Below are 118,769 nucleotides of genomic sequence, written 5' to 3' on the forward strand. Positions count from 1 at the left end.
GACTTATTTTTTCCCCCAAACTTTATTTATTGTTCTAATATTGTGTTTTGAGCCTGTAATGTCACTTAGACTGTCAAATTAATATATTGCCACTGGCAGAACTTTACACTGTTCTAATGTGTATGGCAGCTTATTAATACCAGTAGCTTTATGTTGTGAAAAAATTTGACTTGAAAACATGTGTGCATTGTTTTTCTGGATTTGTTATTTTTCATTCATTCATTCATTCATTCATTCATTCATTCATTCATTCATTCATTCATTCATTCATTCAATTTTCTATTTTTATTCTTTGAAATACCAGAATTTTCTAGAAGCTGTATATATATTGTTTGTTGACCTGCAAACAATGCTTATGTCGAAGAATAAACAGAAAATTACATATATTATATATGTAATCAGAAAGACTCTCTCTCTCTCTCTCTATATATATATATATATATATATATAGTTGTTGTTTTTTTTACTTTTTACTTCTACTTGAGATAAAATACATTTTGATGCAAAGTGCTTTCTGTTGACCTTGTGTCTAAAAGATGCTCTGTTACTAATTACCAATTGTTGATTGACTGATACTTATAGCAATGATTTTAGTTTACAAATGAGAGGTATTATAATCCACACAGTGCATCTGCTTATCCTTATGGGGTACAGTCACCAATTAGTCACAGAGCAACACAGAGACACAACCACACACATGCAATTTAGAAAGAACATTTAACCTAAAGGCATGTTTATGGACTGTGGGAAGAAGCCAGACAAACCGGAGAGGACCCATACATGCACAGGGAGAACATGCAAACTCAATGCAGAAAGAACTCAGGCCAGGATTGGAACCAAGGATTATATCGCTTCAAGACAACCATGCTACCAACTGCGCCACTATGCAGTCCACAATAAATAGCTAATAAAAACAAATCATAGATTCTTAGCAGCTCTGACCAGTTTCATGATACCTCCTTTCATCAGTGTGCATATTATTTATTAATCAAATAGGAATGCTCATGCATGCATTAGCTAATTGAATCTCATTGTTTGTTTGCGATTTTATACAGTGTTTGATATGTTGACCTGCAAACAATGCTTAAAAGACATAGTATGTCAACTAAGCAAAACTATGTAAAATAACTAATAACTTTGTATTGGATATAAGCAATTTGAAAAAAAAAACAACTAATCTGGAATTTGTAAATTAATTACTATAGTCCCATAAACAGTAATACCTTAACTATTAAATACATATTACGGTTATACTGGGTGTAACTGTTAAATCTGTGTCATATGCAAGCAGCTAGAAACAAAAATCCATATTTTTCCTGGAATTATAAATTAATCACCTCCAACATTAACTTATTAACAGTCAGTGAATCAATACCTTTTAGTTCCACAAAACTAAAAGGTATTGATTTTTCAGTTTCTTCTTATTTTATACGTTTTATGTTTGATTTTGTTGTTGATTGTGTCTAGGGATTTCTTTTCAGAAAACCCATTGCTGCCCCCTCTTCCACTAAATATATTTAATTTGAAGAAGTAGCAGAAGTCAACGGTCTTCATAGGGTGCTTAGTTCCTTCCTAGAAATCAGGTGAGAAGATATGTAAGGTCAAATTTGAGATTCTGTTCCACTGCATCAAAAGAGTTTGCTGAGGTGGTTTAAGACATCTGCCTACTTTGTGGATTTTTCCTCTCGGTTCTACATAGGCACTTGCCACTGACATGTTATTGAAATACCTGTTGTGGAGCTGGATAGTGTCAAAAGGTTTTCTAATCAGAGGAGAAAATTGGATAGATGGAAAAACAAATATATTCTTGTTTCTAGTCCTTCTTTAAATTAAATCAGACTCAGACCCGGAACTTTAAAAGAAAAAAGAAAAAGAAAACTGCTGACAGTATTAGAGTTTGTTCAATGCAGATATTAATGATCAATTCTTAGTTTCAATAAGCATATATGATATTTTTCTATTATTTAACACGCAAAAAGTCTAATGATTGTTCATCAAAGGTGTCCAGTTTTTTACTTTTCAAAACAATCACCCTGGCACATGTTGAGAAAATGTGAGATTTCATTTGATCTAGAAAGAGCAATGGAACCTAAATTGAGAAAACAACAACTTAGAATACAATTGTCTCACTGGCTATTATTGCTTCATTACAGCTTTTGTTGTTTAGTATTTTATATGACTGTGAGTCTTTTCTGCGAACAGATGGCAAAATCCCTTTTCAGTATTTAAACCAAAATTTGCTGAACATGATGCATTACGTCTTACATATTAAGACTTGATGGAAGACCTACCTAGTTATATAATAGATTGACAATACATCCTTGCACAGAAAATAATCTGCATGTTCAGGTTTAAGCCTGTAGATGGGGCCACTGCAGTTCAAAAAACATTCTGTACTTGTTTTTGTCGAAAATGTCTGGGCTCACAAAGAATGAACTTAGAATGTGAGGATGTAGTCAGTGATTAAATAATACGTAGATTAAAAAAAGAAAATACACAGGATAAATATACTCATCTAAGAAGATAAAACAAAGAAAGTATTAAACTTTTTTTTAAACCCATCTTAAAAAAAAAGTAATATATTAACTTCTTTAAGTTGAAGCCATGCAAAAAAGTTGAAAGTGATGAGGAATTTAGATTGTAAAAGGCTCAATGCTTAATGTTTGTTACACAACAAGACATTACTTGACTGTCTGCAAACCGAAGAGAAAGTTTTAAACTTTATTCAACTGATTTTTGTGTTGAAAAATATGCTCTGATGACACCAAGTTTCTTTAACGTAAGTAGGTTAACAAAAATAATGCTGCTATTTGTGTTGTAGGTAGAAAAAAGAAATTTGCTCAGAATGACAATTCAGATCAGTTTAAGACCATTGGTGACCATGGAAAAATCTGTAAATCAGATTTTTAATTATAAATTATAGCTTATTTGCATATAATTTATAATGTTATGATGTCTTTGCTATCTTATATATATACATGAGCTATTGTTAGCTCATTGTTGGCATTTATATTTGCATACATCAAACTGCACCATGAGTGAGTTGAATGTTCTTATTCACAGTAGTTTCTTGTTAAAAAATAAAGCTTTGGGAATTAAGTATTTACAACATACTCTGATTTATTAAGTTAAGTTTAGATTTTGTTTCATCACTACAGAGAATAGTTTCTCAAAAGTAAAATAGTAAAAAGATTTTTTGGAAGTGTAAGATGACACTTTTCGGTCTGCAGTGGTTTTTACTTTTGAACTCCCCTGTGGATGTGATTTTGCCCCAGTCTCTTTCTAAATGTTGATTCTTGAACACTGACTGAGGTAGCTGTCTTACTACAGATGTTGCTCTGGGTTTGTTTGTGACCTTAGAGGAAGTGTTGATGTGTTCTTGGAGTCATTTTGCAAGGCTCGCCTATTCCTGGAAGGTTCCCGACAGGTTCATGTTTCCGCCATCTGTGGAAAAAGGCTTTCCCCGAATCCAAAATCCTTACAAATGGCTTTGTAGGCTACAATTCACTTTACTGTGGAGAGTGACACTGACGTCCCATAAGCACCCAGGTTAAGACTAGCTTCTGCCTTGAAGGTGTCTTGATCTGACTATATGACAATTTGTGTCACAAGAACAGACATACATATTCTGGTATGAGTGTCCCTCATTATTTCAAGCTTTGTCCATAAGTAGCTTCAAGGTTCATGTTGTTATGATGTCACAGACAACTTTTCTTTAAATTCTCAAAATTACATTTTGATACTTATTTTTCTTTAACTCAATCTAAATTCTTGTTTATATATTTATATATATATAAACCTTGAAACTTAAATGGGCTCTCTCCTGGTTAATAAATCTAAGTAAACTCAGTTCTAAGTAACATAAGACTGACGACATCTTGTTTTATGGCTGTTATCTTTTTTTTCTTTTTTTTTATTTTAATTTAGACTGCATCTTTGACACAGTTGATTGCATAAGGTGCAATTATCAAACCGGATCCTGGAACACACATATTTATTCACCTTCGCACAGTACCTTTACCTGATACCTTTGCATAGTATCAGTTTAAAATAAGTTGTCTGACTGGTCTGTACTATCACGCATGGATTTCCAAGCTACTAGTTGTGACTCCATCCCTTCAAACTAAATAAAGATGCAGAAATCGCTCTGTTTACTGTAATTGACATGGACGCATTAAGAGAAAACCTGCCAACATCTCCATTTTGAATTTCAACAACAAACATTGTTTCTGCTTAGAAGGGCTTCAAGCTTAATACATGAGTGAATAAATCATCTGGTGGTGGGGATTACTATATATCTGAACCTCCATCTGCATTACGGTGATTAACCTTTGCCAAAAATAAAATACTGTGGATTAGATGATTTGTGCACAATCATTCTGGAAGCTCATTAAATTAAATTGATCTATTGAGGTAAATTTAAAGATGAAATTACAAAAATAAAACAAGAGGCGATACAAACCAACAGGGAAGAACCCTAAAAAGACTTTGATGGTAGCAGAGGGATAAAAAGTTGTCGTAATTACTAGGACAATACATTTTGAGAAGAGGTTTATACAGGGACAAGGAACAGGGGAGTCTGATGACTAATTGTGGAACAGCTGTGAAAGGAGCTTGAATTGGAGAGGCCTCTGCAAAGCCACAGTGTGAATATAACTGAAAATGATTAACACACAAAAAAAAGAGATATGAGTGAAAAAGACACGAACAGAAGATGACAAAACACAAAGTAACTAGAAATGTAAATAGCTGAAAATTTAAAATGCAAAATAATGCAAAACTGAAAACCAAAGTGACTAGTGAAACTTAAAGTCCCAAGGATAAGACTAGATAATGCATTAAGATCTGCCTTGGTTGTGAAATTAATACAACCTGCTGACCCTGAACTAGTTTCTCACCTGTTTGTGCCATTTGTATTTGATTGCAGCAACGGTGAAGGCTTTAGCTCTGTGACCTTTTACCTGTAAACCCACTCAGTAGCTATAAAGAAGATTATAAACACTGAAAGCGATATACTAATTGGGCAATTAACTTTACAAGATTAAGCAAAATGCTTTACAACTTAACACAGACACAAAATTTATACAATGTCTGGTTCATACAAAACTAGGCATTCCGTATGCATAATATAGACTTGGGATAATAAGCAAAGCACAAACTACTATCTGGTTTTGTCAAGTGCTCTAAATCAAGCAGGAGAAACAACAGCTATTTATATTTGTTGAAACACAATAAAAAATTAACAGAAGAGCTTAGTTTTTTGTGTTTAAAACATAAAATGCAATCAGTAAGGAACATCCAAAGTCAGGACATTTCTTCAAGGAAATTTTGTCTGTACTTTTCCATCTCAGTCTGTTAACAGAGAAGTTTCCTCCCCGAAAGACGAACTGAAAAACGCGAGACATTTACTGTGATCATGCTGACAAACACAGCAATAATCTTGCCACACGAGATGATAAAATAGTTCTGAGGTTATCTCATGCTAATAACTCCCAAAGTGTGATAAAGTGATAACCACATAACAGGTGGTAGTTTAGCTATCACCTGTTATGTCTGATTAATGTTTTTATTTTTAATCAACAGCAGCATTACATAAGTCTCAGTTTAATTCCCCAGTAATTACTGATGTCGCTAATGCTAAGTGTTTGGAACTTTATTTCAACCAAATAATCATTGTTTGGTGAACAGAACAGAGAAACTGTAAATATCTGTCTAAATATATTTTATTCTTGGTTTAATATGCTATCAATCCAGGTCTGGATCTATTGTCTTTCTTCTACCCCAGTTTGGGTTAGTAAAATTTATTTTAAATGCTTTTAACCTAGAAAACGTGATAATTAGAAAAAGAAACTCAATGTAACTATTTCCTCATTTAGCAAAAGATGGACTGAGCCAAAGAAATCTTTGCCTGCTTCTCACAGTTCTTCTGCAACACACAAACGTCTGGATACACAAGAGTAAAAGAAATTTACTAAATGCACTTAATTACACTTATGATGCAAATAAAGAACTTTAATTTTTATCCACAACTAAGTTTATTTGTATAGCAAACCTACAAGAGAATTACTATTCAGTTTAAAAATGTAAACAAGTCAAAATACAATGGACTGAAATCCACAGTGAAATAAGTCTAAAGCTCTAAAGATATGTCAAAGCAAACAGAAAATCCAATGAATGAATGAATGAATTCACTTCCTGATACTCGCAACATGATCTTTTCCCCCTCTTACACAATAACCTCTGTCCCGCAAGGCATGCTGGGAGATGATGTTTCGTAGGAGATGGAAATTTCCAAGATATCCGTTTAGAGTAGTGAGTGGAAATTTACCCTGTCCTCTTGCTCCTTTTATATGGAGAACCATGCCTTCCTTTGCAGGCTTTTTCTGAGAAAGTCACCATATTTTACTATAATTTTATTTGTCAATTGAGAAAATTTGATAATATTAATATCACGAGAAAATAGATAAAGCAGCAATGTTTCTTGTGTTTACATCATGAGCGTATTTGGTTTATAATAACCACATCAGAATGAATTGTAGTTGTAACACCTGTGGTAGCAGGGCAAGGAGGCCAATCAGAAGGCCTAGAGTAGTTTGATTGACTTTCATTCAATTTATTGGCAGCCCTACTGGCATACTTTTAAATATCCAAGCAGCAAAAACACCTGATATATTTCTCACTAATTCATGCAATAACAATATTTAACATATCCCATACATATACATATAACATATATTCAAAATGTTCACATTAGAACAAAAAATAGAATTATTTTGCTTTTCAAGAACAAGCATTTCTAACATTCAAGTTTGAAAGTAGTTATTTTACAAAACACCAAATACACATTGCTTATCATAAATTATGCCCTTAAAGGACATGAGTGATAGCTTTTTACAATGACAGGTATACTTAATTTGGATCACAAGCAGGATTGGAAGACTGCTTTGTAAAAAGCAAACCAAAATAGATATTGATTGGTATGGGCAACATTATTATTATCTGACAAAACCCTCAAAAAATCCAAACGGGAATGTGGAGCTGCTGTATTAATCTAATAAAACATGCACTAATTACCTAGATTTTTCCAGGATTCAAATCTAAACCCAAATTAGATTAAGTGTCAGACTTCCGTAGCCAGAAAGAGCAGGCCCTTCTGGTAGTTTCTCTAACTCCAAGCAGCTCAGAGATGTACTATTATTAATGTATTATTCTAAGATAAGCAGGGACCTTTGTGTCTAAATATAGGGCTGCATGTTTTGAAAATGATTTAGTAGGTTTATGTACGCTACAGTTTGCTTGAAGACCAATAAAAAGTTGTGCATTGACAAGAAATTCTAGAATATTTCCACAAGACAGCAAATGCAAGTGAAGTTTATTTTAAAGACACAAGTGACCAGATATGGGATAAGACCCAAGTAAAACGCACCTGGCCTGGTTCTCTCGATTTAAGCATGTGGGTTAATGCGGGTAATTAGCCGGAACAACTTCTAGGCGCATTTGGTGCGTCCCTTTAATACGTCACGGGTCCACGTGTGGGGCGTGGATTTGTATTGGTTCCTATAAGGAGTACGAGGCTGATAGGTTATCGTTGTCCGACAGGGCATCACAGTTGAAGCGAAACTCTCCTTCAGCTGGGGAAGCCGACTTATCCTGGCAATATCTACACACTACGAGAAAACAAGCTCTCTTCCTGGGCGGACGGAGTATAATCTTCTTCCTGTTCATCGACTTCAAGGGGCGTGGAGTGGCGTGTTGAAGCGCGTCTATTGAGTTACATTTTTTTCCAGTGCAACCGGTGAGTGTAATCCACGTCTTTAAGTTGATCCCATTTAAAATATACCGACTGAATATCACTATTAACCCGCTGGGGGTGTGTTTCCAATAAAAGACACGCTCTCTCTCTCTCTATATATATATATATATCAGCGATTGTTTTAGTAAACCTCGTCTGACAACATCAGAATGCTGACGTCAGTGTACGAAAACAGTCGTTATCTTAAAGAAAAGACCCGCTTAACGCCACAATTCGGCTTTGCGAGCGCAGGCAAATGTCCCAGACATACCGGAGTGGTTATGAATGAGAGATGTGTAATGTCGCGGCGTTTTCACGCGAATGAATGAGCGGCTGTTCTAGAATTTTCTTGCCACCTGATAGGTTGGTCCGTGTCTGCTCGTGCGCTGGTGTCGCCTCCTCTTTGTATTCTCGGGGCAGTCTGCGGCTGTCATCCAGCTGCATCTGGACGTCAATTAAAGCCCCATTGTTCCGTGGCGATACTCTTGCGTCGCGTTTTATGTTGCTCCAAAGCTCAAGTGGAGTTATAGAGCCTCACCTGTGACTAAACAAACAACAACAACACACCCCGTTTCATGTCCTCCATAAGCTGTTTCAATGGGATTAAGTTGTATCACCTTCCTCTCTTTGTACTGCGGGGATGATACCGAAGGACTTAGGTTGTATTGATACGGTTTAGAGCAATTTAACCGTCTGGTGTTCTGCTGCGCTTTGCTTTTGAAGACAGAAATTCAACCACAGCTGGAAGGTAATTGTTAGCCTGGGATTTAAACTGACAGCAGGAGGAAGAGCAGAAGAGTTACACTTGCTGTTTGTTGTTATACCTGTTTTATGACGCAGCCTTGTCGTGTCGCTGTGTCACCTGACAGTGTCCATGCCATCTCTCAAGCTAAGTTGGGGACCTTGAAATGCATCGCATAATACCAGTGGAGTTATTTAATGTAAGTGCAAATAAAACGCTTTTCCATTTTGGATTAACTCTGGAGTTTAATGAAGATTTTTTTTTTTTAATTGTGTCCCTGTGCACCTTTCCGTCGTATTGGTGTGTTCTTTTAAAAAAAATCTTTTTCGAGGTAGCATAGGTCTGGGAGGCCAGATATTTTTTTTGGCACCATCATAGGTAGGCTGGCTTGCAAAGACTTGTCCTATAATCCAAACAGAATAAATTCATTTGGGAAGAAGGCCATCAATGATCTTTTTTTTGTGAAACATATTTAGAATGGAAGATAAAGGGTTTCTGAACAGAGCGATTGTCCATTATCAGTGTAAAATGATGTATTACATTTGTGAAATAAACAATTTTTTTATTTCTCTTTATGCTGCCTTACATATCTGTTAGTAATTCCGACTGAAAATTCTTTACATGTTTTATTCTGTGCACATGTTGCACAAAGGAAGATCATTGGTGGCAAACTGCCTCCTACCTTCATTTTCTGTGTAAATAATAATCTGCTTCCTTAGAAATAACCACCTAAACCAAACATGACAACCATTTAAATATGAATTAAATAGTGTTTGGATAAACTACAATGGTGTTTTGTGTATTTGGAGTTATTTTTAGACTTGACTCCTCTTACACTAGTGGTTATCTTCAGTCTTCTGGACCAACTCATTATACCAGTAGTTCCCAAAGTCAGTCCTCGAGGGCCGGCACCCTGCATGTTTTAGTTCTCGCCCTGGTTTAACGCACCTGGATCAAATGATGGTTCATTAGAAAGCCTAAGAAGAACACTGACATGCTGAAAAGGTTGTTATTACCAGCAGGGAGAGAACTAAAACATGCAGGATGCCGGCCCTCGAGGACCAACTTTCGGCACCCCTGCTTTATACTAAATTAAGATAAAAGCTTGATTCTTTCTCTATCCAGGCTAACTATTTTATTATTAAAATAATTCAACAAGAACGGTTTCAATAAAATGTGAGCTACCACATGTAGAATGCACAGCACTGTTATTCTGGCACTGGGGCTGAGTAAGTCGGTCCTGGCAACATTGGGGAAAAATAGTGATTATGTTTTAATCCTGTATTATGTAACTTTGCAAATCAAAAATAAAAAATGTATTTACTGAGAAATCTCCCAGTGTTTCTGAGCCAGGGTCTCTTAGGCAGTTTATGGCAACCACATGGAGAAATGGGCCTTGTTGATGACTTAATAAAACTGAAAACAAAGACTTCTTTTATTGAGAGAGATACTTTTGCATAGAGCATGGTTGTGAAAAAGAAGGCGTGGGGGTTATTTTCTGCTATGTATGGCAGGGTGAAATCTCAGGAGAGGCCAAACATTCAAGTGTTTGTGATGATGGGGGGCGAAAAACCCCCCAACAAAAAACAGATGTGCTCAAACTTCTCCCAAATGTATTCCTTTTTGCTGTCTCTGGATTTTTATTTAATCCATCTGATTGGCTATCTGAATATGTATTGTTCACCAAATATTCACCCTACAGGAGAAACTTAGATCTGGCACCTCTGTTGAGCGGATGGTCAGTTTAAGAGCATTGGCTGCAGTCATTTATGGAAATCCTCCACAAAAATCGCCTTTGGATTAATTTTTGTCCTGTATGAAGCAAATAAGTTTGAGATTTATATGTCAAAGTACTATTTATACAACTTTTTAAGTCCTACTGGAGAGTGAAGAGATAAAGACCCGGGGTAAGATAACTCACCTTTTGCAGAATCTGAGCATCGAGCTGCACATCTCTTGGTATCTAAACAACATTCACTATAATCATAAAACAGATACTATACTACAATTTGAGATGCTAATTCTTTTAATACATTAGTATGAACACAAATGTATGGAAAACCTATAAAGCACACTCATTTAATTGGTCACACATGGGGCAGAAAACTCTTAAATAGAACCTGGCTGACAACATGCAGTAGGATGTAAGCTCTCACGAAGCACTGCATCATGATTTCAAAAAACAAATCAACATAAGAAAAACAAATCCATTGCAACATTTCCCTATAAATCCAATTATACTCAATAATGCATGATACTAATAGCGGTTCAGCAACCGTTTTTAGATCCCGTCACCATATTCCTGGGGATTGTTGTTTGCTATATTGCAGCTGAGGTAACACATTGACACTGAGATGCTCTGAAAAATGTTGTGAGAATGCTTGTAGGGAGCTAACTTAAGTGTGCAGGAGTTTCTTCAAAAATGTGCAGAAAGTTGTTCCCAGTTTCAGTCACAGTGTTGTAGAAAACGCTGCACTGGTAAACACTCACCACAACCACAAGAATGTGCACCCCTGATTTTTTTAATGGTACATCCCAATGCGGGGTGGTTATCTCTTGACGGCTAAGACAAAGAAAACAATTTAATTGAAATTCATATAAGAAACCAGATGATTCAATTTCTGTAACTGTAGGTGATATTAGTAACATTTGCTGATGGTAACTTGAATATTTCTGTAAAAGATAATTTTTGATACTGAGTCTCATAGTGATCTTTATTTCAGTGAAGTCTAATGATGATTATTTAAAAAGAGGCATTTTGAGGAACTGTCCAATAAAGGCACACAGGATGTTCTAGGGCTAATTAAAATCATGTTTTTGTGTGTGTGTGTGTATCTTTGTGGGATTTTCTAAGTGTAGGCATGTTCTTAATCCAAAAAGGAGTTGCATGACACTCTAGAGGACACCAACATGGCCTCATAATAGGCCGTGTAGGAACTGTGTAGCTGTTGCCAGCGGCATTTTGTGCTTTCTTGACTCACCTTGCATAATATTTCAGCTCTAGCATGTTGCGACGTTAGTTGTATTTGAACAGATTAGGAAGAAAATCTCAGGAAAAGTAAATCCCTTTTTAGTCTGGGTGGCACTGGAAAAATACAACCGAAGCAAATCCCAGTTCACTGAAGGTGCAAATCTTGTTTTTTTTTTTTTTATGTTTGACATTTCACTATTTATTTTCCTAATCATTTTTGTCATACATTTTGTTGTGTGACCTTGAATTTGGTGTCAGTACACATTACTCAATGTCTCTCCTGTTGTGAGTTCTAACATGTTTGTGTTCAGTGTTTTTTCCAAGTAAAAGTCATAATACTAATGATGTGTTTCTCTTTTTCTGTTTTACAGGAATATTTAATCTTGGCTTTTCTAAACTGGTGACCTACAACGCCCTCCTCAGCCTCTAACAAACCCAGAGCCAACAGACTACCTTGTTCAGCTTTTTCGACCTGGCAGTGGATCATTAACCAGCCTTTGCTTTGACTGAAAACTAAAGCAGCAAAATTTTAAAAATATTTCTGCTATTTTTTTTTAAATGAATCACACTAAGAACACTTGTACATTTGCTTCTTTTTAAGCTTTAAAGGAATTAATTCGTAAAAATGCAGGCCAGGATGGAAGCAGCGGACATTGCAGTGGTCGCACTGTATTTTGTCCTGGTGCTGGCCATCGGGCTTTTGGCCATGTGGAAAGCCAATCGCAGCACCGTGAGTGGCTACTTCCTCGCTGGACGCTCCATGAACTGGGTAGTGATAGGGGCGTCCCTCTTCGTCAGCAACATTGGCAGCGAACACTTCATAGGTCTGGCTGGGTCGGGTGCAGCAAGCGGCTTTGCTGTAGGAGCCTGGGAATTCAATGCACTCCTCCTTCTGCAGCTGCTCGGCTGGGTGTTTGTCCCCGTCTACATCTACTCTGGAGTTTACACTATGCCAGCGTACCTGTCAAAACGTTTTGGTGGGCACAGGCTGAAGGTTTACTTCGCCTGCCTATCTGTGCTGCTCTACGTCTTCACCAAGCTCTCCGTGGATCTGTATGCTGGTGCTCTCTTTATTCAGGAGTCCTTGGGGTGGAACCTTTATCTTTCAATTCTTCTGCTCATCAGTATGACTGCTCTTCTCACCATCACTGGTGGATTGGTTGCAGTGCTCTACACAGATGCTCTTCAGGCAGTGCTGATGATTGGTGGAGCCCTGACCTTAACCATCATGAGCCTAATCAAAGTTGGTGGACTAGAAGGGGTCAGAACTAAGTATATGCAAGCCATTCCTAATGTCACTGCAATAATGGCTGCTGGAAACTACACATATTCACCATCTTGTCGCACTGAACCAAAGCCAAACTCACTACGCATCCTTCGCGGCCCTCTAGATGAGGATATTCCTTGGCCAGGTTTCATTCTGGGGCAAACCCCTGCATCCATTTGGTACTGGTGTGCAGACCAGGTCATTGTGCAGAGAGTATTAGCTGCTAAGAACATTGCTCATGCTAAGTGCTCAACACTCATGGCTGGATTTCTCAAGATCCTGCCCATGTTTGTGATAGTCATTCCAGGAATGATCTCTCGCATCTTATTCGCAGATGAGATTGCCTGCATCGGGCCGGAGCACTGCATGGCTGTGTGCGGTTCCCAGGCTGGGTGCTCGAACATCGCTTACCCACGCCTGGTGATGGCGGTGATGCCGGTGGGTCTCAGGGGTCTTATGATGGCGGTCATGATTGCTGCTTTGATGAGTGACCTTGACTCAATCTTCAACAGCGCAAGTACTATCTTCACCCTGGACATCTACCAGACTGTCCGGAAAACAGCTACGCAACGCGAGCTGCTGATTGTAGGCCGCATGTTTGTTGTGGTCATGGTGGTAATCAGCATCGCTTGGGTCCCTGTAATCATTGAGATGCAAGGTGGACAGACATACATGTACATCCAAGAAGTTGCTGGCTATCTCACCCCACCAATAGCTGCCCTTTTCCTGCTCGGTGTGTTCTGGAAGAGGTGTAACGAGACGGGCGCCTTCTGGGGAGGGATGACGGGTTTCGTGCTCGGTGCCGTACGGCTGATCCTCGCCTTCTTTTACCGCCAGCCTCGCTGTGACCAGCCAGACAACAGACCCTTCTTCATCGTCCACATTCATTACATGTACTTTGCAGCTGGACTCTTCTGGATTTCAGGGTTGGTTGCTGTGGTGGTCAGTCTTTGTACCTCTGCACCGGATGATGAACAGGTGCGCACCGCCACAGTCTGGGGGCTCCGCAAGCTGGAAAAGGTTCCCCCGAAGGACAGAGCTGTAAAGTACGGTCTCACAGAGAAGAACCCGTGCAACAGCAGCGAAGTCTACTATAAAGACATTCCTGTAGATGTCAAAATGGATAGGTGTCTAGATGGAGCTGAGATCAAGCTTCTGGTCCCATCCACAGACCATGATCCAGCTACTCCCAGCACGGAAACGTCCCCTGCCTCCACCCCTGCTGAGCAGCCTGCTTTCAACCAGATGGATATGATCAGACCAGAGCCAGGAGAAAAAGGCCTGTGCATGCGCTTTATTGACCGTTTCTGTGGGTACAAAGAAGAACCACATGGTGCTCCGCAGAAAATCTCGCAGGAAGATGAGCGGGTGATTGCAGCGATGCTGTACGAATCCCCCAGAGTTAAACTCCTTCTCAACCTGGCCCTATTTGTGGTCTGCTCTGTGGGCATATTCATGTTTGTGTACTTCTCACTGTAGTTGGACCCCGTACAGAACTGTTTAGAGTACTTCTTTTGAATATGTAAGATAAGTGCAAGGTTTTTTTGGGCTGTTACAGCAGTAAAAAAATTTTTTCACGATTTATACATTTTGTCTGTAATATTTACAGTTATTTTTTGTATCTCATTAACAGGGATCTAAGCTTGTTATCATTTTTAAATGAGTAAAGCTTCTCCACGTGAAAAAGAAAAGCAAAACACATTGTACTTCTATGTGACTTTGAATCCTATTGTTAATCTTGCATTTAAAATGTTGACTGGGACTTTCAGAGTTGTTCTATAAGTGAATCTAATATTTGCCTTACTATATATGTTTTTGTTGCATTTGAGGATGAGTTGAAATATTTATGACCTCTTTAGAAGGGCTGCAAGAGAAAACATCAAGAAGAATTGCTGGGTACTTGAAGAATGTTGCAAATGCCGTTTATGTTTTAAAATATATTTTTAATAGTGATAATTGAAACAATTGATTTGACTTACTTAATGTGTTGCATTTAGAACCACTTTATGGAGTTGTAATAAGAAATGTATCCATGTTTTTCTGCTGATCGGTGTCAGAAAGAGAAGCATAACTTAAATTATTTTTCTTTTTTGTTGTAGTCAAAAATAGACATGGTATAATTAATTTAGTCACTTTTGACCAAATTTCAGTTGCATTTGGAGCATTATTGCTCTTTCTACTACTTTATACAAATTGTGTTTTACACTACATTATGTTTGATTTTTTTGTGGCTATTTTATTGTAACAGAAAGCACCAGTCAGTTCTTATTTGATGTCTTGTTGTGTTTCACATTAGAAAACTAAAGTCTTTTGCAAATCTTTTAGGGCTCATTTTGTTCAAATTGCTTCCATACTAAACTGTTTATTGTGTGTCCACTGTCTGTTTTTAAATATTGTCTATTTAAGGTTATTTTTTATGAATCTCCTACCAAATGTGTCTTATTGTGCAATGCATAAGTGGGGGAAAAAAAGAAGAAAATTTACAAAGAAATAAAAAGTATTTTTAAAGTCTTGACTCAACCAGCTTTTTAATGCAGTGTTTTTTTTTTTTTTTTTTTTTTTGGTGGCATAAATTTAGACTGATGCTGCAAAACTTAAATAACGTTTGTGTCAGGGTTAGCATTTTGTTGGCACAGCTTATTTCTGATGTCATCATTGAAATTTCTTTTTTCAATCTGCTGATCTTCTGGACTGTGGTAATTGTTTGAGTCACAACTGCAAAAATATGAAAATTTAAAGGAAGATTTGAATCAGGTTTTGCCCAACCCTGAGTGCACAATGTCAGTGAATGGGACAGGCAAACCCTTTTTCAAGTTGAGACATGTTGGGATGATGAGAGACGATTGCTGTACGGGAAAAAGCTTTAAAAGTTTTTTCTTTCCTTTTTGAGAGAATATACATTATTTTTATTCTAGAGACTAAATAAAGTTTCTGTGGAGACCAGAAGGAAGGTGCGTTTTCATTCTTTATTTTCTGAAATAAGTACATTACCTGAGTAAAAGTTGCTTGAACAGATAACAGAAATTGAGGTTTTCTGTTTATTATATTCATAAGGTGAAACAACCCAAAGTAGTTTACATTGTTGCATTGGGCACTTGAATTATATTAAGCATCCTTGGATAATTTTGTTCTTTCAAATGGCATTCATAAACATAAGCACAACTTTACGGATAATTTGCACCTCATATACTATTGCAGTTTAATAATACTAGCAGTAGTAACTGGGAATTACAAATACAAATACATATTACCTGTGATAAATCTTTTACTTTTAAAATGTCAATGTAACCCATTAGTGTTTGTTTGCATGTGTATTAATATTAATAATAATCACGCATTAAAAAACAAGAATTAAAAAAATTAAGCTGTTTAAATTCAGATCAGATTACTTCCGTCTTCTGTCCTTACTGCATTTCATCTTAAATTATTTACCATCACATCATAACTACATTAGTTAGATATCAAAACCATAACCATCCTCTTGTAGAGAAGGTATGATGTAAAGATTTAAGACTGTAACTAAATCATCAGTCATTATATCACTCCTTTCTGTACATCCTATGCAAAGAGCTCTGCTGTCTTATTGACTAGGATTAGATAAACCCCAGCAAAGAGCAATTAATCCGCTTTGAATCTGATGAGGACTCGGTTATCCCAAGCTTCTTTACCAAAGATTCAACTAATCAAAATCCCAACATCAGTAGTGATGAGGCTTCACATTCTGCAGTTTTCCTTTACTGACCAAATCTCACATGAGTGTAACTTTCCATCTGGATTTAAATTAGAAATACAACATAGAAATAGTTCATCTGTTGTCAATTTTCTGTTTGACTTGGATTAAAACTATGACACTGAATCCTAAATAATGCAATCCAATAAAGATTGTTGGGTATTATGTTGACTAAGGCACTATATTATACAAAGAGATCTGATCCCCACTGTTGATCCTCCTTTGATTCAGAGGGTGACATTTGGAGGCCATGATCTGAGTGCCTGTTTAGTCTGTGACTCATCACTGATATGCTGCGACTTACCATAATATTAAGTGAAATGTATCATGATGCGAGGGGGTGCAGACAAAACCACATTCTGGTTGATTATGAGCAGGTGTCACGTTTATAATTGATAAAAAGAATAAAAATATTTCTCTTGTCATTGAAAATGCAACAAAATCTGTTTATTATTTAGAGAAATAATGCAACATTGCCAATAATTAGCTTAACATGTTCAAGAATGACCTTAACTTGCCTCTGTGTACAGGACTGTGTACCTGGCAGGCAGTGAAACAAATAAGTAATTGCAGTATAAAGGACAAACAATGGCATAAAAATATAATTTTTAAGTAATCACAATATTTACATAGGCATAGTTATTCATTTATCAGACAAATTTAATGTCTGTCAAAGGTTAACTGAGAAAATAAAAACAGGTTTTATATGTGAAATTGTGTTTTTGTATCAAAAGTTGATCTAGGCCAACCTCACCTTTTGTGACCCCTAGAGGTTACGTGACATAATTGTGATTGACCACCTTTTCTGGAGATCTCAGTTCAATTTCTACTGTTTATCAAGAAGTCACGTTAATAGAACCTGTCTGACAGCAGGAAGTAGGCAAGCTGATCTTAAAAAGCAACACTTTGTTTCCAGATCTATAGAACTCAGAACAAACAGGACCAGAGTCATTTTTAACATCTTTTACACTGAGGTTAAAATGGATTTATAAGGCTTTGGGAATCCAGTGAACCTGGGAAAAAGCCGCTATCCACATATGGAGAAAACATGGAACAGTGGTGAACCTTCGCAAGAGTGATTGATTGGCTTACAGAAGCTCATTGACAACTCATCATGTCATACACAAAAAACCCCCAAAACATGTTCTGCAGACCTCATTAACCTCAGTTAGTTATCACAAACACCCTCTGTTTGTGATTCAACAATAAGAAATAGATCGGACAAAAACGGTATCCATGAAAGACTTCAAAGGTGAAACCACAACTGACTAAACGCAACACAAAGGCTGTTTCACATTTGCCAAATTAAAACTTAATGGATCCCAAGATGTATGAGAAAATATTCTGTGGACAAATGAGACAAAAGTTGAACGTTTTAGAGGGCATTCCCATTAAACCTGGTGTTAAACTAACACAGCCACATTTGGTGCTGGTGGAGTGATAATCCAGGGCTGCTCCAATGCTTCAGGACCAGTGATAATCAGCTGATAATCTGTGGGAAAACCGATGCTTGCAAAAGCTCTATTTCCATTATGACAGAACCTTTTCCATGTCAAAACATGTTGGGATGATAAGAGATGATTGCAGGATGGACAAAAATGGCTGTCTTTATGTACAAAGATGGCAGAGACATAACAAAAAAGACTTCCAACTGTAAATGTATACATTTTTCTTCCACTTCCGACTAATGCACAAAAAAAATACTTGAACTCTGATAAAGGTTTGTGCCATCTCTAATGGTTCTTAATGGCACAGACAGACTGAACATCAAACTAACGTCCTGTAGATGTGGACAACGTTTTGGGCGATTTTCCAACAAAGCAATTGTTTGCAAATTCTAATTCTAATTCTATCAGTGATATCCAAATCATCATCATTTCGGATGCATTTTGCTTACTCCTCCACTAACCCCCGCTAGCCTCATTCCCAGCCTCTTGCCCAAGAGGAAACTAATGATATTGTCCTTGTGGAAAAGTACTGGCATTTGGGCCATGCTTTGTTCATTGTCTATTTCAGACAGAGAAAAAGCAGCCTGAGACAAATACTTAGATAGAAGTAGGTAAGCAAGATATATTATAAAATAAAATTACAAGTGACAGAAATCTACAGTGCTTTTTTTTTTTTTTATCAAGCACTACGAGGTTGTCATGACCTTTTCGGTCTTTATCTTTCCATTTGTTTCAGTGTTACTCATTGAAGTGAGTCTCTACAGTCATGGCAGAGTTCCTGCAGATAGAGTGCCTTCCATATGTGTTAACTTGAAGCTTTTCACTTCACATTTTGACATTGTCAGTGTGTTTTATTAGAGTTTTACTTGAAACGACAACACAATAGTGCATCTTTGTGAAACTTAAGGGAAATAATAGATGTTTTTCGAATCTTTGTACGTGTCAAAATCTTCAAACTTCTCTTGCAATTTTAAAAGTCTTGCCACAGATTCCCCACTGGAGTCTAACTGCAGTGTTAGACATATCCTTGTCTAACATTACAGTTCTCCTTCTCAGAGCTGTTAGATTTACTTCAACCAAAAACCCATCAACCCTGAACATTGCCTTACCTGAGGTGGATATCTGCTGCTTCTCCAGAGAGACCGGGGGACTCTTCGCTGCTCTCCAAGTAAAGCTCTCCTTTCTCATGCTCTCAGTTTAGTCATAGTAGGTTTGAAACGGTCCTTCATAAGACAAACAAAGCTTTATGTATAGTTTTATAATTTAACTCTGCGTACTCACAACTATATCTATGACCCGTCTACTGTGCTCCCTTGTCTTCATGATGCAGTTTGTTCGCTGTGTTTTAGCAAACCTCTGAGGCCTTCACAGAACATATATACAGTATATACACATAGATGAACTAAGTGGTAGCTACTGAAGGATTTTATTTAGATGTATTAGAGTAAAGTCAGAAAAATGCAAATGCACTTCGCACTTCTCAGTTTTTTAAAAACACAATTTATCAATTAAGCTTTCTCATTCTGACTCTACCTATTTTGTTTCTGAAGTAAAACCCCAGTATAATGAAATCAGTGGATCTAATGTGAGAAAACATGAGAAGTTTAGTACTTTTTTAAGGTTCTCTATAATGGATGCAAAAATGGAGACAGCTGCAAACAATAAAAATATTAAATTGCATAAAGCCTCCTGTGTAAATATGTGTTAATATCATAAGTTTGAATCCTTGACAGGATCTGTCACAGTGCTTACATAACTACAGCATATTTAACACACAGTAGATGCAGTTAACCCCGAGGTAACTTCTTGGCAAAGCTATGTCTCCAGGAAAAGATGTTTTGTTGTGAATAAAAACAGGTTAAACTTCACCTTTGATCTGAGACACTGAACCAGTCAGAAGACTGGACTGCATCAAGTAACCATAAGCTGTTGAATCATAGGGCGTGTTTAGTTTTTGTCACATTGCTTCTGCAGCTTGCCTCAGGCTTTATCGAGTTAATGGTAAAGCTTTCGAGTAATCAAGTATCGAGTAATGGCAAGCAAGAAAGATGATGTTTGGATTGTTCCTTTGCAGTATAGACATCTTGTTTGAATGCTGGCTGAGAGTCTTTGCATATGTGGGGTTTGCGACTTCTTCCCACAGTCCCAAGCTTTAAGTGTGCATGACTCTGTAGAGATGCGCCAAGGGCAAAGCGCATACGAAAAAAGAAAAAAGAAATTCAGAATAAAATGATGATTCCTAATGTAGTTCACATACTGATGTACTGACTTAACCCCACATGGTGTGTGCTTGATCATAAATACATGTGACTGTGGCCAAATTAGGGTGTACACATTTGTTTATCATGATTGTGTTTGAAAGAGCAATAAAAAAAGACACTCCTGACAACCAACCATGACATCATGTTGATAAGGTAAACTAAAATGGTCCCTACTTCCACAGGGAGGATTTCAAGGTTAAAATAAGGTAATTTATGGCTTTGATTCTCTGATACAAAATGCTTCTGTGGTTTTAGGAAATTATCCAGCTGGAAGGGAGTTTTTTCTTTTTTTTTGTCTCTGCTTTACATGAAGCCAGATAGAAGGATAAACATTTTTTTAATCACCTTTGAGAAAAGCTGTTTATATACATGGTGTAATGAGATTGATGATAATCGTGGGAAAAAATAGATGAAAATGTTAAATAATGTTCAAGTGTCCCTCGGGGATTTTTTGTATCAACTTCACAAACTTTACAAGTTGCGTGTTTTTCTTCAGATTTGAGTGCATTTTAGCCATCTTAGCCTTAAACAGTAATTTTTAATACTTGATTTTTGTGTCTCAGTTTAACTTATTTAATTAGATTTTTTCAGTGGATTGATTCTGAATTAACAGAAAGTCAGTAAAACCCAGAACTATTTAAAAACAACATTGACAAAAGTTTCCAGTGAACTGAGCAAAACACTTATCCTTGCAAAGGATGGAAAACAACATTTTGCACATGAAACAGTAAAAATAAATGTTCCACGGAGATCGTTTATATATATATATATATATATATATATATATATATATATATATATATATATATAAAGACCTTAGGCATTATTGTTACTAGACAGCATGTTTACCCTGACAAAAAACATGCCACAGCTTTTGTTCTGTGATCACAACTAACCAGACATGCAAAGGTTTAAAAATGTCGCTGTTGTTCATTCCTAGGGTAACAGCGGAAGCAGCCATGTAGAGAATGCAGTGAGACCTTTCAAATATACGGTGAACACATAGTCAATGCATTCCTGGCGTTCCCCGTGCATAGTCCCGACTAAACTATGGCGGCATGCCTGGGATTCTGCCGTTAATCCACTGAATAGGGCTTCCCTGGCAAAAGGAAATATTTACCTCCTGCAGAAATAACATCAGGAAGAATAGAGTCTGGGATCACAACATAATAAGGATGAGTCAATGAAGCAAACACCAGTGAGGCCTTTTTCTTTCAAGGTTATGATGTAAAGACAGATTAACAGTGACACAGTGCAAACCCTGTCAAAGAGCTGGCTGATATATGTAAACAGAGAGTTACTGACATGATGTAAAGTCTAGAATAAGGTGACTCAGTTATGACGAAACAAACCTTATTTTATCCTTGTATGTCATAATGAGTGAGGTAAAACAATGCCCCTATCAATCTTACGATTTACAGTATTGTTACCTCATTTCCACTGCTTACACAAAACAGTGTGAGGGTGAATCTAAATATTTGACTGTGTGATACTTCAGTCATTTCTTTTTTTTCTTCCACATCCCCATAAATCTAAATATTTATGACTGTGTGATACTTCAGTCATTTCTGTTTTCTCTTCCACATCCCCTATACGGAGCCGAATCTTATGTCTTCTCATATGTTTTACACTTTCTAGGGAGAGGAATTTCACCAGACGAGTGTTGTAATATAAAAACAAAGGGGTTTCCACCCCCAGCATTGCAGGCACTGAATGTAGAGTTTTTTAACAACTGAATGTAGGTTTTTTTTTTATTTTAACATTTTAACTCTTTCAACAAGAGTTAAAATTATTTAATTATTTTAAGGTTTAAGAGATTGGAAATGTCTTTCATAAGACAATGAGGGCGATGGTGGCAACTGTGGTAGGAGTTCGTCCCTAAATTGCTGGGTTGCCGGTTTTATTCCCATGCTGTCTGCCTGTGTCATTGTCTCCTCATTACCTGCAGGTGGTGGTTGTCCTGGCAGCCTCACCTCTGTCATTGTGTCCCAGGGCAGCTGTGGCTGCAGTCCAGCTTGCCACCATCAGTGTGTGTTTGAAGTGCAACACTGTCCATTGCACTTGATAAAGTGCTATATAAGTACAGACCATTTAATATGTTTCTGTTACCAAGTTTAAATTAAAAGTTAGAATACTACAACATCATTGGCCCAGCCAGAGTCCTGACACTGCAAGGAGACGCAAGCATAGACAATGGATGGATTGATTAATTTAATTTTGTCTAAGTCAGTCTCACAGCAGACATTTGTTCCAAAACTTTGCATCAGCATGCCACTCCCACAAAAAACTCAGTTTGATTGTATCTGAGTGCTGTACTCAGCTCAAGGCCAGTTGAAAGCATTTGACTCTCTCACAAACACCTTCATTTTGTTCACACCGAGATAAGGTTTGTTTTTGTTACACCAGCTAACCTTTTTTTTTGTACTAGCAAAAAATATACTTTGTAAAAAAGTAATAAAGCGTCACCAAGCAATTGGTTCAGAACAAATTCTACGCTGATATCACATAAGGTACATTTATTGCAATAGTGATATTTAGGAGTATTACTTTAAATGGAGATCAATACAAATGCATGCCACATTATATTTATACTACGGATTTATCTGGTTTTGACTGGGCTGGTTTTGTTTTTGGCGTCAGTGCCACAGGTGGTAGCGCCGTTGCCTTGCACCTAGAAGGTTCTGGGCTCAATTCCTGGCCTGGGGTCTTGTGTCCACACAAGACAGGAGTACAGACCCCATGGGTGAGTACTCCGCCTTCCTCCTACAGTCCAAAAACATGGCTGTCAGATTAATTGGTCTCTCTAAATTCTCCTTATGTGTGTGCGCATGATTGCTTGTCCTGTCTGTCTGTGTTGCCCTGTGATGAACCGGCGACCTGTCCAGGGTGTACCCCGCTTCTTGCCCGTTGATCACTGGAAACCCCAATGGGACAAGGGTGTAAGAAAATGGATGGATGGATTTTCTTCCTTCAACAAATATGCACCTCTTTGTATTGGTGCATATACAAAGAGGTGCATATACAACAATAATACTCAAAGGTTTGTGATTGTAATAAGATCAAATTCAAGGGGTATGAATTGTTGTTCCTGCATCATTATGAAAAACAATTATTTATTACGAAGGGGGGGGAAATGACAATATAAGTTACTTATACAGGAGTTATTTAAGAGGATTCAGGCATGAGTTACATTTTAATCACAAGGTTATTTTCTTCAGAAGGACTGAAAAACATTTCCATGACGTCTACTGGATAGGCTGACTTTGAAAACAATAAATAATGGGTCAAAGAGACGGTTCAGGTTAATTTGTTACAGTGTTTGGAGTCAGGTGTAGTTTTCACTGCAGCAGGGCAGTGAGATTAAAGGAGGGATTCTGGTCTGTGGCAAGAAGAGGGAGTGGTGACTAAATAAGAAAATCTCATGACCACGTCTGGAAAAATACTGTTGTAGCTCACTCAAGGACAAACGAGAGAAAGAAAATAGAGAGTAACTCATAACATGAGCAAGTTATAGAAGGAGAATGTTTGATCGATTAAACAGTTGGACAAATAACTTGCAAGATGAGGATTAGTCATTCTTTTTTTGTGAATTTGAGACCAGATAAATGCTTCCCAAGCCAACTAAAAAACAACACTGTCAGGATGTTTGCATTTATGATTAGGCAAATTGTTTAAAATCTGACATTCATGTATGATCTTTTATCATTTTTGCAAAGCTTATTTTTATATTTTCTAATATTCAACATTTTGAATGGGAGTCATTGCCCACGAATAAGCAATTTCCCCAAAGGGCTCAACTCAATAAAGTATTTCTGATTCTGAAGTAATCAGTGTCACTGAAATCAGCACTGAATTTCAGACGGAAATAAATGAGGATATACTGTATGTGAGTGCATGTGAAAAATGAGGAAGCAGCAGTAAAAACGTGTCGGTGAGCGTGTGTGCAAGTCTGCATTTTGGAGCTTATGTAACATTTAAGCTCAGCTTGGGTTTTACGGTTCACTGGCTCTTGAGGATCGTTTACATATGTCACATTCACTGTAGGGATTGGTTGGCTGACCCCTGATGTTTAATCCAGCGAAGCTTGGGATGAAGTCAGAGAGCTTCTGGTCAAAGCAGTCTTTGCTTTTGCTGTCCATAGCTTTTTATGGCTATATTGAGAAAGACTTCACAACTTTGCTGCAAGACTTTAAATTTACTTATATTTGTGCATCACTTAAGTAATGAAAACAATACTTTAATATTTTTGCATTACACATCCCTAATTTCACAAACAATACGTGTAATTAGGGATTCCACAGGCCTCTAGTTTTGTAAAGATTCAACCTACCTATATTGATATTTGCTGATTTAGAAACTGTAATACAGAGAAATGTAAGAAAAGTTTCAAAAATATTTGTTGATGGTGACTGTGGCGACTCATGTGGAGCTGCAGCAATCATAAGACAACAATTAGTTTTGCACTCCACAAATCTTACTTTCTGGGAGACTGATTGACAACCAAAGATCTTTTTGGGGAAACAACTATCAAGTAGAAAAAGGTGCTCATGTCAAATGAGTCCAATATTAAAAACTTTATGTGCTGAGAAAACAGAAACAAACAAACAGACAAACAAAAAAGAACAAACATCCCCACTGAGCAACAGCTGTGGATGTGTGTTTCTTTTTGGGGAGGGGCAAGGAAAGCATAAATAAGAGAAATCATTAACCAAGAAGCCAAGAGGATGTTCTAACTCTGGACGAGATGCAATGATTCACAACTCAGCTGAGAAAATCTCCACAAAACAAATCTTTAAAGAAGAGTGTCAAGAAAAAAGCTGTCATTCAGAGAAAGTGATTAAAGGAAGCTTTGCAAATGTTGTTTGGAGCCTCCAACAAGCTTCGTTCCGGGATTGAAAAGAAAGAAATTCCAAATCATATTAAGATTTACCAAATATCTCTCTAATGAGAGTTTTCATCTGTAAAGCAGGAAATATACTGGTAGTATTTAGGTTTGATAGTGTCATTTACAGAGGAAAGTAAAACATTCATAAATAAAAAGGGATGACTTGGTCTCCACTTGCAGTTTGTTACAACACATACAATGTTGCAATGAGTTTTTGTCCCACAGCGTCTGCTGAAAACTGACCAGGGATGAAGAGAAGCAGAGGAAAAATCCCGAGGTCATTCTGAAGTTCGGTGCACAGTGTGAATATTTTATCTCACTGGAACAGGAAAGTTCCCATCTGCTGGATAATAAAAGCTTGTAACATTTGTGTCAAGACAGCACAGCATGTACAATGTAGATAACATTCAACTTTTAATGTGTTGACAGATTAAAACTGACTGATCTCCATTTAGCACCTCTATTTTAATTCAGTCTGTCTTTTGGCTTTGTGGTTTGTTTCATCCTTCTTCAGCCAAAAATCAGAATGAAACATAATGAAATGGTTTACACATATATTTTGCCCCCCGCCCCCCCCTTTTTTTTTAACAGAACCGGAAGACGTGCAACGTTAACTTGATAGTGAGGAATCATAAATCTTCACCAAGGAAAGTGGCTTATGTTATACTGCCATCTAGTGGTTTCAAAGGAAATGAGCGGACGCTTCTCCCTCTAATGATGCTTTCTCTATGCAGTCAGTGTCATGAGTTGTGGTAAGTGGTGGTGGAGGCAGACACTGAGACCCAGGTAGGATGAATGATGATGATGAATTTAATGATGAAAAGTAATCCACAAAAGTCCAGACAGCACAAAGAGCTGATGCAAAAGCTCTCAAAACGTAACTGGACAAACACGACAAGGATCCGACAAAGACACAGAGAGACACAGGTGACACTAAATACACAAGAGGTAATCAGGGAACGAGACACACCTGGGAATAATCAAGGGGAGACAGGACAACACGGAGGTTCAGAGACAAAGAAACTCAAAAATAAACACACAGAAGACTCAAACCATGACAGTCAGGTTGTCAGACAATTCATTCATTCATTCATTCATTCATTCATTCATTCATTCATTCATTCATTCATTCAATGGTGTCTTTCTTAATTACAGTGAGATTGAATATTTTTTTCCACTGCTAGTGTATCGTCTTTAGTGGCTGCTGTCAAACATCAGCTTGATGTTTAACAGCAAGCTGATGTTTGCTCTTTTATTTGAAAAAAGTCACACAAAAACCTAAAACCTAATTTAAGTTAAATAAAGATTGAAACAGTAAACAGACTTTGCTCTCTTTCAACATCATAAGTAAATTAATTCAAAGTAAAAGCATTACCAGTGAAGATCTGCTCACCTTTTCCTTTGCTTAAAAATCTTTATGTAATTAATTTCGGGATGTTGTCCTCAAAAGCTTGACAAAATGTAAAAGAAAAGCTAAATATTTCTGTCGATGTGTCCTCATCTTCATTATGTTAATCATAACCAGTCAAAATCAGTCAGTCATTTAATCTGGGCAGAACAATTGCTGTTCTCGTTCAGCCCCTACCTACTTAAAACTAAAGTAAGCACACAATCTAACCTTGGTCTACACTACATAAGTTTTCTTTTCAATTATAGTTGCTTATTTCTAAGTTTATCTGTGTTCTTCCAAGAGAGTTGACACTCTTGAATTTGCCTTTTCTATTCTATTCTATTCTATTCTATTCTATTCTATTCTATGTAAGATATATTCAGATATTATACAGTGTGAAAGTCGTATGTCGAATTATGTATGGATTTATAGCAAGTTACGTGTATTTTATCCTGCAGAGGGCAGCAGAAGTTCAAATGTCAGCACCTGGAAAGCTTTCATATTTGAGAATATGACTATTGTGATGAAGACTTTATTGGGCAGTTTGTCTATACAGAAAGTTGATTCAGTCCAGACACAGAGACACACACTCATTCCTAAGGGCAATTTAGAGAGAAAATTAGCATGAATGTTTTTGTACAGCGGGATGAAGTCGAGTCCCCAGTGAGAACCCCTTTCAGACATGGAAAGGACATGCAAACTTCATCAAAAACCAGGATCTTCTTGCTGTAGAGTAACGGCACAACTACCTGTGACACTGTGCAGCCCAACTAAACTCATTTAGTTCAAAGTGTCACTCAGTATACTGTACAATTAAGATGATCTAATGATATAATCCCAGTAGATAAAAAGCTGTTGTGAGTTGTAGACTTTGTGGGAGTCTTCACACTTGGTTTCAACAGGAACAAATGTCCAGCAGCACCTATTGAGTACGGGTATCCAGGTGCTGCCACTAGCTGAGAACAAGGGCATCAACTAAATAAATATTTTTGGATGGACTTTTTTTTTTTAAAGTAACTTTTTTGTGTACATTTGGACTAAAAGAGAGACTAATTGTAAAGCCCAGCTTTGAAAAGCCATTGAAGCATCACAGCATGCAATAACAATAGAAAAGATCACTATAAAGAAAGGTTAGCTAGGGGTTAGTCGTTTGAACTGTTAGTTACACACCTGTTAGCAGACTGTCCTGTGAGCTGTCACTTCAGATACACTAACATTTCCTTCAACTGCACTAAAAAAAACTCTAGCCGCTTCTTCTGAACCTCCTTGTAACTGGGGAGGAGGGAGGTCAGCCTATTCAACATCAAGTCTGTAAATGAAAAATCAGAGAGAGTGAATACTTTTTTTTAATGCTCCCCCCACTGTCATCCTTTGGTGTTTCCCTTTCTCACTTGCTGTTCTATTTTTATCTTTCAAACAACTGGTCTCCTAAAAATGGGCCTGTCCTGCTCCAGTAGGGGAAGAGAAGCTCGACTATGTATGGTATCCACCCACAGTACATTGCAGGCCTGAGTGCGCTCCTCTCTTCTTTGTGTCCACAGGAAGCCGTGAGGGAGGAATCACGCAGCGGGGGAAAGAGTTTCTTAAGAAGTTTTGAGATTTCTCTCGGCATGCTAAAAACTTCAGCTGACAGACTTTTGTTTGCCTCCTAAATCCCTCTGCAGAGATTTCTCACTTTCTTCCATCCTTTCCCAGTTCGGTTGTCTGACTTCTCCAGTTGTGCAGCTTCATCTTCTGAAACCAAGTCACGCTCTGTGCGGGTGGATGGTTAGCTGTGGACCATGTTTTCCCTGTGGTTGTTCCTGCTCCCTTGCCTGAGCTTTGTGAGTGTGACGTCGGCTGAGAAGGGCCTGGAGTTCCCTCAGTATGACGGGAAGGACCGGGTTCTCGACATCAATGACAAGAATTACAAGAAGGCCTTGAAGAAGCACAGCATGCTCTGTTTGTTCTACCACGAGAAAGTGCCGGACAATAAAGAGCTGCAGAAACAACACCAGATGACTGAGCTGGTGCTGGAGGTAAAGCATGACAAGGAGGGTAAACATTGGCAAATTGATAAAAGAGAAAGAGGCGAGTGGATGTGGTACAGAATTAAATGATATGTGACATATAAAGGTCCATGTTTGTGCTCCAGTAAGCTGGAAACCCACAGATAGGAGATGATTATCTGTGGGTTTTATCTATCTATAAGAGGAATACTCCTGAAGGTCAGTCTGTACTCTATGAATGCCCAGTTATCCAATAAGATGCATTGCTGTCACTTGAGGTTGTTTCACCCTAATTCACAGCGTCTCCATCCCATAGAAGTATATGAGCTCTTTTCACCCTGTGGCGCTGCTCTGTTCAGAACCAGAGATCTGCAGTATTTAACAGCTAAAGGTCACAGCATTCTTGTCTGCAATACAATACATAAAAAAACCAAATCTAATATTATGGCCTCAGTCACAAACTGATTTCCAGATTAAATGGTTCTTAAAGTTTAGCACCAAACGGCCTTGTCTCACAGCACAAAGCGAAAGCAGGGCTCCTCTTTGACCTGTTAGAGGTAATTTGAACTCCTGCTAATAGCTTCCCTGCACAGGTGGGCAGATCAGCTATTATCAGGCAGCCATTAAATCTCATCTAAGGAATTTGTCTAACTGGTATGAGGTGCCCATAGTGACTGCAAGTGTAGTGTTCAAACAGTAATTTAAGGCTAAGACAACACAAATTTAATGACTAGAATACAACAGTCTTTTATGTTTCCATTAGCAGGAAAATGTGCACTATTGCAGCAGGAAAGGGGATAAATTGTAAGAACTTTTTTTTTATATAAATAAGAAATCAATAAAACAGAAAACTAACATTTAAATAGAAAAATATGATAATCAATGGTAATATCCCAATAAAAAATTGATTGTCCTTTTAGAAGAAAATAGTTCAAGTTCAATGCTCAAGTAAAAACATCACTCTGCAAATGCTTGAAAACCATTTTATCAGTGTCACAATATCTACGTAAGTATTTTGAATGCTCAACAATTATCTGACCGACTTAGCATTGTTGTTTCAGATACTGCAATATATTAATTTTCTTGACAAAAAGATATTTTGTCCAAACAATTGGACACAATATCAGATTTCAGAGCATATTTCCAGCTTTGAGTCTAACACAATAGTTAGCTTCATGACTTCAGGCACCTGAATTTATAGCAAAATTGATTTTTCTATTTTTGCTACCTATTCTGTTTTTTCTTTTGTTTTGTTTTTCTGATATTTCTTTCAGGCACCACAGTACAGTTTACATGGAAACTAAATTAAGCCAAATGATTTTTTTTTTAACCATGTTTGGTAATTTCCAAATGTTGCAAGAAAAGATGTAACAAAAGTCAAATTCTTTTCATGCAGTAGAATAAACATCCGATGAGTTTGTAGAAACTACTAATATTTGGTTAAGAACCGTTCAATGCATTGCAAATTGGAGTTACGTGTGTGTATACATGTGTGTATTGACCCAACTTGAAATCCACCATTTTGCAAGTCCTCCCAGCAGCACTTTACCAGTATGTTCCTTTCTCTGTTGCATGGGGAGGTCAAACACCAAAAAAGCTCCTGTACTATACATGACAAATACCAGAACAATAATATGCTGTATGCTCTGACTGTGGTTATATTTAGAACGAGGCAGACTGAGTGATTATGTAACTATATCTTTCTGCCTCTAGCCTGCAGCACCTGTCATGCTGCCAACCATCTTCTGTGATCTTGGAGCTTTGTTCGGATTTGTTTGTCTTCATACAGAAACTGTGGATCTTTTCTTTCACTTTAACTCTTCCTAATATTTCTTCCTTGACTTTCAGCTTGTTGCTCAGGTCATGGAGGAGAAGAACATTGGGTTTGGGATGGTTGACTCAGTCAAAGATGCAAAAGTTGCAAAGAAACTAGGTATTGTCTTCAATAATTTTTTTCTTTATCACATATATTATATATGAATATTATCGAAAATATTTAGCTTTCCTTTTGCTGAAATAGTTTTTCTTTTAATTGCAGGCTTGGAGGAGGAGGGAAGTGTGTATGTTTTTAAAGATGACAGAGTAATTGAGTTTGATGGTTTGCTGTCTGCAAACATTCTGGTGGAGTTCTTGTTGGATGTGAGTAGATTTGTTTCAGAGCATATTTCCAGCTTTGAGTCTAAATCAGTGCTGGTCGTAGTTACGAGTCCACACAGGCCACTCTCCAAGCTTTTTGCTTTGACTTCTCTCTTTAGCTTTTGGAGGAGCCTGTGGAGGTCATAGAGAACGCTCTGGAGCTAAAAGCCTTTGATAGAATGGAGGAGGACATTCGCATTGTTGGCTACTTCAAGAGTGAAGACTCTGAACGTGAGTGCTTTAGTTTGTAAAATGCATAATCTTCTGCTGCCTGATCATCTTGCTTGTTTAGAGGAATTTCAGAGGCATTTCTTTGATTTTGATTGAAGTAAAAATAGATTTTATTCCTCTCATCTCCAGGGATTATTCATAGTTTTGTATTCATACATTGAATTGACAAACAGGACCCCACCCAGTTAAGAAAATCAAAACTACACTTATGTAGTAACTATATTACTGGTCAAAAGCTTTTCTGAGATGTAAGAAACTTGCCTCTTCTAAGACCACCACAATTTAAGAGAAATATAATTTTTTTCTACAAAGTGTTATTTGGCCAAAACAGCAGAAACTGAGTCTAGTATACAATCAGAGCTGTGCTGGAGCTTTATCCCATCTGGCCATCTGTGGGAGAACCGCACTGAGGTCAAAGATGAGCTATTTCCGCTCCCTGATGTGCAAAGGACAAGCCGATCTGTGACTAAAGAAAAGGATACAACAATAAACATGTATTTACTATAATACTTCAGCTCTGAGCTGCGCATACTTTATCTGTCGTTTTTGTTTTTAGATTATGAAGCATTTAAAGAGGCTGCAGAGCACTTCCAGCCCTACATTAAATTCTTCGCCACATTTGAAAAATCTGTAAGTGTCAAACAGAATGTAAAAGGTTGTCATCAGGAATCTGCTATTGTTGGCTGATCTGCCTCTGTTGGTCCAGGTGGCCAAAGAACTGACCCTGAAGCTGAACGAGGTTGACTTCTATGAGCCCTTCATGGAGGAGCCCGTCACCGTCCCAGGAAGGCCACACTCTGAGAAGGAGCTGGTGGACTTCATAACAGAGCACAGGCGGTAAACTGTGGACTTACCTCGATTTATTTCATGTTTTAAATTATTTGCAACCGCAATTCTGCATTGTGATATGATGCAATGTGTGATATTGTATTTTCTGTGCCACCAGACCAACTCTGAGAAAGCTGTGTGCAGAAGATATGTTTGAGACCTGGGTCAGAGAGCAGCAAAATTAATAATTTTACTTTATATTTTTCTCACATCTTTTTTTAGCAACTAGCGTTAAATCTTTCTTCTTTTTTTTCAGGAGGATGACATTGAGGGCATCCACATTGTGGCTTTTGCAGAGGAAGAGGACCCAGGTAAGGTTACATAACATTGTGGAACAGGCTGGTTTGTATGATATAAGCTGAATAGTTTAGAGATCTGCATCTTTAAGAACATAAACAATAAAAACAGGCCTGAACTTATATAAAAGAATAGTGACTTAAACTTGTATATTAAAATATATTTATAAATCGCAATATACATTTTTAAAGAAACTAAACAGTAACAACAAAATTCCTGTTTTCCAGATGGTTATGAGTTCTTAGAGATCCTGAAGGAGGTTGCCAGAGATAACACTCACCTTCCTGACCTCAGCATCATCTGGATCGACCCTGATGACTTCCCCCTGGTGAGCCTTATGCCTCCTACATCAGAGTAACTGTGAGTGCAAAGGCAAAACAATTATACGTTCTCTTTCTGACTCCTTCCAGCTGATTCCTTACTGGGAGAAGACCTTTAAGGTGGATCTGTTCAGACCGCAGATCGGCGTCGTCAATGTTACAGATGTAAGATCCCGAAACCTGATGTTCAGACCAAAACAACATTTTCTGTCACAGTTTAACCTTTTAATGTGAGCGCAGGCAGACAGTGTGTGGTTGGAAATGGAGGATGAGGAGGACCTGCCCACGGCTACGCAGCTGGAGGACTGGATCGAAGACGTTCTTTCTGGAAAAGTAAACACTGAAGACGACGACGATGATGATGAGGACGAAGACAATGAAGATGATGAGGAAGAGGATGAAGACGATGAGGATGATGAAGATGATGACAACGATGACGACAACGACGACGACGACGATGATGAAGAATAACTAACTGCCTAGAAGCTGGCTCTTCCTCCATCAGTCCTGCTGTACAACTTTGGACTCAAAAATGACTGTATATCATCTGAATCGGTGCCTGCTGATCTTTTTAACTTATTTTAACCTTTAATATTCATCAACACAATTTTTGAACACGTAAATACCTCTTTGATTGGGGTTGAATATAGATATATGTAAACATGTTCATGAGGGACATGTTTAATGGATATGGATTTGACTCTTCATAATAAATGGTGTTGATGTCAGTTTCTCCTATTGTAAACTGCAGTCTTAATCAATCATTGCAAATTTATCCTTGTAGTCGGTACTTTTGCTGTGATCATTCAGGCTTATGCATTCATCTTTACAGCAGGTGGACAAATCAAGACTTTTTTCTCACCTATTGCAAGTAGTGATCTAATGTTTCTGAAAAACCATACAACTTTTTTAATGCAGCTGATCCACAAAAGATGATTGGTTCAAGCGAGTCCCTTTAAATGTTAAAAAGGTGTTCAGATCAGAATTATATACAGTTTTAACCAGAAGTTAAAATACACTGTATAAAACCACACATAATCTGTTGTTACTGTCTGACAATAAATCAAATTAATCTTTTCCTGTTTGGAGTAAAATAGAATCACTAACGTGATTTGTTTTTCTCAAATGGAAGATGGTTTGGAAAGGCCAAAATGACATTATGACTTTGTAAGCCTCCAAATTCACAACCTCTGTCTTTAATGGGGATCTAATTGTGAATAATACAGATAGGAGTATTGTAAGCCAGAACGCAAACACACTGCTTCCTTTTGTCAAGGAAAAATTAAACAAAATTATGCAAGATAGGAAGAGGATTAAAGAAGTTAAGAGATCAGTACAAATATTTATTTTATTTACTTATTTATTTTACAAACTTTGCCAGAATGGCTGTGTTTTACATGTTTGTTGTATAAAACAGGACAGGGAAACTGGAGCTCATGACATGTAGTTGCATAAATATGGGAAATCAGTCTCTTTACTCAGGTTTTGTCCATGTTAACATACACACACACTCGTACAGGTTCTAAAAATGCAGTATATAACCGAGGCACGTGTGTAACGCTCCTAAACAACTCTACACTTTCTCTGAACACAGCAACACTTCAAGATATTACAACATCACCAACCTCATAAATAAAAAAAAAACAAAAACAAAAAAAAAACAGATCAACTATCCTCACACGTCAAAACTCAAGTTAGATCCTCAGAATGCTCTTCCAATCTTGGTAGATAGGTGGCAGTAATGTATCAAATGAACAACAAAAGCAATTCTGACATTGCTCAGTCAATTTCAAACTCAAATATTCATCTTCAATAATTGCTTTAACAATTGGCAGTTTAAGAATACAAATGGTCCATTTCAAAAATATTTTAAGGAATGTTTTGAATGTTAAACAGGAAATTAACTACCATATATGGACATGTCTTCTGGAACCACAAAGTGTGGCAGGTTGGTGTTGTAGAGAGAGAACATACACAAAATGTCTTGACAAAAAAAATTATGATTTTAACATGAATAGATATGTTGAATAGTTTTGTGGTTGCTTATTTGCTACAGAAAATAATGGAGGGAGCACTCTTACTTTCTTCAAAAATTCAACCATGCAGAAGAAGAGTACGTGTTCTCATCCCAAAACAATGTCTTTGTTGTAAACAACTTCTTGTCCAAAATAACAAAACAATAAATGTCTTAGTTTCAAGAAAATTAGCAACTGAAGGTCAAAGGACAAGAACAAAATACACTTCATAATAAAGCTAACAGAGTTAGCTCTTCAACAATTAGCAGCCAGACCATTATGGTCCATGACCAAAATTACCAATGAGTTGGACAAAAACTCAAGTTAAGATGTGCCAGACAAAACTGAAAGGACCCTTTATTTAACAGATATTAAGACTTGTATAATTAAAAGTCTAGAAATGTAAGCTTTCTGTAATCTGAATTCTCATTTTGCCATGCTTTTCCAAACTTGGAAAAATGTTAAAAAACAATCCACACTTTTACAAACCACACAGTTCAAGTCCTTACAGTTTCCATGAAATAAGGGGTTGAAAGTTAGATTATTGTAGTGCAGCTAAACCACCTAGAGTAAAACATGAATTAAGAATGCATGGAAAGGTATGACTTTCAGCTGCTTCCATTTGTTAGTTTACAAAATGATGGCACAGTTTGAGAACATGAAGTAGGGCATGTGTGTGACATAGCTACAGCGAGAGAAATGGCAGTACTGACATCAGATGATAATGCTGGTCAGAACTTCAAGTTATTTCTCCCATGATTCCCTTTTCCTCACTGAACAAACTGCTAAATAGATCTTAAGTTTACCAACTTTCATTGAGGCTGTATATATCTTCTAATATCGTGGATGTCCTCTTTCTAATCCATTCACTCAACCAGAGTAGCCAAGTGTGTCTTTCCATAATCTACTGACTACAACATTAGTATTCAGCTGGACTGTGCTTTGCTTTCTGTTCATTAGACTCCTATCATTTATCTAATACTTGCATGTCTTTAATTAGTTGTGGTCCTTGTGTCTCATCAAATAATGCATACATAAACAAACTGGTAAAAAAAAAAAATCACAAAATAAAAAAGTTATCAAGCAATCAATGCACAATTTTGTATAAAAAGTTAAATGGGATAAAGCATATTTACATATAAATACTGTACATACATCTGTAATACAGGGTGATTATAAATAATAACTGCTACTGTTAAAAAGGAGTAAAGCACTGTGCAAAAGTATCAAACAACCACACTTTTTTTTTTTACATTTTCCTGTTCAGTAAGGGGTGATCTTTTAAGGTTGCCTTGCTAAATACTTCTCAGATGTTCCTTCAAAACCTTCCTTTGGACTTTGAAAAACAGCTAGAACATTGAAAAGCCTTCAAAACCCTATGCAAGAATTTATCACAAACACATTAAAAGATTACAAGTAGTGCGGCTTCTAATGAGAGATGACTTAAGACCTTTTGACAGTGATAAGGTTCTGGTAAAAAGAATTAACTTTATATTGAATTGCTTAAGACAGACTCCAATGTGAACCTCTATGAAAAAGCGGTGAACATGCTGTAATCCCTCTTTTGTCCTAATTCTGAAACTTTCCTACAGCACATCGGTGCACACTGACATATGCAAACCAAGGGAAAACAGAGAGGCATGAAAATATGTTCATTCCTTGAACTTTTTCACAGTGCATCATGGTATTACCACAAAATGTAAGATGTTTTGTTGGAATTTAGTTGTTCTGAAATATATTCCGGTATGCTTTGAATAGCCCAGTCAAATTCCAGACTTAAATCTAAAATGTAAGTTTGTGTTAAGATATGAAAATTGCTTTTGTCAGATGCTCTCCATCCAGTCTGACTGAACTTGTGCTAGTTTGAAGAAGTAAGAATTTCCCAAATGTGCCGAGCTGTGAAGACACTGCAAAATATTAGTATTTTTATATTCAACAGAAGATGGTTGGACAAAATAGCCTATTTACTGAGCAGTTATGACTTCAAATGCATTTAGCTAAAATTGAAAGCCATGTATTCTTAATTGTGCAATATTTTACCTGCTTAATGACATGCCTATGAAATAAACTGGAATTTGTGGTTAAAATATTACAAAATGTTAAAAAGTTCAACAGTAATGCTTTTCAGAGGCACTGCAGATGTCATCTGTAGTGCATGGAGGTATAACTAAAGTGAGCCTTGCAAATGTTTTCAGAAAGAAATGCTTTTCAACGCTTCATCCTCATTCCAGTCCGTCACGATGACTACAACATATCAATTTGAAAAACAACACGCATAAGTACAAAAACGGTACAAAATGTTTGTCTCGGAAAAATCCAGCTGGACAACTGCAAAAGTTCTGCATTTTACAGAGCAGCAGCACCGCTGCAATGCATCACTACTAAACAGATGTTTCTGATTGGAGCAGCAGTATAAACTTATGAGATTTGGGGTCAATGTACTCTTCAGTCAAACGGATGTAAGGGATGCCTTTGACTGTGACTGCTAAACTAAAATCAAGACACTTCAACAGGAACTCTGTTCCCTCCTTAATGCCGCTGGTCACTGAAGCTTCGCTGATCAAAGTCCACTGATCGGCCATCCAGCGCTCGGGGCCGTACAGCAGGGTCGGACCGGGAGCGAGGTATGCCTCAAGGAAGGCCTGGACACAAGGGGAAAAAAAGTTACAGCCATACTCAATATGGTATAAAAATACTTAGTGTAATATAAATCAACAGCTTGATAGAAAGTGAAAGTGTTAGTTAAACAGGCTGTGTTTCATTCGAAGTTTCAATAATCCTGTCCAACATGAAAACACACATAAACCAGACTGACCTTAGGACTCATGTTATTCACTAGGCAAAAAGCCAGGTGCTTCTGGATACTCTCCATGCTGTGGCAGTGCTGCCTCCTGGTGGTGCGGAGGTATTTCTGCAGGGAACGAGCCATCGAGGGAAATACGGCCAGAGCGGCTTCACGAACATCCATGATGTCGGACGGTGCTGCGTTCTCATCTTCTTTCTTCATGCGCCGAACATGTGTGAAGGCCTCCTCAACGGCAACCACCAGCCTGATAAACCCACAGATATAGGAAATACTTTTACATACAACCATTTGTGTAATTATTAAAACAATTATCTTGACCTGAGACACCTGTGATACAGTAGCGAGTAACACAGAAGTATGATAGACCAAATATTTATCTTCTGGTGTATTATGAGAATGTTAACATTAATCATACAGCTCATTTATCCACTCTTTACCAGAGGCGTTTTGATGATAATGTGCATAAATAGTAGCTGTGAGTATCTTTTTCAAGAAACTGTTCTAACTTAACTTAAGGTTCTCCACAAACATTGTCCACAATAGACTCTGTCACTATTTCTGTCTGTGTTATATTCTGTGACCTCATTAGAAAAAGGACTCTGACTTATCCCTTTTCCCCAAACCCACGAAACACAAACCCTGTTACATTTGGCCGGAAGAGCACCCCGGTCTCAGTGGATCTGTAACACTGGATTTGGAAACGGCTATTAGAGAATCTGTGCCACCACTGGGACAATGTCATGAGGCGTTTTGGTTTCCAGGGCTCTAACTAGGAACATTTTTGACCAGAGTTTTGCTCCAAAGGCCTGGTCTGCTGAAAATGTATTATAAACTTATGTTGGTTTGTTGTTGTGACTTACCTGGCTCTTCGCTTGCGGACTCTCCTCTCATAGTCTGCCTCCTCATAGTATAGCTCACTGTGAGCGTTGTCTTTGCGTTTGGTGGCAGGTGTAACCAAGGGCCGTGACTGATTTCCATTGCTGGGCTGAGCTGCAGCCGTACTCCCTGGGGCTAAAGCCAGGAGAGAACAGAGGTAAACTGATTATATCAGTGTGACATAAGGGAAGCAGCTTCCTGACCCGTCAACACTGGTGGTGGACCTCACACCAGTGATGAATGGGCATCGAGAAAACAACTCAGAAAACAACAGAGAAATCAGATGTAATCATAGAAGGTGGACAACTAATGAATGAGTACTAATTTTTCTGGTCACAATTATGCCCATCTAAGTCTAATTTTGTTTTTAGAAAACAGGGTTTCAGGACTCTGTATGTTAATCTTTGAAGCATCCTTCCAGTTTAATTTGCAGATTGTTTTATTAATAGCAAAATATAAAAATAACTTTCATTTAAGTTGTTACAGAAAGCATCTCATTGGGCGTGGCTTAAAGTAAATTGTGACATAATGTGAAAATCAAAGGTTAATGTCCATATCTGATGAATTTACTGCATTTAATGGTTTGTGTAATGAAACTTGTAGTGGAACTGAAGCTCATCAGCTTTTAATGTGGGCGCATTTGGTTTTTTCAAGCATGCGGATCAGTAAAGTTAGAGGGAGGTGGTGGAGTTAATGCTACAGGTCAGGTGAGGATATAAATCATTAATAATCTGATCTGCATTTGTGAGTGTTGACGCATCCGCGGTTCAGAAAAAGATACCAAATGCAGTGATGAAAAATAGGTGAATCATCATATTTGTTGTGCATTTTCTACAGAAAAAACATCACCCTCTTTACCTCCTGGCCTACTTATGTGTATTATAATAAGAATAGTGACTGTGAGTGAATGGAGCATGGAAGAATAAGCCATGCGTGGGGGTTGTCAGGAAAGGAAAAAAGGGACAGAACAGGCAGAGCTGGAGACAGGCTGAGCAGAGGAAGGAGAGATGTAGGAGAATGTGAGAAACGAGCATTTCTCTGATGAATTATTTAAGGCATGAAACTCCATGGCCCCCTAGAGGGCTTTTCGTTATGCTCCGATAGGGATGGGGGAAGATTACTACGAGGACACTGTATTCCACACTATATCGCTGCCAAGGATCAAGAAATCCAGAGCGCTGCAGTGGGTTGAGGATTAATGGGCAGTGAGTGGAAGATCCTTTTAAATGCAGGAGAGAGTACAATATGTGACACTAGAGAACGGGCACACGTAGTTATGGGGAGCAATATGTTAAAGTGCAACAAGGTGCTGCAGTGTGAGTGAGTAGGCAATGCACTATGATCGTTATACTGAGGTGGCAAAGATGAAGCAGCTAAACTATGAAATAAAATGTGATGTAAAAGTCTTAAATCATCTTTTACTCTTTGTTGAACTTGTTGGAACTGGTCTTCTTTATCTTTAAACTTTTGCAACTTTTCTCTCATTTTACTGTTGCAACTGATAATTTATTTTTTCAACAAAACTAGCTAATATTGAAGTTTAAAATGGCTCCCAAATTTAAAGGATAAAGACTATTAGCTTAGTTTTTTATATTACAATGTTTTCACTAACATTTGGTCCCAAGAAAACAATTTACTGCTGCAGTGAAGCATTCATTTATTCATCCATAGAATGGATGTATTTCATGTAAGTATTATCTCGACCCACAAATACAGTCTGTGTATGTAATCCTCCAAATGGTCTATTAAGAGATAATGGGTGACACAAAATTCACTGCCATTACTGGACAGGAATGTTTCTGTCACATTTGAGGTGACCTACCATCCACGTTGTAGACCTTTAGCCCAGCTAGGTGTTTGGCAGTTCTGTGTTTAGAGGCAGAGAGCAGGGCAGGATTGTGCAATGGAAAGTCTCTGTAATAATATTCCAGGATGGTCAAAGCAGCTCGTTGAATGCTGTGTGACACAAGAATGAGGAAATATAAACACAAGTTTGAATTTGATCTGATTTGTTAATCTTGGCCTGAAATTCAGTAACATAACCTTTGTTTATAATGTGGCTTTGTATTGTTACAGTAAATGAATTAAAGATTTTTTTTTTTTTACCTGAATCTGACAAATAACCCATCACAATGTATAACAAAATATTTACAGCATCTTGATGTAAATTATTTTTTTCTGTGTTCTACAATTTAAAATGTTAAGTAGATAAAAGTAAAAGGTTAGGTAAGGTGAGCACTGGTCAGAGAAGCAGCCGAGATCCACAGCTCAGGTGGGGGAGACTCTCGACAAGAAAATAATTAGAGATTAGGGTCTGAATTAACTTAAACTATTTAAAAATAGTCAATATTTACTAAGATACATGTAGTACTTTCCAATTTTTTTGTAGCAATTAAAGATTTTGAAAATCTTTAAACATTCTCATTTCACTTTAAAAGTGCAATCAGAATTATAATGATTCAACACTATTTGGTGTTGGTTCATAATTTAAAATCCCTACAGAGCAACTTTGGGTTTGTGGTTGTACCGTGACGAAATAAAGAAAAGTTCAAGGAGCGTGAACAGTCTTGTGACAAAATGCAAACTGAAGGACTTGTACATATAACTTGCAAATTCAATTCACTTCAGTTTTACTTCCTAAAACTACTCAGTGAACTTTGTGTGTACAGTGAATGCCACATTTTTCTGCCAGTTAACACAAGTTCTAACAAAGTAAGGCATGAGGGCATACCAAGCTGCTCAGGCCCTCAATAGCATTCATGAAAATCCCATTTGGAGCCTCTTAGACTTATTATAAATGGTTAACCTTGCATTAATACAATTCTTCTCGCCAGAATAAGACATTATGAGCACCGTGTCCTCCGCTGTTATTCCTCCCCCAAACTCCTTGACTCACACTAACAAGACTCTTGAGTAACTTGATTACAGCCTATGCCAGTCTTCCCTGCAGACACGAGCCTCCGATTACAGTCATACTTCAGCAAGAAGTGTGTAGCAACTAGCCAGCATGTGTCTCAGTGTGGACTGCAGTGAGGCCGTATTCACAGAAGAAATCAGGCTAAAGAATTTGTCTTCAGAGTCACTGTAGGTCATTTTTATGATTATAACAACGGCCTTGTGTGTGTGTGTGTACCTCAGCTGTCCAATGTTGTAGTGGCGCGTCTCTCCGTCTGTGGAACGGATGACGCATACGCTGTAGCAGGGTCGGAGGTGACGGAGCTCCAGCAGTACGACTGCCAGGTAGTGGACGAACAGCTGGGAGTCCACCAGAGACACGGCAAACTGGACGATACCATGGTAATCTTCATCCTGATTAAATCACACAAGAATTTCCAACAAACTGAATGGAGTTTTTTCTCTGGGGCACAGATTATAAAGCAAGGAAAAGTAAAAATAAAAATCAAACACTTGAATGCATACATTGCATACATGTATGCAATGTATGCATCTGAAGCTCATTAACTGAAAACACAATATGGAGCTTAGGCATGACGTAGCTGAAGACATCAGAATAATTTACTTCAGGATTCTTAACTCATCTCATCTCAGGAAGTGAAACATCCATCTTTCAGGAAGCAGGTCAGACTGCTGCCAATAGGAATCACTTCATGCATTCAGCATGCCGAAGTAAGTGAATATTCATGAGTGCAAACAGAGTGTCTGCATAGTGAAGCTTGAGATATTCACATGCATAAATTCTATACCAGTGTGTACAGGTATGGGATATATGCCATCTCTGAATTATTGTAATTCCGAATTCAGTATGAGGTACAATACTGCTTTGACATTGAGCGCTACAACTATTTGTCAGTAATATATGAATAATGAAGCTGTGAACTTGAGCCATTTGTGATTTTATAGTTCTTTAAGGGAGAGTACCCAGAGAAACATGAAATAAATCTAACACTAAAGAATAACTAGACTAACTATATACAAAAAATAAACATAACTAGAAACAGTAAGATCTAACCAAAATAAAATGATAATGAAACCAGAATCAAACCAAAACAACTCAACAACAAAAGTTCCCAACAATGTATGCATGATTTAATTAATTTTCTTATTTCCTGTTATTATAAAGTGCATTGACATGACATGTGTTGTATATTTGTGCTATATTAATAAACCGAACTGAATTGAAATACATTCAACATCAGTTCCCAACTTCAAGCTTCTGCACACACGGGCTAAGCAATAACATAAAACCTCACAAACAAGTGGACCTCTAAATGATGAGAGAGAGAAAAAAAAACACGGCTTAAATTAAATTGTGATGCTGCGTGATGAACTTAAACACCCTCAAACCTCTCCAGAGTTGGCTAAATCTGCCATAATCATTGTCTTATATTAACATTTATTTGTTGACTTGAAATATTTAGTTGTGACAGAAAGAAGCAAGAGAAAATAATCTGTATTTATTGAGGAATAATATCAGTAGGAAAAACAATTGTTGAGCAATGTTCACTGTTTTATTGTAAAACATTTTTGCGAATGAGAGTTACACCAATATGAGCTTATTAAGACGCTATCTGCAATAAGTCATGGTCGAGTCCAGCTGTGACAGTCATTATTACTATAATTAGTCATTTTAATTTTCAAAATGAGAACTCTCTTATCCCTACAAAGTTGCAGATAGTGTCTCCTGTTTTTCTTTACACAATAAATATTATCTTTGAATATGCTAATGTTTCTGAGCCAACAGTTCTGCCTGCTAGTAGCTGGCAACCGCCATCCGTGTTTACTCTGTCTCTACTACACTCAGCTACTACACTCCCCGCTCCCCAGGAGGTCCTGGCAGGCTACCATGGCAGAAGGAGTACTGTATAATTATAAACCCCAAACCAGAAAGCACTGGGGATTGAAGACATTTTTTTCTCTGCGTCAAATACCCAACCTGTTTAACTTTCCATTTCTGAAGCTACAGGGAGTAATCTGCCGTTTCAAATCTGAAATCCTCAGCCAGTTCTCTATTATAAAAAAATAAGGATCAGAATACATTGTATTCCCGTATGATAGATGTATGATAGATGTATGTAAGAGTAATAGTGGTCTTCAATATAACTGATGTACTGAAACTCCTTTTCTGTTTGAAGGGTGAAAAAATAAGTTGGTTGGCTGTGAATGCCATAAAACATGGTATTTAACCACAATAACGGCATTATGTGAAGCCTACCTGTGCATCTAGGATCCGGACCCCGTAGAAAAGCCAGTAGGACATGGTGAGCAGCAATGTTAGAGTGGTGAGAAATGCCCGATACACACACACTCTGGGCAGGCAGGCCCGGCTCGGCCTCAGGAACAAGGCCCAAACAGCAACCAGGAGGATGAGGATTTTGAAAGAGATAGAGAGGAAGAGGCCCTCGCAAGCTGCACCGCAAGCCTGCAGTCTGTCTGGCCACATTACGACTGGGAGAAGCAGGAAGACCAAGGGTGTGGCCAGCACCAGCAGACCCACACAGGAGCCCACAGCCAGGGGGAGATATCGCCGGAAGCCCTGTGTTCGATCCTGTATCTCTTTTCCAAGGCCAACCACTTCCTCTTGGGAGATGCTGAGCTCAGATGTTCCTGTAACAGCTGTTGTGGTCTCTCCCCAGTTATCATCCTGAAAGAAAAGTAGAGACAAAAGAAAGAGGAAACAATCTTTAAAGGCACCTGCTGTTTGGATGTACCAGTTTTGTCAATGGCGGGAGAGTTTACCCTCATTGGAAACCTTTGATATGCTGAATTTTAAAGTTACATGAGCATGAAAAGTATTACATCCCTTACAGATTTTAGCTGTTTTTGCTTTTCATTACACTTAATTTTTTCAGCTCCTCAAATTCAGCTGAACATGAATAAATCTGATAACTTTTTGCCAACCTTGCATGGCAGTGAGAGTTTTACATAGGAATTGCATCACATTCCTGTTTGCATGTAGTATACTTTTGCCACAGTAGTTTAACCAAATGTTGAGATTGTGCTACATTGCATTGGTTAGTTTTGTTCATTTGAATGCAGCTTTTCATTTTTACTGAGGTCAGATATTTCCTCATTTTAAATTTGGTTGATAGTCTGAAACACTTCAGCTTGAAAAAAAAAAGCAAAACCATAAAAAAATTGTCAGAGGTCAAACACTTTTGCCGTGCTGCCGTATTGTCTTTAGCTGCAAATCCAGCTGAGTGGACATTTCCATGAGACATTTTCAAAGGAAGACTCTTTCTGCTAGACCTGGTTCCAGATTGGAAATGCTCTGATCTCTGAACCAGATAACAGTAACACTTTAGATTTGCATTGCAATCTCTAAATTGCTGACAGCCTCCTTTACAATGCAACTAGGAAACACTATTTTACATATATATGTATATGATAAAAGTGCAGCCTTTATTTATTCTTTCAGATGATATGTACAGGGGTTGGACAATGAAACTGAAACACCTCTCATTTTAGTGTGGGAGGTTTCATGGCTAAATTGGACCAGCCTGGTGGCCAATCTTCATTAATTGCACATTGAACCAATAAGAGCAGAGTGTGAAGGTCCAATTAGCAGGGTAAGAGCCCAGTTTTGCTCAAAATATTGCAATGCACACAACATTATGGGTGACATACAGTATGTCTTCTCTTGGTGGCTACTGCTGTTTAAAACATATCCTCTTGCAGGTGATTTGCAGTCATTATGTTCTATTTTCCAGCATATAAAACCTACTCTTAAGCATATACTTGTTGTGTTCAGAGGAAATGGGTATTATTATATTCAGTTTATGGACAAATCTTTCTATAGAGGAATACTGATGAAATGCTAATTTCTGACAGCTCTGAAATAGGGCCAAACTGAATAAAATGGAGTTATTCATTCTGACAGGAGAACATACGTGTGGGAATGACAGAATAATATATGTGATGTGACACAACCATTTCACCAGCCAGCACTGTGCCTAAGCGCTCTGCCAAGATTTAAGGACTAAAGCTTTACACACCTGCGATCAGACTCTTCTATAATGTTTTAAATAACAACCCTCCCAACACTTTGAGTTTGTAATTATTAAAATGAAGTAAAAGCGTCTGGTGCACTTATAGACAAATGCTACTGCTCCCCACTAGAACTCCAAAATTGTCCAAATTACACATGCAAATTATGGAGAATCGTTGTTTAAGTCAAAATCAACATAGTTGCCATGCAGGGCTGCACAATTCATCGCAAATATTGTCATCACATTATTAATGTCTTCTGTATTAAAATCGCAAGAGCTTGTTTGCATGCAATATAGTCATAAAATCATGAATACACATATTACATGCAAATAAGATATTCAGCCTGCTCGATGGATTCTCACAGCAAAATGCTGAGAAAAATGTTGTTGCATGCTTGTATTGCTAATTACTTTAAGCCTGATTTCTGACTCTAAAGATCTGCAAATCCTGCTGTTTGTTGAGTTTAGGCCTGGATTTTAATGGCTTTAAAATATGTACATATTTTTGTGCTACAGATAAAAATTCTAATAAAAATATTTTATACTCGTATCAGTTGTAATTAAACTTTGAAACAGCACAACAATGATTTCATTCAATTTAACTTTTAAATACAATCAGATTTGTTTCTCACAAATCCGATTGTGAGAAACAGATTCATAAAATCAGCAAAAAATGGCTAAAAGTCAAGAGTAGCAATTACAAGAGCACTGTCAGGTTTGGATACATCATTAATTGGGGCATGTCGTAGCAATGCATGGAAGGCTATTACTCTACATCTCAAAATAACTGCTTCCTTTCACCATTAATACGACTCATACTGCTGTGTGCCCCCTCACAATACATATTTCAAAAAGTGCAGCTCGATCCCGTGAGGGACTACAAAACAGAGGTAAAAAGGGACAAAATAGCAATGTGTAAGTATAAAATGACGGAAACAATAGATAAGAAAGCAAAATGACGTTGGTTACCCTGGTCACTGAGCACAACAATCAACTAATCCCACTTACAACTGGAACTGAAAGAAATATAAAGTGAAGGTTATTGTGGAAAAACTCTCATTACAAACAACTTAGATTTTTTCCTTTTTGTTCAGTGGTATGATCCCTCTTGTAATTCACACAGGAGTTTTTATTGTGCTTTATGCAACCTTAAAACATTAATTAGTACTGGGCTGACAACAGAGCACCAGCTATGTTTCAGATAGTTTTAGAAAGATTTAGAACATTCCTCAGAATTATCTATGAGAAACAAACATAAAAAATTTACTTACAGGCTTACACAATAGATTTTATGCATTATGCAAATAGCTCATAGCATGGGACATTTTCATATTTATTTAAATAGCACATGCTCTGTGCTATGAGAAGTTTTTTTTTTTTTTTTCTGCTTTAGCTCATCATTTTTAGGCTTTAGAAATCTAGTTGTAGTAATTCAATGTGACAGAATGGGATGTGAAGGAAGATCCGCACAGCAGCATAACTCAGAAAGCCCGTCCACACACACACACCTACACGCCTACATACACAAACACAGACTGAGAATCGCAACAACAACCACTGCAGCTTCAGTTGTAACTCATTACAGGGCAGTGTCTTTTTTGTATCTGAACCGTTGTGGCTCTTTTAAACATAAACATTTCTGACAAAAGCACACAGACAGGCATAATGAATGTGTAGGAAGTGGAGTTTTTTTGTTTGCGTGTCATTAAATCTGGCACCTAATTATTGTCCCCAAGAGTGCTGCTGTGTTGTGCCAGCTACAACCATTCACAAGAGCAGCAGCTGCAGAGACACGGATGGATGAGAGCTGGGGAAAATGACAAGCTGAGCAGAAGAGCCTTCATATCATCACACACGTGTGCATACAGACATACACCGAAGCACATCAAGCAGCACACAGAGCCAGAGAATGCAGCGGAAATGCTGGAAAACCAGACAACAGACGGTCACATTAACGCTCATCTGTCTGGAGAGTATTTATCCCACTGCATACTGGGTCATTTCAGTCCATTGGGTGGTTTAAATGAACAGTTACAGATTATGAAAGCATTGTTATTGTTTTTGTTTCATAAACCAAGGTTTCAAATTACAGTTGCAAAAAAGACACCAAATGAGCAAGGACTCAGTACTTCGCTGCAGTTAACAGCCAATTAACTCAGCCTCGTTGGAGGAGGGGATGCCAACGGGAGCCACATGATAAATGAGCATGAGAAAAAAGAAGAAGCAGAGGAAAGGGAAGTTGGATAGGGGGATGGAAGTGGGTAAGGTGCAATTCAAGAGCAGAGAAGCAGAGAGAAGGGAAGGTTGGAGTGGAGTGTGGTGCAGATGTAGTTAATCCTGTATGTGTCTGTAAGGCTAATGAATGAAAAAAGCTTCCAGCCAAACACTCCTGGTTCCTTTAAGGTTCACTTTAGTTTCTGTCAAACAATTTATTTCTTCAGTTTTTCTCAAATCAACCCCTTTTTTTGGTGGGACCCTGCTTTCATATTAGCATAAATGGTCATAAGTGAGTGAAATTATTCTCTATGAGGAAGCCAAAATAAAAGGATGTAAGCTGGATACATTGATATAGAGTAGTCATTCTATTTAAATAAATCTGAAAACATCAATGTTTTTCCCCCAAAATGTACAATATTCTTTAAAATAAATTGTACAACAAATGAACCTTTCAGTGAACTAGAAGCCGTTGTTTTTTATGCAAACTCAAACTTTGGATCATTGAGCAAAACAATCAGCAACAATTCAGCAAACTGACTGCAGTGTTAAGTCTTGAAATATAGTTTTTACCTCATCTAGCTAGTAAAAAAATGCACCAGTTAACTATGTGTAAGAGCCTGATCTTATTCAAATCTGATCCTTATTGGGAATTGCAAAAGTATTGATATACCTTGAGCTATTTCACATTTTCACCCCAGACTAATTACAGCTGTTCTGTGAAGGACTCTATTGGAGAACATCAGTGAACACACAGCAGAATGAAGACTAAGGACAACGACAGGGAAGTCAGAGATTAAGTTGTGGAGAAGTTCAAAGAAGAGTAAGGTTACAAATCTGTATGTCAAGCTTGGAATGACTCAATGAGGACTGTTTAATCCAAGACATGGTTATCCAATAAAACTAGCAGGCAAGGCAAGAATCAAACAAGCAACCAAGAGTTTGATTGAATGATTGATTGATTTGTAGAGATCCGCAGCTTAAGTGGGAGAATCTGCTGTGAACTTCACCGCTTTGGTCTTTATGGAAGACGGGCAAGAATTCAACAGTCGTTGAAAATAGCCAAACAAAGTCCCATTTAAAGTTTACCATAAGTCATTCAAGCATTTAGAAATTGTTGATCTTCCTGCTAAGAACCAATCCCTACAGTGAAATGTAGTGATGGCAGTATTGTGGGTATGTTTTCTTTAGTAGTGACAGACAAAGTGATGTGAGCTGATGGGAAGAGGGATGAAGTTAGGTATAGGGTAGTCCGGAAAAAAAATCCTGTTAGAGGCTACAAAAGACCAATGGAAAGTAAACATCAGTTGGCATGGATGTTCACCGTTCAACAGGAAGATGAGCCAACACCCACAGCTAGAGTTACTGAATGGTTTAGGTCAAAGCGCCCTGTTCAGGTGTTAGAATGGCTCAGCCAAATTTCAAACCTAAATAAGAATTAAAATAACAATCCTTGGCAGGGCATTCTGCATCCAATCTGAATGAGCTTGAGGCATTTTGCAAACAAGAATGCATAATCATTTAAATCTCTAGAGATGGAAAACTGACGGAAACATTCCTATTTAGACTTGCAGCTGTAATTACAGCAAAGATAGCTCTACAAAATGACTCATTTGGAGCAGACCATACTCCCAAAATGTGGAAAAACATGCATACGTTTTCTTCTACTTAGCAATTATGCACAACTCTGTGCTGGGCCAGCATATAAAACAGAGTTTTGATGTCTCTGGTACAAAACAAAGTGCAAAAAAGTTGATTCGCCAGGCAAAGTGTAGAAAACAAAGTAAGCGGTGAGAGAATACAACATCTACAAGTTGCTTCTTGGCAAGGTTCTGCGATCTGGCAGAGGGTAAGTATGGATGATCAGCCCACATCCACCACTAACAAATCACAACGACAGAGGACAAATACTCTGCCAGCTGCAAAGCACAATGGCCCAGACCTGCGCTACTCCGGATGACGCGCTACATGTTGGTTGTTTATGTTGGATATGGTTCAATGCCACATAGTCTGACTGTTTTTCTTTAAATTACTGCTTTCCTTTTATTGTGTGGGTGTGTTTTTTTGGTTTTTTTTTTTTACATCAAATTGCAAGCTGTTCATGTCTCGAGGCCGTGAGTAGTTATCTGGACATCCGCTCAGGCAAAAAGCTAAAGAGACAAGTAGTCACACACTACAAGACTAACATATGCTTTGGTGTTGCTTGAGTTAACAGTGCGAGGAAACTGAAGCTGCTTCCTCCTGGCACAATGTCTCTCACAAAGCAGCATGGACAGGCTCAGCAGCAGACTCTCTGTGACTCACACACACACACACACACACACACACACACACACCCACACCCACGCACACACACAGATGCACACACACTCCACTCTAAGAGTATATCCCTATGTTGTGCATGTAATAAACACGGAGGATTATTCATATCAGTTTTCCCCAAAGTGGCGTTTGGCAGGAAACTCAGGCTAATCACGCTCTCTCTCTCCACTGGAGACCAGTTCATATTCCATCAGCTCCGCCAGTCGATGTTTGCCGCTCCAGAAAGCCCAGAACAGAGCGAACGTGGGTGATTGTGACGGGGGGGGGTGGAGATAGTAACGAAAGTGCTGCTGTTGCTGCTGGACACATTTTTTTGGTGGGCAAGACGCAGCACAATAGCGGATCACCTTACACCACCGACAAAGCATATGAGCCGCAAGCGGACAATCACATGCCAATGGGGAATGTGTGGAATGTCACTTTGCCGCCAGAAGGGCACACAGAGCAGAGAGACGGTGGAATAGATCTAAAGAAACATCGAAATATATGACTGAAGAGAAACTTTGAGAAAGTGCAGTTGCTTGCGTGTGAATTAAGCAGCTCCCTGATATACAGAGGAGTAAAAAATAAGAAGATGCTTTTCTGATTTAAACTCATTCCAACTAGATCAGAGACACGGTGCAGGCCACCCCAGGCAAAGTCCTTTACAAGAAGAGACTCTGCTTCTCTTTTCCCACGTATTTTTCCTCTTTCTGCACCGACTTTAGCTTTGGTGCACAAAAGTCAGGCATTTTGGAAAACACCTGTAGCTTAAAATTTAAAAACAGCAAACCACAATCTTACAGCGGGGGGCGTCACAGTGACAATAAAGCCAAAGGAAGTCATTATGTACGAACAGAGATAGGCTGTTTCCAGTTTTTGTTCTCACTGCATGCTACAAAGAAGCCACATTAATCCTCTTATCTAAAGCTCAGCCAAAAAATATTGAACAGTTTCTTCGCACCACGACCTTCATATTTAAAGCATCTGCAAGCTTTTCTTCCAAGAGGCTGTTTAGGGGATTGTTTTATGTATTTTAAAGTAAAAGCTAATTTCCTTAAACTGTTCTAGCCTCACTGAATTACTTCTAGTGTTTTTTATTATTTCCTGTTCATAACAATCCCACACAGCATGACCAGCATGTGCAGTGTAACTCGGCACTGAATCCATCCACGCCTCAAAGAGCGATGCTAATCCGCTGACCTATTTGATCTTGAGTGACCATTGTTACTTTATATAAGGTGGTGGAAAGCCAGCTGTGTTGGGAGCATGAGTTTATAAGGTCAGCATACAAAGTTCATACGAGGATTACCGGATTTGTTCTAAAAATAATGTGATTGCCACAGAGACAATTTAAGAGTGAACGTCTGGAAAACATCGATGTACCTGCCACTCATTTGCTATTCTCGATTTTCGGGTATTTGTCTCTAGTTTCAGTTTACTGCAGGGTACGCACTGAAGGAAGCGGAGCATGAACAAATACCTGGGCTTCATCTCCAGGATCCGCTGCTGCTGACGGCTCTCCGGGAAGCGGCTCTTCGTTGTGAACGGGGGAGTCCTGGGACGGCGTGTCGGGTGGGTTGATCACGACAGATCTCTCGGAGCGACTGCTGTCTTTGCTGCTGCCGCCTTTGTGTCTGTCGCGGCTACGTTCCCTAAAAGCAGGGAAATTAACAAAAATAACAGACACAGTGACTAATTCTATGTAAATATCACAAAGAGAGCCACTAGAATAACAATGTAAAGGTTAAGGAATTGCGTGGACATTATTTTCATGGTTTAATACCTTGTGTTCAATTTTAAATTTGGCTATTTTGAAATATGTCTGTTCAAGAAAACTGCAGAAAAGTCATGATGTAGAAACTAACAGAGTGCCACCCGTCACTCTAGTTAATGCAATTCTGTCATTAAGCTAGAAGCACCTTACCGGTAAGGCTGAAATCAGGCAGGCGACTCAAGCAAATAAAGCAAATATTTAAATACTTGTATTACACAGCAGAATGGAAAAAAGAGACATTGGCGCAGAGAGCAAGTTAAAAACTAAACTAAATTTAGAAGATAATCATTCAGAGGTACTGAATCAGTCTGTTAAAATAAAAATATAATAAATACATGTTATATATGCCATTAATAAAAGTGTAATAATTAGTATTTTACTGATAATCTATGTAGCTTTTTCTGTTTTAGACAAAAAAAACTTGACATTTTTACCAACAGTTCATTTCCCATTTCTACTATAAAAAATAAGTTCAGACAGGAAGGTTTGGATGCAATACTTTCTTGTTGATTCCAGTTACTCTGGATAAAATTGACAAAGCTAAAATAGATATGAGAACATCATGAGCCACAAAACGCTGATTGCTATGCCCATGATAAATATGACCCTAATCCTCCATATCAATCCCCTGCTATTTTTGTCTCTCACCTCATTTACCGGGTGATGAGTGAAACAAAAACAAAAAACAAAAAAAACTAGCAAAAATGCAGCAGCTCAGGCTGGTGTGTGAACACGCAAAGCAAACTCATGCTAGATGGCTGAAAGAATTCCAGCAGAGAAGCTGATGGGCAGATGATGAGGCCTACAGACGGGAAGCGTACCCGTGGCGGTTTGATCTCCCCGAGCGACTGGAGTAGCCGGAGTGGGTCGACTCGGTGTCCATCTCAGCAGAGTTCGGAGCTGGAAATTGGGCAGGAGGACGAGGAGTGACTTGTCGTGTGACAGAGATCGTGAGCTGGAAGGAGGGCTGAGGAGGAAGATGGGGGTATGGGCTCTTCTAGAGACAGGAATCCACAGTGACTGACAGCGACCCCAGAGAGCTGCTTCAAACGCCACATGAACCTGAGAGACAAACAGAGAGAAATCAGGGGGAGGCATCAAAACCTCCCTTCAGCATTCAACAAATACAGTAACGATTGCCATACAATTTTATTTTAAGGTAAATTATGAGTAACTGTGCAACATTTTGCCATAAAACAGTTTATGAAGACATCTCTTTACTCCTGCAAAACCTTACTGCTTTTTTGATATGTTATGTGTATATTGTAGACAAAATGGTGGGACTTTGTTCCTTTCACTTTGCACACTCAGCTCAGAATAATTTACGAGACCAACTTTATGTGGAAAGACTTATTAAGAGGCAGATCCAAAAACACACACTCCACAGCAGTCATAGTTGTAAGCCGGCAAGATGTCTTTTTGAGGCTCATTTCTTTAAAAAAAAAAAAAAAAAGTACATATGTTCTTCTTGGCAAAGAGTTTTTCTGAAAATGACAAACAAGAAAAGCACCTCTGAAATCTTCTTAAACAAATGCCTTGCAAAAGTATTTACATCCCTTCAAGTTTTTCGGTTTGCTGTCATGTTACAACTCTACATTTAAATGTATTTTATTAGGATTTTATTAGATAGATCAACACCAAGTTGTGCATGTTTGTGTAGAGCAGGGGTGTCAAACTCCAGTCCTCAAGGGCCGCTGTCCTGCAACTTTTAGATTTGCCTCTGCTGCACCACACCTGAATAGAATAATTAGGTCATTAAAGGCTCTGGAGAACTGATCTACACAAGGAGGAGGTAATTAAACCATTTCATTCCAGTGTTTTGTACCTGTGGCACATCTAAAAACTGCAGGACAGCGGCCCTCGAGGACTGGAGTTTGACACCTGTGGTGTAGAGGGAGAAACATAATTTATACACAGTTTTATAGATTACGGCTTAAAGTCTTTCAGGGTATGTCTACATCAGCTTTGCACATCTACAGAAATAATTAATTGCTCAACTTTCAACACTTGCTACAGATTCTTTGTTGGATATTGACCGGCTCATTCAAATGAGTGAAAATTCTTTGGCCTAAACCGTTTTATAACAGCGCTGTCTGTATGGTTTGGTTTGTTGTCCTGCTGGAAGCCTCTAAAAAGTTTTCCTCCAGGCATAATGGTGCCATTTCCAGGTTTTATTTTAGAGATATGTTTGGTTAGATTTCCTCTATAAAATGTTCCCCTTTCAATACTTGTGGTGAACTGTATAATCAAAACTTCTATTGCTTTCTTTCCAAAAATGTGTTCGTGTTACCATTTCTTAATCTGGACCAGATTTATAGAGTCTATTTTTTATAGTTGCCTTATTAACATTCTTTCCTCTGAGATGTAGATCTCTGTAACGTCTATGCAGTTACCAAAGGCATCTTGGTTACTTGTCTGAATAATCTAATTAATTCAATCAACATAATAACTTATGAAATGTTATAAACTTTTGCATATTATTAACAATGTCATTTGTTTAGACAGTCATAGTTAAAACTAAAATAAAAGTATCTTTCATTCATTCCATTTATCATCCAATTGTCTTTTCCACAGTTTTAGATTTTGGATATCTAGGAAACTATCAGATGTGCATTTAGCTGTTCATTATGAAATATTAGGCAGGCTTTTACAACATTGAAACTTAAACGGCTAGTAATAACACAAATATATCTGCCCTGTCTAAATGTATTATTAAATTCTCTTCTGGTTGTTAAAACATTTTTTTACAAGAAAGCACATACTCTTGTACCTCCCAAGCCAAATTAATTATAGAATATTCTGTACTAAATTAAATATTAAAGCCTTTTTTTTTCACTCAACATGCATACAAATTTGTTTAAAAACTGGGACTGCATCTGGCCCACTCCGTGCCCTTAATGGGTGCAGTATGATATATCCAGGAGGCTGCCTTACTGTCTCACCAGGCATGACCATTCATTTGGACCGCAATCTACGCCCTGTCTGTTTCTCAGCTGTTGTCCTGACAACCAGCCGCCAGTACCCATCCCCAGTATCACCTCCTAATAACTGGAATTATTCTGCACATCATTTACAGGCAATTTGTTGTCTCTCGAGTCAATGATGGATGCTTTATCTAAATTAGCACACGCAACACAACAGGATGAGATCATTGTGGCAAAGAGAAATCGGCTACTGCTGATCTCTGTGTGCTTTGCGCTTAAATATAATTTGGACTAAATTCTCTGTTTAGTCAAAATTTGCATTTAAGGATTCTCCTACCGGCCAAATAATCTCACCCTACTAATTTTTCAAATCATTTCGATCCTGCCGCCGTACAGAAGATCTTCCTTTGTGTTAATGTTGAAGTTAAAAGCAGGGAGGGCATCATGTGCTTTAAAATGTCAATTATGAAGACGAAACCTTATGAAGCAGCTGCAAATATTTTAACACAAAATCTCAAATCAAATTTCCTCCTGACATCTGCGGCGTCCACTGTTGCCTTGCCAACGCACAAGGCTGAAGGCTGCATCTAAGGGCAACAATCAATCTCCCCTGCCGAGAGCAAATTTATGTGATATCTATGTGTGTGTGTGGGGGTGGGCGTGTGTGGGGGTGTGCATTAAAGGGGGTGGGGGGGGTGGGGGGGCAAAGGAATAGGACCCAAACAGCAAACAATAGCCTTTCAACCCATCTAGAACCCATATGGTTAAATGAATAAGCCTGAATCAAAGCTGTTAACCCCCTGAGTGCTGAAGTCGGAGCGCGTGGCTGTCATATGTGGGCCAGGAGAATACCGGCGCAAAGCCCACTGATGCACGACACGATCATGAGGAGGCATGTGAACCAGGCCATGTGGAAGAATCGAAGCCACAGGCTAAGAAAAACTATCAATTACCAAACAAGAATAACTATGAAACATGTAAGAGAGAGAGAGAGAGAAAAAAAAGAAACTTGCCTATAAGCATATTTTTTCTAACTGACCCTATTAAATGCAATAAATATTTAAACATCCTGATGACATCCTGTTGAGAAAATATATTCTACGGTTAAATGTAGTTGCATCAACGCACATCGTTCTGCTTGGCTGCACTGAGGGAGTCACAAGGGCAGAAACTGACACTAATGTAAAACAAACATTCATTAATGTGTTTGTTTAATGGAAGGAGCCTGCTGCACAGTAGGAGCTAATATAATAACACGTGCAGGCAGATTGGACGCTACCGGCATTGTTTTGCCTTTTATCCTAGGGACATCAAAAACACACTTTGCTCGTCATGCACCAATGTCCTTTCAAAAGGAGAGCTGCATCGTTAGAATTGGTTTTAAGCCTCCAAATGTAAGATTGTATCTTGCAATGATGATCTGTGAAAGAGAAAATGATTTCATCAAAGTATCCAGTGCGGTCCTGGCACCCTAAATGGCTCAAATCTGCCTCGGAGCTTCTGCAGAGCTCATGCCGAAGCCTGGTTACCATAGCATCTGTGCCCTCCCTCTCACACCCATTAGCCATTGTGCCTCCCTTCCTTCCTCCATGCACACCATGCTCTGGTGGTATTACTATGCCATAATCTGCCTGATGCAGCAGCTGACTGTTTCACAAATCCAAAGCAGTCAACAAATTACAAAACCCCCAATCTACAAACGGCACAATTCCTACTGTAGTGCACTACAACCTCTGCCGAGTCTGTTGGATTTTTGTTACTGTTTTAATGTTGTTTTGAAGAGAAAAAAAAATTGCAGCAAAAACACAGAAGAAAGACATTCCGCTGAGCTTGTTAAATCAAATAAATCAGATGCAGGCTGACACACTCTCTGTGTGTGTACGTGCTGGGGTGTGCCAGTGGTATTTATTGTGAATACAGTCTCCAATCCCTCTGTGGACTTCAGCTAACCCAGAGAAACACCTGTTCGTTAACAGATTTTAGTCCCACTGGAATTCAAACACATACATTTTCACATTTTGTGACTTTACAGCCACAAACCTCTGCGTTTTTCATTGTTATTTTATGTTATTGACAGACATAAAGCAGATGATCATTTTAAAGGCAAAGGAAAATGATAGACGGTTTTTAAATTTCTTTCATAAATAAAAATCTAAATGTGGCATGTTTTTTATTGAGCCCTATCAGCCTTGTATAGATAGAAAACGATATGTTTGACTATTGTTTTTAAACTAGCTTGAGCACAAATAGATTAAATGGAAAGTATTAATGATATATTGTATCTCAACTAGAAATAAGTCTTTAACTGTTTGTCTTTAACCTCCAATAAACCTTTGTTGCCTTCATAGAACAGTTGGGTTTTAACTGAGAGAAAATTATTCACAGGTGGACGTAATTTACCAATTAGGCAACTTCTGAAGGTAACTAGTCCCAGAGTATTGTGTTTGAGAGTTTTAGAGAAAAGGATGCTAAACACAAATGCATTTATATAATTTGGCTTCCACATCTATGCAACGCTATGTGTTGGTCTGTCATAAAATACCTCCAGCCCCCTCAAAAAATACTCAAAAATTGGTGGTTTTAATGTGACAACATTTCCACTACGAATTTTAAGGCACTAAAAATGGCAAAAGTCAAAAACAAACAACCATTTTTTTCTTCCGCAGGCCTAACTTTGAGTCGCATGCTATATAGTAACCAGTGCTGCACATTTTAACTCTGGCATGCTCCTGAAATATTTCTTGGATATGTGCAAAAAAAGCAAATCCTTGACCTGCGATTGACTCCTGGCTTACCTCACTTTGTTCTCTCACCCCCCACCTTCACAAACACGCCCACAGAGTAAAAGGAGAAAGTTAAGATCTGACACATTTCTCAGGAATGCAAACTTCAGGCCCTTCTGATGCGTTCAAGTGGAACTAAGTAAAAGTACAGTAGGAGGAAGGAGCCATTGCTGAGCAAGAGATGCCCCTCCGTCCAGCCAGCTCTGCTGTAAGTGCTTTTACATCTTTCTATAGGCCTGGTGTAAAGAATCTTGCATCACGCCATCCAAACTTTAGCCTAAAGGTAGTGCTGTTTCCTCTTACATCCTGTCCAGCCAGTCAGAAACCATGGCTTTAAAGAGAACAAAAGGCAAAGCAACCCCTTTTCTTTTGATCTCTCCTTGCAGGAGCTGATATGACTCATCTGATCAGGAGTTCCCCAGCCTCTCCTAACAGCACTGCTCAATAATAAATAACTGTAGCTCTCTTTACACAGCATCAAGACAGCGCCAGAGAAGCTGTTTCAGATTCAGTAGCACTTCACCCAGCTGTGCAGCCCCGCAGACAGCTGCTGAGGATGGCGATGCCCTGCAGAGGCTGCCTCGTCTCCGAACAGCCTGTGTTTCACGGGGGCTGGCAGAGAGAAGGGTGTTACTGATCTGCTTCACAGCTGCAGCATCAGTCCCCACCTGAACCCCCATTCACCCCCATTCAGTGGCCTGTGTGATGTGCAATCACCTCAGATTAGCCACTCGGTTTTTATGCGTTTTATGAGAGCCGTGTTCTAATAAAATACAAAACAGGGCACGCGTAAAGTAAAAAAAAAAAAAAAGAAAACAGATTAGGACGCAGCATCTGTTTGCTAAGAAGAAAAGCTTTTTTTTAAAAAAAATAATCATCCTCGCCGCTACCACAGCAGTGAACTTAATTCCTATGAGGTCGTGTGTCTTCGGCTTTTTTTTTTTTTTGAGCAAAGACAGCCTCCACCCCGTCCCAGTGCCATAAACACAGCACTTCGATAAAGCTTCATTTACCTACCTTCGACTCAGAATGGCCTCGTATTCCGGAATGCGCGTCTGGATGCCAGTCAGTGGAAGTGCGGCTGCTGCTCTGAGGCGCGTCTGTCTGAGCCGAGAGAGGCAGATCCTTCACAAGAGCCTGGCTATTGTAGTGAGCAGGACCAGAGAGGCAGGCGGAGTGGATGTGCTCAAAAGAGCCACAACGAGATTTCACTCCAGACCACAAGGGGTCGTCCTTTGTGTGACTTGACGACCCTCCACTAAACAGGAAAACTTACAACACAAATGTGTTACTATTTATTTATTATTTTTTTCCCCACGTTATTTAACATTAACGGTCAATGGAGAAATTCTGTTTGCTCGACTTAAAGACATTTTGCGGCATCAAAAATCTGAAAATACATATAAATAAAAACCCAAATTCATAATTAAAGGGATCACATTTCTACTTTTATAGAAATAAAAAATTGTAGATGTCCCAAAATTAAAATGTTGTCTAAAAGTTAATTTATAAAATGTACTCGTTTCAAAAGTCGAATATAATACAGGTGAATTTCAAATTTTAATTCTGTTATTTTTCATTATGGCTTCACAACTATGAAAAACAAAATTTGTTTTTTAAAAAATGTGTAATGCTCCATAAGACTGATTTAAAAAATATATTTTTCAGACAGGAATGTCATCCTACATGTCAATGTGCTGCAGAGTGTGTTCTCAGCACCTTGTTGGGTCTCCTTTTTGCATAAATTACTGCATTTTTACAGAGTGGCATGTACTTATTGAAGCTAAAATCCTTTGTTAGTGGCTTGCAATTCCTCTGCGTTCTTAGGTCTGGTGTCTGTCATCTTAAGAATAAAGTGCTGCATAATGCCCTGGTAGACACCTGCATGCATGACTTTGGTCTTGATAAACCAGAACTCGCCAACAGCAGATGACATGACATTGTTCCTAAAATCATCACTGGCTGTGAAAATCTCACACTGAACTTTGAGCAAATTATATTCTACGCCTCTCAAAATATTTCTTCAAAACTCTGGAAACTTAATTTCCAAATTAAATGATAATGATTTACTTTGTCATAAAATTTACTTTGTGAACAACAATCCAATCATTTTTTTCCTGCTTCTGAGGATGCTTCTGACCGTGTCTCTGGTTCAAGAGTGTCTTAATGCTAGGACTAAAACAGTCGTAGCTATTTAAAACAAGGATTTAAAAAAATAATGAATGAACAAAAACATTTAAGAGTATAATGGCGCCATCTTGTAATTTTACTCAACTCCGGGAGAGGGCGGTGTTGTTATCTAGAAAAATACCTGGGGTTCAGGGAGTATTAAAAAAAAAGAAAAACCCTGCACAGGTTGGGTACTATTGTATTTATACTCTCGAATTCTTCAGAATAACATTCAACATAACCTAATTTTATGTAAAATATAGCTACATTTAATCATATTAAAATTAAATCAATTAAAATAAAACAGTCCTTGAGTTGTTGTTTTTTTCAATTACTGAATGTATCAAATAAAATTTTTGTTTAATTAATTTTTAATATATCATACTACACTCAGTAATCTGCTTTATAGTATTTACAGACCTCCTGGCCATTTGAAATGTGTGCTGCAGAAGGTCTCATTTTAACTAGGAAAAGAATGAGAAAGGACTCACATTTACAGCTTTTCTAGTTGTTGCAAGGTCGCAATCTTAGATAGGAGAGTTTTGTTAGATTTAATAAATTAAGTATCTTTATATGAAACTAAATATGTAAATAGCCATGACTAGTGAGTTTCTTTGAAAGGCTTAATTTTTCCAGTGTTTTGGTTGAACTTTGAATTTTATTAAACTTTAAATAAGCAAAGTATGCAACTTTTGGTCTGCATACTAAAGGCTATAAATGAAGAAATATTAACACTGCACATCATCATAAAAACAAAACCCTGATAGTAAAATATAGCGATGGCAGCATCATACTGTGAAGATGTCAAAGAAGCAAAAAATGATTAACATTTGCTTTACAGTATATTTCAATGTCCACTCTACAACAACAGAGGACCATTACAAGTCTAAAATACCAATAAAACAACTTAAAATCAATTTTATATTGGAAAGGTAGAAAATATAAACTTTAAATTAATGATATATGAGCTTTCTTTCTGGTCTTCATAAGTTTTTTTTGCAGCTGATATCTGAAGCAGCTGTAGTGGAGATACAGTCATTTTAAAGAACACCTTTATGCAGATTATTATAGTAAACTATTCTACAAGTTACACAAGTGTGAACTAATATCTCTCCACTAGATGTAGAAAGAAATGGCTGCACTTTTGCAATACTTTTAAGTTGATGAAATACTTTATTAGTTACTGAAAAGATATTTTTTATTTTTGCTGTCATTTGTATGCAGACATATACTGCAGTTTATCAACCATAAATTGATTAAATTGTATTTCAATTAACAGTTCTACTGCAAAACCCCACAAAATGACCATATCCACAGAACACCAGTGAAATAATTATTTTTATTGTTGTTCAAAATAAGAGTACAGTAAAGGCAAGTATGGACGGTCAAAAATTCCCCACTCAATCACTACCTAATGGTTTAGACATTTCTTAATTAAAATATTAAAACATTAAATTAAATCAATTAATTTACTAATTTAATTTTAAAAACGTATTCCTCCATTGAAGTAGTTAAAATTGGAATTAACATGTGTGTAAAATTAATTCAACAAATAGTTCTGATGCAGTGCCAAAAAGAAAGAATTTAACTCTAATATCTGATTGGTTAATGGACACAAGCGAGATCAGCTGGGTCTTAACCCCACCCATTGAGTTTGCAGTAATTGGCTCAAAAGGAAAATAAATTCATTATGTGAAGCATAACCATTTTGTTGAAATAAATTGTAAAAAATAATTGTCATGAAATTTGCAAATAAAATATATATTAATGACACATTTATTTAATTACGCATGTAAAGGAATATTCATCCTTTTACTGAGTAATATCAATGACACCATTAGTTGTGCCATTTATTTATTTATGGCACTTTTGGACCTCCATCTTTACTAACTCTAAGAATACTCATTAAGTACACTTTGCTTACAAACAATATTCAGAAAATTTCTTTAAGCCACAATCCTACAGAATTTTTCAGAAACGGTCCTGCAACTCCTTATGTGATAAAAAACAAAACAAAACAAAACAAAACAACAACAACAACAACAACAACAAAACACTCAGTAAATGTGCTCCTCAGTACCGGTTAAGAACCGTGATCCTCAGATGATTTGATCCTTTCTGCCATTTCCCGTCAAACATCCAGGACATGGTTCAGGTAGGAGATGTAACAAACTGCGAGTCGCAGGATTTCAATTTTGGACAGCTTTTTATCCGGTGGGAGGGTCGGTAGAAGTTTCCTGAGCTCCGCAAAAGCCACATTAAAGGCTACTACTCGAACACGCTCCCTGGACGCATGTGCAGACCGATATTTGGCGGTTGCGCGTCTCCTGCGTCTCCTCTCCTCTCTGGAGCGCGCACGGTCCCCTCTGTCCACCGGCATTTAGCCTCGCGGAGGCTCTCCGAGTCCTTTGGTCCCCTGGTACAGTCACTTTGCTGTTGGTCAGAAATAAGGATCAGGTCATTTTCTCTGGAGCAAGAAAGTCTTTTTTATTATAAAGAAAAGAGGCATAACTTTCTTAATGCAAGATATAACATATGAAAATGCTCTCTTTGGTTCGGAATTGTCGTAACGATGTGCCGCAGGCATTTTCTTTAAAATTAAGAATGATTTCGCAAAGAGTCTAAAAATAACTCCAGCATCGCCCCTCAGCGTTGATCCTGGTTGGAGAGACCGCCGCTGTCCGAGGTGCTGAAGGGATACCGAGAGAGACTGAACAAATACAAAAACAAAAACAAACGAACAAAAAACTATCCAGTACTGTAATTTGAAATTGTATTCATTTACTTATAAGGTATTGTGTATTTTCGGTAGGATCGTGAGAGGCTATGCATCTATTCAGCGATTATGGGGAGAAAGGTGGGGTAGACCCTGGACAGGTCGCACTAGCAGGGCAATACAGAGAAACATAATCACATTGACGCACAATGAAGGTATGGCTTAAAGTAATCAATTAGCCTAACTGTCATATTTTTTTTGTGGGGGAAGAGGGGCTGCAAGAGGAAGCCGGAGTACCTGGAGAGAACCACACTGGGGGAGATAATGCCAACTTTGTGAGGAAAAATTCCAACTGAGTCAAAGCACAACAACAACAACAACAACAAACAAATATTTGTTTTCTTGCCAAAGATGACTAAGAGATCAATTCAAAAGTTAGGATCTTAAGATAATTATTCAGATGTACTTATGTACTTAAGGGTCTTAAATTAAAATGAAAACAAACTCACCTGATACATTCAAGAGTCCAGTTCTAAATGGCTGGAGAAAAGTAAAAAAAAGAAAAAAAGAAGTTTAGTCAGAAAGCACAAAACCACATTCCCATGTTTTGCATGATGCTTGAAGTTACAGAGAAAATGTTAGGAGTAAGATGTAATTGAGGACCTGGGAAGCAAACCTCCTCATCTTGTTCCATCTCCTCTGACAGTCCAGTCGTCTGCTTTTTTCTGCAGCCTCTCTTTCTGTCCTCATTGAGACACACCCACCTCTCTTCTGGAGCTACATGGACAGAGGAATTCAAGAAGGTTGCAGGTAAGATGTGGGCAATTAAAGCTAATGCAAATGTATTGGCCTGAATGGTTAAGATGACAAGAAATCTTTATAATCTCACAGTTGATGAAAGTTTTTTTTATTTTTATTGGAGCATTTTATAAGGAAAAACATTCCTGTTGCGATTCCCTGAATTGGATCAAATAAATGTCACAAACGTTTTTAAAGTAAAATATGAAACCTTACGTTGGTCTTTTGGCTCCTGCTATTTTCTAAATTGTCAGCGTTAATCATTAAATTAATGATCGCTCTGAATAAGATCGCTGCCGGTGGAAAATATGTCCTCAGACGCTGCAACAGGCTCTGTGAGAAATGACTCCACCGTATGCAGTCACTGACGGAGCTTCGGCATATGGCCACCATCATTCTCTCCAAGCCACCTGTTTGTGTGTTTGTCAACCGAAACAACAAACAGGCTGTAAGTTGCTTACAGCTTTTAAAAAAATATAAGATGTGTGAATGTTGGTAAAATCCTTATTCTTTTCACCTCTCTGACTGATTTGTGAAAATAAGAGGCTGTTTGCTCTGATATTGCACTTATTAATAAAGCTTATTTTCACAACCTGAGCAGTGTGTAGTGTTTGGAGACTGCATATTTTCTCTCTTGTATTTCCCTGCTCTTTTCCCACTGGGATGTCTTGGATTTAATTCGTCATCTGTTTCAGTCTAGACACCATCTGGTTGAAAGGACAGAGCCTCACATTTTCATCTCCTTTTTAGTTCATGTGCATATACACGAAAACTTAATCATTAAGTTTCTTTGAACATCTCTATGTTGACTGAGTATGTTCTTGTTAATTTAGTTTCAATCCTCTGCTACAACATTTTGTGACTAATAAACCTTTAATTTCTCAACCCCTCTATCAGTCATGTCTCTCTAGATAACAGCTGCTGTACAGTTTTTGGGGGTCGATCAGCTCTTGTCACTATGGCAGCAGCTGGTGAAAACATTTGAGGTAAACTGGTCAAACCTAAGTTTAATGAACCTAAATAAAGCATTTTTTTAAAAAATAATTTGAGATTCATGAAACATTTATTGTAAGTTAAAAAAAAACAACAACAACCCCCCCAGCTCTTTCTCCCCTGAAAACAGTGTTTTAAGTGTTCTTGTGTTTTGTTGCTATTGGACTGAGATTGCTGTTGTGCAAGAGACAATAGTGTTTTAAGCTTCATATGGTAATTATAGACAGGTGGGAGAGCGGTAAAGCAGTAGCAGCACCACCATGAGGGAGTTTAAGCAGTTGTTATATTACAAACTTACATTGCTTTAAACATGAACGAGTTATCTTCCTGGCAAGACCTGACATGGTGGGACAAAGGAAGGATCTGACAAATTACTAACTGAACTGAGTCAAATATTTTGAGGAGGTGATTAGTGAAATAGAAGCAGGTGGCAGATTGTTGACAGGCTACGGGAAAGAGCCGAGATTAAACTGAAGATGGCTAAGCAGAGACAACACAAAGAAGCACTAAAAACAGAAAACTACGCTATCCATAATCAGTGTTTAATCCAACGCAGACTCAAACCCCTGAACCAAAAGGTAACATAGAAAACTACGAACATATTACCACAGTAAACATAATTAAAAGTCTTCTCTTTGTGCAAGAGAAGACTTTGTGCTTCTCTTGCACAAAGTCTGCAGAGAAGAAAGTGTCTCTGCTTAAAAACACAAGTCAAATGGTGAAATTGACCATCTGTGTGGTAGTTAGGGAGTGTCTGAGTTGTGATGCTAGATTTTGTTGACAAGTCCAAAATGTTTGGTGGCATTGTGATATAGCTGAAGAGCCACAGTATCTGAGAAAGGAGATGCTGGAATGTTTTTTTTTTCCCCCGTATCTTTTTATGCTAATGAGTTGTAAGGCAGATCTGCAGTAAGTACCTCCAAGGGATCTGTGGATTATGGAGAACACCTTCTGAGCCAGAGGTGATAACAAAAGAAGAGGCATGCATGTAAATGTTCAGATGCTCTTATCTGTGCATTCCTTTGCTGTGACATCAAATAAGTATGCAGAAGGTTTCTCAGTCCCCTGGTCTGTTAACAATGCAAATCAGTGTCTCAATGTTAGCCACTGTCACAGTTCAGTGAACGTCTCTTCATCATGTTGCCTGCAGCCTGCAGGGGTTTGGACTCAGGAAAGACGTCTTCACACTGAGCAAATTATCATTCTGAGGAGAACAGAGCAGTTATGCGGCAAGAAGATGGTAATTCCACACTGAAAATCAATGCTTCAAAAGATCATTGACAAATTTTAAAGTTAGAAAGGACAAAAGGTTAATAGAAAAGCAACTTTATTTGTTAATCTATACATCAGTCCAAATGAAACTGAAGTGCATTTAAATATATCTTTGGAAAGAAGTAAATCGATCTGAATTACAGCAAATGTGTGTAACTTGTTAAAATGGTCTGTCTTAACACTGCACAGCCTTTATGCAACAGAGAAATATTACCAACAAACAAAAACATATTATCAAATTTGGACTTTACTATGACTTCAACTACAAGAATAATTTTTTTTAATATACACGAAATAGTTTATTGTGTAAGTGAGGAAAATACATACATTATTTTTAGAGAAAGCTGCTGTAAGGACTAAACTATGGGTTCATTTTGACCAAATTACAGAGTTTAGTTGGCCAGCTGACATGGGCAATAGATCAAACAGTCTTTGTAAACAAAATGTGTGGGATGTATGTTACTAGAGTTTGCTTATCCCTTTAGTCATTGTCTTTCTAAATGGAAATTGTATCATTTTATAGAGGTAAAGATGAAGATGAAAGCTTACGCACTTTTTAAGTGATTAAGGTGATAATAAGAGTGAGGTTCAGTTACAGCTGGACAGCTGAATGAAAGAGCTACGACGACTGAACAACAAATAGACAAATTAATTTTAGTCCATCTTGAGTCTTTTCCTGAGCAGCCCAGCACCTGCCAGTTTGTACTGTTGCCAGGCGGCCCTGCTGACAGCCAGCCAATAGTCTCACAGTAAATCCTGCAGCTCTGTTTACTTAACGGTCATCCTGGTGATTAGATCAGCAACATTAATCTTTTAAAGGTTGCTATTTGCATCTCTGCAGTGATTATTTTCCGTCAGGATACAGCTAGAATTAACGACTCAACATCTGGATGGCTATAACTCACTGTGGCTGGCTGTGACTATTGGCTGGCTGTTATTTGGATGTAAATAGTGATTAGGTCATAAACAGCATTAAAATCGGACGTTGGCATTAAAAGTGTATGTGCACTTTCGCCATCTACTGGTTAAAAATGAAAACAGGACGACTATATTTTCTGCTTGAATTATGTTTGTGTAACTTTCTTAATAAAAATTTTCACATACAGATATATGCATAAAAAGTCAAAGTCAAAGTTGTCATGGTAAAATGGCATTGCTTAAATTTATATTTGAATGTCATTTATGTAAGTAGTGGACTCCTACGATCCTGTATGTTTCAGATGTTTGGTTGGAGTTTAACTGTGAGTTCAACTGTTTCTCAGAAACTGACTTTTAAAACCTCTATAATGGAAACATTTAGCTACACTAAGGTCCCAAGAAGATGAAATTTAGAAAATAAAGATTAAAAAAACAAATTAATAATTCCTAAATGATTGCACTTGTGAGAATTTGTAATAACAACCTCAATAGCAGAGGGAAAAAAAATTGGGAATAGCTTTTTATTGCTAACAACTGTTATGTATTGAGCAAAACCAACCAACTCTCAAATCTTACTGGTACTAAAGCTCACAAATGCACCTTTGTTGGGTGTGATGTCATTTCCAGATTCAAATTTCAAATTCTGTTGTAACTAGATTACATCTTAAAGAGTCACCAGCAATTGTTCATTGTTCAATGTCAGCTGCTACGATCAGAACCAGACAAGCACCACACAACCCAGTTTAAGAACTAATCTTCAAACCAAGACGATGCAGATGTAGAACAGAACTTTGCAATAATGAATTTCCCTTGTGGCCACATGATGGTGCTGTTGCTCCCTATTTAAAAAGCTTTTTGCTGCTATATAAACTACATTACATGGTTGCTATCAGAATTTGCCAAATGTCTCTGCACAGTGATTTAATCTGTGCACATAGTTGTGCAGACAATGCACAGCTCATTGAAAAATGATGAAAAAGCAGAAGCAACACTAAGTTAACATTAAGTCTGCAGCAGTATAAGTTATAAGTAAAATACTGCACTATTGTTCATGGACAGAACTTATTCAACTTCAGATTTTAGTGGAAATGTGTGGAAATATGAAATTACTCTCTGATGCTGTTACCCGAATCATGAAGACAATTGTTAATTAACTTCTCCTGAGTGTGTTTGAGCACAGCCAGATATAAAAACAGCTGAGCGAGTCTAGCAGGTAGGGTGTGATTTATTTCCGTTGATTTGGTTGTGGCAAAAACAACCAGGCTTTTGGGTCAAAAATGGGTAATAGTTTCCTTGTGATTGTTGAATATATTTGTTGTAAATATAATGTTTCTAAGATGATGGTTAAATGTATAGTTGTTTTTTCCCCCAGCAAACAAAGCACTGATTGTGTATGCTCACCAGAGCTCTGGATCATTCAATGCTGCAGCTAAAAATGCTGCTGTGGAGGTTCTGACTGCTCGGGGCTGCACAGTGGAAGTCTCTGACCTGTATGCCATGAGTTTTAAAGCCACTGCTACAGCTGAGGACATCAAAGGTATGGATAAACACAGGATTCTCAAATGTTGTGCTTTATTAATGCCTGATGAACCTTTCATGCACAGGAGACTTGAAGAATGCTGATAACTTCTGTTATCTTGATGATTCCAAACTTGCATGGGAGCAGGGAAAACTTTCAGATGACATCACAAAGGAGCAAGCTAAACTAGCTGAGGCAGATTTGGTCATCTTTCAGGTAAAGCATTCCTAATAGCAGTGCATTGTGGTAAGTCATCAGAACCTACTTACTGTAGTCCCTCTTTCAGTTCCCCATGTACTGGTTCAGTGTTCCTGGCATCCTGAAGGGCTGGCTTGATCGGGTGCTCACCAATGGCTTTGCCTTTTCACAAGAGAAACCCTACAGCCTGGAAACCTTCAAGGTAAGAGGTCAATGAAGGGGAAGATGAAACTTGAGGTTCCAGAGACTGGAGGAGAATCCACATTGCTTAAAGTCCAGAGTGAAATTTTCAGTTATGATAGCCTTGGTATTGGGTTACTGAAGTCCAGTCACTCTAGCCATCTACCAGGAAGTCATACAGCAATCATAACTTATTTCCATAACAAGCTATATGGAGATGCTGATTGTATTTGCCAGTAAGACATTTCTCCTTTTCACACTGCCAAAAGCTGGTCCAATGACCATGGTATCACTCTGCTTGATTTACCAGCAAATCAACTTGACCTGAACCCATAAAGACTCTGAGGTATTATGAAGAGTCACCAGACCCAATAATGCAAATGACCTGAAGGCTGCTGTCACTGCAACCTGGGCTTCCATTACATCTCAGCAATGCCACAGACGTTGATGCAACGATGCATGGAAAGGAGACCTGACATATTAAATGTATAGTAATCCTTGTATAAAATAATTTTTTTAATTGATATGTGATACTCTATTTTTCTGAGACACTGCATTTTGGGTTTATTTTTAAGTCATAATCATCCAAATTGTGAGAAATATTTACCATATGTGTATTAAGTTTCAGTACCAGAGACAAATATCAAAAAATGTTGACATGTTTCTCAATATTCGATCTTCTTGTGGTGTTCTTGCATTGAGATGATTACAGACTTCCACAACACTCGCTCACACACAAGAACTCAGCAAGTAAGACACCAGTTGAAAGGCTAAGAATTATATTTTAGTCCATATTTTGAAAGGCCTTTAAATTGGGTAGAAAGGATTTTTTTTCTCCCAAATTTTCCATTGGCTTTTAAGCAAATTCTTTTATATTTGTGTATTTTTTGTCTTTTTTGTACTGTCTTTTGATATTGCTTGACAATTCTTTTTTACTTGAATATGTTTTGAGTTTGTTTATGCTGCCGTTTTATTTAGTTCTTCCTGGAAAAAACTATTTCAATAGAACATTCCTAGCTAAATAAAGACAGTCTTAAACTTGACCACCTCACAAGCACCAGTGAAGGACTTCCTGTGTAGTCAGGCTTTCCTTTAGAAACTATCAGTGAAGAAATCAGTCAGACTTCATTTGTATACAAATTTTATATAACAGTGAACAATGTGCCAATGTTATTTACATTGTGCGCAATGGAAAGTAGAGGCGAGACAAACTAAAGAAAGCAACAAATAAAAAAATCTTCCTGTCCCACCCTACCTCCCAGCCAAATCTGAATTGACGGTTGCATCAGAATTCAAACACGTTATCTCAAAGCTAGATAAAATAAACAAGACATTTACTTCATACCAAAAACAAAGTCAACTTAAAACAAATTAAATTGTATTCAGCATAATATAAAATACTGAAGTATAATAGAAAAAATATTGAGATATGGGACAAATTCTTGGACAGACATCAAAATAAGCTAAGGAACATTTCTTCAGTGCATGCACTGTAAAGTTCACATCGATTTTATCAACAATAGTATAAAAACAACCAATGATGTCATTTGATTCCTAAAAATCGCTTTTGGCTCTGTGAGAGTCTGATATGTCAGTAAACACAAATTGTTTATCAGAGTGTTAAACCAAGTTTCTTATCTTTATTTATACTGCTTTCGTTGTAGTCCTCTCACCAGTTCTGCACAAAAAGCCATTTTTGTTGGTTCAATTGGAGGAAGCTGGTACAGTTTTAAAAAACAAGAAAAACACTCTTTGGAACCCCCCCCCCCCCCCCCGAAAAAAAAAACGAAACAGTTAACGCATTTCACCAAATAAACATAAGCCAGACTTCTGTTGAGTTTTATTTTGAAGGTTGAACCCAGATAGATACGCCTATATATATATATATATATTTAATCACATTTTGACATATCAGACTAAACGTTGATTTAGGTTTCTGTTTTAGGTGCGTTTGGTTATCCAAATACACCTAAAACAGAAACTCACAGGTTTGAGTTTTATGTCCATGCCTTAAAGCTACACACTCAGTTTGGCCACACAATGGCACTGTAAGCCACGCTTTGCTATAAGGAAAAGACCAGCATGAAAAGTGTGTGCAATTCTTTTTGTTTCTGACGCACACTATGAGGACACAGCCAAAGCAAAGTTGGAGTGCAGATGTTAGTGTTATGTTTGTCTTTATTTTATTTAACCGGAAATTATGTGAAATGTAGGAAAGCAACGCACAATGTTGTGCCAAAAATATTTAAGAATCTGCAGCTTGGTGTGTGGAGAGCATGAAAACATGCCCTCCCTTCCCCCAAGTCATTTCACGTCATCCTTTCATGTCAAAACAAAGTGAGTACAAACACAGCCTAAATATAACATTACATAAACCAACGTACTTCTGATGTAATGGGATAAAAATTACATTGAGGCGACACACCATTTCTGTCTCACTTAAATCTTTCTACAGAGCCAAGGATTTGTAGTACTTCAGTTTGGGAAAATGTAGCGGTTGTTAATTGAACCCTTCCTCTGAACAGAAAGAATCTAACATCAGTGCATTTGACGCGACATGTGTCTCAGCTCTATGCCTTTGAAGCCAGATGCTGAATCTGTTTGTCTTTAACGGGGCAACAATCATGAGTGGGCTTGACCACAGGCAACTGTTTCTGCAAAGGAAAGTACTGTAAAAGAAAACCAAAAGCTGTACAGTGAGAGGATTACCAGGCCACTCTAGCTTCATGTGGGTGAAAGATAGCGAGACTGGCATGTAAATTTTAAACATCTTGTAGACAGAGGGACAAATACAGACCTGCATGCTATCAAATATCCTGGATCCACAAGTACACATGTCTGGCTCTGCTGCTTTACTGCTAGGCCCAAAGAAGAAGAAAAACAAACACTGTAAAAAGGAGAAAATGAGTAAAGGGGTTGATGTAAGATTACACCTTGTGAGAATATAGATAAATCATTGCTGAAATTCAGTAGTAAATCAAAATTTTTGTTATTTTTTTTCTTTGAACTGGAAACAAATCTTTAGGTATAGGGAATGATCCTCCCACCTGACTGATTGGTGACCCTGATTACAAACTGAGAGAGCCTAATGTGGAAAAGATGTATAAAACCTGCATTTTGAGCTGTGAATATCAAGCACCTCTTTCTCTTTTCTTAACTACGGTAGCTATTTATTTGGAAACCAGCTTTAGAATGGGTAAGCTTGTTTTTGTGTGCCTGCATGTGAAAACTTTTATTTCTTGTTTCTACTCTGTACAACATTAATAAAGTTGCTGTCTTCTGTTATATTTAAGTTATTGAAATAATTAAATCCAATTGTTCTTTTCTCCTTATAGCAGCAAAGAAGGTGCTGATTGTGTATGCTCACCAGAGCTCTGGATCATTCAATGCTGCAGCTAAAAATGCTGCTGTGGAGGTTCTGACTGCTCAGGGCTGCACAGTGGAAGTCTCTGACCTGTGTGCCATGAGTTTTAAAGCCACTGCTACAGCTGATGACATCAAAGGTATGATTCAATGCAGATTTCTCAAATGTTGTGCTTTAGTAATGCCAGAAGAACCTTTCATGCACAGGAGACTTGAAGAATGCTGATAACTTCTGTTATCTTGATGAATCCAAACTTGCATGGGAGCAAGGAAAACTTTCAGATGACATCACAAAGGAGCAAGCTAAACTAGCTGAGGCAGATTTGGTCATCTTTCAGGTAAAGCATTCCTAACAGCAGTGCATTGTGGTAAGTCATCAGAACCTACTTACTGTAGTCCCTCTTTCAGTTCCCCATGTACTGGTTCAGTGTTCCTGGCATCCTGAAGGGCTGGTTTGATCGGGTGCTCACCAACGGCTTTGCCTTTTCACAAGAGAAACCCTACAGCCTGGAAACCTTCAAGGTGAGAGTTCAATGAAGGGTTTGCAGAAATCCAAACGTGCTGTGTTCAACTTGTTTCCTTAAAGGACAAGAAAGCCATGCTGTCCTTCACCACTGGGTCTCTAGAATCCATGTTCAGTCCAACTGGTATTAATGGGGACATGAACGTCACACTGTGGCCACTGCAGGTAACTTATCTTAAATGAGTGTGATTAAAAAACACAAAGTGGAAACCTCAAAGCAATTCTTTCTCTGCAGAATGGCATCCTGCACTACTGTGGCTTCCAGGTTCTGGCCCCTCAGATCTTCTGGGCTCCGGCTCTTGTTGATGCTGGAGAGCTGGCGCACACGACTGCAAGGCCTGCTGGAGGAGAAGACCCTGTCCTTCACTGCCTTGGACTGTTTTGATGAGAAGACTTTCCAGTTGAAGCCTGATGTCCATGAGAAACATACCAGCAAAGAGTTTGGTCTGACTGTGGGCGTCCACCTGAACAAACCACTGCCACCTCACAGCCAGATGAAGGCTGGATGCTGAGATGTTGCCATTGTATGATCAATAAAAGCTGGTTTATTCTGAATTGTTGTGTTCAGGCTCTGTGGTTGCTTGGCCCTTAAAGCTGAAACTATTATAAATGTTTTCCCCTAATGTGCACTGCTGGTTGAAATTTTTTATGATGCAAACTTGCCATTGCATTGCAATTCTGACTTGAATACTATACGCAGACAGTTGTCCTTGGTGGTTTCTGATTCTTCATCGCTCCTTCAGTTGAGCAAAATCAAATGTATTTGATTACTTGGGGCTTGCAAAGAAGTGGCTGAACCCTTTTCCCATAGAAGCAGCTTTTGTTTGGGTAAGAAGGAAATGAGACAGGGGAGGGGTGAGGCACACTTAAGGAAGTGGCCTTGCACACTTATGTCCAGACTACAGCTTGTGACAGAAGGGAATTGGATCTCGTGCTGCTTTAAAGGTCGCACAAAGTCACTTTTCCGATCCTGCCCTTCAATTTAGTATTTACCTGGAAGATATTAAATAACTAGAAAATGTAAAATATGCAATAAATCTACACAAACACACGGGAATTTTTTATTTTATATAGATTGCAAGGTAGTAGAATAGAGTTTGGGTGTAAGGTTTACACCATGGAATCAGATTTGGAGTTCTTCCTGTTCTCCCATTGTCCATCAAAGTTTTCCCACAGTGACTGCATGGAAGGCCATTTTTGTCTGGCTCTGTGGAAGGAAGTGAGTACCGTCTTGCATGATGGAAAAAGTCTCCGGAAAAGCAGATTTGGTTCAATGGAGGCTCAAATGCATATTTATTGGGTTGATGTAGATAAAACTCCTTATGTACGGTGAGGACTTTATTTGTCCAGGTTGCACAATAAATTGTCAAACATAAACACTCTTCAAGCATTAAAGAAAAATATCAACTAATCTAACCTATTTAATTTTAAACTCTGTAAAACATTATTCATAATTGATTCATGGTTGTTTTTACCCAGCAATAAATTTGTGCCTGCGTTTGCGGCAAATGTCATCAGGTTAATAACGTGGGTTATTTACCACAATGACCCCCAACAGGCAGCCGGGGAGGGAAAGGGGTCAACCTGAGAAATTAGGTACATTATTTATATGATTCATTCTCTCGCTCTTTCAAAGGTTACATTAAAATCCAATCAGTCATACCTTCACAACAAATGCAGCCTGTTGAACTTTGCCTTAGTGCATGATTGAGTGAATGCATGTTTGCATTAATGTGAGGAGCTTGAGGCCGGCTCCTCTAAGGTATATTAAGATTGGCAGCAGGAAAGGCTTGTAATGAGGAACTGCCAGCGTTAACTTTCATGGTTTCCAACTGCGTCCTTTACCTTTGCATCACAGAGTGTCCATTGTGTGTTCCCCCATCATCACAGCGCACAGGGAATTCACGCTGACATTTGAGCATGATTATTCTCACCTCTCACAGCAGCCTCTTAAAATTAGCTTTTTACTTGCAAGATGGTGATTTTCCAGAATGTTTTGGGGAACAACATTTATTGACATTTATTTATTGAACTGATAGATGAGCTGTATGTAAATTTGGGTTTCCTATTCCAATCTATTCTATTCTTTCTAATTCCACATTTTTCAAACCCAAATTTTGAAGAAATTACAGATTAGCAAGGTTTTGTTCCAGGTTTCCCCTGTAATTAACTCCATTCATCTTCCCAATAACTATGACTAGCTTCCCTGACACTACTAAAGACAAACGTCTCGTCTACAGAGCATGATGCTGCCACCACTATGCACAGCATTAGTTTTCCACCATATTTAGTGTTTTGCATGTAGTTACATCTTAGTCTCATCTGACCAAAGCAAACTCTTGGACATATTTACAATATCTTCCAAATCACTTGTGGCAAACTTCAAAACAATTTTTTTTTAAAACTTGCTTTTTTCTCGATGTTATTCCATAACTCCACACTATTCCATATTGAAAGATACCAAATAGTTGTCCTGTCAACAGATTCTCCCATCTGAATTGTGAATCTGTGCAGCTCCTCCAGAGTTACCATGAGGCTTGTTACTGCTTCTCTGATTAAAACTCCTCAGGATCGGCCTGTCAGATTTTCAGGACTGACATCTGTTGGTAGGTTTGCGGTTGTCCCGTTAGCTGTCTAATGGTGGTTGATGAATTGAACAACACTTAATGGAAATTCAAGAGTTTAGCATATTGATATGTAGTCTAATTCTGCTTTAAACCGGTCCAGAGCTCTACCCTGATATGTTTGTTCTTTATCTTTTTAATGTAGTTTGTTCACTGGTATTTTCTGAAAGAACAAACAAACAAACAAAAACTAAAAATAAAACCCAATAACACCAAATTACAAACATATGAACTCCAATTTAATTGCACTGAAAGTCATTGAGGCATATCAATGTTGTTGAATACTAGCTCTAAACACACTTTTTCAAATATTTAATTGCTATTTTTTTAAAGCCCCGAAACATTGCTTGTATATCTCCCTTTAAATCATGTACCACCTTATATACTTTGTAAAAGTTTGTGGTCATAATGTGACAAAATCCGAATTTGCAAGGCCCCTCATAACTCCAAGGTTTATATCCCTTGCATGAATGTGTGTGTGTCCTCTCAACCCTCACAACCTTCTGCTTAAGGTCGCAGCTTGAACAGCTGTTTAGAAGAATTATAAAAAGTTGTTGACTACAACAGCTGTGGAGGAACAAGACCACAAACAGAGCCAAAGAGGCCTGAGTGAGGTCCAGAAAAGGAGGGAAAACACGGGTGAACAAATAATAACAAAGACCACCTCCTTCCTCTTTTTATGCACTTCTCCAGGACATGTCCTTCATCTCTTGTTCGGTTTATCCTCATCTCCGTCCTTCTTTTGTGTTTGTCATCTGCGCTCACCGATGTGAAAATTCACAGGAAACTTTTACCACAATGAAACTTTTCACATGTCTTTTGCACTACGGGGATTTGAATGCTCATTGAAGATGCATGCCTCATGGGATTGGACTTTAGTTTAACCACGCATATACACATTCACAAATTACTCCTGACAAACACTTTACTCAGCTAAGCTGGCTGTGATTGGGCAGAAGCGAGCCTGCAATTTACAAAGTCTGTGGCTCTTGCACGTAAGGCCTGCCGTCATTGCTTTGATGAATAGAAGGAGATCACGCTATTGGATTCCAACTAAAGCTCTGATGTATGGAACAGCCTGGTACTGAGAGCCTGACGTGAGGCACCAAAGCTGTTTCCTATTTGCAAGGTTGAGTGTGGTTGGGAGGTTTCTGGTGGTTTGGGGTGTCAAAGTGACGGGGTTAAGACTCCAGTCAGCCATTACCCTCCTCTTTAAATCTTTTTGCATACTGTAATGAAAAACAGATCTTTGCTATCTCCTCCACAGGACGCAACAGGAATAAAAGGCATAGACAAGAACACAGCAGACTCCCCCTGACGTTAAGTTTTCTGTTTCTGTTTACTGTCTGTCTCTCGTTTCATGCGTCTACCAACTGTCTCACATCAGTATAAACAACCAAAGACAACAAATGGTCTCGTGTTTTTTTTTCTGTGCAGTGGTTCCAACTAAAATCAGGAGTACAGATGAGGTACGAAGAACGGTTGAAAAAGAATAGGAGTGGCAGAACCCCTTACTCTAAGCTCCAGGCATTCATAGCCCAACTCCAGATGCTGCCTGTGATGCTACATCCTGACTGTAAACCCCCCTGCAGTACTGCATTCGCTTATGAGTTTGCAAAAAAAGCTGAATAAGAACCACCTGGGTTAAAGAAAAAGAGCTTGAGGTTATTTTCCATTTCATGTTCTCTTATTTATTTAAATTAATATTTAGTACAGCAGGGGAAGTTTAAAAATAACATCATATTTACAATGTATTCTCACTTCGAACTGAGTTGGACTTCATTTCTCTGTCCTGTTTATCCACAATATTTATCCAGCCATCCTGTTTGAGTGGTTTGGAGTTGTGTTTACCAAGTAAAGTTTACAGTGTTTAGTTTCCTCCTGAAGCCCATGCTCTTTAAAAGCCAGCGAAATGTCAGAAGGTCAAAGACGATTTGATGAGATATTTTAAAATTTAAAGGACATATGTTGTTATGTTTGGGCTTGCAGTGCGCGATAGTGGTATTATTTTCCAAGTCTGCAGTTGAGCAGCATGTAAAAATGCAAGAGCATTGCTGGTTGGTACAGACACAATTCAACTGGAATGTCAGAGTGGATTCTGTGACCCAGTGTTGCACATGTTTTAATGTGAAACAACTATTACCAGACCACTTTTGACCTCTGTCAACCATTGAATTCTTCACAGTTAATTTAGTTATTTGCCCCTAATAGGTCACTTCAAACTAATGCAATATAGTTGGTGTAAGGAACATAAAATACTTTCCATCTGCTGTTAGATGTTCTCTTCCATATCTGGCTCAGAATCAGAGGAAAATAAGTTGAAAGTAAGCCTGATTATCATTAATAAAAATGTAAGTGCTGCTACATCATCATTCCTAGATGGCAGTTTCATCGTGTTCACTCTTTTGTCTACCTTGACAATAAAGCATAAGGTTTGATTGTAATACATTTATGTTCCATGGCTCTAAAAATAACTGTGGCCATTTAACCCAAACTGTAAACTTGATCCCAGTGACACCTTAACTGACAGACTGTCATTTCCAGCCACTGGATAGAAAAACGTTGACAGGCAATGCCACTGGTTAAGCTTCTGTTTTGCTGCAGGCCTCTCAAAAGCACAACGGCATTCCAGCAGCTCTGAGGGTCCATTATTCATTGAGCTGACAGGACAATGGGGTGAAAGTTACCTAGCATATTTGTGAACTTACTGTCATGCATTTAACGAGGACAGGTTCATTGTAATGCTCACACTGGGCTTGTCAGGGTAGGATTACGAGATTACACCCACACACTGCAGAATCTGCAAAGAGATTGACATTTTCTTGTGAGCTTGCTGAAAGATTCTCTCATTCACTAATCCATACAGGATAGCTGCAGTGTCCCCTTGGGCGAGACTTTTTCTTCAGATATCACAAGTCTTCTGTATGTTTTCAATGACCTTGCTGTTCCTTCGCGTCTGTCCACAAGGCTGGAAAAATGGTTACATGTTTGAGGGGGTGAGTAGTGAGGCCTGAGGAGAGCATAACTTTTTGTTTGAGTTAACATTATGTGCAGAGAGGATAGACAAAGTCAATGGACTGTATGAGCAACAGAAGTTTTGGCCAAATGCTAAGCATTGACAGATTCATGGACGTAAGAGAAAGTCGAAATGGAGAGCCAAGAGTAAACTTTCGTAAACAGCTCAAGGTATTACTCACTAGCTTTTTCAACACTTAAATTGTTGTTCTTTTTCTGCAGCCTTTTTAGAGAAATGTACTTTTGGTCCATGTGCAAACAATTGTCCAGCTCACTGAAAGCAGCTCCTTCCACAGGGAAGATTTTTAGAAAGTCAGAATGAAGTATGTGGAAGGGTTGCAGCTTACGATTATTTAAGTAATTGAGTATTCTATCAATTATTTTGATGATTTATTAAGTATTTGGACAAACCCCCCCCAAAAAACAATTGTCATGTTCTGCTGAAAAGAAGGTAAAAAAATAAAAAAGTTGACACAAAGTAATTTATATCGTGGTGTTGGCAAGTTTCATGAAATTTTATTGAAGACTTCAAGATTTTTGAAAGTCCATTGTTATTTAAATGTAAGACCTAACAACATAGTGAGCATGATATTTTACGGACTTCATAAAATAAGACAGTTAAAGATAACTTTATAGGATGGAATGTTTCAGATCTGGTATCTAACTTCACTCCTTTTGTTCCTTTGAATTACCTGAGTTCATGCCTACAAACAGAGTATACTGTAAGGTTCATAACAGTTTTTGGCGACAGGTCTCAACAACTACTGCAATCATATTTTCAACCAAAATCTTTCCGCATCTACACTTTTTCATGACAAAGAACCTTGAAGAGGATAACCATCAAGAATGTTTTGATTTTAAGGTCCTCAAAACTGGACCATTTCAGTATTAGAAGTTTTTCAGGGCTCAGTGTCGGACTTTAAATTACTTCTAATGGCCTTTTGCTGTCACTTTCATTGATTTAATTTGTTTTGAAAAGTGTAAAAACACCATTTTCCGCAGCCAGACCCACATACAAAAAGCAGGAGTGCAGCATTTCTTTAAAAAAAAAAAAAATTATAAACACCAAACAAAAGCAAGAACATGTAAGAATTTGTTACCTGAAGAAGTATTGAATAATTAAACATATGAATTTAGGATAAACTGTGGTTGTTATTTGAAAGACAGCCTGGGGAGTCCTAGGCATGCTTAAGACTTTTTCCATTTACATTAAATTTAAAACTTTTTAGATCCTGCAGAATCCTGACAATTTGATTACTTTGCATTTGAGATTTTTACATGATAGAATAAAATACACTGATAAAGTATTTCTACTATACCGATGATTGAAATGCCCTTATTTTGAAATTCACATTGTGTGGTATCTCCACATGAAAATGTTTCCTTGCATTCTTGTGTCATTAAATAAAATAGACTGAGGCAGGTTTACTGTAAATCTACCCACATCAGTTGTCTAGGAAACGTGACAAGAAGCCTATATATATATATATATATACATATTTTAAATTGCCAAGCGATGAGATTATATTTGGCACATGCTTGGTCTGAGTTGTGAACTCTCTTTGCATACCTGTTTTTTTTGGCAAGCGCCTGGTGAGCACTGAACTGTCTTTAGCATTGTTCCCTCCTCAGGGCGCGTTGGAACTGCATATTAATTTTTTAAAACTTGTCCGAAGACATTCAGCAGTTGAAGTTATTTATTCCAGTTTCTATCTAGTTGTGCATCTTTTGAATGTGGACCAAACTGGAGATTTTCACCAAGCAACTCTTTCTCTTGTCCAACCCAATGCACCTTAGGATAGGATCCCGTTGCATCATAAAATACCTGACTAATTAAAGCTAGCAACAAAACAGAAACCCAAAGTTTTCTTAAACAAGTACTTTTTTGTATTAGAAAACAGATACAGCCGAACATGGGCAGTAGTATACTGAGTGGGGCCTGAAATGTTTTTTCGGGGATTCCTTACCCAGCAAATTAATAAGGGAAAATACTCACCCGGTGGTCAGCAATGCAAATTATGACAAACTATAAACATGTCAACTGAAGATGCCATTTGACTGGATATTTGGTAAGTTATCGATTTCATTTTAAAATTAAGAGTTTTTTGCTTTAAAAAAGGCTTTTTTTCTGTGAGCCAACATAGTCATAAAATGCCTTGTATGAACTTAAAAATCTTTTCACAGACCAGCTTGACACAAAGCCTTTTGTTACTTTTGTTACTTTGGAAATCTGAGAAGTTCTCAGGTTTCCCACACATTCACAGTTTGGTGTAAGGGATGCTATGTCTGTGAGAATTGCCTTCCTTTGTTATATTTCTCAACAGGGACACGCTCTCTGCCGACCATGCACCTGCACAAAATAAAAAAGATCCTTCATCCTACCGCGAGGACTAAAAATATCTACAGTGATCCCAATTGCTGCCAAATGTTTTGTTCCTTAGACTGTTTTAAAGGTCCAGTGGTTTTCTTTATGTTCACAGACTCCTTAGGAAGCTTCATACACTCTGAACACAAAAGATTCAGCTTCACCCACTCTGTTTGACAGATCATAAATGAATAAGCAATTAAGTGAAAAATGAGTGATTTTTGAGAGGGGGGCACAGAGGAATGTGAGGGTGTAGAAAAATGCTGGAGGGGGCCTCAAGGCAGAAGGGGAGGCTGATCTGTAACAATGTGGTGGAGGAAGAGTTTGAGAGGGACCCTCTGAATGGACATTTGCACGAAAATGGAACATGTCTGTCAGACCCACCAGCATGATGTATGGAGCTAAATTACAATGGAAACTGCAGCTATTTAAATAAACTTTCTTAATTTTACTTCCTTATTTTTCTCCCTTTTTTTCTTGCACATGACCTCCTTTCTCGCTCATTGTTTTTGTCGTTCATGTAGCTGCCAACTCTTTTCAATTTCCCTGTCTGCTTATTTTGAACCCAGTTTTAATCTACCTGACCCTGTCGAAAAGAAAATAGTAGTATTGTATATTTGTGAATCATCTACTACCTTATAGAAAATATTATTTTGTCAGCCCATAGAAACATTAATCACATTTTTGACTGAATCAGTTGTTCTACAGAACGAGAAAACATTAGATAAGGAATGAAAGTTAAGCAACCAGATCAGTAGTGAACATTCTAGATCTGGCAGACTTCCAGGTTGTAAAATGGTCTGTTCCAGTGGGAGTAGTATTGTATTGAAATATGGAATAGCCATTATCAAGCTGGAGGTAATAGATACTTTACCAGCTGAGGTTAACAGGAATAATATAAACGCAACACTTTGACTATTTCATCAGTAACTCCCAACATATTGTTAGTCTTCATTTGTATTACTGAAAATGGAAAGAATATTTTTTTGGTGGTAAAGAGATCACTGGATGTACAGCTGATGTCTTGTATATTTAAAATATATATATAAAACAAGAAGGACAACAGCATAAGAGCATAAGAAGTGTATGTACTCTAAACTTTATATGAATTTGTATTTTAAAAAACAATGTGTTTTTTGCATTTCAATTACACTGGAATTCACCTCTCACTAAAAATGTGATGCTATTTCATGCTTAATAAGAATTACTTTGAAAGTCAGATCACTCCAGTAAAGAGTAATTCATTTATGTTCATAGTTTATCAACTCAATATTCTTAACCAATCTGAAATATGAACCAGTCCTTTGTCATTTTTTACATTTCTTGTCTGGAATCGTTATTCTCCAAATTCTTGGAGAATAAGGGAAGCACAAACTCGCTGCACATTTTGAATGAATCCTCAGACTTCCGGACTGCTTGTAGCTTTTTTCATTAAGCAGCTAGTATACTGTAATATTTCTTTTTAATTGAAACACGATTGAGTTGAAGCACATCAATGACAAAGTCTTCTCTCGTGTTTTAAGTGCTGCTTTTTCAGCTATCCTTGCCTTTCTGTGTGACGCTCATGGCAGAAAAATGAGTCTAACAGAACATAAAGGGATCTTCTCTGGTCATATTTCTATCAGTTTTAATCTGAAAGTTTTGATGGGTGGAGCTCAAGTTTTCATGTTATAATGCAGAGGCTGAGGCTTCAAATGTGTCCTATCTATATTACACAGGGGGAATGTTATGAAGAAATTTGTAGGCGGAGCAGATGATAAACAAAATAAATACTCAAGTTTATGTTTATTCTTAATTTTTTACTGGCTGCGTTTTGAGAGTATGAACAGACGCACATTATCATAAAATACTATAAATAAAGGAAATTTTTACTAAGCAAACAATTGATTTAGTCAATTTCTAGGTTAAGCTTTAAAAAAACAAAGTCCTTGTTTTTGAATCTTTCAGATTGTTTCAAAACCAATACAGTCACTTTTTTCTGAGCGCCAGTACTGTCTTTTCTCAAAACACAAATACACACACATACACACCCCTGCTGTTCCCACTCCGGCCTCCCTGTGAATGAGGACTTCAGAGCAGAGGTTGGCAGAAGTCTGCGGGACTACGGAAGCTTATCAGAGGGGCTTACAAATCCCCCCCGATGATTCTGATATGGAAGACAATAGATATGTGTGCGTAGTGGGAGCTTTCTTTAAAGCCTCATTGAAACTGACTTCACTGCTTTGCTCTTTTAATGAGGTCAGAGTAGCCTACTGGGTGCATTTGAATCAATGAATACAAGATCGACAGTCATAATAAACTTCATAAGCTGTCTGACTTGGGCAAGCCGCTTGTCTTTTTATAAGAAAAAAAAGCTGGACATGCTGAGCCTTTGTTATTTCAATAATTCGCCCTTTGAAAGTGATATCATTTATTTTTCAGAGCTTGATCAAAGTGTGCTATCATTACGAGGCCAAACAAACACCGTCTCTTGCCGCAATGTGAACTGGAATTTCACAGCTCCGCTTCCTTTTGTGATCCGTTCTTTGTATTGAACTTGGGGTTAATTGCCCAGCCGGAAGCAGCTGCGAGGCCTCTGGAGCTGCAGGTGAGTTCTCAGAGATTCTTTGTGCACATGAGCCTCCTGCACAGCTTTGAGCAGCCTCCAAGGAAATTCCCTAAGGTGAGACCAAATAAGTCTGCAGATAGGATTATGGCTGCTAGTTTTAAATGCAGAACTGCATCGGTTAAAAAAAAAATAGATGTGACTCTGAAATGTAATCTTGATGTTAAAAAGGTTTAAAAATGGCAGAGTAATATTTTCTACAAGGCGGGTTAATATTCTCTCTCTGTGTTGTCAGTTACCTCTGTGGAAGTGGGTGTTGGGTTAAACCCATTTGTTGGTTTTGGGTGGATGCAGAAGGCAATCGTTGTGGTCAGAAGTTTCAGGCGTTCACTGAACGTCTGAAACTTCGGTTTCATATCTAGGCAAATTGGGGTGGGGCAGAAATCACTGCTCGTCTAGTCATTGTGGAAAAGTGTATTGCATGTATTTGCCCCAAGGAACATACGTTGTTGTTTGTGGGCTTTTTTAAGTTAATAAAACTTGTTGTCGTCGTCGACACCACCCACAAGGAGGGTGAGCAATAAAAGGATTGTTGTAAAAAGAGCTGGTTGTTGCAGAGTGCTTTATCTGAACTGTTTATGGGAAAGTTAAGTGGATGAAAAAACTGGAGTAGAGTAAGATGCACAGGGACGATTAAACCCCATTCAAAAGTTTAGTGAAAACACGGATTGCAGTGCTTCAAGAACTGCAATCCACACATTGACTTGGGCTACTTGTCCAGGATATGGGCTACAACTGTCGCATTCCTTGTGTTAAGCCATTCCTGAACCAGGGACCTTGAAAGCTTCGTACCCTGACTATGCAATACAGACGAGCTGAAGGCTGTAATTAATGTTAGCTTTCTTAGCACAACTGCTGAAACACAGTGTTGAATGTGGGGTCCTGGTTTTTATTACTGTAGAACAAGGGGGAAAAAAAAGTTTTTTGAAGGTTTTGAGACATTATTTGCCTGAAGCTATTGGACAGAAAACAGGCAGAAATCCTGTGAATTGAAATGAACTGCACCAATGTGAAGATCAGACTCTGACTCTGCTTAGATGCCCCATTTAAGCAGCCTTAAGTTGTTTAATTGAGTTCTCCAGCTCATCTGCAGTGTTAGTTCTGCAGTCTCATATTTATCTTTGTCATGGTTACTCACACAGTTATCAGTTCTTTTGACAATGCATGAGCCAAGTCCAGCTGGAAAATTAAACCAGCATTTCTTTTGCTATGGCAGTGACCTGGACAACTATCAAATCAATGCACTGAATAACAGTTTTTTTTAAAGCCACTGTAATAAAAAATAACATCAATAAAATGTAAATATAACGCTCTGCATGCAATGAATTCGTGCAAGTTTCACTTTTTGATTTGAATGACTGAAATAAATTTACTTTCGATTACATTTTAACACTGAAATAGTTCAGACGCCTTTACGGACTATTTCACTAAAGGACTCCAGGGAATCAGAGGCAGAAATGTTCATTTCTCTCTGTTTTTTGTTTTCCTCACTTGGCCGAAACTGGCTGGGCTGCGTGATGTTTTGCATGCCGGAGGTGATGCCATATCAATACGCAGCACTGCTGGGACCAGCCTTAGGAGGCGTAGCTCTTTTTATCAGCAAGTGCAGGTCGAGGGAGTGGATCACATTTACTGCAGAAGGAGTGAGGCACACGGGAAGTTTTTTTTTTCTCTCGCTGCAGAGTGGAGGTTTCTTTGAAACACCCGAAGTAATCTCAAATAAATCTGACCCACAGACGAGAGACTGCGATTAAAAAGGAGAAGAAGAAAAATAAATAAATAAATAAATCAGGTAAGCGTTCGGGAAGAAGAAGCGAAACTTTTTAACGGTGATGCTGCGACTTCCCTCTGCTTGCTTTTCTATAAATACTTCGCTCTTTCGAGGAATCACGGCAACTTTTCTAACACCTTTCTGCTGAAACCTGATGCGACAAAACAGTGTTAGCTGCAAGTTTTGTCGCTCGCTTGTGTGTTTGCGCCACTTGTTTGCCTCGGGTCTTGAGTGAGATTGTGGCTTCAGATCTGATAAGGATTTGTTGACAGCCTGATCCAAATCAACAGTGACTACAGTGACATTGTATGCATCCGCTGTGAGCAGCAGCAGGCTGGGATCGCTCGTTCCATTAGGAGTTCATGCGTAATAACGCACCCAGTGACACCTCACTGGTTATCTACGCGGAAACACCGGGTCCCGTGCGAAGAGGCCAGAGATTTTATCCGGGAGCCTGTCGATCGGGACTGACGGGAGCGGCGTCTGACGAACACGCTGCACCTGCGCTATTCACGTCGACCAGCATTTGCACATGAAACGAATTGGTGTATTGTGAAACAAATGACGTTTGGCCCTTCTTTGTAACCGCGTAGTGGGTTAAAAATGAGAGGCAAACATACAGTGGGAAAGAGGGAGACTTTATGTGCAGTCTGTTTCTTATCTGATGTTGCGGGTGTCAGGAGGTTAATTCGCTTGAAGCCCGGGAGGCGACCTGGCACCTTCAGGCATTTTCCATATAATGTAGAGGAGTTCGAATTGCGTGGGATTATCGCAGCTCAAACGCTCGCAATTTAAGCGAATATCTCCTGTCTTATCAAGATGATTTAAGAGACGGGCATCAGATATGTGTTCAATCAGAGTTATCTCAAAGGAATAAGTTAAAAGTCTTGCAATCAGTGAGAACTTCTGTTGACACGGGCAGATTTATGTATTTACCTGCGTCATATGCGCAAATACAGAAACGTACCCAGATAACTGCTATAATAACACAATTGCAGAGTTAAGAGCTTGGATTTATTATATATATATATTTACATTTTCTCTTCAGTGTATTTTATTAAGATTTTGTTTGATAGACTTATGACTTATGAAGTAGTAGCCAAATGGCACATGATTTTCTTTTTCTGTGTTTTCTTTTCTTTTTTTCTTTTTCAAACAAATCTTTAAAAAAATGTGGTATACATTTGTATTCAGCACCTATTTTCTGTAATTCCCCTAAAGGAAATCCTGTGCAGTCAATTGCCTTCAGCAGCCACCTATTTAGTAAATAGAGTCCTCCTGTGTGTAAATCACTCTCAGTGTAAACACAGTTAATCTGCGAAGGCCTCAGAATTTTTGTTGGAGAGCTTTAGCGAACAACACTATCTTAAAGACCGAGTAACAGAGCTGACAGGCCAGGGGTGAAGTTGTGGAAAGGTATTAAGCAGATTTAGGTAGCGAAACAATAACTCAAGCTTTTATCATATCTCACAGCAGTGCTCATCACCCCAAAACACCCCAGACATGGATGTAGCTAAGCGCTATTATGCAAAAAAACCCAAAACAAAACAAACAAACAAAAAAAAAAACAAATGTGCAGGAACGGTAGAAACCCATTCCAAAAGAGGAGTGAGCATTTTACCTCAGGGCTGCTGAATATAAATGGGTGCCACACTTTTCAGACTTTCATTCATACAAAACTGTTTAAGCCATGTAACTTTTTTCACACTTATGGAGTACTTTGTGGAGGTCTATTAGATAAAATCCCAGTAAAATATACTGAAGTTTATAGTTGACGAAATACAGTATATGACAAAATGTGAAACAAAAACGACTGGGCATTAATTTCTTTTCAAGCATATGAAAAAAAGCTTTTACATGAATTCGCAACAGTCTATTGTACAATTGAAAAGATGGAAAATGTCAGACACAGAAGATTGGGAGGAAGGGAGGTAGCAGAAGTCAGTTAATACAACCCATCCATCCATCCATCCATTTTCTGTTCATCCTTTGTCCCTAATGGGGTCGGGAGGGTTGCTGGTGCCTATCTCCAGCTACGTTCCAGGCGGGAGGCGGGGTTCACCCTGGACAGGTCGCCAGTCTGTCGCAGGGCTAATACAACCCTATGTTTGGTATTAATACCCCCTGATGATTTCAAACTCATCTCTGCTAAAACTAAACGTGTTTCTTCTGATTTGCTTCATGTGTATGTAATCTGATAAATACTGAAAAGGTACATATTTTCTAAAGTGAGTGAATACAAGTTGGCAGACCATCCCCAAACAACTGCTTTTCTATAGGTTCCAGGTGTCCTTTTTCAACTTCTTTTCATACACTTCGTCATTCCTCAGCCTGTGTGTCTCTGTGCCAATTATCACGTGTGCAGCATTAGTCTCTCCCCACAGACAGATGTCTGACACGGTCACATTTCACTGCTCTGTAGCGTGCTGTGCCCAAACCAGTGGTCGGTGACCCTCTTTTTAACCTCGGCCAAAGCATTTTGCAGCCGTCAGGCCCCCCTGCTGATCTTTGCACACAATTCACTCTGTGGGCGTACGAGTCAGCGAGGGGCAAACGGCAGGGTTAAGCCACTCATGTTCTGGTTTTGATCCATCACCCCTCACCTCTGATCCCTCACACTGTGGTGGGCTGACAGTTAGCAGAGAGAGACATTGCAGAAAAAAAAGCTGCCAATGCGGGCCACGCAGGGGTGAGGCTCTCAGTGTCCAAAGGGCTGGAGACGCCAACTTCTTTTATCCGCCCGACTGTTTCGTTTGCTTACATTCACTCCAGGTTTGAAATCTTATGTTGTGTTCCTGCTTTATTAGAATCAGATGTTGCAAGATGACGTATTCGGAGCCATGTGCAACTTTTTCTTTGATCAACTGGGTGGTGACAGCTGATCTCTCGCCCTCTCTTTTCCTGCCTCATGAGTGGAGAAAAGACATGGGATTCAATGTGTTTTACAAAAACAAGCATGCTAAGGAAAAAAAAAAACTCTTTAAAGAGGCATCGGATTTCCCACCCTCGCCAGTGCTTTATCTTGGAATGCCCAGAATGCTCCGGAAATACACAATGTTTGGATTTCTCGGTACCGCTTCCTTATGTCCACTCTGCTCCCTCTGTCAGTGGAGCTAATATAAACATTTATTGTGCTGCCCCCAGAGTGCTCATCCATCACTGAAACACCCTGCCATTTATGAGAGGATAACAGAGATGTGTTAGGAACTCATGAAAGCACTGTTTTAACAACTTAACCACATTAAGGTTTGATTCTTCACCATCTTATATTTTACTAGCTCAGTGAGACCTCTTGTAAAATACAACATGGTTTCTACAGATGAATAATTTCAAGTACAAATCCACCAATCAGAATTTTGTCAGGTCAAGGTTTTGTAAAATTCATATTTCTCGTTAAAGAATTGTACTTAAAGAGGAGGCATCAAAGATATATATATATATATATATATTATTTGTGTGTATTGCTTGTGCTTTCCTTAACACTGAAATCTTCAAAAAACAATATTTCCAAATTTATCATGTTCTAAAATAGGTAAAAGTTGAAAGCTCAAAAGGAAAACATGCGCAACTTTGCTGTACTACATACCACATTCCTGTTATCTGCCAAGTGTTGTTCTCTAACACTTCTGCAACCTAAATGAACTCCAGACACAAGAGAGAATACATAGAGAATACATTCTTTGAATCAATAACTTTCAATCTTTGTCCCTAATGATTGTTCACATAATTTGTATTGTATTTGTATATTGTATTTGTATTTGTATTTGTATTTGTATTGTATATTGTATTTATATTGTATAACTTGTATTCTGTTCACATAATTTGCCTCTCTTGTTCACACCAAAGGCTGACCTGGTTGGAGCATTCACTTGATTGGCCCTTACCGATCAGTTTTAGCTTGCAGGTCCCAGTCACCAGACAATGTTTTGATGTTTCTCCTGACATCTAACTGCTTATGAAAACTTATTAAGTTGTTTTTATGTCTTCACAGGATCCATCCCTGTAGGACTTCTGGAGTGCATTACTTCCCAGTAGCCTGTGGTCTTCCCCCAGTGTCACAAAATGAGCCTTAGTGCCATTGAGCTGGAGGAGCTGTGGGAGTCCTTTGGAGAGCTGAATGTCTCTGACAGCTTCACCAACATATCAAGAGTGGATGTGATGGTGTGCACCACAGCTTTTAACCGCACTGCTCTGCTGTACTCCATGTGCGTCCTCTACTCTTTTATCTTCATTATCGGACTGGCTGCCAATGGTCTGGTCCTCTGGGTGAACATCCGTGCCCAAAGAGACTCCACGCCTCGCCATGAGACGCATATGTACATTGCTCACCTAGCGGTTGCAGATTTATGCGTGTGCGTCACTCTACCTGTGTGGGTGAGCTCCCTGGCCCAACATGGCCACTGGCCATTTGGCGAAGTGGCATGCAAGCTCACGCACCTGCTATTCTCTGTGAACCTCTTTGGCAGCATCTTCTTCCTGGCCTGCATGAGCGTGGACCGCTACCTAAGCGTGACGCAGCACAGAGAGGAGGGAGGCACTCGCAGGAAGTTGATCCGTCGAGCTGCATGTTTTGGGGTGTGGCTTCTGGCTTTGGTGGCGTCTTCTCCTGAAACCTACTTCCTGCGTGCTGTGAAGTCGGTGCACGGAGACACTATGATGTGCAGGCCGGAGTATCCAGAGGAAAACCACAGGGAGTGGATGGTGGGAGTGCAGCTCAGCTTCATTCTGCTGGGCTTTGTTCTTCCCTTTCCTGTCATTGCAGTGTTTTATGCCCTACTAGCCAGAGCTTTCAGTCGCTCTTCTTCCTCATCTTCATCATCTTCCCATTTGGAGCAGGAGCGCCGTGTGAGCCGCAGGGTAATTCTGGCCTACATTGTGATTTTCCTGGCCTGCTGGGGGCCCTATCACGCTGCTCTGCTGGTTGACGCACTGTCACAACTGGGTCTGGTGCCACTGACTTGTGGCCTGGAGAACGTGCTCTATGTGGCCTTGCACCTCACCCAGTGCCTGTCCCTGCTCCACTGCTGTTTCAACCCCATTCTCTACAACTTTATCAATCGAAACTACCGCTACGACCTCATGAAGGCCTTCATTTTCAAATACTCAACTCGAACGGGCTTGGCACGTCTTATTGAGACTAATAACATGTCAGAGACTGAATACTCAGCTGTAGAAAACCCACCACTGATCTGATCTCAGTGAGCAGCATATGAACTTGTGCTCCGCTTGATTTGTCTGCTCTAAACCAATCGAGCATCGTTTTCACAGACATCTGCTTTAAACCTAGAAAGACTTGAAGACTAATCAAAAAGCACTTAAAGCAGTTTATAATAGCAGCTGATTTACAAATCATTGTAGATGAAAAGCCAAAATTGAGTGTAAATTGTATGAAATCATTGTTTTTTTATTATGTGTGTATGCTCTGTGGATTAGTGTGTGTGTAGTGTGAGTGATGTATATTATCAGCAGAATAATATCTTTGTAGTCTATCTACTTTTGTGTATCTATGTACATTTACACTGTTTGTCTTTTTTTCTGTCGTAATGCAAACTCTTCGCACAATTTCTCATATTGTAAAACATTTCCTCATCATTTGCAGCTGAGCCGCTATCTGGCTCCATTGCTTTTGTCCTGCTGCCACATTGTGAATTACAACCTCATTTTAGCCAGCTGAAGCCTTCAGAAAAAGGATTTTCTTTTTTAAAATCCAAAAGACATGTTTTTATTTTTTCAATAATTTTTTTGTAGCTGTTACTTAAGTATTTATAGCCCTCTTTTGTCTGTAATTTGATTATGAAGCTTGATCTCTGAAGCATCAGAGGTTATGAAGCATTAGCTTTAGGTTAGCTTGCTAGCTTAGCTAAAGTTAGGTTACCATACCTTGACCTGTCAATCTAGCTTGAAGGTGTGGTATTTTATTTTGGTTATTATTCTCTGTCTTTGCACATAAAGCTCAATATTAACGCAAAAATAGTTTTCAATGTTTGTAAAATTGCATTTTCTACTTATAAACAACAATGACAACAATGTTTATATTGAAGATATTTTAAGATGGTGAAAATGCTCTGTGGCTTTGGTCTCTCCCATTCTTGATCCATTTTCTGAAACTCATCAATCTGGATTTATACCAAATGAAAACATCAGTTCATATATTAACTCCTTATAAGCCCTTAACAAAACCTCTGTTCAAAACATTTTAACTATTTTATTTTTTTCTGCTTTTTTGGACATAAACCTTCTCCACTTTTATCTGTAGGCTTCTGCTGAGACTACTGATCGTATAAAGCAAGAATAAAAAGCTCCAGATGTTACTGAATACTCCTTTATTATATAATACTGTCTGTTTTGTTTTGTCAGTAAATTATATTATTGAAAGTTGTGGCAGTTACACATGTCCATGTGTTAATAATCCTTCTTTGTCTGCACACAGGCCACAGACACAGTTTATGATCTAATAACATTAATAAATGGCTTGCATCCTGTAGTGGAGGCTGCAGCTGCAGTGAACAGCTTTACAATATTCATGTTTGAGATCAAATTGCATAAATATCAAAGTACTAATTCAGATTTGATTGTTTATCAGTACATGAACCAAAAGCTTGACACCAAGGGATAATGTTTATGTGTTCTAAGTATTGAGAGATACACTTTGTTCACTGTTATTTTGATATGATGCCATAGTGGGTTTTGTGTTACACTTGTATGCCTTTTGCAAAGATTTTATGTAGGATATTAAAGAGCAGAGACACAAACATGTTTTTGTAAGACAACAAGCATTCCCTTTGCATTGTAATGTATAGCATGTATTTTGTTATGTAATAAAAACAGAAAAAAACCCATTTTGCATCAATGTTTTTTTGTTCAAAAAGTGCATTGATATCTTTCTGACTTCTAATTTTAGTATGGCTAATGTGTTTACTTATTATGAGTCATGTAACATCGTAAGGGGTTAATGTTGATGGAATGTGGTTTTGAAAAAAACATTTCCCACTGAGTCTGAGTTATTAAGTTCAAAATAAACACAAAAGGCATCAAGCCTCTGCAGGAAAAAAAGGTAAATAAGTATCACTTTCTGTGGTTTATTCCAGCTGTCCTGTGAAATGTACACTAAACTTTAGTCTGGTCATGGTTCAGTTGCTGAAACTTAGAGGAAAAGACACATTATCCAGTTACTGACGCACATTACAGCAAAAGAGTAGAAACATGCCATTCTCCTCTTTTCAAAACAACAATGCAAATTTCTTTTGAGTTTCCACTTACAAAGAAAGACATTGTTAGTTTGGAGCACTTTAGTTTGTGATTTGTCATGTCTAAGCTGCTGTTGGTTCTGTTGCCTTGAAGCAAGACGTTCCTGGGTTCAGTCCTAGGTTTTTTCTGGGTACTCTGGCTTTTTCCCACAGTTCGAAAACATGTTTGATAAGTCTCACTAGAGACTAATCAAATCTCATTAGATTGTACTTAGGTCTGAATATGAGTGTGTGTAGGGAACGAAAATAAGTTTAATAAAGAGAAAACCACTAATTTAATCATTTGTTGAAAAATACAATTTCATTTGTTGCGTTTGTTTTCATGCAACAAATCATTTTCATTTGTTTCATGAAAAGGACTTTTATGCAACTATCCTGCTTTGTTGCAGGATTTCCATGCAACAATCAATGAAAATCACATGTCTCATATGAGTTCTTACTGAGTCTCATCTTCCTTTAAAGAAAATGTGGCAGAGAATGGCTGTGGTGAAATCTCAGGAAAATTCTTTTAAAAAGCATGAGCAATAAAAACTGCTATCCTTTTTTATTGCTTGTCTTTAGCAACATATTTTCATTCTTTTCCAAAGCATTTAGTCCCATTTCTGATACCCTTGAGACAGTATATTTCATTTAAAAGCTGTGCTAAAGGTTTGCACTGGTGAAACCAGGGAAGCACGTGCTGCTTGCGGAACTGCTGGCACAGTCCTGCCGCTCTGTTTCAGGTCAGTCTGATAAGGAAGCTGTACGGGGAATTTCAAAGGTTAAACTAAGCGAGTGACCTGCTAATGATACCCCTCCAGTTTCCTTTCTTTCCCAGACACAACCTTGATCTTGCAGCACTCCTACAGTGCACAGGCCTCCCTCTCCTTTCTTGTTCTAAATTATTTTCCCTATGTGAGACCTTCTCATCTGACCCCGTCAATACCTTCCAAAGACTTTTTTACAGCTCAGCGATTCTCCACTTACTAACTCTTCTACAATGAATACACAATGCTTTGCAGTAAGGTAGGAAAGGCTTTGCTCTTGAAAGTGATCACCATGCAAGTGGATTTTAAAGAAAGAGTTATGGGTACTAATTAAACCCATCTGCTGTGTGTTTCAGTTTGATTAGTTTGATTAAAAGCAAACATGCTTTGGAGTATACAAAGACTCTGTATTTGAAATACTGTATAATTAAAATGCTATAAAAGTAGAGACAGAACTCCTCTACAGGGCTGATCTAAACAGTGTTTTCCCTTTATCATTGAAGCTAAAAATCCTCTGTGTTGGGGCCAGAGGAATATTAAGATATCACTTTATAGAGGAGTGATGATGAGCAAAGTTATTATCTCAGTGGCCCACACATAGATTCAGTGAAGAATTATTTGTATCTAGACTGTATAAGTCTAAAGGCTCATTGGTTTATAGGTGCAAGATATAGAGGATAAAAGTTTCCACTACAAAATGGGGAAGTCCCTATGAGAACCATCGACTGTAACAAGTTACTTAAAAATATTAGGATGGGTTTCCTTTTGAATGAATTGCTGCATCATTGCTTGCATGAAAATGATTGGTCTGTGACTCTGGTTTGTCTTGACAATACTTCAAAGATTATTTGCTAAATTATGTCAGGCCAGTTTGCTGGTTCATCAATATCTGATTTACTGTGGTTATTAAATCAGATATTGGTAGTATTGGCAGTGTGAAGAGGCGCTAGCTCATGTTAGAAAAGGAAATCATCACTTTCATAAAGTTTGTCAGCCGATGGAAACATGAAATGCTCTAAACTTGACAAATCGCAGTGGACCAGCAGCAGCAGATGACATTGCTCCTCAAACCATCACCGACTGTGGAAACTTCACATGGCACCTCAAACAACCGGGATGCTCTCCCTTAACTCTGGGATTTCAAACAGGATGCTAAATTACTTTCACCTGAAAAGAAAACTTTAAAACACTCAGCAACATTTTCCGAAGTTCCATTTCCGCCCAGGTAAGACATTTATGTGTCTGGTTTAGTCTGGTTGCATTCACTGGCTCAACCCAGTGAATGCAATGTGTCCAGTGTCCTGGATATGTTTATCTGCTGCCAGCCACTGTCAACACCTTCTGAATCTCTTTAAGTTATTTGCATGAGCTTTGCTTCAAAATCATCTCTAAGGCTTCTTGTACACCTAACTCTTCCAAATGTTTTCTTTCCACTTAATGTTCCAGTTTTATACTAAGGTGCAATAATGCATAGGAAAAGACATGACATCTTTTTTACTTAAAAATATATATTTTTATTGGTCTCACATAATATTCAATATGTCATTCTAAGAAACAATGTTTTCAGGCTTCAGTAAACCATAAAAATTGACCAGAATGCTTGAAGTGGAACTTGTAAGCTATGGTTGTTTGTTTAACTTCTACTGTTGCATTTGTGACCACTGCTTGAATTACGATGAAGGTAATCTGACAAAAAATTTCATTTCTGTAAATGTGCTGTTGCTACAGATTATTTTTTTAATTGCCATTCCTGGGAGACTGGGTTTCTCAGGGTGAAAATTGAGGCTTCACTCCAGTTAAATGGCTTATATTTCCCCAGGAATGCATTTATGTTATGAACTGCTGTGCTTTGTCACAGTTTGCCAGCTCTAATTAGATTATTCTGCTTTAAGATGTTTCACATGCAGAAGTATCAGACCTATCACTGAGAACCTTTTCTGACCAAACTCTAATGCGGTGCACATAAAATGCTGAACCAGCCTCAGAGGAGAAAGTTACAAGTTTCCTCTTTTATCACCTTGCCTTTAATTTTAGCTTTATGTTTTCCTGGTGCTTAGACAGCGTGCGATCTCCTCAAAACAAAGGAAACGCGTTGAGTGAAAAATATCAGAATCTAAACTGCCTCAAGCATCAAGTCTGGGAACTGGAAATTCTCATTTTTCTTAAATCAGATCTTCTCTGATTTAACAGCAGTTACTTAATGGCCGACTATCTGCTTTGGTTTGATTTAATAAGCGGACGTAATGGAGCATAAATTCTGTTAATGCAGTGAGGTTCTTTTGCTTCCCATAATGGCCTCTATCTTTCACTGAGACAAGATAACATGAATGAACTATGAAATAGAAACACGGCGCTGCGGCACAGAGTAATTCATAGCACATGAATTCTTTCCCGTTTTCTCCAGGAGGTGCACGCTTTGAAATTTTACGCACAGTTATCCGATGATTTTAAGGCAAACATGCCTGTGTGGTCAAAGAAACTGTAATATTGTTTCTGGACCGTTTCCAGGGATGAATGTTGATTCCTAATATAGTTTGCGCTTGCTTTGCTCCATGTAGTAAAGGACTGAACAGGGTGACATAAAAAGGCTTTAAATATTTAATGAAGTAGAATAAGAAATCAGGAGCTGTTTGTTGTCAGACGGAGTTTTTAGTGGGCATATGAAGAAAACCTCATGGTCTGGGTTAGTTTAGCGCTACACTACTGTCAGCAGGAAAGGACAGCCCCTGTGGCCAGATGTAGGACAGATGTTTAGTCTAAAAGAAAAGAAGAAGAAAAAAAGGTTTAAAGACAACTGAACTGGATTTTTGATGAAGCGATGAAACAACGCAGAAATTTACAAAGACTTGCGTCATTTAGTATATCCTGATTTAATTGTAACGAAGGCAGAGTCTTTAAGTGAGCTGGTAAATATCACCACTTTGACGATATGTCTTTAAGAAAAGTTTCTGTTTCATGCAACAAGACCACAACTCTCAGAAAGACTGAGCTTTGGTCATTTCATAAACAACACCAAAGGATTTATTTTCCCAAGGTTTAGGATATCTCATCCAGCTGCAACTAACAGCTAAACAATCAGTGACAGATAATTAAAGGTTATTGTGTACGCAGTGAACCCAGTGGATGAGTCTGTTAAGATGATTATTTTTATTTGTTTGTTGTGTGAGGCTATAAACAGGCATGATGACGTTGGTCTGAAATCACAGTCAAATAAACATGAACCTATCTGCAATTAAGTATAAATTCAGAACAAACAAAATGAAGCACATAAGGAAGCAACTGAGTCTAGTTGCTTTCTTTAGTAGTTTTCTGTCACCTCTTTAGGTTCTCTCTTAAACATATGACATTCAGAAGCACCATAGAGAGCATTCTGACCAGCTGCCTCTCTGTGTGGTGTGGAGGCTGCAGCGCCTCCGACTGGAAGAACGTGAGGAGAGTGGTGCCGACAGTAGAGAGGATCATCGGGGCCCCCCTTCCCTCCATTCAGGACATTTCATCCCAGCGCTGCGTGTCCCAAGGCCGAAACATCGTCAGTGACCCCTCAGACCCCCACCATGGACTGTTCTCCCTGCTGCCCTCTGAAAAGAGGTTCCGCAGCATCCGGTGCAGGTCCACCAGGTTCCGAAACAGCTTTTTCCCACTTGCTATCAGACTGCTGAACTCTTACCTGGACTGCACTCAAAAACTGGTCTCCACTTCATTCCTTGCACATATACATAGCTAAGTAACTTCCATTTTACTGTCAGTCCTGCACTTTATATTTTATATTCATATTTATATTCATATTTTATACTGTATTTTATTTTATTCTGGAGTAACCTCACAACATTGGAACCTCAAAACACTGTCCTGAGCCGTATGCAACGAAATTTCGTTCTGTATACACCCTGTGCATGCAAAATGACAATAAAGTCAGTCTAAGTCTAAGTCTAATATCTGGCTTTGTTGTGACCAAGGGCTGTCAGTCGCTATGTATTATACCATTATCTTGTGGAAACAATAAAGTTTAACTAATAATGTTTGAAAACCTTAAGAACAGAAAGTATTGCTGGATAAGTCCTTTTTGCTGAATAATTTAAACACTATACTCCACTTTAGCCTCTTTTGCCTGTAGAACTGCTTAACTCTTCATGGTGTAGATTCAACAAGGTGTTGGAAATGTTTCTCAAAGATTTTGGTTCATATTTAAATGATGGAATTATAATTGATTGAATTATGGCTCTGATTTGTTAGCTGCACATCCATGATGCAAATTTGGTAGATTTTTGTTGAGGCTTTAAGCTATTGTGTACTTCTCCTAAATAGAATAGAATAGAATAGAATAGAATAGAATAGAATAGAATAGAATAGAATAGAATAGAATAGAAGTACTACTTTATTCATCCCAGCAGGGAAATTACTTCGTAATTACAGCGTAGAGACAAGACACAATAACAACTACCACTGAGTAGTAGTTGTCTATAAATCGTAAAAATATGAAATGCTGTTAATATAAAAAGCAACTTAAGAGCAGTCCTTGCAAAGATTCAAAAAAAAAAATGCAGATATGTATATGTAAATATATGTACAGCAAGTGTGCTGACCCCTATTTTTAAACGGTCACCCGATTTTTCATGGTTCAGTGGTGCTACTTTAAAGAATTACAACTGTCAACAAACTTAATGTTGTTCATTCTGTATGTGTATCTGTTCATCAAAATTGTAAAAATACAAGCACACATAATAAACAATATTATTACAAGAAAATAAATAAAAGGGACTATAATAAATAAATGTCAACAAATGGCTTGAATAATCAATTCATTTTACTCAATGAACAAAAAGTAAATACTAGTGCTCTGCTTTTTTTCCACAAACCTCAGTCTGTCCAGTTCATTGTTGAGGGATGACATTGGGTTAGAGGCAGGCTTCACCCTGGACACTTTGCCAATCCATCAGCAGGGTAACACAAAGACAAACATCCATGCATCCACACACTCACAAAGTCAACTGAGAACCCCTAATTCACCCAACATGCATATTTCTGGATTGTGGGAGGAAACCTAAGTAGCCCAAGTAAAACCAAGCAGGGGGGACATAGAAACCCTGCAAAAGCCTGCCAAACTGATATTTAATCCTGAGGCCTTGTTGTCATGAGGTTTTAGCAATAACCACACCACTATGCTGCTTGATTTTACCCCAATAAATGTATAAATATGCAGACTCAAAGAAACAAAGAACTACAGTAGCTCAGTGGTTGCTCTAGCTCTACATGGAGAGAATGCTTGACTAAATTTCTAAACATGATTTACAGATAAAGCTGTGTTTAGACACTGTTTTTAAAATAAGTTTCACATGCACTCTGAGTTATGGGAAGTCCTCTTCATCGCTTACTGCTCCATGGTGGTCTTTCAACCATTTCTTTTGAAAACCTCTAATCATTGCAAGATCCACAAATGTAATGGTTCAAGGATGAGACACATTACTACTCAGGCACCATATTGGGGGTTGATTTATACCACAAGTCGTGCCCAAGCGTTGTTTCCAGTGTTTAGAAGTCACCTAATTCATTCACCATCCTGATGGTTTCAAGAGTTCAGCCCGATGCTCAGCCTCAGGTTCAGTCTCCACTCAATCATTCAAATGGGACACTCATGTCAGAACCAATATCAAATCTTCAGAGAAGGTCTGGGGAAAAGAAGACAGCTGCAAAAAAAAGCTTTGGGACGCACACAAGTCCAAGCAAACCACTTTTCTGATTTATTAAAGTCGTATCAATCAGGCATTTTACAAGGAATCAGTAATGAATTTGGAGTAACCACCAGACTGATTATGAGGTAATATCTAAAATATTAAGTTGCTGATATTAACCCATGTCTAATTGACAAATCTTGTTTTTCTATCAGTGTATCATTTATAGAGAGCAGCATTATGGTTAAAAATTAACTTCTAGAACACATTTGGTCATGTTTACTGTAGTTTCCTGTTAAAACCTCCCATTTTTCATAGATGGGTAATAAATTACTTCCCAACAGTCCTTTGAGACCAAGTCCAGATAATGAGCTTATTTTGATTCCTGGGAATGAATAAAGGTGCTGACCTACCTTTATCACAGCTGTCACTGTGTGTTAACAGACACGCTCATGTTTGAAAGCAGGATTTATGTGAAGTGACAAAAAAACACAGCAAGCCTTTTGCTGCATGAGATGTTTTGTCTGTGGCGATGTTTGAGCAGCCAAATGTCCTCCTTTGGTTCCTGTCTGGGGTCAGACTGTGGCATTCTGCTACATAAACACTCCTTGTTTTTTCAGACAAGACCATGCTTCACAGTGAAGTCAACATGACATTACAGCCCCAGAGCAATTTTAATAAGGCTCATAAACATGCAGCTGCCTCCTTGTTCTGTCTACTTATTAAGTCATGGCACAGTCAGTGGATAGATGTGAAACATTCAATTTGTAAGACATAAACTGTCTGATGTAAGATTTTTCCATTTTATTTATGGAAAGGAGTTCACATATCTACCTTGAGGTGGTCCTTTATAATGAAAGACTACATCGTTTTACTACAGCTGTGATGTATTTTGATTATCAAGGCTGAAATAATACAGCCTTCATAAAATACCCATGGGAAAAACAATTGCAGTAGAGGCTCAATTTCTGTACATTCACAAAATAAAACACATTACTACCTTTGGGTTGTGATTGTGTCCCATATAACTCACTCATCACTGGTGTTCCAAACTCTGCAGCTTCCATGTTTAGTTTGTTTTTTGACAGAGATAAATCTTTTTCCTCAGCAGGAGCGTCTAAAGGGCGGCCTTATATTGGAAATCAGACTTCAATAATAAACTAAATTCAATTCAATAATAAATTCTATTTCTAAAAGGAAGTCAAAAACTATTGAAGTTTGAAAAATTGAATCGCTCTCACACTGATTTCCAAGTTTTGAAAAGCTGGAGTCCGAGTGGCCAACCACGAGCTTAGGTTCAACATGGATGCACATTTAAAACTTATTAAAAGTAAAAAAATAAATCTCTATTTGTATGACAATTTATATTTCTTTAAGCTATGCAAAGGGCAGTTTTTTACCCCTTATATAGCACAAAATATCCCTCTTTATCAAAAGGGATTTTTTGTTGTATAAAACAGAATTGGGGAGTGTTTTTATTTGGTTGCATTGCTAATGATAAATAGCAAAGTATCAAGGCACACAAAGAAACAAATTAGAATTAGTTTTTTATTTGTACCTTGAAAATACAATTCAAGCTGATGACTGTATTTCATACAGTCCTGGCTCTAAACACTAGAGGAACATGCTTTGCTCTCAGAGTATCTTCCTCAATTATTTTTATATGTCTGACCAGGAAACCCTAATGTAGCATAAGTTAAATCTTGTTCTGGCTCCTGATGATTCTGTTGTTATTGTTTTATCAAGAGCAGTTTCCTGAAGTGCCAGACAAATGATAGCATGTTTCCTCACTGTTTAGATATGTCCTGCTGACAAGTTTGGTCCATTACATATTTTAGTGCAGTTAGAGTGTGGACAGAAATTACAGAATGTCTTTTGTTTTTTTTGTCTTACTTCATGACGTTAGACTTTTGTTTTGGATCTCATAACAATTAATGAGTAATCTTTCAACTGCTACAATAAAAAGTCCAAGAAAGCAGAGAACATCAACTTGTTTTTTCTCTCACAGCTTTTATACACATTCCTGTATAAATCGGAGCTATGATTCCTGACATGTTGCTAAGTTTTCATAAACACTTTTTTTTTTCATTGTTTAAATATTAACTTTTGCATGTGTACATATGTGCTCCCTTGGGCCACAATATATAGAGCTGTCTGAACATAATGTTTCAGATCAAAAGGAAAAACATGGAAATTCCCCCAACACTATTCCTTCCAGCTTTTCCCTCCACACAGTGCAGCAATTTGTCTGCATTCTGATATTCTCATTATAACATTCCAACCACTGAAGATATGTATTGTTTAAACATGTGTCAATGCCCTGTCACGTACCACAAAAACCACTCAACGTGTGTTGTGCGCATTGTCAAAGATGTCGTTCAGCTTATTTTACTGGTGTCTGGGAACGATTACACCTGAAGGCTTGTACACTTCAAATGTAAAGCAATATTCCCATGCTGCTTAATTAGAGTGAAAAAAAAGAAGATGATGGCAGAAATTATTGACTATAATTGGCTGCGAATGAAAAGTATATTCAATACCAGCTTTTTCAATCACGTGGACGTTTTGAGAGAAAATCCAAGACCTGTAAAATGCTTTGACCGTGGTTCGGCTGACATAAAAGAAAACAATGTTGAAGATTCAAGCCTCTTGCCAACTGTGGCTCAGAAATGTATGAGCCAATTAGATTGATTAGTCATGTTATTCATAGCAGAACCTGGCTGGTTTATGTTCTATAGAAAGTCATTACACTTTTCGAAAAAGCACACCAATTCAACAGTGATTAGCTCTGATTACGTGTTTAAATCTGTCTAGGACCAACGGGGAGAAAAAAAAAAACATTTTAGTCTTTTCATCTATTTCTCCTCCAGGTGTCTTGTTGGAGTATTACGCAGAAACACTGTGTGATATCACTTTACAGGGAGTTTCTCAAGTCATCACTGACACACAAAGAAAATTCACACCCTGAGGTAAAAATGAATGTCTCCACGTCATTCAACCACCACCTTCGAGAGAGACTTGACTAAACCTTGGCTGCTCGTTATCTTCCATCACACTGCAGTTACTGGCTGCTGCCGGAGACGAGCTCCAACGTAGCTCCTGACTCACTCTACCCAGCCTGCAAAACGTTGTTTTAGTTACAGGCTTCCTCGGGCTTAAAAGAAACTGTGATTTATGCTATGCATGTTCCTGCGAAAAAAGAAATAATGAGCAACCCAATGCACACCCACAAAAGCAGAAACCAGACTTTAAAAAAAAATGTCTCAAAGACTGAAATTTCTCACTTTCAACAGACTGCTTTCTCTGTCATTTTAAATATGTATGAAAAGAAGAATTATATTTGCTTTCCTTGGATTAGTTTCAAAAGCTTTGATAAGCCTTTGCTTGGCTTCACAAATGAATTTGTGAGAGAACTCATGAGAAACAAAACAGGAGGAGTGAGATGGATAGGGGAGGAAATGGTTGTTTCCGGGTGGGTGTCAGGGCAGTGAAGGGTGTGCCAAATCACAGTTTCCACACCCAGTCTGACACCAAGTCCTATTCTCACAACTGACTGAATGAAAATATGTAATGGATGGTATTTCCCTCTCCGGCATTCTGTTGTAAAGATAATGTTTTCAGAGCCTTAACAGAGGATTTCTCCTCTTCCTTTTGCTGCCATCGTTTGCTTAAAGAGAGACAAAGAGCTTCAGGAGAATCTTTAAACATGATCTTGGAATAAATACTATAATAATTAAGATAATGAAAGTTAGTGTAAAATTAAATGGCAACAGATTGATTAAATAATTCAATGAGATAATGTAAACATCTATATAGAGTGATCTATTTCAAGTGTTTCGTGCTGTTTATTCCAATTATTTTAGGCTACAGATAATAAAAACCCAAATTATAGGTTCTCTCAAATTTTGCATAATACATACACTCTGTTAGGAAAATTATCCTCCTGTTCATTTACTCATGAGTTTAGTTTACAAGTTATGTTTTCATATTATTCTTTCATATTATTCTTTCATATTATTCTTTTCATATTATTACTCTATTATTCTTCTTTTTATATTTACTTAACTTCTCTTTCTTTTGTAGAGTAGTATATTATTAACTTTGTTTAGGATGTTTGCTTGGAAGCTAAAAACGTTAAACATTCATGTGTTATTAGTTCCATATGTAACTGATTAGTTGTGGTCAGTCACATGCCCTTGTAAGGGCATGTCCATAGGAGGTTTCAGAATGTAAAGACGGTTGGTCAATTCTCTGTGTGACTGTGTGAAGAAGCCCAACCTCCTTTTTCTATACAATAAAGAGAAATGCAAAGAAAGAACTGGCAGAATTGAGTCCAGACAGTGTTTGACAGCGATTCGTCGCGTCTGTTCTCAATTCTCCTATTCTGCAGAAAAGAAATTAAAAGAAACCTAATCTCTGTCTCTGGCTGATTCTTTGCAGGTTATGACAAATAAACCTATCACACTCATATTCAATAAATTAAAATTTTACAGAAAAAAATATTTTAGTAACTCAGTTCACTAAGTGAACACATCTATGTATAACCTATAGTTTACAGATGTGTTCAAGCCTTTATTTCTCATTTTTATGATGATTTTCCACTTACACTTAATTCAAACATGACATTTAAGATCATCATATCCCCTCAGACAAATAAAATTGGAGTATTTCTGGATACAGATATGTGGACTTAATGAAAAGCATGTTGCAGTTTACAATAATTATATTGTAAACTGTTATTTCTCTGTACATTTGAGATTCTGGGCATTTTTTACTGATTGTTTTTATTAAATGTGTGTTTTCTATGTGCAGCACTTTAATCTCCATTCATTTTTATAAAAATGTGCAATTAAATAAAGACTTACTTTTGTTCTAGTAAGTCTAACTTTCAGAGCCTTAACAGAGGAATTTGAGTAAGTCTAACTTACTAGAACACACAAAGTTATGCATCATTATTAAAATAGTTTGCTGCAACAAATGTATCTTGCTAGTTACTTTCAGAATTGTACTGTACTGATTTACTTGATAAAACAACATTCAGATATTAGCATTTCGTGTCTGACTCAGTGTACATGATTTTGATATTTTTCTGCCAAGTCACTGTAGTAACATAAAGCATCAAACAGATGTAATTTGAGCATTTGGGCTAAATATGTCAGAATGATGACAGGACAGATAGGGAATGAGCAACACAAAGCCTTTTTTGTCAGATTTTATTGGAAAACCCCTTGATAAAAATTGAGTCCGTTTGAAGAACAATATTGAAAAACATAAAAGGAAGAAAATTACAGCAATTAATTTGAGTCAAGTTAAAGTTCAAGGTTCTTTGATTTGTTTCTGGCTCTTATAGGTCTGCTCAGTCTGGAAATTTAGTTCTAAAACTGGTTCATTACCTCCGTTACAAATGCAACTCTCATTGGTTCATATAATTCATGTGCATGACTGCAATGCAACTTTCAGTGTTTCAAGAACCATTGTGATTTCAAACACTAAAGGATATCTAAAAAAAATCTAGAAAGCAAAACAGTATGCATCTCCCCTCTCAGGAACATCCCCCTGCTCATTCTACAGGACTTTCAATTGTTTGTCAGGGCAACATAGACATAATGTTCTTCTGTACTGAGTAATTCATTTATTTTGACCATATAAGTAATTAGCACTGATATTTCTGCTGACTGCCACCAAAGGCAGCTCATGTATCACCAGCAGAAGTTGTATCACAGTTTGAGAACCACAGCTTTATGGTTAAGTTATATTACATACAAAGACTACATACACAACCGTTGTTTTTCAGTAATGCTGATGTAAGCCCACCTTGACACAAAAGAGATGTACGAGGAGCTGTAGGGTCATGAAGTATTGCGTCTACTGGGGCCTTGAAATATAGAAATTACAACAGTACTATAAAGTGCTTGAAGGTCTTTTAAATTTAGGACCCTACTGAGCAAATGGGCTACATAGCTTTAAAACTGCGTTAACACTTGAAGATTGATCTGACTACTCCCTACAATGACTAAGGAAACACAAAGTGAGCTACTCAGGCCTGTCAGTAAAAATGATGAGGGCAAGACTTGCACATTGTAGCTTTATGCACATTTTTTCTGAATGGACATGGATTGACCGTACTCACATCTTAGACCTAAAACTTTTATGCATTTCATCTAAAGTGCCGATTCTAAAGAATGTTTTTGTCAGGTTGTTTATCTCAATCCTGTCAGACCTTAATCTTGACGGATGAATATTTTCATTGGGGCAGAAATGCCTAAACTAAAGACTGCAACCTAAACTGGCCTTTCCACTCTGGTCTTACAATGGGTATATGGTTTGTAATTCTATAGGAGCAGAGGGGGTTTGAACAAACATGAGTTTCAGGGAGGAGGATGGGCAAGGCTGTGGTTTACCACATTCTGCTACAGTATTAAATAACTCCCCTTCACATGCCTGTCACCTTGTAACCAGTAGTGTTAGAATAGCGCCTGAAACACCATCGGTAACCTGTTGCCTTCTTTTTACACCCAAACGTCTATACTTGTGCAGTCAAACTCAAATAACCCATCGCTTATAAACTATCTGGTAGCTATTCAGAAAGCACACGCAGTTGTAGAGCTTCCAGGCATCATCCATCACCTCGGCCCATCAGTGGATTTTTTTCTGTGAATGAGACATGCAAGCAACTGACGTGATCAGCACCAGGTCACAGACTGGACACACAAACACATCTGGGGCTGGACAAACACAAACACGTGTAAAACACAGGTCACTTACAGGGAACACACAGGTGCCCCTTGTGTGCGCAAATGCCGAAAGCCGCTTACTTCTCCTCTGGGTTCTCACACTGTGTAATTATTTTCAGGCTTTAATCCCCATTCTTAATTAAACCCTTGTGCATTTTTCCACCCATTCTTACCAGAATCTTGTCCCACCTCTTACCTCTCCTGCTATGCGGATTATGTTTGCAGTACACTGTATAAATAGCTCTGAGTAGGTGGCCTTTTAATGGAAATGCACACATATATGAAAATCAAAGGCTCAGCCTTCTACTTTCAGTTGCTCTGCACATTAATCAGGACTTGTCTGTTTCACAGATGTGTCTGAGCACATGCGTGTCTGCATTTCTGAGGTGGTAAATGTGCGGTGGGGGCACCCATGCGTGTCTGTCTGGAAATGTGTGTGCGTGTCATGCAGCAGGTGAGAACATATGGCAGATCGGTTTAAATTTTTTCACAGAAAAAAAGTCACAGTAAAAGTTGTAAGTTGGATTAAAGACTTTTATATGAAAAGCACAAGCTTTTAAACGTCTATGAAACTTTCTGTCTTTTATTTTACAAGCCTACAAAAAAAATGAGAATAGGCTTGCTAATGAAAAAATATCTGAACAATATCATCTATTTATATTCTAAGACTTTTCCTTCATATTTTTCCCGTCTTTGCAGATCCCAGTCTTGAGATGTGTCTCTCCTGAAAAAGCAGAGTCTTTTCTCATTGTTTTTCTGAAAACTGGAATCTGGTGAAATATATATATGTGCTTAACTTTTAGTGCTTTTCTGGAACAACATTTTGAACGTGTCACTCTTCATTAGACAATCCTAGAAGGATTACTCTAGGGTGGCTACTAAGCTGGGCTCTGTTTTCCCAGAATGCTTATGTATTTTTCCTTAGGCTTTACGTTTTCCCAAGGCAGGGGTGCGGTCTGGCAATATGAAAGCCAGATTTTGCTACAGTTCTCTCCAATATCTTACTTTCAAGGATGGTGAAAGACTAATATTTGGCAGAAAATGATTGATGTCTCTCTTGAGATATTAGTGTGATGAAGGATTTTGATGTTTGGCTTAAGAAAATGCAACAAATCCGAAGCTCCAACACTGACACCTCTCAAGACTCCAGAGATGTTGACACGAATTACTTGTGGCTTCAGATTCAACGTTCTTAAAGTTTTAATCCAAATAAATCATAAATCCTTCATAAATTCATTGGATTTTGTCCGAATTATAATAGTTACATTGTCTCATTTTTTTTATCACCATTCTAGTTTGCTCTACTTATTTGTGTAGCAATTCAATCAACTTTTGTTGTTTATAATTCTGTGTTTATAAATAAAGTTTACCTTCATTTTCCAAAATTATTCAGACCCATTTTTGGAAAGACAAATAAATGATTGTTTTTTATTTTAATTGTTTTATAAACAAAATCTGAAAAGTGTGGCGTGCATTTATGTCCAACTCCCTTTGCTGTTTTATCCTGAAGTAGAATACAGTGCAGTCATTTGCCATCAGAAGTCAACTTGTTGGTAAATAATATGTGTAGTTTAATGCCAGTCAACATAAAACTGCTGTTTGAAGACCTCAGGGCTTTGTTAGATTAATGAAAACCAAATGAGCGCGCCAGTCTGCTCAGCAGTAAAGCTGTGGTGATTTTTAAAGGGCGAATTGTAAAACAACACCCAAAGCTCTGAACATCTTTCAAAGGACAATTCAATAAATCATCTGAAAATAGAAAAAAAAGATTGGCACAACTACAGACGTGCCATGATACGGCCGCCTAAACTGACAGGCTGATTGTTGAGATTGTTAATCAGAGAAGCAGCCAGGAGGCCTGAAGTAACTCTGAAGGAACTGCAGAGATTCAGTGTTCTTATGGGAAAACCCATCAAGAAGACACTTAAGAATCTCTCTTTTATGGAAGAATAGCAAGAACTAAGCCATTGTTGAGAGAAAGCAACAATGCGTCCTATTTGCATTTCCTTTCTAGCCCTGAAGGAAACACAGCAAATGTGTGGAAAATGTGTTTTTGTCACAGGGGAGACCAAAATGTAACTTTTTATCCACAATCAAAATGGTGAATGTAGAGGAAAACTAACACTCCACATGACTTTTAGTACAGCCAGAGATTCAATGGATTAAGGCTAAATGTAAATTCAGATTTTAATTTGTAAAGAAATGTGAAAAACAAACAAACAAACAAAAAAACCCATCATTTGTTCCTCTTGCCTCACTTTTATGCACTCTTTTGTGTTGGTACATGATATAAAAACCAAATAAAATGGAAGTTTGCAATTGTAACAGCACGGAATGGAAAAAAGCCTAGAATGTCTGGTTGAAAGACATTGTAAATGTCACCATTTGCAGCGCTTTTTACCTGGTCATTTTTTTTTTGTAGGCGATTTAGCTGGTCTGCTTTCGGGAAAGCCCAGAAATTAAGCCAGGGTTTAAGAATCAGAGATTTGAGTGCTGTGGTGGTGAGGGTGTTGGGACATTGTGGTGGGTCTGCCGGAATACACAACTGAGCCGTAAACTGAAAGCAGAAGTGCTCAAATGACCCAGACCAGGCCGTGGAGAAGGATAATGTCAACATTTAAAATACACCACTGTAGTTCACAGAAAGTCATAACATCGCTTCCACACGCAGGCCCCACAGAGAATTTTGCGTGTGGGTTTTTCTTAGCCACTTGGGGGCAGCGATTCAGTCGACATGGTGAGAATCTAAGCAAGATGTTACCACAGAACACTCCTGAGATAGCCACTAGATTTTACTCAGTTTAGTTATATCATTATTCCAGATGGAAAACTTGGCTTGGTTGAGGTGGAAGACTGCAGAATTACAAACTTAGAAACAAATGTTCAAAATATCGGCCAAAATATTTATTACACTTTGCATAAAATAATACTGATATACCAATTAATCAGCGGTATTGTAAAGGAATGAAAGGAAATTAAGAAAGTTCTTATTCTGCTTAGACTCAAATTACAATTTATGTTTGAGGCAAGAATTTTAATCCTTCTGGATTTTGACACATGAGCTCAGTTTGGTGGACTTCACCTCATCTTCCTCAGGCTGAGCGGATGCTGTGCAGATTTTAGATGCTGAGGTGACATAAACAAACACAAACAGAGCAACACAATCAGAAAAGTCTCTTGTTTGAAGTCATGGACTACAAATGGAAAGTTGAAACCAGATGTACAAGAATACATTTAACCTTTTCCCTGAGAAGCATTACATCAGACTTAACAGTCCAGGTTTTAAGTCACTTAGGATTACTGGAATAATGGATAAATGCCAATATTTTTAGAGTACTTCTAGAGTACTTTCTTTAAACTCAAAAGTTGTCGAACACCAATATTGATGTGACTTTAAACACCAGATGATGCGAGGATTTGCTAGCTTCTGATAGAAGAACAAAATATTTCAGTTAAATATTTTGCCGTGACCATAAATATGATCACAGCTGACCATATTGCTTAATCTGAGTCTTACAGAAGATTAGCGGGCACACCTAAAGAGGTATGGCTGCTAAACTAGGCTAGGCTAATTCTGTCATGAGAAATGGAGCAAATTATTGTGAGAAACCACAGTTTCTACAGGTTAAAAGACAATATCACCAAATGTTAAATAAATATATGTAAATTTGAGAATTCCAAAGAGAAAAGTCAAGTTTTATTTATTCTGATATCTAGCAAAGTAGACATAATTTTTGTAATCCTCAATGACTTAAATCTGCTGCTGAAAAGCCAAATTTATACTAAGAACAAATTCCCCACATTGTTTCATATCGGGGTGCTTTTTGAAGGCTTTTGGTTATGCTGGATTTTATTTAGGTTTATCAAAGTAAAGGAAGCTAAGTGTGGATGCCTGCCACACATTTCAGATTGCCATGCACAAAAAAAAAATTCTTTGTCATTTTCTTTTCACTTCAAAATCAGGCTTTATTGTGACAAGATGTGAATGAGCCTGAGCTGACGCTGTATTTGTGAATAGAAGAATAAAAGAGACTACAGTTCATGCGAATATCATAAACCTTCTAATATCCTATAGTAATCCTGGATTTTGTTTTGATTTCACTCTGAAGTTGATGATTGTTTTTCTTGTGAGCTGTCAGTTTTGGATGAAACATTTGTTTTTGTACCAGTTGAGCTCTCATCTGTGAACCCCACTCTCCACATCAACAGTTGACCACACTGACAGTAATATTTTTGAGATTTTGATTTGGATCTGACTGGGTGGAATTTCTCAATAGAAGGAATTTTTTTTGGTTTCCAAACCAAAAAAAATTGTTTTTTGAGTTTGCTTGAAATCTCTGGTATGCTGTGTAGAAACACTAGCCAGGGTGACTGGGATCTGATGTAAAGATCTCCAATATAGTGAGAATTTTGTTGTTTTTAATGAAAATACCTCTGCTTTTGTCAACCTTTGAAAAAAATAAATAAATAACACATTTTAGATAAATATGATCACAGCTGTCTTGCGTTTTGCTGTGCTGGAATTTTCCTGGGTGTGCTTTTTTTCTGATTGAGTAATTACAGAACATTCCTTTGAGTGTTATGATCCTGCGGCACTAAATTAGAGACAAGCAAGTTTAGTGGAGAGAGAAAACAACTTGCTTGTATCAGTTGTTCACACATTTTTAAAACTTTGGGTTTTGTCCTGAAAAAGTCAAGAAAATTGACTGTGTCTTTATCTTCAACAGCTTCTGTGGCTTTTTGCGGTTTCCCTCAATTTATGTTCTGTCGAAAACTGGAGTTGCCTCTGGTGCATAAGAAAAACGCCCAGCAAGTGTTTTTTGTTTTCACCACCTTGGGAGGGATACTTCTTCACTTTTGGCTCATAAAGGGATAGTTTGGTTTTTTCCCCCAGTGTTGCTCTGTAGAGTTGTTGTTGCACAAAGACATCAGTCAGTATCTTACGAGCAGTAGACAACTCCCTGAACAACTTTAGTTTGGAGAAACAAATATTCTTGAAGACCTGAGGGTTGACCTAATGACCAGTCAGTTCCAGAGCAGGTAGATAGTACATGCTGATAACAACTACAAAAATACCAAAATTATCTCTTTATGTGTGTATATCATATTTTAGAGCAACAATCAACACAAAGCAGATAAGTAATTTTAAAATGCATTTTCTGAAACAGAACTACCCTTTAGAACACAATGTGCTTTTTGCCATAGATTTTAGGTCAGTACAAAATATTTGTTAACATCTGTAAATTGTATTACCACCCATCCAAATCCTTCTCATACATGGCTCACAATAGTAACTAGCAGCAATGACCAATTGTATATTTGCAGAAACATTACATGAGCAGTAACAGCATGGATAAACATTTTAGGATCGAGACACCTCATTAATGTAAGAAAACTAAGCTGTGTAAAAGATTGTGTCATCTTACTGTGCTTTAACAACTACATTGCTGTTTGCAGCTAAGCCCCACATGACAGATTATTTATGGATAATTTGGGTCATATGTGTTTGAAACAGAGTGCTTTTGAATTTTCTTGCAGGATGCCGGTTTGTTAGATGTCCAGATTAAAGCTCACAGAGAACATTTCTTCTAATTTCTTCCTATTGACTGCATAAAATACCATAAAAATTATTGTTATCACCTCTTTAGGTGGTGATAGCATATCTGCTATGCTGGTATACACACAACAATTGTGTTTGATAACCAACTGAGCTTGGTTATCAAAATATAATTGTACTCACGATTACATTATTCAATTCATACTGCCATCACTCTTCAACAACCTTCTGCCTCGGCCTCAGTGTCAGTTTTTCTATCTTTTTCACACATTTCTCAACATAAAATATAAAAAATAATCAAACAATTGTGAGATACAAGCCTAAACATTGTTGGAAAAGAAAATGTTTTAAATTGTATAAGTTCTTTAGGTCTGTAAATTATTCAAACTGTGTCTAATGTATGTTGGTTCAAGCAGTTAATGCTTGTAATCATTTTAAAGTTTTGTCTTTCATATTGGTTTAGGATCAGAAAGACTACTTTTCTAGCTGAAATTGTCAGGCTCAGGCACTGATGGACACAGGGACTGAACAGAAAATTACAACCAGGTGTTTATTGGGAGGTCGACAAACTCTTAGTCAGACAGGCCAGGGTCAGAACCAGGGAATCAAACCAGGATCAGGCGGCCCCTGATCTTCAGGCCGGGCAAAGTTTTAGTCCAGGTCGAAACGGGTATCCGGTCAGACAGGCCGGGGGGGGGTCGAAGCCAGGAGGTCCTTATCCAACAGAGAGGGTCAGGGATCAGGGACAGGAGAGGGATCGCTGAGGGAGAGACAGACAGACAGGTTAGATTCTGGGCAGTCTCAGTAGCAGGTCTGAAGGTGTTACCGCTGAGGGTTTCACAACAATCTGACGCCGTGCAGGGAGAGTTCCGTCCTTATATGGCAGCAGCTGGAGATCAGGAGGATGATGATCAGGTGCGAGTGGTCACTGCACAACAGCAGCTGTGACAGAAATAAAACTGTGTTGTGGGTCAATGATTTTTAATTGGATCATAATTTAAAACTATGGCTTATATGTACTTTCAAAAATATATATTTTATCAATTCTTTGTAAAGACAGTTATCAGATTGTGATATCACGTACAGGTCAAATACCAGGAAAGGTGTGGTAGACTGTAGTGTCCAACATCTGGATCTGATATTCACCGCTCTATCTCTAAAATGATGCAGAAAGAAAACCAGGTTCCACCCTATCATCCTGTCTTTATTCCCCTTATCTCTGCTATCAGTAAATATGTCAAAAGCTTTTAAAAAACCTTTACATTAATTTGCAGAGCTAAGCTGATATGGATTAAAGTTCACGTTTTGTCATAAATTATCCCGGGAGACCTGAGAAAGTAAGACAGTTTTATGCAGAGGGATGATTTACTGACCTGATGGCAAAAAACTTTTTTTTGTTATATATGTAACATTTTTCTTGTGCTAACCTATCAGGTTTCTTATAATTTGTGCCAAATAATTTTGTTATCATCATGGCACAGTTATTTACCAACGTTCAACATGGTGTGAAACGCACCCTCTCAGTGCACAAACTGAGGAATATATGAGATGCATGTGACAAAACTTGAGTTATTTTCAGTGTTTTATTCAACCACAAAGGTGCAGAGAAAGACGATGAGAGTGAAATATAACAATGCTCACAGACCCCGCATTTTCAACAGCTGAACTTTCCATCACCTCTAGACGCAGGACAGGGACACGGCAGAAAAAACAAAACAGAGGATTGAGTGGGAAATTCCTGCCAGGAATCCGTGAGTGTCTTAATACCACAGGAATGCACAACTGGAATTTACTCAACTGTCATGACAGCTACAGAAACAGAGAGAGAGAACAACACAGGTTGTCCCTGAAAGTTATGCGGATGTAAGTTTTGTTACTGTTTGTTCTCGACAAATAGAATAACTGTCACTATCCACAGTCATGAAGTTTGTGAGTTTTTACACAAGTAATTTACAAAGAAAATATTCCCTAATTCTATATTGAATTCAGCAAGTTAAAGTAACAGGTAGTGGGCTTGTCATTAGCATAACTTAAAGACATTTTTTATTAGACTAGTGGAATGCTTAAAATTTTACAACATATTTACCCTATTTCATGTAATTAAAGGGCAGATCTGCCACCAAAGATTTACCATGCTTTAAAAATCTGCCCAAAGGCATGTCTGGAGTTAACAACCATCCTTAAACTCCCTCATACGTAAAATAAAAAAAGGGTGCAATTATTTGGCTTCTTTCTGTCATGCAAAATACATTTTGTATTTTTCACAGGCTATAGTTGGGGTGGAATTAAATATTTGCTTCATTTAACAAAAAACTATAATCTATCTGTTTCAATGCTTCAAAGAACATTAAACCTCATCATGTCTTCCAGGTTCTGTGTTCAGGCTACAAAATAGTGGAACTCATGCTGGGAGAACTAGTCAGTCTCAGGTATCATTTGAAACATACTATATCTGCTATGCTGGTATAGAAAAAGATTCCTGCAGTTGATGTATATATGGAGGTGGGAAAAACAGTCAGTTCTCAAACTGCAGAGAGTAAATTGAGATTGAGGTCCCCTTATACTACAATGTATAAAGTGTAAATATAAGCCCTTACGCAGGCTAAAATTTGTCTGATGGGAGAAGCCCAAGGAGGAAGTGGAATGAAAAAGACAATAACTGCGGGAGATCTATATATTTTAGCTGTGTCAGTGTACTTTATTCCATTTCAGAAACTAAAATAAGCATAAGCATTTAAAATAAACAAAACAAATGGAGTTCTTTTGCAGAAGCATAATATCACAATGAAGAGCCTTCTGAGAAACTACTTGCCTGTAGCATCACAGAAGCACAGCGAGCATTTACACATATTCATCTTCTTTATTTGACCAGACTAACATGGAGTTTTTGTTGCCAAAAAAGCTCAAGCTTAGCCTCATTGGCTAACTATATGGACAGTTTTTTAAAAGAAAAGATTTCTTTTCAAGTTCTAGTTGATTCATTGTGTAGTACATAGGCAGAAAACAAGGAGAAAGAGAATGACCCAAGATTGGGAATCAAACCCAGGACAAGTGCATTGAGGTCTGCACATGGTGAGCATGCTCTACCAACAGAGCCAGCCAACCCTCTGGATCAAAACCAAGTGTTCCCGTTAAAGTCCAGCGAGAGTTTAGCATTTAGCACATTTATGATACAACAAGTTACAACAAGTAACTTGTAACAAGTACAAGTTACTTGTTGTGTACAAGTAACTTGTACACAACAAGTTACTTGTTATGTACATGTGGTTCTTTCTCGCTATAACAGCCCTCCTCAAAGTAAATTGTGACAACATAAACCTGGGCCCTAGTCCAGAGTTGCAGCTCAGTTTCAGCTGTTTTCAACTTTTTCAGTGGCTTTGTAGCCTCTGTATCAAACCATTTCATCCTGGCTAAACAGGAAGATATGGATCAGCAATTAAAACATGTGTCTCATCAGACACATATTGGATTGTTTCTTTACAGTGTGAGATTATGCCACTGCAATATGCTTCTATTGTAAAAAGACTGTAATAAAAGATGTAGGCTTTTTACACGATTTTCTTTTTCTTTTTACATATCCTTACCCAGGGTGTCAATAAATGTTGCATGCATTGTATAAAATGTCCCAGTACCTCTAATTAGTAACCAAGCTCTTGGTCACAGTGGTGTTTTTCTTTAACACCAGGAAAACTGTTTCCTCTCATTAAGCCAAGTCTTACATATGGACTCAGCATATGTCAACACCTTCCTATTACCAGATCATAAGACTTCCTTTACATTGCATAAAAATTGTGTGAAGAATTGATGAGTATGCAAAATGTTATGCATTACCAACAACTGAAAAAGGTTAAATAAGAAACTAGAAAGAGGGGATGTGGATTTGGGGATAGGACATTTGTTCTAGAAAACTGTATTTTTGTCTTTTGTAGCATACGTTTAATTAGTTTGACCCCTGAGACAGAGGGCAGTAGGGATAGTTTTGTGTAAGTAAGATTACTTAACAATTTTGAACAGCATGCTGTAATATCCTTAGCATTCTACACATTGAGAAATGGGAGATGGCGCATTTTCTCTATAATTCCAATCCAGGTTTAGATCAAACGTTTTTGACTTAATGGCTTCAGATAACAATTGTCCTACCTAAAATAAAGTATTTAAAATGATGTGTTTTACAATGCTTTTGCTAAGCTTAAGAACATTGTTAAAAATGTAAAAGTGACAGGGACATTGTTACTTACTCAGTTATCACAGGATGAGCTGTTAATCCCAATAGGAAAATCCACCCAGAAACAGCTAATGAACAGCTTTCATTTTCTATTAGTAAGGGTTATGTAAGCCAAAGGAGGAACACCCTTTCATCGGCAACGAAAAACAACATTGATTTGTTCATGTGCTTAAGTTCACTGCTGTGTTGATCTCCTCCTTAACTACTAATGTTTCTATTTAATCTACAGGAGGAAAATATTTGTGAAAGCTTCGGCTGATCTACGGAACACCCTTGCTAGACTTCATGTTTCTCTTGACGGATAAGCTCATGTTCTGGCAAAGTGCCCACTGATCCTTCATCCTCAGTGGTGATTTGTTTTTCTTAGCGCTATTTTTTCTCTCTTAGTGCCACACTGTTTTTCCTGTCTGTTTTCAAAAGGAAAGTTGAAGTCTATTCCTCTATAAAGCTATTCTCATGCGATATTTCCTCTTAGAGTAGACTTTAAGGAAACAAGGCAGGGCCCAAGTTGAAAGCTCTGTTATGCTATTAAACACTTTTAAAAACATTAAAATATCAAGGGCTAATATACCACATCTAGTAAATGAGAAATCTGTTTAAAAAAGGTTAAAGAAAACCTAGAATTTAAATAAAAGTGAATTGTGAAGCAATCATATCATTTCATCTATGCTGCAGTCCATCATGCGTTATTTACGTCATCACTAAAAGCCACTTCAAAAGACCTCAATCTGACTGGCTAACCTCAGCAACTGAGCTGCACATCAGTCCTTTTGTTCATAGTCATATTAACTCCACCCTCTAGCTTTTAAAGTTGAGACTGACAGTTAAAGTAAAGTCATGCTGTGCTGTGACTCAGAAAAATCAAGGTTTGTCATAAATCGGACTAAAAGGAAATTTCATTGATGCTTACAATCTGATTTGGTTTCACTTAGTATTTCAGAGATTTGAAATGACTCATTGCTAATCTAAACTCTAGTATTCATTTATGTTAATGTCAAACCTTGAAATTGACATCTTATGTAATTAACTGCAAACCTTTTTTTTTTTTGCATTTTTGAATGTAAAAATGGCCTCAATCATTAGACATTTAATTTGACTAAAGTGATAGACTTTTGAAGTATGATGCAAAAGGAAAGTGTTTGTTTAACTTTCCATTGAGAAATGAAATCTCAATTGGATGCTGTTGTGAACGTTGGCCAGTGAAGATAAAACTCAGCTGTGAGGAGGGCGGAGCCTCTGAGAGTGAGAGCTGAGCAACGGAAAAAAAAAACCTGACTGATCAGACTGATTTTCTGACTGATATTGGGAGTGTTATATCTCAATATAATTTACATTAGTTCAATAACTTTACAATATTTCCAGTCTAAATTACACTATCACATACATTAGTACTTAATTTCTCGTAGATGTATTGAATTATGAAACTTTTGGTCCTTAGTTTTAAACAGTTTTATGTAAATCTGATATAATTTTTCCAAACATATTCAACATATTTTTTTATCTCATGAGGTAGAGCAGTACAGTACAGTCCACTATTAGCTGCCTTCCTGGTTAGCCACTGAACCAGATTAAAATCAGCCATTGCCTTAGCATTCTCATGCTTAACAAAAACATTTCAGTAAAGTCAACATTATTCTTTCATGCTGACAAAATGAAGCAAGAGAATGTGACTAAAAAGAGGGAAAATTCCTGAGAGGATGTCTACAGACTGAATGAAAACTCTGGGGTTGTAAGAATATTCCTAAAGGCTTCATACAACTCTGCAAATCCTTAGGGGGCTGTAACCCAGCACACGCCTTTGCTCACTTCCATCCGTTCTCTGTATGAGCTTAATTGGATAGCAGGACAACACGTTGTCAGGATGTGTGCAAAATTCTTTATTGTCACTCACACACACAGCCCTTTTCCAAATAAAACAAGAGATTTCCCCTGATAATGGCGCTCACATGGTTCACTGCCATGTAGAGTTGAACTGAAACCCAAGCCTCCCTGCTCCTACATACAACACATTTGGACTCTTCCTCTCCAGTGTGGAGATTTGTGTAGCTGGAAGTATCATTTTTTACTTTAAACACTGCAAGTCTTGGTCTGTCATGACGTCTCATGCTTCAGTTGAGACATGAAATATAAATACTCGGGGATTTGAAGAGGCATGTGCCTGATCTTTGCTCAAATCCATCCTGTATGACTGCTAAGCCACGAACTCTAGTGCAAAATACATCTTAAACGTCATGCAAGGAGAACGCCACCACTCTTTTATTATGAAAACCAAACATTTATTAATGATGATTCAAACTCAACAGCTTTAGATTGCTTGGATATGAAATAGCATTATCTGTGGTTTGGTTAAAAATGTGCTCAGATAATGAGTGAAATGCAATATCATCTTCTTATACGGCTGAGTCGTTGGGACTTTCCCACTAGTTTTCTTTATTTGTTGCAGTGCCAATGAATCTCCACAAGTCAAACTTTCTTGTATATGGATATTTAATACTTTTCTAATAATGATGTGGTCTGTGTGTATAAGATATTAATGATGGTAATTTTCAGCTGGAATCCACAATGGCAGCAATGGTAGATTAGTGGTGATTTCCAGGCCATGCCCTGTCATACTTACTTTACTTCAAACAATTTTTAAGGGAATGTTACTTTAAGTTCTTTTTTTCTTCTTTTTTTTTTTATTGACATAAGCAGTTAGGGAGCTGTTTTCTTTACAAATTGTTGTTTGCACAGTGGAATAAGGATTTCCAAATAATATTAATAGACTTTACACTTTACACTTTCATTTTGATATTAATAGTCCACTCAATTTTATCTGTGGTTCTATGATTGAATAATAAATAAAAGCCATAATGATATTATGTAGCAACTAATCCAAAATCAGAAAATAAATCAATATTACATTGTTTGATAGTAAAATGGAACATACTGAGCAATGCACACAACATCAACATTATATAAAGCACAAGCTTTAAACAACAGGAAAACAAATTATACAACACTTTGTAGCAGGGCAAATTTCACTAAAACATTTTGAAGGCTCAGATATAAAAAAAAATCATTTCTTGCTTTATTAAATACTGCTTTATGTTTTCCTGTTGTAGTTTTTGACTATTTTTCTTTCTTCACCTGTTTCTTTGCTGTCTGAAATTTTGTGGTATCTGAAGCAGACGGGACCTGGTTCCCGGGTTCAGTTTCAAACTGCTACAGTTAATTTCAAGGTCTTTAGACTTAAATTCCTCGTAATGAGAATTGAAAGGCAGGGCAGTTTTGTCAATGTTTTCTCTGGAACAGACAATGGTGCTCCCCACATTCCTGACCATATGCTGCAAGCTGCCCGTCAGCTGCGTAAGATAACTGGAGGGACAAAACTATTATTACCTTTATCCCTCATTAATAAAAGACAAAACTGACTGTATGGACAAACCAATACTTTTATGCAGAAGGAATATAATATATGAGCCCTTTAAAGGTGAACCTATTTCTATACAAAGACTTCAAATATGTTTTTGTAAATATGTTTATCAAAGGTATTTATTCAACCCAAGGTGTCTTGTAATATGTCTCTGGTAGGATGCATGACATTTTAAATGAAAGTAAATTCAAATTTAATCTCAACATTTAAAGTGGATTCATATTTAACACTTATTTAAAATATATCTTTAACTGAACCAAATTCATGTCAGAAGCAGAGCTTTATCACACTATTTTTTTCTCTGTGCATCAAAATTAACTGATATGTAAAATACTTATAATATTAAGGATTAATAATAAACATTATCACAGCAATTGAGTAAGAAATGTAATATATATATTTTTTTGATAAACATACAGTATATACATCTATGTCAGTTTTCCGCTTTTGTAAAACTGACAGACGCATCACCAGCATTCACAGTGTTGTATTTCCACTAGTGAGTACTTGTGTAACAAAGAGCCAGCTTGTGCACGTTCAAGTAGTACATATGTATCAGTTTATATGCATGTAACTGTATCCATTGATTTCCCACTTACTCACCTTTCATGTTGCTGCAGCTGAAGCCCCAGAAAGGCTCCATGCTGAGGATTTTGAAGTATTTGTTGAAACTGTCTCTGACTCTTTAACACTCTCCACAGTAGGCCCAGCAGCTGCTGGGAACACCAGATGAGGTCAAGCTCCGTACTCCCACTGGGATCAAGTGATAGTGATAGTTTATAGCTTTTATTCACAACAAATTTATCTTCTCCAAAGGAGATGCACACTCAGTGCCAACAAGTTTCCCACATTATTGCTGGGAAATGCTCAGCAGCTGGTGATCTTGTTTTATTCTTAGCACTTCAAGAATTTAATTTCTTTCAGCAGACAGATAAAAAAATAAACCATGACATAAAGAGCCCTGCACTGCCTCAAAGTTTTTCACATGCTGTCATAAAGGAGCCACATTCTTACTTGTCCTTTATTGACATTTTATTTATTTTAAGACAACATGAAGAATTGGCACGGGGGTGGTGCCTGGGTAAAGCGCGCAATTCATGTACAGAGCCCTCAATCATCAATGCTGTCGTCACAGGTTTGAGTCTCGGTCTGTTGACATTTATCGCATGTCTTCCCCCGCTCTCTTACAACCTGCTTTTCTGTTGCTTCACTACCGAA

At 37.9% G+C, this 118,769-nt stretch overlaps 4 protein-coding genes, 1 long non-coding RNA gene and 1 pseudogene across 6 annotated transcripts; 4 read left to right on the plus strand and 2 right to left on the minus strand.

The window, feature by feature from the left end:
• Positions 1-7,543: 7,543 nt before the first annotated feature.
• On the plus strand, positions 7,544-15,718 carry slc5a3 (solute carrier family 5 member 3). 2 transcript variants are annotated; one of them, XM_023337595.1, is made up of 3 exons: positions 7,544-7,795; positions 8,662-8,733; positions 11,877-15,718. In XM_023337595.1, exon 3 carries the CDS (start codon positions 12,131-12,133, stop codon positions 14,249-14,251), a length of 2,121 nt encoding a protein of 706 aa, XP_023193363.1. In that variant the 5' UTR covers positions 7,544-7,795; positions 8,662-8,733; positions 11,877-12,130; the 3' UTR covers positions 14,252-15,718. The 2 variants fall into 2 exon arrangements, with proteins under 2 accessions (XP_023193363.1, XP_005799423.1); XM_005799366.2 differs by lacking the exon at positions 8,662-8,733.
• A 12,247-nt stretch (positions 15,719-27,965) lies between these two features.
• On the plus strand, positions 27,966-33,019 carry LOC102226226 (calsequestrin-2-like). Its single transcript, XM_005799314.2, has 11 exons — positions 27,966-28,504; positions 30,323-30,407; positions 30,513-30,613; positions 30,730-30,841; positions 31,398-31,471; positions 31,548-31,678; positions 31,788-31,833; positions 31,926-31,980; positions 32,194-32,294; positions 32,377-32,451; positions 32,527-33,019. Exons 1-11 carry the CDS (start codon positions 28,268-28,270, stop codon positions 32,755-32,757), a joined length of 1,248 nt encoding a protein of 415 aa, XP_005799371.1. The 5' UTR covers positions 27,966-28,267; the 3' UTR covers positions 32,758-33,019.
• Positions 33,020-33,658: 639 nt separating this feature from the next.
• Positions 33,659-58,095, minus strand: LOC102218175 (vang-like protein 1). The gene is made up of 9 exons (XM_023336249.1): positions 57,947-58,095; positions 52,044-52,284; positions 50,929-51,100; positions 43,157-43,585; positions 41,117-41,292; positions 39,806-39,939; positions 37,968-38,118; positions 37,117-37,351; positions 33,659-36,943 (listed from the first exon to the last, which is right to left on the minus strand). The coding sequence occupies exons 2-9, from the start codon at positions 52,103-52,105 to the stop codon at positions 36,683-36,685; spliced, it is 1,620 nt and encodes a 539-aa protein (XP_023192017.1). The 5' UTR covers positions 52,106-52,284; positions 57,947-58,095; the 3' UTR covers positions 33,659-36,682.
• A 3,389-nt stretch (positions 58,096-61,484) lies between these two features.
• LOC111609386 lies at positions 61,485-62,505 on the minus strand. The gene is made up of 3 exons (XR_002753100.1): positions 62,478-62,505; positions 62,324-62,354; positions 61,485-61,531 (listed from the first exon to the last, which is right to left on the minus strand). It is a non-coding gene; the product is annotated as an uncharacterized LOC111609386 (long non-coding RNA).
• A 4,567-nt stretch (positions 62,506-67,072) lies between these two features.
• Positions 67,073-72,090, plus strand: LOC102218687 (annotated as a pseudogene).
• An 11,710-nt stretch (positions 72,091-83,800) lies between these two features.
• Positions 83,801-90,783, plus strand: LOC102218953 (atypical chemokine receptor 3-like). The gene is made up of 2 exons (XM_023337618.1): positions 83,801-83,979; positions 87,950-90,783. Exon 2 carries the CDS (start codon positions 88,021-88,023, stop codon positions 89,149-89,151), a length of 1,131 nt encoding a protein of 376 aa, XP_023193386.1. The 5' UTR covers positions 83,801-83,979; positions 87,950-88,020; the 3' UTR covers positions 89,152-90,783.
• The last annotated feature ends 27,986 nt before the right edge of the window (positions 90,784-118,769 follow it).

This window comes from Xiphophorus maculatus, chromosome 7 (assembly GCF_002775205.1).
Source record: "Xiphophorus maculatus strain JP 163 A chromosome 7, X_maculatus-5.0-male, whole genome shotgun sequence".
NCBI lineage: Eukaryota > Metazoa > Chordata > Actinopteri > Cyprinodontiformes > Poeciliidae > Xiphophorus > Xiphophorus maculatus.

Bases quoted from the DNA above. Each gene is read 5' to 3' on its own strand.
- LOC102218175 (XM_023336249.1), bottom strand. From the start codon at position 52,105: ATGGACACCGAGTCGACCCACTCCGGCTACTCCAGTCGCTCGGGGAGA. The intron at 41,293-43,156 runs GTAGGCTTCACA...TGATTTAATCAG, and splicing joins TCCGGATCCTAGATGCACAG to GATGAAGATTACCATGGTAT. The intron at 36,944-37,116 runs GTCAGTCTGGTT...CCTTGTGTCCAG, and splicing joins TGAATAACATGAGTCCTAAG to GCCTTCCTTGAGGCATACCT.
- LOC102226226 (XM_005799314.2), top strand. From the start codon at position 28,268: ATGTTTTCCCTGTGGTTGTTCCTGCTCCCTTGCCTGAGCTTTGTGAGT. The intron at 31,679-31,787 runs GTAAACTGTGGA...CTGTGCCACCAG, and splicing joins TTCATAACAGAGCACAGGCG to ACCAACTCTGAGAAAGCTGT. The intron at 32,295-32,376 runs GTGAGCCTTATG...GACTCCTTCCAG, and splicing joins ACCCTGATGACTTCCCCCTG to CTGATTCCTTACTGGGAGAA.
- LOC102218953 (XM_023337618.1), top strand. From the start codon at position 88,021: ATGAGCCTTAGTGCCATTGAGCTGGAGGAGCTGTGGGAGTCCTTTGGA.
- slc5a3 (XM_023337595.1), top strand. From the start codon at position 12,131: ATGCAGGCCAGGATGGAAGCAGCGGACATTGCAGTGGTCGCACTGTAT.